Source organism: Danio aesculapii, chromosome 23 (assembly GCF_903798145.1).
Source record: "Danio aesculapii chromosome 23, fDanAes4.1, whole genome shotgun sequence".
Classification (NCBI taxonomy): Eukaryota; Metazoa; Chordata; class Actinopteri; order Cypriniformes; family Danionidae; genus Danio; species Danio aesculapii.
Genome location: NC_079457.1, coordinates 26,217,328 through 26,334,136, shown reverse-complemented (window position 1 = coordinate 26,334,136; position 116,809 = coordinate 26,217,328). Strand labels below are relative to the sequence as shown.

Genomic DNA, 116,809 nt, shown 5'->3' with positions numbered 1-116,809 from the left:
GAGTGTGAATGAGTGTGTATGGATGTTTCCCAGTGATGGGTTGCAGCTGGAAGGACATCCGCTGTGTAAAACAAAAAGTTGGAGGTTCATTCTGCTGTGGCGACCCCGGATTAATAAAGGGACTAAGCCGAAAATAAAATAAATGAATGAATGAAAATTAAAAATAATAATAATATCTTTATCTTTTAATCTTTAATAATTTAATCCTGCAATGTGACTATTGCAGATACACACATTGCAATATCGATGCTTAAACATATTAAACTGTATATGTTACAGTACAACTCTTTTTTAATTCATGTAACATCATCCTGTAGTATTAACTATAGTGAACTGTTAAACTGCAATAAATACTATGGTATACCTTAGTGTTCACTACAGTAAACTGTGGTGTAGTGTAGTATAATATACTGTATACACTCACCAGCCACTTTATAAGGTACACCTTAATAGTACCGGGTTGGACCCCCTTTTGCCTTCAGAACTGCTTTAAACTTTATGGCATAGATTCAACAAGGTACTGGAAATACTCCTCAGAGATTTTGGTCCATATTGACATGATAGCATCACGCAGTAGCTGCAGATTTGTCAGCTGCACATCCATGAGAACGAATATCCCATTCCTCCACAAATCAAAGGTGCTCTATTGGATTGAGATCTGGGGACTGCGGAGGCCATTTGAGTACAGTGAACTTATTGTCATGTTCAGAAAACCAGTCTGAGATGATTCGCACTTTATGACATGGTGCATTATCCTGCTGGAAGTAGCCATCAGAAGATGGGTACACTGTGGTCATAAAGGGATGGACATGATCAGCAACAATACTCAGGAAGGCTGTGGCGTTGACACAATGTTTATTGGTACTAATGGGCCCAAAGAGTGGCAAGAAATTATCCCCCACACCATTACATCACCACCACCAATCTGAACCGTTGATACAAGGCAGGATGGATCTATGTTTTCACATTGTTGACGCCAAGTTCTGACCCGACCATCCGAATGTCGCAGCAGAAATCGAGAAACAAGAAATCCAATTTTCTATTGTCCAGTTTTGGTCAGCCTGTATGAAATGTAGTCTCAGTTTTCTGTTGTTAGCTGACAGGAGTGGCACCCGGTTAGGTCTTCTGCTGATGTAGCCCATCCGTTCCAAGATTGGATGTGTTGTGTGTTCAGAGATGCTCTTCTGCATACCTCGGTTGTAACAAGTGGTGTTTTGAGTTACTGTTGCCTTTATATCAGCTCTAACCTGTCTGGCCATACTCTTCTGACCTTTGACATCAACAAGCCATTTGCACCCACAGAACTGCTGCTCACTGGATATTTTCTCTTTTTCGGACCATTCTCTGCAAACCCTAGAGATGGTTGTGCGTGAAAATCCCAGTAGATTAGTAGTTTCAGAAATACTCAGACCAGTAACAACCATGCCACGTTTAAAGTCACTTAAATCACCTTTCTTCCCCATTCTGATGCTCGGTTTGAACTGCAGCAGATAATCTTGACCATGTCTACATGCCTAAATGCACTGAGTGGCAGCCATGGGATTGGCTGATTAGAAATTTGCATTAACGAGCAGTTGGACAGGTGAACCTAATAAAGTGGCCAGTGGGTGTTGCTTTATATTTGTAGAAAACTTTTTTGGTTTTGTTTATATTACTTTAGTATATTTGTTGTATTACCAGAGCAACTACAGAATTACCATAACAGATTAATTGAGGTATTTTACTATAGTATTGTTCAAAAACACTGCAGTATTTACCATAAGTTACTACAAATTTTTTTCATAAACCGATATGTATTAGGTGTTTCCATAATTGCTGTTAAACACCCTATAACATGGAGATCCTGTAAAATTGGTCATACATAGTGAAAACAGAGAGACAAACTGCAATGCTAAAAAGACAGACACATTTGTACACTGATGAAAAATGGGGAAAAAAATAAAGCAAGACACTTAGTTACCTGTAGAGGACCTGTAAAACTGTTGTTTTTCAATAATTGAACTATAATATATTAAATTGCCTAATATGTTTACAGATGCTTCCCTGAACCGCTAGCTCACTAGTTTTGCATTATCAGGGTTTCGCGGGTTTCACCAAGTCAAATTTAAGACTTCCTAAGACTTTTTTTAAACCATGAACAATCAAAATTCAGACTTACATAGGGCTAAACGCTAAGAAATTTTTAAATGGCCAAGCAGAATTAATTTAACCTTGTCGCATCAAAAAACTAATTCTAATTAGTTATTTCATATATTTCATATTTCTTATATACTTTAAACACTCTGTCAAAACAAGCAGACCCTAACTGCTTATTAGTTATGAATATAATTTGGCTAAAGGTTTATTGAGATGTATTGTTGGTGATTGGATGTGTGTTGGATCGATTGGTTAGCTTTACATTTATTCATTGTCCCTCAGCTTAGTCACTGATTTAGCAGAGGTTGCCACAGCGCCAACTATTCCAGCATATGTTTTATGCAGTGGATGCTCTTCCAGCCGCAACCCAGTACTGGGAAAAGTATAAACAAAAGAAAAATAAGACCTGTTTAAAATGATTTAAGACCCACAAGACAATGTTTCAGTGAATTTTAAACTTTTTAAGGCCTACATTTTTTATATATATTTTTTATTTAAGAAGTTTTAAGACTGCAGCTACCCTGATCATGTAAAATGACATAAGTGAACAAACCATGACAGTGTAGCCTAACGAAAAGAAAATATTTCATGAACGCCGTTTTCATTCTTGTTTTAGTGTATTTCCTATTCAAATAGTAAGTTGGGGTGGCCATCAATCGACTTGTCATTTTCAATTGATATTTCCTATATTTAACATTTTAAAAACATGATTTAAAATGTTAAATCATGCAAACTCTACACGGAAATGCCAACTGACCCAGCCGGGGCTCAAACCAGTGACATTCGCTGCCCACTGCGCCACTGTGTCACCCTTCATTATTTTTATTCTTCACAAAACATTATGTGCACTCTGTTTCTAGCTGCCTGCCTTAAATTACTTTTAACTGATTTTAAAGTAGCTTTCGAGGAAAAAAATGTATCATTTAATTTTTAATTAGTTATTTTATTTTCATCTAAAATCCTTAAAAAGTTGACATCTTGAAGATATTTAAAAAATATATATTGACATTTTCAGCAAAATATGTTCACAAAAGCCATCTTATGAAAATGATCCAGTTCTATTACAGTAAAGTGTGCGCATTTATGTGCATTGATTACCTTTGGTAGAACCACCATTTTGCCACAAAATGACAAAACGACATTAGTGAGAAAATATCAATTAATGATGAATCAATAATTGATCTTCTCAAGTTAATTGGAATAAACAATTGATTAATTAAAGAGAATATCGATATCAATGAGAAAATATCAATCAAAAATATGAATTAATTTTAAGTAGTTTTTTTTAATTTAAAGGACTTAAAAAGATAATATCTCGAGAATGTTTTACAAATATATATTGACATTTTCTGCAAAATATTTTCACAAAACCCATCTTATGAAAATGATCCAGTTCAATTATAGTAAAAGTGTGCGCATTTTGCTACAAAAATTATATGGTTAGTGAAGTAAATCAAGGGTTAATTTGTGGTTACTATTGCAGGCTCGTACCCGGGGGGAGATTGGGGGGGTTGTCCCATACATGACCTCATTTGTCCTATTTTGACTGCTACACCATCATAAATTGTCAAAATAACCTATTGAAAAAGACTTTCAGAGCCAAATCCTCTGTTGACCATCACATCACTCTAGTTTTGGTAACACTTTATTTTGATGGTCCATTTGAGTATTAGTAGACTGTCTGCTTAATATCTGCTGATACTGCTCCTTCAACAGACATTTAACTGACTATAAGAAACTTTTCAAGTACATGTCAACTTACACTAACCCTAACTTATACTCTATTGAGAATTAGTTGGCATGTAGATGCAATGTAACTTAAATTCAACAAACTGGATCATCTAAATAAAGTCTGACCTCGGTTTTGGTCCAACATCCAGCTGTGCAAGAAAACATACAATTAGATGTAAGCGAAGTCATCTTTAGTTTCTGTATTGTTTGTAAATAAAGAAAACATTTTGCAAGTAACTTTAATTCTAAATCTTGTACCTTATTGGACCTAAAAATGTACAGATAAAAAGGTGTGAAGAACCAAAATCGGGCCATATTACAATTAATTTGAATACTAATTTGGCTATTGTTGTTATCCATACATTTTCAATCAAATAAAAGTCGTGAAGCTCTTTTAAGATTATTATGTGTTAACTTTTTATTAACCAAATAACCAAATTCTGATGGAAATGCGGAAAGTTGAATGTGCTGGCCAGTTTGTTATTTGCCTAATAAATAACCATTGGCTACAGTTTTTAATTAAAAACTTTAACATATTTTTATGTTGTTGTTTTTTTCTAAAGATACAGCAGAAGTCAGAATTATTAGCCCCACTTAGAATTTTTTTTCTTTTTTAAATATTTCTCAAATGATGTTTAACAGAGCAAGGACATTTTCACAGTATGTCTGATAATATTTTTTACTTCTGGAGAAAGTCTTATTTGTTTTATTTCGGCTAGAATAAAAGCAGTTTCTAAATTTTTTTAAACCTATTTTACGGTCAATTAGCCCCTTAGGGTTATGAGCCCCTTTAAGCTATATATTTTTTCAATAGTCTACAGAACAAACAATTGTTATACAATAACTGCGGACATTTTTTGCTATTTCTGCAGAGAATTTTGGTAAAAATATGCGGAATTATTTTATGAATATCATACTAAAACCTTAATATGCGAAATAAAAAATAACACCTTTTTAACTTTTATTTTTTGGTAAACAAAGCAAGTCTCTCATATAACATATCTACTAAAAGACAGAAAATATTACTGTACAAACTGCATTGTACATAAATCAGATGAACATTTTCATATTAGTCATTAATATTACTGTAATTAATTTTAAAACTGAATAAATATAGATTTACACAAAACTTTTACTCAAGTAAATAAACAGAATTAGTGATGGGCTAAAAATCGGTGTAAATCTGCGTAAAAACTGCAGAATTTTGCATGCGCAGATTCCATGTGAGCCTACTAATCACTGCCTAGTTAACATAATTAACCTAGTTAAGCCTTTAAATGTCACTTTAGTGTCTTGAAAAATATCTAGTCAAATATTATTTACAGTAATCACAGCAAAGATAAAACAAATCAGTTATTAGAAACGGGTTATTAAAACTATTATGTTTAGAAATGTGTTGAAAAAATCTTCTCTCTGTTAAAAAAAAATAGAAAAAATATAAACAGGGGGGCTAATAAATCAGGATTGCAAATATTTCTTACTTCAACTGTTTATGATGTAATAAATTTGTATTTTAAAAATAAGTATTTTGGAAATATTTTGGTTCATTAAAAAGTGTGGTTATGATGATCATCCGACAAGCTAATGTAACTTTAAAAAGGTGCTTAAAATGTCTCTAAAATTAGATGAATAACTGCAAAAAGGTTTCATTTTGAGAAGAAAAAAAAAGAACCACCATCTTTCTCCAGGCTAGATATGAGCCTGTATTGTTTAACTAAATATATAAATATATTTATAGTAAAACGATGGTTAACTAAGTTTTTTCGAGGACTACCATTTAGCTAACACTGAATTTTATTTTCTCTGTACTAAAGAAATCAATCAAATTTGAGATTAATGTGATCAAAAAAAAAAAAAAAAACTAAAATAACAAAGAAATTAACGAAGAAATTAACTGATGTAGTAGGTTATATAGCTACACAAGGGCTAACATGAACAGCAACTGACATGTTAGTTCATCTTCATATCCATTTATAGAAACACCCACTCAGAAACGTCCAGAAATAAACACTAATAATGAACACATCTCTCTTTTAGGATCACCTGCAATCAAAGATGCTCCTTAACAGTAACACACTCAATGGGTTTATTATCAGTGCCTTTTCTCTGATCTTTCCCTCTTACCTGCCTTCAGGTCAAGCTAGCATGCAGTGTACGATCCTCTCTCAACTCCCTATATCAAGGTGTCACAGACAATAATGTGCTAGATGGAGGAATCAATCGGTCAGTCACTTTCTTTCCAGGAAACCAGTTGTTTTATTTGGGCTTTGTGTTGATTCAGCTTCCCTCTTTTCTCGTCCTTGTACTTTTCCTTCGTCTTCTTTTCGCTGTTATTTTTCTGAACATTTCAGAGGAAAGGTGAAAATCTACAGCCTTTGTCCACAGCTTACAAAGTGAATTTTATTTTCTCTCCGACAGACTCTTATTTCTTTCTTTTTTGCTTCTCTTCAGTGCAGCAGGGGTGGGTTAGTCTGCGCAGGCCATCACAGAGGAAGTGTGTTTTTTTTAAGTCTCATTTGAGGTGCTACAGCTCGGCGCCCTTGGCCTCACCATATGACCCTTTTCTCACAACTTAAATTAGACTGTCCTCTCTTTCTCTCACCATCCTTTCTCCCATGTTCACATCTTTCGCTCCAGCTCCATCTTTTGTGATATGCCCTTCGTTTTCTTCACCCTAATTTGGCCTTTATGTGGCTTCTTGTTGCAGGCAGTCTCGTTCTTAATGAGACCCGTAGTTTTAAATGAACAGTATAGTCAATACTGACCTCTAGTGTCTAGCGCGTAGAACTGCAGTCAGCCAGGCCTGGTATATAATATAATAAACACTTTAATACGTTTTAATACAATACAATTACAACTAGCATATTTTTTTTAAATTAATTTGCTAAATGTAGGTTTATTAGTAAATCAAGCAATGTACTGTGCCAGTATATAATATAATATAATATAATATAATATAATATAATATAATATAATATAATATAATATAATATAATATAATATAATATAATATAATATAATATAATATAGGGCTGCACGGTGCATGGCACGTATCGCCTTACAGCAAGAAGGTTTCTGGTTTGAGCCCTGGCTGGGTCTGTTGGCATTTCTGTGTGGAGTTCTCCCCGTGTTCGCTTGGGTTTCCTCTGGGTATTTGTGTGTGAATGAGAGTGTATGGATGTTTCCTAGTACTGGGTTGCAGCATGGAAGGGCATCTGCTGCGTAAAACATGCTGGATAAGTTGGCAGTTCATTGCACTGTGGTGACCCAGATAAATATAATATTTATATAATATATTGTAATATCCTGTACTATGCATATAGGCTCTATTCGTAGCTTTAAAAATTGGCATATCGTTTTTTACAAATCTATATTGGGTTTACTCCCATCACATCTCCAGAATTACATTTGTAAAAAACCTGTCCTTAGCTATGGCCTTCGGTCACAGGATATTTATTTACTGTCTGTTCCTAAAGTGCGGACTGAGATGGGAAATAGGCTTTTAAATAGGCTACGCAATGCCTTTTGCATGGAATAATCAACAAACAAAGTTGCAGTTTAAAGAATTGATTTCACTAAATGCTTTTAAAGAGTATAAATGATTCAGAAATTGAAACTTTGAGACTTGTAGATGTTTTGAATAGTTTGTTTGTCAATGTGTGATTCATGTTAATTGTTATTTTGTTTGTTGTCTGTTAGACCCATGAGACATGTTTACTGCCTAATCTTGGCCAGGATGCACTTGTAAAAAAGATTTTTAATCTAAGTGTGTCTTTCCCGGTAAAATAAAGGTTATAATAATGCAGAAGTATGGAATAAACTGTATATTATGAAACATGATTAATCCTGATTAGTACCTTATCAAAGAAAAGAAAATGTCCCACTTTAATATATTGCTAAACTGAGAAATTTTATCTTGTCCTCTTTCTTCGATTACTAAATTATATATTAAAATGGTATTCATTTTCCCAATAGCCTATAATAATATATAAATAAAACATGTAAACATACTTTAGCCTAAATACTGTATATATTATATTATATTATATTATATTATATTAAATTATATTATATTATATTAGGATGTACATTTCCTGCTTATTACAGTTTGTCACCACTAAACTTAACAATCAGACACATTGATGCAGGGCCGTGCACAGGGGTGTGGGCCGGTGGCGGTGGCTAGAGCCACTGCCACTTTGCCCTCATTGGCTTAGGTGCCCCTCTTGCTCAATCGCCCCCCTACCCCCTACCCCCCCACTTTGCGATCGCAACCGTCCCCCCACCCACTCTTCACTTTGCGATCGCAAACGTGCAAATCCCCCCCCTCCACCACTCTTCACTTTGCGATCGCAAACGTGCAAATCCCCCCCCTCCACCGCTCTTCACTTTGCGATCGCGTTGAGCACCTGCCCCTCTAAGGGTCTGTGGACAGGCCTGCATTGATGTGAGCGGTGACTGTTTATTAATGCTTTAAGCAAACGTGAAGCTGACAAAAAACGGCTTAATGCAGCCTGCCCTGCACTAACCTACTTATTATTCAGTGGCAAGATGGCGCCAAACTGTCAAAAACAGCAGCGTGAATGATGAGCATACAATAAATATGAATGTTTTCAATATGAATCGTTGCACCCAGATTAGCCTAGTTTCAGTAGCCTATATTTGTTATAATATAGACCATTTCAATGTGGTGATGTCGTTGGCCCACGAACATTTCCTGCTTGTTATCAAAATATTTCATAACTGTAACAAGAGCCAATTCAATCATAACTTAATGTTAAAACAGCTGTCATGACATTATTTATCATTATGTGGCTCTTTTTGAATTTTCAGAAGCTATACTGTAGAAATTAAAACGTAAAACATGTTTACATCCCTCAAAATGGTTCATACATTAGAATGTTGCGATTGACCAATCAGAATAAAGTATTCCTGAGATCTGTGTACTAAACTTTTATATAACATATTCTCTATTGTAAGATGACAATTATGATTCATTTATTTTGCCAAGGTGTTTTATGCTGTTATCTGTATGGTATGTATCTACTGCAAACATATTTTGCCTACTCGATTATGCTCAAAATAGAATATCACCTGTGTTTTTGAAACTTTTTGTTTTGTTTTCCTTCTTTCAGTTCCTGACAGCATGAACCGCCATGGAGAAAATAAATTCCCTCACAAGAGGCTGTAACAAAGAGAGGTGCTGTAGTTGAAGTGTGTTTTGGCATTGGCATTATTCTATGCCCTGCCTCCCTGCACCAGCCTGAGTGGTGGAGGACAGGAGAACAGAGGGGGAGGATTGGCCTTGGAACAGAGAATGGGCCTGCAAGAGGAGGGCAAGCATTGGGATGATAGAGGCTGAATATCGGGAGACTAGCAACTGACAAGAGCAAACAAGAGTGTTAGAAAAGTGTTAGAATAATGCTGCATTTTATAGACAAGATATAGCCAATAAATTCTGTTTACACCTGCTATTACAGTGAATTTATAACAATTTAGGGAATTGTTACAATGAAAATAACGATTCTGCAAAATGTTGAAAACAATTCAAATTGGTTGAATTTAAACAAACAAATTAAATTGAGCAATGGTAAACTTAATTTGTTTGTTTAAATTCAGCCCATATAAATAGTTTACAATCACTTAACTTAAAAAAATTAGTAAATACAATGAATCTTCTTTGAATAATTTTTTTCAGTGCTAGAGCATCAGCTTAGCTGTTATAGAGTGTAAACCACGGTCTCACTGGGCTTACTGCTTTTATAAACTGTTATTCTGTGTATATATAGCAAGGTTTCACAAAATAAAACAAAGCAATGAAAACAGGCTGTTTCTCAATTGCAAGAATGCAGAGAATGCACTCGTGGAGCCCGGGTTACCTTGGAAAAATGAACTCTGAAAGACATGGGAACACAGAACACATCCTTGTGAGAATTGAGCTATGCTGCGATCTTCTTGTTGTCTCTTATCCTTCACATATTTTTTTAAATTACATAAACATTCATAACATGATTATTTTTTGTTGTTGTAGTTTTTCTCTTATAAATGCATAAATATGTTTTATTTTTATTAACAGCATAAATGAGCTCACCCCATTTTGAAAATGTATATTTTTATCAAATTCTCAGTAAATATATTATAATATAGTAATAAATTTCCGTGCTCTTGAACAAAACATATTTATTGATCTTTAGAAATAGAAAGGTAATACATTTTAAATATTTAAGTGAAATGTTGCAAAAAAAAAATACAAACTAAAACAATTTATATATTTTTTGTTTCTCTTGATTTTTGACTGCACAAATAGTATACACACACACACACACACACACACACACACATATATATATATATATATATATATACAGATGAAGTCAGAATTGTTAGCCCTCCTTTGAATTTTTTTTCTTTTTTAAATATTTCCCAAATTATGTTTAGCAGAGCAAGGAAATTTTCACTGTATGTCTGGTAATATTTTTTCTTCTGGATAAAGTCTTTTTTTTATTTTGGCTAGAATAAAAACAGTTTTTAATTTTTTAATAGGGTCAAAATTATTAGACCCTTTAAGCTACATATATTTTTTTTGATAGTCTACAAAATAAACCATAATTATACAATAACTTGCCTAATTACACTAACCTGCCTAGTTAAACTAATTAACCTAGTTAAAGCCTTTAAATGTCACTTCAAGCTGAAAATTAGTGTCTTGAAAAATATCTAGTAAAATATTATTCACTGTCATCATGCAAAAGATAAAATAAATCAGTTATTAGAAATGAGTTATTAAAACTATTGTGTTTATAAATGTGTTGGAAAAATCTTCTCTCCGTTAAACAGAAATTGGGGGAAAAATAAACAAGGGGTTTAATAATATATATATAGTATATGGGTTGTATATATTTCTTTGAGTTCGGGTCTTCAATACTGTTTACCTTCATCATCTCATTTCTACATGCTCAAGGCAGAAAATTCCTGAGATAAAAAGTTAAGTAATTGTGAATAAGAAGTGCTAGCTGCTGCCATTCTGCGCTGCTCTTGTGCCGCATTATCTGGGACTTCAAGTTGAAGTTGAAGTCTTCTCAAGTCTGCATTCAACCCATTGTCAGAATCAAGAGCATATCCAGGTTCTTTCACAAGTCCTCTGTACTTGCGTTCTTGATTTTTGCAAATGATTTTTGGTGGTTGATGTTGACGAAGCACAAGAGAACAAGAACGGAAGCTTGCTTAAGAACGCACGTTGAGAAACACGCAGTTTCTTTGACTCATTACTGATAGAAGAATGTGTTTTTGTGTTTCTTTCTTCCTTTCAACGTGAAACAAGATGTTTTTACATATAACTGACTTCCATGGTATTATTTTCTTTTCTATGTCAATGTCCAACATTTTTCAAAATATCCTATTTTGTTGTAGAACAGTGGTCTCAAAGTCAATTCCTGGAGGGCCGCAGCTCTGCAGATTTTAGCTCCAACCAGCTCCAACTCACATCTGCTTAATAGTCTCAATTAGTTGATCAGCTGTGTTTGATTAGGATTGGAGCAAAACTGGGCAGAGCTGCGGCCCTCCAGGAATTGAGCCACAAAACCACTTGAAAATGGTGAAAGGGGTGAACTATCACTTTAAGGTAGATATTTATAAACCCTGGTGAAAAAATACCAAGTTGTATTGCAAATGTATTTTTTTAATTTCAATAGTACATTGCAAGTATACTAACCAAAAAGTTTACTTAATTTAAGTATATTAAAGTATTACCATACTTTTATATATAACTTTTAACACACTTTAAAGTAATTATAATTTAGTATATTTTCTAAAAATATATTTCAGAGAAATGCACTTTAATTAAATGCTTGGTTTATTTTTTATAAGTGTATTTATTTAGCATTTGATTTTATTATATTTTAGTATTATTTTAATTATGCATTGAAAATGAATTTGGCGACGCAGTGGCGCCGTAGGTAGAGCTGTCACCTCACACCAAGAAGGTCGCTTTTTCAAGCCTCGGCTGGGTCAGTTGGCGTTTCTGTGTGGAGTTTGCATGTTCTCTCTATCTGTCGCATCCATCCATTCATGCATCCATCCATCCATCCGTCCATCCACAGCATCCATCTATTCATCTATCTATTGCATCCATCCATCCATTCATTCATCCATCCATCCATCCGTCCGTCCGTCTGTCTACAGCATCCATCTATTCATCTATCCATCTATCTATTGCATCCATCCATCCATTCATCTACAGCATCCATCCATCCATCCATCCTCAGCATCCATCTATTCATACATCTATACAGCATCCATCCATCCATCCATCCATCCACCCATCCGTCCATCCGTCTGTCTACAGCATCCATCCATCTATCTATTCATCTATCCATCTATCTATCGCATCCATCCATCCATTCATCTACAGCATCCATCCATCCACCCATCCTCAGCATCCATCCATTCATATATCTATACAGCATCCATCCATCTATTTATCTATCTATCTAAAGTATCCCTTCTTTCATCTATTCATCTATCCATTCATTTATCCATCTATCCATTCATCTATCTATCCATCCATCCATCCGTCCGTCTGTCTGCCTACAGTCCATCTATCCATCAATCTATTTATCCACCCATCCATCTATTTAAAGGATTTAACTGTAAAAATTCACAGTAATGTTTTATTCCAAATATTTTTGTGGAATTATGTCTGTCAGCATAATTACAGCAAATTACTGTAAAAAGGGCTATATCTTTTGCACATTATCAATAGGAATTCAAACTCTTTTTATTTCAACATAGAAATTAATAAACATTAACTTTTATGCTAGTACAGGCACTTTATATATGTTTGTGTGTGTGTTTTTTTTGTTGTTGTTGCTTTTGCTTTTTACAGATTGTTATTGCAGCCCCAAAAACAATTTGGCAACCAACATCTGTAATAACCAGGAAAAAATCCTCCAGGTTTGAACCAACATGAATGTTAAATGTTCATTTTTGGGTGCACTGCATCTTTATTTAAATGTATATGGTTTACATGGAAATATAATATTTTTTAATGAACATAATTTTGTGCTTAGCCAAAATGTAATAAAAATAATTGATTCATGAAACCTAAGACTAGCCACATCTGACCAGCCCTCTTTGGTTAGTGTCATTGTTAGCTTGGGCTAGGGTTAAGGTTAGAATGAGGTCAATAGGTAGAGTATCTGTCTTTTTTTGTAGCTGTTTGAACACGTTCTTCCGCATGAGATCGCCACATGAGATCTTCGTTCATCTCCAGAAAGCAAGTGAAAATATTTTAGAGGAAATTTGAGAGCTCTCTCATCCACTATAAACAATCCTGAAACGTTTAAAGTCCAGAAAATGAGCCAAAAACATTATATGTAATCATGAGAAGCTCCACAATTACTGTTGTGCAAAAAAGAATTGGTTCACTAATGTCTTCTCATTCTCGTGACTTCCTTTTCTGAACTTTGAACATCTCAGGACAATTGAGGATCAGAGAATTCTTGGACTTTATCTAAAATATCTTAATTTGTGTGCTGAAGAGAAATTAATGTATCAGGAAATTGAGACGACATAACAGTGAGTAATCAAAAACTATTTTCATTTTTTGGTGAACTAACTCTTTAACAGCAGGTGTTAAATAATCAGGGCTGTTTTTGTCTTATTTTTATCTATAAATCTCCACTGTCTGTGTTCTATGTAATATTCAGGATACTTTGAATCACACTTTCTCAAGGCGTTCAACTAGAGGCCCTTCTTCCTTCCTTCCTCCGTCTGTCCTGCCCAGATTAGGGTCAAAGCGCCTGGGGGCTGAAATACTGCAGAAATCCCCCAGCGCACCACAGTCCCAATCTACACGCCACACTGATGTCTGTGGTCTGCAACTCACAGAAGAAGCCATCAATTATTCTCCAGTGGACGAGAGACTGCGAGAGAGAGTGAAAGAAACAGTCTGAATGAGAGAGGCTGTGAGAAACGCAGATGGGAGAAGAGCAGGGCTGTATATACACGTATGAAAGAGGAAGACTGTAGGAGCCACACTGGCCTTGTTTCCTGTTTGAAACTGCGCCTTTGAGAGGTTTGTGATGAGAAATGTGTGTGAGTATCCGTGTTCAGACCATGAGCTTCTGTTTGGGGCTGCTGAAGTGCTTAACCCTCGTCTTCCTTTTCTGAGCAACTGCTTAAGTCTCATTTCTCACCCTGGCTTATTTATGGCCCCAATGTAGACAGCCCAGCCAGAACTTTTGTTATTTATTTATATATTTGTTGTGTGTGCATGTGTGTGTGTGTGCTGATTGTTGGGAGAACAACTGCAAAAAGTATTTAAATATAGTTAAAATAAATAGAACAAATGAAAAAAAAATTGAAAAATGCTAAAAAATATTGAAGCCAGACACAATTCCTAGTCCTTTTTTTCTTCTGCATTGTGACATATTTCCAGTGTTGGTATAGTTTGGTAAATTACAGTTTTTCTCTGTTGCTTTGGTGCATTTCACACAACACTATTTACATTTGCACAACAGTTACAGTGTTTCCCAATTGTTTACACACAATTGCTGGTACTCCAGACACAACGACTACAACATGTAACTGATGCACCAACCCCCTTAACTAATTCTGCTAAACTACAAGCACAATTCCTGCTTTACACTCAAATTGCAGGTTTAAAACACTTTTTTTCAAAACACAACACACAATTCTCTGCATTTGGCACAATTTTCATGCAGAAAATCTCTTGTTTTCACAAGGAACACACTGTCATTCACAATTGTAAAGTTAGGTGCCCTATTTTGCATACTAACTCATCACATGAGTAAACACCAGTCACACATAAATGTAATTTAGAAATCAGCTTCATCTCATCTGCTTTATAACTGGTTCACTGTCGACCCACGTTTTTTTAGTTGTTTATCTCCCTCCATATTCTCCATCCCTTAAACCTATTGAGGATTTTTTTTCTGCCTGGGGATGTAAAGTCAATGACTGAAATCCACACACACGTATAGCCCTTCTCCAAGCTATAGCAGTTGATGCTTTTCATGGCTGGATTCGCCATGCAAGGTGACATTTCCCCCTGCTGCTTGGCCAGACCAAAAACAGAAAAGAGGATGCAGTATAGCTGTTTGTTTGTTTTTTACTGTAACTGTATTCAGTAAATACTTCTGTTGATGGTATTTCTAGACCACGTTATGTGCAACTTTGTGTTGGTTGGGATGAACACTGTGTACACTGTTTCTTTTTGCAGAAGAATTGAAGGGTTTTGCCCAATGTGTGTGTGTTTTGTGATTTGTGTGTAGAGTTCTGCCAATATCAGACATGCTTTTGAAAAATGTGTGTAAACAATTGGGAAAAACTGTAATGCATTTTTCAAAACAATTAGTCATTTGTGCACATCATAGTAGCAGTTTCTCATTCCTTCCCACAAATTGTGAATGCTTTTGGACATGCATCATTTGCTTTCACACAACTCTCCTGTTTCATAACATTATCATTTGCTCATGTCATTTCAGTCAAAATGAACTAAACTTGTGAATGCTGAATAGTCATTCCATATAAAACTAATAGTCCTCATTTCATTACCTGAGTCATTACATACAAACATGTTGAACTAGTTGTCAAAATCTGTCTAGCAAATTTTATTAATAAGTTTTTAATCCTTTTTTCCCCTGAAAATGTCTTTTTAAATTGAACAATTACATGAATGTTTTTTGTAGGTTTAGTTCCAATATGTACACTGAAAAAAGTGTTGCATGCAAAACAGTTGCAAACAATTTATTTGTGTTGAATTTAAACAAACAAATTAAATTTAATAATGTTCAGCTTAATTTGTTTGTTTAAATTCAGCCCAAATAAATTGTTTACAACCACTTAACGTAAAAAAATTGAGTAAACCCAAGGAATCATCTTTGAATAATTTTTTCAGTGCACTGCAATATAGTTTACAGTTGTGCACAGCTCTACCCAAAGTAGGATTATGTTTGTTGTAAATAAGGGTGTATTTATTCTTTTGCACAATTCAGTGAATATATTAGAACTGCTAAGAGCAAATGCAGTAAAAATGTGAAAAATACATATTCTGTGTTTTGTACTCAGATACTTCGCTAAATGCAGTGATGTCTAACTTTACTATAGTTTTCAAAGGGCTGTGCAAATGGTATATAGTGCTGTCTTGAGCATTTTCAGGAAGTGTCACCAAAATCTGCCTTTTTTGCATTGAAAAAAGTTACAGAGTAAACTGTCATAATGAAAACATGACAAAGCCATTTGACTGTCTTGTTCATAAACAATGGTGGCAGGATTCTTTTGACACTGACACTTTCATTGACATCAATACTTGCTTTTGAAGAATGAGCTATCCATTTTGAGCAAGTGACACGCTTTTGCAGGTTATCAACTAGGTTTTGCTGTTTGTACTAATTGTTTTGAGAAATGCATTAACTGTTGTGCAAATGTAAATAGTGTTGTGAGAAATGCACCAAAGCCACTGAGAAAAACTGTAACATATTACACCTAAATAGAAAATAGTAATAAAAATGATATCATGGTTATGAAATTATAAACGCTGTGTAGTAAAATAAACATACAATCAGATGTTCCAAGTTTTTTTATATAATTATTTTTTCGAGGTTTTCATTTTTATTGGATAGGAAAGTAAAGAGAACTGTCAGGAAAGCATGGGGAGCAGAGAGAGGGGAAGGATCAGCATAGGACCGCGAGGCGGAATCGAACTCGGGTCACAATGAGCATCAGAGTGCATGTGTCAACACACTAACCACTACACCACTTTAAGCTATATTAAACTTAATAATAGTTACTCTTTACTCATTTTTAATGAGTTAATTTTTACTTTTACTTGAGTAGAAGATTTTATTAGTCTTTCCACCTCTGTGTAAAAACCTGAGGACAAGTGTGATGTGCTCTAATTTTCTGGTTCTGGTCAGAATCCAGGCCGCAGCGTTCTGGATGAGCTGCAACAGTCTGACTATCTTTTTGGAAAGGCCAGTGAGGAGTCCATAACAGTAATCCATCCAGCCGGTGATAAAAGCATGAACAAGTACTATATACATTATTAATAAATGATACATTGTTATTTACTTATTGATTGATTGATTCATTTTCTTTTCAGCTTATTCCCTTTATTAATCAGGGGTCGCCACAGTGGAATGAACCGCCAACTATTCCAGCATGTGCTTCACGCAGAGAATGCCACAACCCAGCACTACGAAACAACCATATGCTCTTGCATTCACACCCACACATACACTACAGCCAATTTAGCTTATTCAATTCACTTATAGCGCATGTCTTTGGACTGTGGGGGAAACCGAAGCACCCAGAGGAAACCCAGCCAGGGCTCGAACGAGCAACCTTCTTGCTGTGAGGTGACAGCGCTACCCACTGCACCACCGTGTCGCCCTGATTTATTTATTTACTCATTATTTTGTATTTTTGTTTATTGTATCGCTTCACAACTTGAATGAAAGAAACAAAAATACAAACAAGCATTAAGGCAGTATATTAAAAAGGCAGAATTTAAATTTTATGATGATTTTCACTACTCTAAAATATCTTTAACAGATTTGAATGACAGTTTAGTGTTTTTCTCTGCCAGCCTCAGGCATTAGTAAAACGTACAATTTTGAACAAAGGTAGAACTGGCATTCTTTTACTTAAAGAAAATCCCACGTTTCTCAGTGACCTCCAGACTCTTGGATGTCTGTAATCTGGCCCAAAAACAGAGATCAATTCCACAGGATTCATTTCAATGATTTCAAAGAGTCAATATTACATTTTTAGAGAGTCCAGAACATTTCACTTATTTATCCGTTTACCAATTTAAGCAGGAGAATTGAGATTTACAACATCTTCCAACCTTCTTTAATGACTGGAACACTTCTCAACCTTTATATTAAAACAAACCTCTTTATATGTCATGCAACTGCCCACAGGTCAAGTACTTCCATGGAAAACTGTCCACCATGTATTTCCTTATCACCAAAAGTGCAGCTATACATACACAGTGGACAACGAGATATCTTTTTATCTCAAAAGTTGCCAGAAGTGAATGGCAGATGTTGGGGAATTGCTTTAGGGTGTCTAGTAATTCTCGTGGGAATTGAACTTCCTCTTTTTGCAGTCTAGAGTAACAGTAACTTTCCCCTATCCTTTTCTCAACTCTCAGTTACACACATACCTCTCTCTTTTTCGATTAGAACTCACACACACACACCAGGTATTTAGTTCATGGCAGGTGTGAACAAGCATGCCAGGCCTGCAGAGGTAGAAAAAAAATCAAAGGACAAGTAACAAGTCGGGATTTATTCAGATGGAGTCTGTTTAACATCATACGCACATTACCACTGTCTTCACTCATATTTATTGCCCACTGACAGATTCATGACAACAATTCACAGCCTGAAGCTTTTTCACTTCCTAAGTCAGAGTCAAACAAAAGCTAATCGTATTTCACAATATTTCAGTTCTGTTGGTATAGAGAAATGCTATAGCACATTGAGTACGAAATTAAAATGAAACGCATAAAACACGGTTTAAAAGACGTTGAAGAATATTTCTCAAATTCAGCAGATTGATTACATTTATTAAGCCTACTGTCATTCATAAACATCAGATGACATTGGATCATTTGAACCAGTTGCGCAAGAAGAGCAGGAGTTTTGTAATGTTTTGGTGGAGCGGACAGGATTTACTCTTAAAAATGAACGCACTATTTTTCATGGATGTCAACACACCCTAAACCAAGAGAGCAGCAATTTGATTGTAACTGACAGAGCTTCATATGATTTCAGATGAATGTGTTCTTCAAAAGCATTTCAAAGGTGATAATCGTGCATGAAAACAGCATCCAAAAACACTGCCACGATTTGTTTAATGTACGTCTCTGGCTACAATGTAAGTTTTGAGGCCACACTGAGGTCAGTGATGATTGATTTTACTTACGCAATTTGGTGGTGTATATTGACTGAACGGCATCTTAAACTGCGCAAGCAGTTGGTTTGTATATTTGCTCAGACTTTGAGATGTCCTTAACTACTACTGTAATTAACCCTTTAAATAATATATCAATCATGTAGCTTATTGTATGTGGGCTACACATCAGTAATGGCCTTTAATTATGTTGGCTTGACAAATTAGTGAAACAGAACACAAACATTATTGAGGGAGTCAAATCTTTCAAATTTTTATCTTACATGCACAACAAAACTTTTAGATTTTCATATTCTATCAGAATGATAAACTACTGTAAAAACATGTTACATTAGCAACATGCTAACTGACGTTTTTCGGCTCAATTCAAGCTTTCCACAAATGTTATTGAGGGAGTCGAATCTTTCAATACTCAAAACGTTTAGATTTTCATTTATTAAACTATTCAGCTATCTATCACTAGCAAAGCCTATGATAAGTTTGCTAGAAATATGCTAGCAACAAGCTAAAACATTTTAGCATTTAAGCTAAAAACATCCTAGCAAGATGTCAGTTTGTGCTATCAAAATGATAAACATGACAAAAACACGTTAGCAACATGCTAACTGACGTTTTTCGGCTCTATTCAAGCTTTCCACAAATGTTATTGAGGGAGTCGAATCTTTCAATATTCAAAGCGTTTAGATTTTCATTTATTAAACTATTCAGCTATCTCTCACTACCAAAGCCTATGCTAAGTTTGCTAGAAATATGCTAGCAACATGCTAAAACATTTTAGCATTATACTAAAAACATCCGAGCAAGATGTCAGTTTGTGCTATCAAAATGATAAACATGACAAAAACATGTTAGCAACATGCTAACAGACGTTTATCTGCTGTATTCAAGCTTTCCACATGCTGTTTTAAACTGTCAGACTGGCTTTGTCAACTGAACATTAAGGTTTGTCATCAAACTTTATTCTTTTAACATTTACACTGTTAATTTAACCCAGTTAAAATCTAATTTTAACCAAATGCTAAAATTAACAACTCACAGGAAAATAATACTACACTGTAAAACCCAAAAAGTCAAGGTAATTCAAACCGTTTGAGGAAACCGATTGCTACAAACCATTTGAGTTAAAGAACTAATCTATATGAGTACTGTGAACTTACTCCATTTAAGTTGAAGTAATGAGGTATTTAATTAACTCATTACCTTCAACACTGAGTTCAAAACTCTTTACAAATGAGTAGAATTCATTTTCAGCCAATTTTGAGTTAACTACACTCTGTTCATTTGATAAAGTTGACTGGGTTTTACAATAATATAGTGAAGTACTTGAATGTATCTGTGGTAATCATTGCTGTGGTAATGTAAAAACTATAGTAATAAATTAACCGATAGGCTTGTTTTCTACAACTCAAGGGTATACTATACTACAATACACCACAGTTTACGGTAGCACAAACTAAAGTATACTACAATATTGGTTACAGTTGATCATTTTACTATAGTTAATACTGCAGTGGGCGACATAGTGGCGCAGCAGGTAGTGCTGTCGCCTCACAGCAAGAAGGTCGCTGGTTCGAGCCTCGGCTGGGTCAGTTGGTGTTTCTGTGTGGAGTTTGCATGTTCTCCCTGCGTTCGCGTGGGTTTCCTCCAGGTGCTCCGGTTTCCCACACAGTCCAAAGACATGCAGTACAGGTGAATTGGGTAGGCTAAATTGTCCGTAGTGTATGTGTGTAAATAAGTGTGTATATGTTTCCCAGTGATGGGTTGCAGCTGGAAGGGCATCCGCTGCATAATACAAATGCTGGATAAGTTGGCGGTTCATTCCGCTGTGGCGACCCATGATTAATAAAGGGACTAAGCCGAAAAGAAAATGAATGAATGAATAATAAGAAGTAGATCATCTCAATACAAAAAGTAAATCACTGCAGGTAAAACAGTCATACTTTATAGGTGACAATAACTGCTATTTACTGCTATTAGGCCTATTCCAAAATGTCAAAATACTACAGTAAAGCATATTATAGCCTATTGAAAGGCTACATGATTTCTTTAAGGGTTATCTTCACGCATACGAAGGTAATGCAAAAAAATGAAAAAATATATATATGTGAATTTATAGTACAAACTATATATTGTTTTTTTAGTAAGGTTTATTATACTGTATATAATACAACACTTTGAATACTACAACACAAGTGATTTAACACTGATACCTTTTATAAAGCAAAGTTTGAGTCATTTATTTTGTTTGCTAACTGTACTTTCTCCAACTCTCCCCTTTTCAGAATGCTAGTTGAAACAAGTAGTTTTTACTCAAAACAAGAAGGATTTACTGGAAAGCAAACCAATTTGACCTCACTAAAATTGCTAGTACATCTTACAAATAATAAAAATAACAAGTTACACAATAAACTAAACATGAAAATGTTAGCTTCTTACTAGTAAAAACTACCCCAAATCGCCTGCTTTATTTACATATAATTTATTCAAATATTATTAATTATGTTATTAATATTTATCATTATTACGCAAATGTCTTGCTAGGCTAAATTTGAGCATTTCTTCTGTTTTATGCACATTTTGAACACAAACTTTTGGTCATTGCCCTGTTTGTTTACTATGTCACTGTAATAACAATAATATATTAACAATAATATTTTACAGCCACAAGCAGATACAACTTATAACATCAGTTACTTCTAGAGAAAGTAATAATGGTTTCTAATGTATAATAATCCTCCTGTACACATGCATATGTCAACTCATAAACTAGCCATAAAATGCATGTATCTGATATAGAAACAGCTTGAATGTGTTTGTTTAAAGCTCTAGGTTTACACTGACAGAAACATAACGATGTTAATGTATGACAGGGGTTATCTTGGTAAATTGAGAGGTCAATTGTGAAAAAGCGAATGAAAATTTACCACAGGTAGAAATGGCTCATGGTGGCGAAGTGTTAAAGGGGACATAGCTGTTAGACTGATTAGTGTCAGATCTACCTAATATAATGAAGAATTTGACAAGCATTGAATTGTTCACCCACCAGTGCAGGGACAGGTTAGTTGTGCCAGACTCTATTCAATTTAAATGACAATCGCATGTGAAATGTTTATTCATTTATTGCATATTTGAATTTTAACACTATGTGATAAATGTGTCTTTTTCAGAAGTAGGAAAAATAGAAGATTTATAGAGGCCTTATTACATGCAGATAGAAGAGGGTTTGCATTCATCCCTCAATCTGTAAGCAATTTTCATGCGGGACAAAAAGTAATGTGTCACACGAAATTGTGAATAACAGAGAATCATTATTTTCAGAATTAATAAGCACTCGTTCTGTGGCCGAAAACTATTCTGTACTGTGGCGACTATTCAGAAAAATAACAGTAGATGACGCTTTAGTCGAGAGCATGATTACTATATACACAAACGTCTTTTATATGTATATAAAACGTGTTCTATCTTTTTTTGTTGTTGTTGATGCTGGATGGGCTCTAATTAACTCTGCTTAACTAGAATTACTTTACTCTAAAACTAACCATATAAAATGAAATAGAAATTTGTTCAAAAGGTAAATAAATAAATAAACTGGTTGTGGGCAAGTAATAGTGATTAATCAAATAATAAAAAAAAAATAATAATAATAATAATTTTTGACGTGTTATATATATATATATATTTATTATCTATATTATATTTAAATATAATTTGTAATATATTCGTAAATATATAAACATTTTATCAAATATATGCATGCGTGTATTTATATATACATAATAAATATACACAGTACACATACATATATTATGTCCAGGGGGAAAGTTACTTTAGAAAGTAATGCATTACAATATTGAGTTACTCCACCAAAAAGGTAACTAGTTGCATTAAGTAGTTACTTTTTATGGTAAGTAATGTAATGTAATGTATTTTTGATTTATTGCCATGTCAGCAACCAAGGCTATTTTCAAGGCAAGAACATTTCAATATTAAATAATTTTTAAATAAACAATTAAAAACAACAAACAAATGAATACACAAGTTAAATAAGATGTTTAGTGTTAATATATGATCAGAATTCTAAAATCTTTTCTGGTGTCACTTTGTTAAAAATGTCCTTAAGAGAGTTCATTTCATAAAAAAAGTCTTCTACAATCATTAAAAGCAGGACAGTCCAGTAAAAGGTGTTTTACAGTAAGCTGAGTTTTGCAGCACAAACATTGAGTGGGGTCTTCATCTTTGAGCAAAACAACATGGGGTTTTATGGTAAGTAATGTGTTACTTTTGACTTACCTTTGCGTTGCTTTTTCTAACCTGGCTGAGGCTTGATCTCTCTTGATTTCAGACCTTGCAGGGTTTTTTTCTTTTTCTTTTTAAATAGAGGAGCTCTGCATATAACGACACACTGTATAACCTTTATTTACCTTTAAAAAAACACAAACAAATTAAATGCAGGATACTGTTATCTTCGGAGAACTTCCTGACTCCAGAGCTCTACATGCCTTATATACAGATTAATGACAGTTTAAATGTATGTAAGGCCCTGTCATCTTCATTTCTGTCTGTTCCTGCATTCTCTCATTCTCACATGACTACGTACATTTTAATTCAGCAATTTATTTTTAAAAAAGGGAATTAACTAAACTAAAAAGTAACTCGCATTACATTTATTAAAAAGTAACTCCATTATTACTACTTAAATTTTAAAAGTAATGCATTACTTTACTATGCGTTACTAAAAGTAACAATATTACATAACTCGTGTTACTTGTCAAGCGTTACCCCAACACTGATTATATCAATAAAAACTTTTATTTTGGATGTCATTAATTGAGATCAATTTAATAAAATTAATAAAATGAACAAAACTAAACTGATATTTATATCAAATATCATTATAACAAAACTCTTCTAAAAATGCTAAACTAAAGCTTAAGAAGACTTCTTAAAATTGCAAAAAAATGATCTAATGATAAACACCACATATTTGGCTACTAATGAACTCCATGACAGAAGTATTTCATCAAAAGTTTATTAAACACATGATCAAAAATATGATTAAAGGAGTGGAATGTGATCACATCAAAAACTCGCATACAAGAACATAAACATTCATCTTATGGAATTAGATTGAGAATAGTGTGTGTTTCATCTTGAAACATTTTATGAGAACAGGAACATTATTACAATTGTTTACTTGTCAACAGGCAGTCAAACCTCTGAAGCAGTTAACTGAAACAATCCATACTGGCTTTGGCTCGCTCCATCTCATGAAGAAAGCTATAAAACTGTGGTAGAGTCAGCTCTGAGGTGAAGAGATGCAAACAAAAGAGTAAAAAATACATCATAATAATGAATCATGACAACTTAAAAACCACTGATTTGAAGCAAACTCACCCATGTATACATTTTCTGTCACATTTCCTTTTCTGATCACTAGTTTTAGCTGTTAGAACAAAAGAAAATATTTCACAATGAGCCTCATAATCTAATACGTAACTTGAACCATTCACAAAGCAGACATATGTTAGTGTTTAAGGGTTTGATTACCAAATGAAACTTTAAGACTGCAAATACAACCTCTCAAAACCACAAACACCAAACTTTTAGCCAAATATGCAAAATCAGTTATAAGACAAAAACACGATATTATAGAATAATACAATTTTTATGTTACTCCATATTAGTGTAGCAGGTGCCATATTTGTAGGGATTCAAGAGTAGTGTCATAGAAAATACAATAATATTATGTTGCACATTTCTAGCACCTTCACATTTTTCTGTTCCAAGTTTTCAACAGTAGAAATACAATTGAATTAATTTATTTTCTAAATAAATATTTATTATTTTACATTATTGTGCAAATCGTCCCATAGTTGGGGTGTACAGTGCTCAGCATGATTGAGTACCCCCCATTTTGAGAATGAATATATTTATCCATTTCTCGGTGAATATAGGCAATGTATTTCGGTGCATTTAAACAAAACAGATTTATTAAACAGATGTATTTATTAAAATAATGTTTTAGTTACCAAATATATTTAGAAATGGAAAGATAATACAATTAAATTCAAGCAAAATATTGCAAAAAAAAATTACAACCTACAAAATTTCAACAAAAATTTTCAATTTTTTGCTCTTGATTTGTCCTCTTTTTTAAAAAAAATTTATTTAATATTTTTCTATAACATATAAATTTGGATGTACTAGTTTTTGGACCGTTATCGTAAATTATTTTGTTAGATAAGCTTCAGATTTGGCTTCAGTACTGACTAATCTAATGTATATGCCCAAATTTAATTTTGTATAGCTTCCCATTAAAAATATGAATTTAAAAGATTTGTGAGGGCTGTATTTATATATGCTGAGCACTGAATATATAATATTATTATTTATATTACAGTATATTGTTATATATGTACATCTGAAGTCAGATTTATTAGCCCTGCTGTTAAATTTGAATTATTTTATATTTTTCCCCAATTTCAGTTTAACAGAGAGACGATTTTTTTCAATACATTTGTAAACATAATTTTAATAATTAATTTCTAATAACTGATTTCTTTTATCTTTGCCATGATGACAGTAAATAATATTTTTCTACTTATTTTTCAAGATAGTAGTATTCAGCTTAAAGTGCAATTTAAAGGCTCATTATCATACAATTATCATACACCTGGCGCAATAAGGTGCAAAGCAGCACGACAGTAATTTTCACGTTTTCACCACGTTGTTTAAATAGCAAATCCATTCGTGCCTCTTTGTGGACTCATGGGTCTGCCAGTCTAAAAAGGAGGTGTGTTCAGGCACATTGTTGTTAGACTGCGCCATTGATCAACTAAGTCCAGCGCAGAGTGCATTGGTTATGCACCAATGCAGGTCCAAACACTTACCCACTGCTTAATACACACAGCATGTACAGCAATACACAAATATCTGTACATATGAATAAAAAATTAAGGATTAAAATGTTACAAAAATTACTACCTCCATGCCTTCTTCATGTTTTTTTGGAGTTTATTCATAACAGTTTGCGTTTGTACAATGTTATTATTTTTAGTAGTAGAAATAGTAGTAGTATTTATTATAAGCATATTTATATTTGTTTTAATAAAAACCAGTTTAGATTTGTCCGCCTGTAGAGCTTTGAAGACTTATGCATCACTATATGGGTCATAAGAATAAAAGTAAAGTAAAGAGTAAAAGTAAAGAGAAAGTAAAGAGGCCGAATGGAGGAGACTCATTCTTTATCCTCGAGCTGGTGTGTTTAACTGTTTTCTCGCTAGTGAAGCATTCAGTTTGTTCATTCAGTTTTTCAACTTACAAAGTCCACCATGTAAATAGCAAAAGCGACATGGCGCGGTGCAACTGACTCTTAAAGGGAATGGGAGAGACGCTGATTGATTTAATGCATGTTATAGTCAAAACACACCAATAATTCAATAAAAGAATAAGCACGGCGCGGAACGTATTTTTCCGTCCTTTAAATAGCAAAAGTGGATTCAGATACGACCTTAATGCTTTTGCACCATGCGCTCTAGATTTTGCACCTGTATCATTGAAATAGAGCCTATTATATTACAATGGTTTGTTCTGTAGACAACTGAAAATAAACATTGCTTGAGAAGGCTAAAAATATTTACCTTAAAATGTTTTTTTTTTTTAAAAGGCTGCTTTTATTCTATCCAAATTAAAACAAATAAGAGAAAAAATATTACAGGTAATACTGTAAACATTTCCTGCTATATTAAATATCCTTTTTTTAATTTGGAAAAGAAATCAGTTAAAAATCCCATGATGGCTATAATTTTGACTTTTTTAAAAAACAAAGAGTCAAACTGAAAAAAATTTGACATTCTCCAGAAAAAAAATAGGAAGAGGAAATACTGTGGAAAATGTCCTTGTTTTGCAAGCAAACAGCAATTGGGAAATATTGAAAAGTATTGCATTTTCACAAAAGTGCTAATCATTTTGTCTTCAACTTTTTATCGAATGCACTATATAGAAAGCTCCTAAAAGATAGTTGTGTAAGTCAGCCAGGATGCACCAGCGCTGGTTAGGATAGACATTTTTATCTTGCATTTCTTTCTATTGACTCACTTTCCCACACAGTCTTCAATAACGTGGTAATTGCTAACATGTGGGTTTTTATTTTAATAGCAATAGCGTTCTAACAATTGAAATTTTAACATGTTGAAAAGTAAACACCTGTTTGTTTTGCATAAACAAATCTTTTTTTTCTCATATATTCATTTACAAAGTCCAAGAACACTTGTGCATTTATGATTGTGTTTTTAAACAGATGAGCTATGCCTCATATGGTTATTAAATAATAAGAAGTAGAATTTTCCTATGGCCCCCTGACTAGTTCTTGGTCCTCAAAAACAATGAAGCAGTTTTACCTGTAGAAAAATGTTTCCGGTCTTTTGCAGCTCACTTGTACCGACAGTAACTGCAGAGGATCATGTTTTTTAATTAGTCATATATTATTTACATCCTTATTTGCATTGCAATAAATATAGATTTTACACAGATATTTATCTATTACTTACCACCGAATTTCCACTCCATGTCAACAAGCTGGTTGACCATTAGTGTCTGTCCCACAGCCAGCCTGGCTAAAACAGGGTAGTGCACTCTCCACTAAAATACATGGAAGATGCAGAAATAATGAATCTTACAGTCATCCACATCTGAACATCAACAGAAACACTGATATAACTTATCATATAGACATACAGTAGTACCTGTTCAGAGAAATGACTGGCCTTGTCTTCATTTAACCCTGTACGTAGACATTAGATCACACTGTTAAATATTAAATGAACGGAAAAAGAATAAACTTGAGAAATCATACCTAATGAGAGCAGGTCCAGTTTTATCTGTTCAGCTGTTAGGTTTCTTTTTAAAGCACCTGAAATGGAGGTAGACATTAATATAAAGACAACAGCACAGTACAATACAAAACAAACAAACATACAAATAAAACAATCTGATTCCAATAATATAATTACAAAATCGCTGATTTTAAATAAGTTGATCACATGCATTTGATTAAAATAAATACAAATTAGATTAAACCAAAAAACTAGTGCTCTGCAAAGATTATTCATTTTCCTTCAGCTTAGTCTCTGATTTATCAGAGGTCGCCACACAGGAATGAAACATCAACTATTACAGCATATGTTTTATGCAGGACATGCCCTTCCAGCTGCAACCCTAGACTGGGAAACAGGCATACACTCTCACATGCACACACACTCTCATACACTACGGCCAATTTAGTTTATTCAGTTCACCTATGCCGCAAGTCTTTAGACTGAAGGAGAAACCAGAGCTTCCGGAGGACACCCATGCGAACATGGGGATACCATGCAAACTCCACACAGAAATGCCAACTGACCCAGCCGAAATCGAACCAGCGACCTTCCTGCTGTGAGTGCTAACCACTGAGCTACCGTGATAAGGATTAATCGCATCAAAAGTAAAAGTTTGCTTTGACATAATACTGTATATGTGTGTGTTATAGATAAGATACACGCATACATAGAAACAAAAGCATTTTGTATTATAGATATTGAAATTTAATTTAGATAATTTCAGAGAAGTATTCAAGTCTCTTAATCCTGGGTTGCGTGGCATAACTGGCTATTTTAATTAATATTGCATCAAAAAAGCATTTTGATATCTGAGAAATGTCTGAATGTCTGAATGAATGTCTGAATGAATGAATGAATGAATGAATATTTAATTAACTAAATAATCTGAATATTAGCTGTCAACCTCGTATGTGCAGGAGGACTCCAGTAAATGATATAACTATTTCTTCACAAAAAAAAAAGATTCTCAGTGACTACATTTATATGAATGTAATCAAATTATTTGCCTTAATCTGAAAAAGACAATAATCCGATTAAGGTGTTTACATAAGTTACTGTTTGAATGTTCCTTTCAGGATCCTGTTTTACATGTTATAACATATAATTCGATTAAGGTCATTGCGTCACCACACTATCCACATTTTCTCCGGAGTTTCATGTAATTTCAGGTGTTTCATTTTTAATTTGTCGACTTTAACTGCAGTTTGGCACTTTCACTTTCATTCAGGAACATTTAATGCATGCCCCCCGTGACAAACGAGATATTGGATGAGAGTAGGAACTGCTGGAAGAGTGTTGTTGTAATGGAATTTGGTACCGCATAATTTAAGAAAAAAAAAAGGTCCTTCACTGACTCAGTAGGTGCAGAGAATAGTGTCAAACGTGTGAATAGACTATCCTATCACAAAATGCAGCGAAAATCCTACACAACGATATGATAAATCCTAAAATTATCATACACTGTCAGAAATTGTGCTAAAGATGGGGTTGTACACGTTTGTATCTAAAAGATCCATATTGGTAACCTAAAAGTATATATTATTACCTAAAGTGTACATTTTAGTCACTAAAAATTACAACGATCCTCTCTTTAAACCCCTTGAATAGGTACCCTGTGAGCGTATTAGCATTTATATTTATGAATGTCATATTTTAAAAATAATTTAACAATTTTCCTATTTTGACTAATTAAATAAAGCACTAAAGTGTTTCCACTAGGATTTTTTCCAGCTGTGGCAGCAGACACTGTTGGGCCTTTTACACAGATCTACCAACTACCTGTGGCGTTATTTCACTGACAAATGTCGTGAGCGCAGTATTACGAGTCGAGATCGCATTCATGTAATACGAGCGTGTGAATCTCTGTGCTCGAGCATCGATTTCCTCTGTTCCTGCACAAAACTTTTGCACGTCCTCAAATTTATAATGCTCAAGTGCAGATTTTCTTGTGCGCTCTCAAATAAATGCTGCTGAAGTGTGTTTTAGTGCGTTTATGTAACGAGTATGTCTCCAACATTTATTAGATTTGCTGGGAATACTTGTGAATGTCTCCAATAGACCTACAGAATGGCATTAATCCATCCTGAAGTAAAGTGAAACGATTATAAACTCCAGCAAGATAAAGTCATTGTTTGTTGTATGCAGAGCCATAGACCTTTATCTATAAATAAAATATATTTATGGAAACTGTTCATCATAACTGAAAGCTACGTCGTGTTTGCTTGTCTCACGCATCACGCACCTGTCACTCAGCACGTCAGTCAGTCAGCACAACAAATAACGCATAGTAGTTCTACGATTGCATAAATGTTTGCGCTGTTATAATTCACTAACCTTTTAATATGTTTTGGTGTGATTATAACCTACTATTAAAAAAAAATGGCTGAAGGTTTTGAATGAGAAGCTGTAATGTATCCGTAATTTTGGTGTGGCGCCCCGCCATGGAAGAATGAATGTAGCGGAAACCATAAACTCTTATAAGAAAATATTAGCAGTTGGTACACACTTTCAGTATCACCTTTGCTTAAAACAACACAATCTAATGATGTTAATATCAACATCGCAGTTTTGAGCAACCAGACCTGTTGCTTTGACAACAACTCCTGAATGAGTTCTGAAGAACGAAACTATCCTGGATCGTGTCAGATCATCAACAATAATATCCAGCGAATCAAGTAATTCAAGAACGAACAACATACCCCAGTTGTTCGAAACCTTTTATAAGTTTCGTTGCTCTGTTGAACACAAAAAAACGATATTTCAAAGAATGTTCAGAAAGCAGTGTTTATTGACATCCATAGTATTAGTGTTCCTATAGAATACCCTAGCTTTGTGTTCAACAGAAGAAAGAAAGTCATAAAGGTTTGAGAGTGAGAAAAATGGTGAGGACATTTCATGTAGACACCTTCAAACTGATTTCAAATATGTATTATTCTACACAACCACTTTGATCATTTCCCCTTATCAGTACTTTTACTAATCTAATCCATTCCTTTGCATTCTAATGAATAAAAGTGCAGGCAGCGGGAGAGCCATTGCATGCAAATGGAGCAGCACACCGGTGCATACTGATTGGGAGGGGTCGGCCAGTCTACATGTGACATTAGCTGCAGACTCCCATGGGTAATTTACAACAAGGACCATTTGCATATGTTAGGATCCTCTAGACGCATAATGCTGCAGCTTAGTGTAAAATACAGTGAACAATCGCTCTCTCTGATTAGGATCATAGCGGTCACTGCTGGGTCAGGCGACATGTCTACATTGGATGTTATCACCAGGAGGAGGGCAGTGCATTATTCAACAGTTACATTTAAGATGGCAGATCTGTTTAAGAGGAGGGTGCAGAGGTTTTACCATGAGGCAGGAGGAGGACGCTCTTCATCAGAGCCCTCAGTGGCCCTGCGCTCATCCCATTCTCTCCAGCAAACTCCGTCAGCTGATGCAGAAACCGCTCTGACTGAGGAGGGAAAAGTGTTATTTCATCAAACCCTGTAAAAATTCTGTGATCGTTTGCTTTTTTTAAACCTTTATGAGTTTCTTTTTTCTGTTAAACACGAAAGAAGATATTTTGAAGAATGCTGACAACCTGTACCCATTAACTTTTTCCATAGTATTTGTTTTTCCTACTATGGAAGTCGATGGTTTTCAGCTTTCTTCAAAATATCTTCTTTGTGTTCAACTGAATGAAGAAACTTATAAGTTTGGAACCACTTGAGGGTGAGCAAATTATGATTTTAAGGTGAACTATCCCTTTAACTAAAAGCATGTTTTTATATTTCCTTTACACAAACATTTTAGGCCACTATTACATTTGTTGTTTTAGCGATGAATCGAATCATGATTATTTCTCATTCTCTTTATTAGTGTACAACCAAAAAATAAAAGTTAAAGTTTGATAAATTTTGACATGACATGAAAGAGTCAGAGAGAGATGGAAGAATAAGTGCTTGAAAAAGAATTAAAACTATTTGGGGTTTCTTAGATTGAGTTGCATTTCTGCCAGTGCATATATACTGTGCAATATTACCTGAATTGATGGGATTGCAAATGCTATTGAGCAATTCCAGCGTTTACAGATGTGAGATTAGACGTAAAAACTCAAAATATAAATTCACATAGAAAGTATATGTTAACATTCTATTGAAACATCTGTTTTATTTTCCAAAACATGAGATTTGTCCCATACATGAGCTAATTTGTCCTATTTTGACTGCTATTACATCATAAATTGTAAAAATAACTAATTGAAAAAGGATTTAAGACCGAGAAGAATCTGAGGTGAGTGAAGTCATCTTTCACTATTGACCAACTGTATTGTTGTTAAGTAGTGAAATCATTTTACAAGTAACTCTTTTTCTTATTCTTGAATGAAAAAAATGACCACTAAAAAAGTGTGAAGCACCAAAAGTTCATTTTGAAGCTTAGAAAAGTTCGTTTTAATACTAATTAGGCTTTTGTTGTTATCCATGAACTTTCAAATATACTTTTTACAAGAGAGGTTAGAAAAATCAGGAAGCGCTACATAATTATTATATTTTTATGATTCAAGTGATCAAATTGTGAGAGTAAAGTTGAATGTGCTGGCCAGTTAGTTTGTCTAATAAATGACAATTTACTTTGCCTTAATGGGCAGTTTTTAATTTAAAGTCTTAACAAATTACTTTTTTCCCTAATGACATATGATGTGATAAATTTGTATTTTAAAAATAATATGTATAAATAATTTTTTTTTTAAATATATTTCTTTATTTTAAATCTTTAGCAAATGTTTTTGGTACATCAAAGAGTGATTATGATGACCACCCGACAAGCTACTCCAGCTACAAATAGTGCTTAAAATGTCACTAAAATGCAGTATTTAAACAGTACTCATAGTTAAATAGAAAATGAGGCAAATAACTGCACAAAGGTTACATTTTTGAGAAAAAAAGACCACCCTTTTTACCAGGCTGGCTACAGGCCTGACGTTGTAGAAATTCTGTAAATTAAACTGCACAGCCCTCCCCCCCACCCCCACCCCCCCCTCCTAAAAAAAGAACAATGCTAATGCTAATGCTAATGAGTCGGGTTACAATAGAACAAACATGATTGATTTTATATTATTTTACATATTTGCATTTGTGAGGAAAAAGCTTTGTTATGGATGTGACTAGGCATGTGATGATAACCGTTTTCAAGGTATACCGTGGTTTGGAAAAGTCAAGCTTTTAAAACTGCCAAAATCATCTGCTATACCGTTCCTAAGGTAGGTAAGGTTTTTTATTTCCTTTTTTTTTTTTTTTTTTTACAACATCATCTCCAGCATAAAAGATATCCAAAGATGCTTTTTTAAAATTGTAAAGAAATCTGTTTTTAAAAAAAATGAAGACAGCAGAAGTCCAAAATATTATAAAAGTTCCTCAAAATAAAATATATTGTGTTCAAAAGGGAAAAAAGTTTTAGTTTTTTACCCAGACATTTAAAAAGAGCATATTTTAGAGCAGTAATCACAATACCGTAAAACTCTGATATTTGTATCCAAGGTTATCATACCGTCAGAATCTTATACGGCCCATGCCTAGATGTGACATCTACATTGACAGACATTGTTGAGTATTTTTACAGTACTGTAAAATACAAGACTACATAAAATACTTGCTATTTTGGTTAAAACTTTGCAATTTCATGGAATTGCTCTATAATATATATATATATTTTTCTAGAAAGCACTCATTGTAAGTGATTTTATATTTCAGCACAAACAGTCATGAAACGGCTTCCACAGTGGTCAGATTGTAACATTATGAAGGCAGTATGAGATCATCTGGACAGAAAATTAAAGATCCGACAGCCTAAAGCTAAAGAAGAACTCTGAGAAGTGATGAAAGAGGCCTGATATTACATTACACATTACTTCAGAAAACCTCAGCACCGTCTCCCCAGTATCACATTAAACACTGACTTTTTTGTTATTTAGAGTAATTTTGTTCTGAATACTGTTTTTTCTTTCTTGTTTTGAATTTATATGCCTTGTATTTTCTGTTTGTATCTCAAGAAAAAGACTGAGAATTATATAAACTATTTTATTTTCATGCATTTCTTGGCTTATTTGAGGTGTAATCTGGGAGCGTGGACTCACCTCTTTGGGTTCTAGAAGGAACTGGTATAAGATCTCTGTCAGACTCTCAAATTGCTGCAAAGATAAAGTAAAAGTTAAATTAAGTGGCTTTAAAATAGATTAATATTTGTAATAGATAAATGAAAAGCTACACTTAAGGTATATCAGACCAGACATAGTGAAGAAGCATGCAGATTAAAGCAAACTACCAATTACACAACTACTAACTTGTAATAACCATTGTTATAATAATAGAAGTACAATAAATTGTGAAATAGGTGGAAACTAAAAAAAAAAAAAAAAAAAAATCGAAACATTTGCATAAATAAATAAACATATGTAGTGTATTAATATATAGATTCTTATACATCATAAAATGTCTCCAAATTTTACTGTTAATTTACTGAAACAATTATTTTAAATAACAAATAATTAATACCGTGGGGCTACACTGTGATCTCTAAATAGAGTCTTTTAACATGTGATCATATGATTCCTGTTCTAAATATGCCTGACAAGATTTTTTGGGGGTATGTAAACTATTGAAACACCAAGTAACATTTAGATGGGCTTCATAAAAAATAGCAAAATGATAGTCCTTACTTCCTGCTGAGGAAAAAAAATAAGAGGTAAATTTAGTTTTATATTAACACATTCTGACTTTCTCTTAATAACCTTTATTTAACCAGGTAAGTCAATTAAGAACCAGTTCTCATTTATGATGACGACCTGGCCAAGAGGCAACATAAAAAGCAAATATGAAGCAGCAGGGACACAATACAATCACAATTTCACAAATGCAGATAATAACATATAAAACCAAGGAAAAACTAAAAACAAGCACAGTGATCTTGTACTATTAACTGGATTGAATTTTTAAAGGATGATAGTGGAATGAAATTGTTGAGCTTTAAGGTCAGCTGCAGATGATTCCAAGCATCAGCAGCAGAAAACTGAAAAGAGTAGCAACCAAATGAAGTGCGAACTTTGGGTAAGTCAAATAAATAGTGCTAATGTTGTTTTGAAGTCATACTTACAAGTTATTTCAGATTTCAAAGTACCATGGTAAACAATATAGGGAGCATGTCACAAGTTGTCTCTGAACGAATGTGCGAATATAAAACCAACTTCATCTAAATGGGAAAATAGCCTACAGCAGGGGTTCCCAAACTTTTTAGCCCACGACCCCTAAAATAACAATGACTCACGCAGGCCAAATTCCTTGTAGGTGGTTATAAATATACAAACATTGCATTCACAATAGGCCTATATAAACACGAGCATATTGACAACACAAAAAAGTGCAACAGTCTAACAACCATATCATTTTTACAGCCATCTATTAATTTGTTTAATTTATTATTAACCTCAGCTATAGAGACTGGTGGACACAATGTTTTCAGCACAAGTCTATTCTTGGTTTAATTTTGGGGACCGTCAATCAAAAATCATTCTCAATGTTCAGTTTTGGCCTGTATTTATTTTTAATGTATTTGACGGCATAAAAGTGTCAGAAAGTTTAACCTGGTGCTATAAAATCAATCTGTTGCAGCTAACACTAGTGCTGTGTTGTTAATCTAACGTAAACACACCAATCTTTTTATTTGTATGTTGTTGTTTTTTACTATTAAAAACTACTGTAGTAATTTTACTAATAAAACTACTACTTTATCTTCTGTGGGTTATGTTTAAAATATTGTAATTCTAATAGTTTAATCAAATTTATTTGACTTTTGAAAATCACCAAGCGACCCCGACCCCCACTTTGGGAAGCACTGGCCTAACCTTACAGTATATTTAAGTTGTAGATTTCCTCAAACGTTATATGCTAAACAAATATGGGCCTTAATTTCCTGGTGGACAGTGTTAAATTAAGTTGTGAATATACCAAATAACAAACGTATTAGTTATACGACGCATTTGTGTCAAAATATACAGAACCAGTTAATTCTAAGTGATTGGAGAGTTTACAAAGTCACTAAAAAGCTCAGGTTAGTCGTGCTAATGCTAAGTGTCACGTTAAATCTCACGTGATTAGCTACACATAACGTTAGATACACAGTTTTCTGAAGTCACGACGAACGATTAACTCGTTTATTTGCATCCAGCTCAATTATAGTCTACAGTATCCGTTGATAATAAATACACTAATTTATTCATTATTAGTATTACAGTTCGTGTTATCCATTCCCAGCAAACAGCATTCTTACCTGTTCACTGAATTTATTCAGATTTTGAAAGTCAGTGCTGACATTGTCGGGTAAAGCATCATTGGTGAAATGCAACTGTAACATTGTTTATTTGCAGCTCCGCTCCTGGACTGTCACATCTGCTTCCACACTTCCGCTGCTCACTCATTCAGTCCAGAGATTCAGCTCGGCACTTTCGCCATCCTCACACTCGAGCGCACATGTGAACATGTGCTGTGAGGAATTTAGATGTTTATGTGCAATAACTATACTATATATTATATCCATGAATTTAACCAATATATATATTATACATTGGAGAAAGAAGCAGTTTAATTTTGTTTAATTCAGGCTACATATTTATTCTGTGCCAGTAAACTGCCATGATATTAACCCTTAAAAGGGTCCACATTAAAAATACATTATAGTAATATCATTTATAAAATACTGGATTAAAGTGTAATATACTGTATATATTTTACGGTTTACAACTCTTGTTTATGAATGCTAGAGCACACTGTTTAGTGAACTGATAAAGAACTCTCCTTTAGCTTCGACTACAGTAAACTGTGGGGTATTATTGTATAATATACCCTATAGTTGAAGAAAACTACAGTATTGGGTCATTTGTTTATGAATGTAATGTAATTTTAAAATGTTTATGAATGTAATTACCCTACTTTATGTTATGGTTAAAAACATTATATTTACTTTAAATATCTATAGTATTTTTTCATGGCAGGAAGCATAAAAAAATATAAAATACGCTAGAAACTTAATTTGTTGCAATTTATAAAAAAAAAACATCTGGACTTTCATGATTTTGTTCAAATTATTGCTTATTTTATGTTGTTTCAGTCTGTAAATACAATGTAAACATCAAGAATATTAATATTAAATATATAAAATAAGAATATTAATTCAAAGCAATGCTAAATGGAAGTATTGGTGCAAAAGTGGACAATATTAATGTCTAATAATAGGCCTATTGTTTTAGAAATCTGACCATTTATCCTATAGCCCATGTGTTCAACATCTGTAAAACAATATTAAGTTCATTCATTCATTTTCTTTTCTGCTTAGTCCCTTAATTAATTAATCTGGGGTATACACAGCAGAATGAACTGCCAACTTATCCAGCATATGTTTTACGCAGCGGATGCCCTTCCAGCTGCAACCCATCACTGGGAAACACCCATACATTCTCATTCACATACATACACTATGGACAATTTTACCCAATTCACCTAAACTGCATGTCTTTGGATTTGTGGGGGAAACCAGAGGACCTGAAGGAAACCCATGCGAACACGGGTAGAACATGCAAACTCCACACAGAAATGCCAACTGACCCAGCCGAGGCTTGAACCAGCGACCTTCTTGCTGTGAGGCGATAGCACTACCTACTGCATCACCACATCACCCACAATTTTAAGTTACAAAATTATTAATTTGTATATAATATATTACAACATACTAAGTAGATATTTACTAATTTCTAACATTATAGCTGCAAAAGTTTGAAACAATAATTTAAAGTAACCTGATTAATTAATTAAAATAATATATATTTTTTAAAAGTCTCTCTTTTCTTAAAAAATACAATAAAAACAGAATAGCTGTGAGATATTATTTAACATAGGTGTTTTCTATGTATTTCAAATGTCATTTTACACCAGTCTTCAGTGTCACGTGGTCCTTACAACAATTCAATATGTGTATGGTATATTTGCTGAAAATAGACTGTCACAGGCAACACACGTGCATCATCCTGAGAAAGGGTTAAACAGTAGGAGGTAAAAGTAGCTTTTATTCAGAGGGAGTGCGATTCGAGACCCGGGAAAAGTCACGCCTGAGTGTAGAGGCGAAAGACCGAGCGGTCCTTGAGTACGAGACTCCATTTACATATTCACCCTTAGGCTTTAAAGGCGTGTGCATCAGCAAACATTAGCCTGACATACCTCGGCACTTTGGCAGTGGACTACTCTTACGGCACATTCAATCTCTGCTCTCAAGCGTTTACTAATATCACTACTTCTCCACAGACAGGTAAGTTTCATGCCTCTTTTGCGCGGAGCGCTGGTGCGCGTTCACGGGGACAGTTCAAGTGCATGACTGCACATGTTTGATGATATATATACTACTTTATCAAAGTTAATTATATTGTAGTTGCTTTAAAACATGGATTCTGTGTGTTATTAGAATGTATTTAGTGTTGTTTTGTTAGTTATCGTGTTATATTATAATGTGAGGTTTTCGCGCGTGCACGACTGAAGCATGCTGAAAGTTTGTGTTGGGGATTATGCAAGTAAAGCGAGGGGAAGATTGGTAGATTTGTCCTTCATTTTCGTTTATTTGAGTAATTTAGCTTTTCCTGCGTACATTCGAACCAATTTCTGATCGTTTAAATTTACAGGGGAATTTATTATTTCAACTTTACACGTTGACAAGAAAATACAGATGTTGGTGAAGAAGACGACGTGCAAGAAATGTAACGTTACGGTTTCCTCTCAGGGCAAGACAATAGCTAGTAACGCAAAGTTATGCATCTTATTTTGTGAACTTTTTTGTTTTAAGATATAATCGAACTTTCATAGTATGCTTAAGGGCCCTGGACTCTAAAATACTTTCTGTTTTATTTAAAAAATATTTATTTCGTTAACGCCATACTGGTTTTATGAGCATGTCTTACGGATTGTTTTTTCTGTTGTGACAACATAACTTTTGCAACAATTATTAATTGATATTATAAAAAATGCAGGATATCAAAAATTTAGTGCACTTAAAATTAATGTGCATACAAGACTATATATATATATATATATATATATATATATATATATATATATATATATATATATATATATATATATACATATATAGTCTTTATTATTACATATCAGTATACGTATTGACAGAATATTATTACATATATTGGAGAGGCCCATCAGATGACAGATTTCTAAAATTGAATATAAATTTCCAGTTTATAAAAAAGCAGGTTTATTTTATTGATGTACAAATTTTATAACCATGTCATTCAGAATAGTTTTTTTCTGTTGTTAACAAGTGTGTCTCACATGTCCTGAAAAGTGAGGCCACAATTTCTTCCGCCCCCTGGTGGTTGGCTGCAGTATAGGTCATTAACCCCGTCCTGTCCACAAAGTATATTGGACATGAGAAAAAAAAAAACAGCAAAATTTGCCTTTCAGGCATTATTTATAAATCACTAAAAGGTTTTGTCTTTACTTAAATTTCTTTCTTCTGTGGAACACTAAACAAGTTACTCACTTGTTTCTGTACAAAGAAATTAAATGGTAATTTCCACTGTGATTCTGTCTAACTGCTCATTTTATGTTCCACAGAAGAAAAATAACCTTGATTGTTGGGTCCAACATGAGGAAGAGTAAAGGATGACAGCAGTTTAATTTTTGAGTGAGCTAACACTTTAAAGCAGTAGAAGTGTGAGAGCGTGTAATAAATGAAGGGAGCTCAGTGCAGGTGAATTCTGCATGGGGTGAATGTGAGTTGCACGTGCATCTAAGCGAGGGTAACGTGTTAATTGGTGTTGGTAGACTGTACGGCAGAGTGCGCACTCATTGCCCGCGGGGCCTCTCGAAGGAATGCCGCGCCGTCACTTTGGTTTTGTGCTGCTGCATAGAAATGACTCAGACTTCAATCAAACCTAAAGTAACAATGAAACTGCGCATGGAACTTTATCCAAAATCTAAGTCGTTCATTCAATAACTCGCTTTCTTTCTGTCAGCTCACACCCGCATTCATAGTCCGCGAAAATGAAAAGAAAGTAGTAATGTTAGATTAGTAAATAAACATTTCTTCTTATAGGCATCAACAAATATGGTTTAATGCTGGCCTTAAAGCAAATATAAAAAATAAATTGTGATCTCATAATTTTAAACGAATGTCACAACTAAATCCCTCTGCTAATGTATGGAGGACTTCTCCAGTCATTTTGGGTACAAGAAGGTACTAAATGTGTAATCTTTTCCCCTTTGTGTGTTTGAAAAGTTTTACATACAAATAACGGTATTGTCAGGAATATTGGCTTGTTTCACGGATCCATGAAAAGGATTAAAAACCCTGTATTATGCATGCCAGACCACTAGTTGGCGCATTGTAAAAACATTACCTGTGCATATGGTCGAAGTTCATCCAAGGCTGCATTCCAGTCCAATTTTTTGTGCTCTTCGGTAATTCTGATTGGGCAGAACGAAAGTGTGCTCACTCAATTGGCTAGTAAGACTGTCACACACAGACAGCAGTCATGCATTTGCTCTCAGTGGGGGAAGATAAATAATATAGATTTCATATTGCAGCCTCTTGCGATTAGCTAATCGTAACGTTTCAAATCATGATTGCGATTCGATTTTGATTAATTGCACAGCTCTACGTACCCCTATATACATTTCTGGAGATCGCAAAATACGTCCCAGTAAGTATATTTTTTTGCAGTTGTACGCTTTTTGAGATCTCCAATTTATCTCGGGAGTGCCATTCGTGCCTGCTGTTCTCGCGTAAATCCACCAGAGGCCACTGTCGACTAACTGACTGACCGACCGACCGATATCCCCACCCACCCTTTTCCCTAAACCCAACCGAATGTGTTTTCAAAAGCACCGATTCCAGCGCCCACCCACTTTCCTAAACCTAATTAGTTTGGTTTAGAGATTATGAGGTTTACTGTATCATTATTATTCACATCTTAAAGTTTGATTTGATCGTTCAGCATTTACACTTAACCATCGCACACTCTTGGTAACATTGTATCAAGTTTAACAGTCTTTTTAACACTTATGTTTATTTTATTATAAGACATAAGAGATGACATATTTGTGTTTAATTTGATTTGTTGTTGACTATTAAAACTGTTTGCGTTAGTAATGTTGGTAAATTCAAATAAAATGGTTAAATAAAAAACAAATCCTAATATTCCTAAATAGATTGTTAAAAATGTTCAATAATTATCGATACGGAATAACATGAAACATTATATCCTGATCTTTTTTTGCAATATCGCCCAGCCCTAGCCTCATTTTTTATTTGATAATTAATGTATTTGGGATCCTAAATGTCTACACACACACACACACACACACACATCCTGCATTAATCTCAGATAATCTATCATTCAGATATTTGATGTGACCTCGCCTCGTGTTTTATTCAGCCTTATTCACCTTCACAGACTCTGTCAGTTCTCTCACTGGGCTGTGGAGAGAGGATGTGTTTATAGAACTCATAAAGAAAATGTTCACATTGTCACTAAGATAATGGACCTGAAATCCATAGAAGAAGTTAAGTAGTAAATACCTTAGTGTGTGTATGTATGTGTGTGTGTACGTGCACGTGCTTGTCTGCATGTCATTAGCCATTGCCTGTAGGATGCACCTGGAGGGCTTGCCTTTTTCCTGTTTGCATATGGTTTTCTCATTTCCCAAGATATAATGTGCACATCAGATAGAGACTGTAGAACAAAAACTGCCTTCCAGAGCAATGGGGGGAAAGTCATTAAGGGTTACAATGACACCCAAACACATTCGCCACCCTCAGGGTGTAACATGAACATCAGCTGTGCTCTGAAGCTATGAATGACTGATGACTGTTGTGTTGCAGGCTAAATGTTTCTTGCTCTTGGGAGTTTTTTGGAGCTACAGAGAAACTTGTTAATTGATACTAGACAATAGTAAAGACATTTTAGCCACATTTTAAATTTGTCTTCAATATCGTTAATTTTATCTATATAGTGCTATTTAGCACAACCAGAGGTTTACCAATGTGCTGCACAGTACAAATCACAACAGAGAAAAAATATAAAATTAGAAAATTATAAAACAGACAACAGTTTCATTTCAAACCTTCTGTGGGATTTAAAGCAAAATTTGAAATTCGTTAAAACATCATTGGGCGAGTGGCATAGTGGGTAGCACGTTTGCCTCACAGCAAGAAGGTCGCTGGTTCAAGCCTCGGCTGGGTCGATTGGCGTTTCTGTGTGGAGTTTGCATGTTCTCCCCATATTCATGTGGCTTTGCTCTGGTTCCCCCACAATTCCAAAGACATGCGGTACAAGTGTATTGGCTAAATTGTACGTAGTGTATATGTGTAAATGAATGATGGATGTTTCCCAGTGATGGGTTGCAGCTGGAAGGGCATCCACTGTGTAAAACATATAATGGATAAGTTGGCAGTTCATTTCTGCTGTGGCAACACCTGATGAATAAAGGGACTAAGCCGAAGGAAAATGAATAAAACATCATATTAAAAAAGTGTTAGTTTCTCTAACGCATTAGCTCAATTCCAGGAATCAATTCCTTATATCAGTCTAATTCAAGTGTCTGAACTCCAAGTTGTTTAGCTACAAATTAATAATGCGCTTAATAACTGAACATTTTTTGTGTGTTTTTGATAACCTACACCATTGTCAAAAATAATCATCATTCAAATAGGGAAGCAGAATATATTTGCTGCCAGATTTTTATTGTTTTTGTTATCTGCCCTTTAAGAAGACAATGGAATATTGTCCATGTTACAAAAAAGCGTTTTTGCTTAAGCAAAGAAAAGAAATGAGTGGCAAATTTGCATAAAGAAACATCTAGATGTTTAAAGTTTCCTCATTTTTGTAATTAAATGGGAGTTAACCTTCCAAAAAGAAAATTCTTTTATTAATTATTTACCTTCATATTTTTCTAATCCCCTGAGACCTTCGTTTATCTTCGGAACACAAATGAAGATATTTTAGGTGAAATCTGAGGGCTCTTTCATCCTCCAAGGACAGCAACAGTCCTGAGATATTCAACGTCCAGAAAAATACCAAATCACATCCTCAAAACAGATTTTCAAAATCAAAACTTAATTGTGGGCCGAAGGTAAATATAGTTGCCACGTGTGATTTCCTAATTTATGAAATAATGTTTAAAAATGACTAGAAAACTAATACAGTACATTAACTAATACAGTATTTTATACATTTATAATGAACTTATTACAGTAAAAACAAAACAGTCTAATTTATAACAGAATTACACTAGTTTTTGTTTTGAGTTCGCCGGTGTCTTCTGCATAGTCCTCTATCCATCGAGTGGCAGTTTCTACATCAGTGGTCTCAAACTTAGTTCCTGGAGGGCCGTAGCTCTGCATGGTTTAGCTCCAATCACCTCCAAATCACACCTGCTTAATAGTCTAGTAGTCTTGAACACCTTGATTAGTTTGATCAGCTGTGTTTGATTAGGGTTGAAGCCAAACTATGTAGAGCTGCGGCCCTCCAGGAATCCAGTTTGAGACCTATAATCTACATTTTAAAAAGTAGTCATTTACAACATTCAGTTGAACAATTTAATTTCAGTTTGCTCTTAATATGATTAATAAAAAGCCATAAAACAAATAAAAAAGGTTACGTCAAATTAGAAATGGCAATCTCTGTGTTAAAGGCATTTGCCCCAATCCATCATTATCACTCTCCTTTCAGGATGGTGGGCCAAATGAAAGCTTACAATGAGCCAAATTTGGGCATCTCTGCTCTAAAGAAACACTAGGCGTCATACACTCATCTACAGGGCACAAACCTTTTTTATTGACTGAACATGTAATATAGATATTCACGACATCAACATTTGTACAAATTTCTCTTTGCTATTGTTTACATTTTGAAGAGCTGAAAGACACACATAAAAGATTTTCTACTTTTATTTGAAAGGCTGCTGTGCAAATGTACGCTAAAAGTTGACAGTTGGGCATTGGTGTTTACTATTGGGCAGTGTCTGTCAGGCTAGTTTGTTTGGTGAGTTCCACGTGTCGGCTCATGTTTGCCCAGTTCAGTATGTAGAATAGTCATTCAAGCTGCCAATACAGTTCAGTAGCAAATTAGAGCACAAGGTGAAAAATGGAAACCAAGCAAACAGTGAATTCAAAAGTGGACACAAAGAAGCCGGCTGCCATGTCATTACATTACATCATTAAGTATTTGGCTTACTTGCTCAAGTGAATCCATAGCCTCTAGATCTTTGACGTTGACTTAGTGTGTCCTGGCCTGTAAAAATGTCAGATTCTGTTGTGTTAATCTGGAGGGATTTTCCGTATTGAGTTGTGCTTTACCTATATTTGGAATCATTTAATTTGATTTATTCTTACAGTGTGAACAGCTAGCTCACACCAGGTTTACATTTCTCATTCAAGCAAATTACATGTAGTATGTTTTCAAAAGGCTAAATAGAGTTATGTACAATTTACACAATATCTAAATGCATGTGGCTTTCTGATCAAAATCGATCAGCTGATTTTTTTGTGAAACTGTTTTGCTCAAACAATCTTTCAACGTATGATCCATCACATCCAAAATTATTAATTCAGTTATCACTTAAATAAATACTCTAAATGTACAAATGTGCATATTTCTATTTTACAACAGCACCTGCTGTTGATAACTGCATGAAAAGCTTGGTGATTCACACACAGTGTAAAAATGATTGTAGCAATTATTTATCACAACTTAATATTGTAAGTTAAGTAAACTTATCTGGTTTGAATGTGTTGACGCAACTTACATATCAAAGTTTTACTTGGCTGAACGTATTAGATTGAAGAAAAAAAAGAGTCTGCTGAACTTATATATAATATTTAACTGCTTCAAACATCTGAGCTTGAAATAGTATAAAGATGTGCATATAAAAATAAACAAAAATGTTTAATAAATGCATCCACTTTAAAATTTTATTGTGTGCAATTTATAATATATATATTTATATATTTCCTCCGGGTGCTCTGGTTTCCCCCACAGACCAAAGAGATGCAGTATTTGTGAATTGAATGAACAAAATTGGCCAAAGTGTAGTGTGTGTGTGTGTGTGTGTGTGTGTGTGTGTGTGTGTGTGTGTGTGTGTGTGTGTGTGTGTGTGTGTGTGTGTGTGTGTGTGTGTGTGTGTGTACTGTAAAAAAGTATATGATCAATTAGTCCTGACAGTCATTAAGTCATTGTAACTTAATAAACTAAGTTAATCATGTTCTAACTTAATTTTTTAAGTTACACAATTTGTTTCAAGTCAGTTTAACATAATATAAGTTCAATGGATTCATAAGTTTAATTTTATTCAGCTTAAAAATTGAAGGCAACCAGGATTTTTACAGTGTATGAATGAGAGAGTTAACGTGAGTTAAAACAACTTCAATGTTTTAGTTCACTAAACTTAAACCATGTCTGATACACTTGAATTCTAAAGTACTATCAACATCATTCATCTTATCTATTTAAGTTAACTAAACTTAGACAATGTCCATTACACTTGTATTGCCAAGTCCTGACAACTTTAATCTAAGTTGTCAATGCAAGTCAATGTATAGTTAAAGAATAAAAGCACATTATCCATTAATCCTTTCATTTGAACATGCATGTTTATGTGTAATTTAATATTTTTATCAGTTATCAAAATAAATGTATTCATAGTTTTGTTTTATTTACTTGTTATTCACAGGATGAGGAAGGAAGAAATAAAAAAGTCGACTGAAATAGTGATGCCATCCAACAAGTACCCCTCCGCGGAAAGTGACAAGATGACTGCCACGGTAAGATGGAGAAAGATTGTTACACTAGCATTTATACTGTAGGTTCTGTCGAGATTTAGCCAGCCTTTCTCACTTTCTATTTTCTGGGGAACATAAAAGGTAATTTCAAGAATGCTCTGATTGCAGGTGTCAACTACAATGAATGGCAGCTGAAGCTTTTAAAACTACTACAAAAGAATCATAACATTAGTCCATATGATGTTTATGCCATTTAGGCTTGGGCGGTATTTAAATTTGGATACCGTCAAAACTCCTCCCTATTTTACCTCGGTATCTGGTATTACCATGCATGATAAAAAATTAGGATTTAAGGTTCAGACAGCGTCACCAAACTGTTGGCTTGTGCCTAAACCATTCAGAAACTGAATACTGTATATGCGACCTTAGGATCGCGGTCACCTGTTTGTTTTGTTCGGATCTACGCGGCACGCTGTCTCTCATTCACACACACACACACACACACACACACACACACATAGAGAGCACCAACACACATAGAGAGCACCAAGCGAAACACAGCCTCACGCTCTCTCTTATTCACACACATACACACACACACACACACACACACACATAAACAGCATCCACGCGGATTTGCGCGTGCTTGCTCGCTCAGGAGCGATATTGTTAGACCGCGCACCTGGTCTAAATTTATTCCCGCATCGCAAGAAATCTGGTCGAGTCCCGCGGTAAAGCAGCAGGAATGCAGACCTCTAGTTCGTATTTACCACGTCTCCCTTCTCGTTCGGTCGACACCGGAAATACTGACAAACTGCAGAGGTTGTGTTCTTTTTCGAGACCAGGTCACTTGGTGCACGACTCGCCATCTTACCTCACCTCTCCCTCTCTTCCACACTGTCCCATGATGACAATCACGCATACGCAGTTTTAGGCATTAAATAAATAATGTTTAATATTTAATACTTGTCTCCTATTTAAGTGCATTGTTTTTATGACGGTATAACGGTATTGAAACTGACACCATTGCTATTTTTAGATTCCGCGGTATACCATATTACCGTATTACTGCCTAAGCCTCATGCCATTTAATGATAGCTTTCAAATTCAATAAAGGATTATTGGAAATATGGGCCTCTGTATTTTACAAACCTTGAAAATACTTTGCTCTGGGTTTTTTTTTTTTTTTTACATTTCAGATGACACCTTTACAAGAGGTTGATGCCTGTTGTACATATCACCAATACCAAACACTACCCTACACCCAATAGTGGTGTTTTACATGGTGTTTTATCTGGGTTTAACATGGCTTGGGCTTTGTTAAACCATGTTTTATAGGACTTGTGTAATAAAGTCCACAAACTCAGCAAAATTCCTCTCTCTATTTGACTTTTTCCCCGATAACAAATGAGTTTTTAATATTGATTGGTTTTTAATATTGATTGGTAAATGTAACAAGTTACGTGACATAATTTACAGGATGTTTTAATCACATTGTTTTTGATTGAAACAGTGATATAGCAATTATCTGAGATCCGATATATTTTAGGAAGATGTACTGTTTCTTTCAAACAAACCTTCTATTATTCAGTCAGGTTGTTATAGTGCTATAACTATATTAATTTGCTTTTCATCTCCTCTGCGTTCTCTATCATTCGTCAGTTTCCATCCACCTATTTTTATGTACATTTTGGACTATCACATAAAAAATTCTTAATGGAAATGCCAAGGTGTGAAGCTGCTCAGGACTAATTAAACAGACTATTTATATACCTCTCAAACACACACACGTTGCTGAGTCTTGTAAGCTGTCAAGTGAACATTACGAACATTGGCCTTGCCGTGTACCGATCTTTGCTTTGTTTGTTTGTTTTTTATGTTGTTTGACACACGGATCGACCACTCGCCTGTTATTGACCATTCTTCTGGATTTGCCTGTATGTTATTGTTTGCCGCTGATTGTGACCATTGTCTGCCTGACCATTCTCTGTGTAATAAATCCTGTATTTGGATCTGCAACCCCATTGTCAGTGTCCTTCACATGACAGAAATACTTGACATGTCTTAATTCAATTTGTGTTGAATACGATTATGACTTTACTCGTATTTACTCGGAGTATTGGTCTTCGTGTAAACATACTTAATGTTAGAATCATAGCTCACACAAAACTCTTCTCAAACCTAGCAGCTTTCTTCTAGTTAGTATTGCGAATTCACAAAATTCCCTAACACAGAATTTCATTCCTATTAAAAATGACCCGAGTTTGAACCTGAGACTTGCAACATTGATAAACATGACCACACTTTTAGGCCTTAAACTCTGTTCCGTTATGCAATAGCTTTGACCGTTATTTATTGAAACAAAACTGGTTCTCACCTGAATGCAATCCTTACTTTCACTTTACAAACCACTCATGCATTTGACACTTTCTTTTCCTGCATGCGCACAAACGGAGGCGCCACACAGCGTGGGTGTCTTACTCATCTCTGGTGTTTTGGGTTCAGTACAAGGCCAAAAGTACACTGGAATTTATGGGATTAGAGAAAGCAAAGAGAGGGAAAATGGTTGTGTCTTGTTCTGAGGGTGGAAGAGCTTCTCTAACAGGTTTTTTAATGGAAGGTCTATTCAACTTTGCCCTCATTTTTTTCTAACAGATTTTCCTTCGTATTCTTTGCGACTGTAAATTAGCCAAGACCGCTCCATTACTTTCTTCTGATCCTGCTCTCCTTATATTGCAAAGAGAGAGAGAGATAAAGAGCAAGGTCTTTGAGCACTGCACCTGGCTGAGGAAGTGCTTTGGATCCCATCGAGCAGCTGCTTGGTCTGTGGAGGAGAGGCAAGCACACTGGCCATTCATATACCCAAGAACTTGCATCTTGTCATTTCAAGCACATCTGAAACTCGTCTGAAGCAGCCAATCTGTTCACGGAGACGTCTTAAATGGATCTGACCTCATTTTACTCATGTTGCAGCATGTCAGCATTCTGAAAAGTGCTTATTTCTTATTTCTTACAAGAATGTTCGGGGTTAAATACAGGTTAAGCTATTTACACCATTTATCACAAGCTGTCGGTTACCGCAGAGAACAATTTCAGCTTGTCTCTTTGTTGTTTGTAAAGAAAAAAGCGCTGACAGAAATGGAAGTCTGTGGTGTAGGGTTGTCACGATACCAATATTTTTTTTCTGAAATCCTAAAAGAGCGAATGCAGGCTTGCTACTGTATATCTGAAATGATTTCATGGTGCATGCTTTAAGCCAATGGTTCCTCAGAAAAGAAGAGTTGTTTGCTTTAAAGATTTTTTGAGCATTCAGATCTACTGCAGGCCAAAAACATCACTGAAGTGATAACATGTTTGTTTTTAAAATTCATGAAATGCCAAGTGAGTGCACTAAAAAAATGATTCAAAGATGTTTCCTTGAATTTACAAATTTTTTTAAAAGTTAAGTGGTTGTAAAAATATATATTTGGGCAGAATTTAATAATCGCGTCTGAGTTGGGGCTGATGCGATCGTCATAGCAGCGTCAGCCAATGAAATTAGTTCATAATCGGCTACTGTCTGAGCTGGGGTATTTGCATAAAGTGATATGATTGGCTGCCGCTTCCGTTGGCACTTGAAAAGTTGAGAAATTCCCAATTCCTGCAGCAAGCATCGCAGCTGAAGTGGTGCCAACAGATCCACAATTCAGTTCGGCAACGCTTGACGTCATCCATTCAAAGTAAATGAGAAGCGTTGACTCTGACGCCCCATGTGAATTAAGCATTAGGCCAATTTAGTTAATCCAATTCACCTATAGCGCATGTCTTTAGACTGTGGGGGACACCGGAGCACCTGGAAGAAACCCACGCGTACACGGGGAGAACATGCAAACTCCACACAGTAATGCCAACTGGTCCAGCCACGACTTATACCAGCGACCTTCTTGCTATGAGGCGACAGTGCTACCCACTGAGCCACCATGCCACCCATTCTTAATTCATGTTAGTAAATTCATGATCTAATGAAACCTTTTTGTAAAGCATAACTGTTTATAGTAAACGAATAAGTTAAAACTTGTTTTTTTTGCACTTTTCATCTAATTTTAGAAAAAAATAAATAAATTGTCCACACAATAGAAGTCAGCCATCACCAAAACTGTTCTGTTCACAGAAAAAGAAGTCACACAGGTTTTTAACAACACGAGTTAATGACGAGTAAAGGATGACAGAACTTTAATTTTTGGGTGATCTATCCCTTTGAGGCTGGATACTCTGTGGTTTATGTTGACATTTTGAGTTTCACTCATGGATTAATTGCGCGATAACAGGCTTTACTGGCTAAAACAAGTTGTCATACAGGTTTGAGGACATGACATGTGCTTCCACTTTTTTGCTCATGTTGCATCTTGTCTGTAATTATGCATGTCTGCTTAAACGTAACTGTTATCTGATGCGTCTCACCGCTGTGCCTTTGGCTTTGTGAAAAACGTGTGTGTTCACATGGTCTGCAGGCATGCAACACACAGAAAAATCTAGGAAATAACAGTGAGTTTCAACACATTGATATTCCTCTGTGTGTTGTGTTGTAGTGTCTGTATAAAGGGGATCTGAGCCACCTGGTTTGATCCACTGACTTTCTTTGGCTTTTCAAAAGCTTTAGCTCGGGGCTTGGGGCCCCTTCAGGCAAGACCAGTGCAGGGGGTGTCATTAGGAGCCAGCAGGAAGATCAACTGAATGAATGAGGGAGCCCATAAACCCTTTCACCTCTCCAGCCTCTGCTTGCCTCATTAAACATAATATATGCTTTAGTTTATGTAAGTTTATACTTGTGTGTTAAGGGGAAGAGGATTCAAGCAGCTCATGCATTGATTTATTGAAGGGCTGATTATTTTAGTTCAGGATTCTTCATTTTTTAAATTTGATTCTGATAATATACAGCAAAAGTCAAAATTAATATACCTTCTGTCAAATTAAAATACTTTCTCAAAAGTGCTGTTTATGCGAGAGAATGTTTATTAAACACACTTTTAAACATCATATTTTTAATAACTCATTTATTTTGTCTTTGCCATTATGACATAATATTTTACTTGTTATTTTGCAAATATACTAGTAATCAGCTTAAAGTAAAAATTATATTAATTAGGCAAATTATTGGATTACAGTTGGTTCTGTAGACCAGTGGTTCCCAAAGTGCGGGGTTGGGAGCCCCAGGGGTCACGAGACAATGAGGGGGTGTCTCTTTGTGATGCCCAATAATCTAATTCATTTAATTAAACCATTAGAATTACCATTTTTTATCCAAAGCCTACAGAAGATAAAATAGTAGTTAATAGTTAAATAAAAAAAAACAACATGCAACAAAAGAAAATATCAGCCTTTCAAATTTTTTATTTTTATTTTTTCAATTGGATTGCGACCCCTACGGTGTTTACGTTCTAATAAAGACACAGCAATAGAGTCAAATGCAGCAGATTAATTTGATAGCACCAGGTTAAACTTTCTGACGCCTTTCCGGCACTCATGAACATTAAAAATTGTGTTCTAGGGGTCCGGGCTGAAATGTTTTGGATCCACTGCTGTAGACAGTCCAAAATACATTTCTTAAGGAGGCTAATAATAATATTGACTTTAAAAGTGTTTAAAAAAATGTAAAACCTGAATGACAAAGTAAATGAAAAAAGACCTTCTTCAGAAGAAAAACTATCCTCTGTTACATAGAACTTGAGAAATATTTGAAAAAATCTAATTTTCACACAAGGGCTAATAATTTTGCTCTGAATTGAAGAGTTCATACAAATGCTATTGATATTTTTTTCACAAATCCTAGTCATTATGTGCTTTTATGCATCAGGCTGATGATGTGACAGTATAATGATATGATAATGCAAGCGCTTGAATTTAACATCATTATTAACTTGACGGTACATGACAGCCAAAATTTGATGTTATGCCCCTGTATTGTTGTAAAGCGGAGACTTAAAGCTAAGGATGTAACAATTTGCTCAACTCACACAATACAGCTTATGATACTGGTTTCACAATATCGGATAGGGATGATTTTTTGACAAAATGCTGCACATTTCTTTGTGAAAATGCAATATCTTTATGTAAACTAAAATAGATCAATTAAATAAGACACTTATTAAGACACAAAAACGTGCATTTTGTAGCTGTTTTAAGTTCTACTAGGTTAGAGTGCTTTTGTGGTGAGAGTCTGTAGATTCGGTTGTTAACCACAAACATTATTTTTCACTTAAATTGAAGAATCCCCTCATAAGTCCCATAGTAAGATCTCAAGGGAACCCATTGTGAATCATTCTTCTGGGTTCTGATGTCTATACTGCGTCACTTGTATGATTTGTAGTTTTTTCTTTTTTCTAGATAGCTGCTTTTAACTGGTTAAATATCAGTCATCACTCCCATCGGTGAATCAGATATTATCATAACCTAGATACCTCTTACTGTTGAATATCTGCAGAATAAAAGGAAAAGCTACAGAGCTTGTGAAAATACAAGAGTAAATATCAGCATATATTTAAGCAACTGGAAATTTAAAGCAACTAGAAATTTAATGTTTCCAATAGAGATCAAGATAGATAGACAAATGTTCTGTACTTCAGCTCTAAAGGAATAATTAACCAATAAAAGTCTGGTAATACTTGAATATTAAAAAAAAAACATAAATTAAGATCTGTATGTATCTATAATTACAGTCACGAAACATGTATCGCAGTTCTGCACCACAAGACTGTTGGCTCCAACACAGATTAAGACATTGTAATGCGTTTTTCTTTTTTTTTTGTTTCAATATTTTTATTATTAGAAATTTTCACAGACATTTACTTGAAAATACACTTTTTTTTAACAAACATAAATCTTGCATTCAAACAATTAGACATTTGAAAAATAATAATAAAATAAATTAATAATAAAAAACAACAAACAACAATCATAAAAATAATAATTAAACAAACAAATAAATAACTAAACATGCATTTCCCCAACCAACCACTCACCAGTGCTATCCAACAATAAATGTAGGTACTAAAGGCATAGTAAACATATTAATCACATGTTTGTAAAAAGGAAATAAAAGGGGACCAAATTTTTTCAAATAACAAAACCTTGTCTATTAGGGTATATCTGATTTTGAGATTTTCTTTTTAAATTAAATCTTTTTCAATCATCATATAAAGTGACTTTAGATGTCTTTAAAATTCTATCATGAGACTTGGATTCAACACTCATTCATTTATATGGGTTTTTGGAAACATCTATGGTTTTCTTCTCTTGGCTTTCAGCTGAGAGACAGAAACCTCTCAAGTTAACTTGTGTTTGAGGGTTTTACCAAAGTCTTATAGATTTGAAAACATAATGGAGAATAAATAATGACAGAATCTGATTGGATGAGCTGTTGTTAAATAACTGCAAATGGCAAAGTTGAAGAAGAAGAATATTTTCATGCACAAAGAGATTTTTATTTAGGTCTTGTAAGGACTATCCACTGACACAGCCATTGTGGCTTTGGTTGGTAGAAGTGTGTATGTGTGAGTGCGTGTGTGTGCGCAGTTGAGTGTTGGCAAGGCCTCTGATCCTCTGCAGCACAGCTGTGGCATGAAAGATGTCTGGCATTCCAGTAGACGTTTCCAGAAATGCGACAGCAGCCCGGTTTGTTCCCACATCCACCAACACACAATCTTCTCTGTGTGTGTTTTTTCTTTAAGCACAGGCTTCAGATAAAGTTCTTCAGATTTATTTTGCGTCTGTTTAGCAGTTTTAGCAGTTTCACATGTGCATATGGACATTCCCACATGCTTCTTTTTAGCAGTGTCTAGATTGGGGCCGCTTGATAAACATTTATTTATGCCATTTAACAGATGTCTTCATCCAAAATTGTCTTACGAAAAAGTAGCAAAGAAGGAAGGTGTATTACTGTGTAGTAACACACAGTGTCTAGTTTATAAGACATTAAGTTTGGGAAACAAGCTAGAGAAGACATCATTTTGGGGGGATGAAATGATTTTATGTGTATTTGGTTGGAAGACCTGTTGCAGGTATGCTGCTTTTTCCATGTTCTTGTGCACGGCTGTGTCTGGACAGATTTTAAAGTATATTCGACTGCGAGTGAGCACAGTGCCAACTAGTGGACTTGTTCTTTTTTTAAACATTCACCACGCATCTCTGCTATTATATACACACATTGTCTGTCCACGTGGACTATACAAAGACAGTGTGCACGGATGTCTGAAGATTCTTCTGGAAACATGGAAACAGTTACAAGCACAATATGTTTTTTTTTTAAATATGCAAAACTCACTATAAGAGTGTTATATATTTTGCTGAAATATGTACTTATATTGTGCCAGATGTTTTGAGGAATGTCCAAATTCGTGTCCTGTGTCACCATGCTACTAATGTCATAAACCCTTAATTTCTTGTTTGGCTTTATGGAAATCAGGGAAACACTTGAAGATGCTTTGCTGCTTTAATATGTTATGTTTTATTAGACTGCACAGAGCAGCATTATAACAGAACCCTAAAATGTATTTAGTGTGAAAAAACAGACTTCACAGGATCTCAAACACAGAAGTGCATTCACATTGTTAAAGTTGCCATTAAAGGGATGTTAAGATTATAATTTTTTTGCTTGTTGTGACACTTTTTTTGTGATCCAACGGAAGACAAAGCTTTTCCAAATAAACTGAGTACTGATAAAGTGCCTGTCAAGGTCTGACATTCAAAGTCTCATACTTCAATAGTCTTTGGTGCTAATTCTTCTTTTAATTATAAATGTCTTCTTCTTCTTCTTCTGGCGGCGCTACGGCCTGTGTAGAGCCCTGGCTTCTTCCACCACTCCTCTCCAGCCTTCCCGATCCAAAGCCTGCTTTCTCCAAGCATGCACTCTTAGGGAACGTAGATCATCTTCTACGTCATCTAACCATCTCTTCCGTGGCCTACCAGGACGTCTCCTTCCTTCTAGTTTTAGCTGGTATGCTCTTTTAACAGCTCTTTGTTCGGGGAGTCTCTCTAAGTGGTCCAGTCACTTAAAGAGCCCATATTATGGGTTTTTGAAAATGCCCTTCCATGTAGTGTGTAACACAGCTCTAAGTGAAGTGAAATATCCAGCTAAGGCTTAAATCTGTAAGTGTACAGTGTTTAAAACTATTGATTCATCTATAAAAGAGTCGACTCATAGTGCTTCAAACGAGTCGCCTTGATAACGAGTCATTAGGTGTTTCGCGATGACGCAGCCACGAAACACAAGCCTCGCCAGTAGTTAAGCGCGCAAACCAGGGAGATTTGAAACCTGCGGCCCCGCCCACTAACACAGAAAAAACACTAGACACACACACACAGACGCCGCCGGTCCAATGAAGTCACGCTGTGCTCAGATGGATAATATTGACAGTCTCTACCCAAAGATGAGTTGTTAACCTGGTACAGTACACGCGGTTACTCTTTATATTCTCTTATCACATGTAAGCCACGTTAAAAACGCGACGCGTGCCGCTTTGTTTACGGATTTAACGTTAAAGGCTTTTGTGAGCTCGCGTTCCACTGCCGTTTGTCGTTGCTATGGCGATCGATCGTAAGCTAGGAGACAGGAGACTCGTGTCACTTTCCCTAGTTCTTCTGAGGAGCGTTGTGTGTGTGTGTGTGTGTGTGTGTGTGAGAGAGAGAGAGAGAGAGACTCACGTCGCTTTCCCTAGTTCTTCTGAGGAGCGTTGTGTGTGTGTGTGAGAGAGAGAGACTCGCGTCGCTTTCCCTAGTTTTTCTGAGGAGCGTTGTGTGTGTGTGTGTGTGTGTGTGAGAGAGAGAGAGAGAGAGAGAGAGAGAGAGAGAGAGAGAGAGAGAGAGAGAGAGAGAGAGACTCGCGTCGCTTTCCCTAGTTCTTCTGAGGAGCGTTGTGTGTGTGTGTGAGAGAGGGAGAGGGAGAGGGAGAGAGAGAGACTCGCGTCGATCTCCTCAGTTCTTCTGAGGAGGGTTGTGTGTGTGTGTGAAAAAAGCCTTACACTATGAAGCGCGTGTGCACTGTGACTACTTTTATATAGTTGATTACCAGCTGGGCATTTCACTCTGTCTCGTGCTGAAGCCTGTCTGTGTCGACCAATCGCAGCAGGCTGTCATCGGTCCAATCAGCGCAGATTAGCTTCGCGCTGAGGATGGGTTTGGGAACAAATGAATCGCTGAACGATTCATATGGGAGTCGTTGGGATAATTAGGTAAAAATAAATGCAGGTTATAAGACCATGAAAGTGTTTTTTGACCTTGCATGCATATTAGACTGTTGTTGGAGACCCTTACAACCTAAATATGACCCTATTTCATCTATAATATGGGCTCTTTAATAATAAATGTCTGGCAGATGCAACAAATAGGTGGGGCAAAAATTCGTTCAGATGTCACGAAACTGGCCAAAGATTTGAATGCATGGTGAATCGTTGAAACGACTCCGAATTGACTTTTTTTTGAGAGAGAGACAATAGCTTTATAGACTGTGCACTTTCCAATTTAAACCACAGCTGGATGTTTTCATTCATTTAAAGCTGTGTCATACACTGCATGCATTTTTTTTAAACCTGTAATAGGCAAATAGAGCATAATTAGGGGTCTTTAACCAGACACTTTGGGATCCAAAAATTAACTTGACACAACTTGACATCCCCTGTGAAATAACCGTAAGCTGTCAATTGCATTTTAAAGATGCAATATTCTTAAAATCACAGACTTGATATGACCAACTTTTCTTGCTGTGTGTGAAATGGTCAATCATCTCGTCTTCATATTTTGGTTTTGGGGGTCTGATGTGCATGTAAGGTCATAAATACACTTTCATTGTCTGATAATATGCAATTATTTTTACCTAATTATCCCAACAACTCCATTATGATTTGTTCAGCGATTCATTTTTTCCTAACTCCTTTGCGTGATGCAAATCTGCGGTTATGCGGATCTGTGAGATGAGGAATTCATTTAAATTGGTAAAGGAGGCTCTTAAAAACTCACATATATAATAAGGAAAAAATCCTCAGAATTTTGTGATATCTGGGAGGTGTTTTTGGACTTTGTAAAAAATGGAGATATTGAAGAAGCTTTATAACTCTGAAGTTGTGGAATGTGAATTAGTGCTTGATTAGAATTTTATTATTATTATTATTTATTTTTAACATTATTTTTTAATTTTAATATTATTTTTATTTTTTATTATTTTTAATAAGGATTACTATTTAAATTTTTTTTTCTTTCTTAAACCTGTCTGGGGTAAGTTCTGGGTATTGGGGTTTGAATTATTGTAAAATCTTGTAAAAGTCAATAGACATGTTATACACAAATTGGTAAAGGAAGCAGCACACATTGCATTTTCCACAAGGTTTTAAACTCGATATGTGAAATGCCCCATAAAGTGTTAACCAAAGAGATACAGTACAAGTCACGCAGAGCAATTACAAGTTACAAAACACAAATAAATACATATTTTGCAACGTAGAGAAAACAAGGAGGCAACCATTTTAAACACACTTACAGATTGTGATCTGGAGGAAGAAGCAACTGGTCTATATGAACTGTGTGATGACAAAGTCCCCATTAAGGTCTGACAAAGTCCAATACATATTATAATCTTTGGTGGTGATTCATCTTTTAACAAATGGCTCATGAATCCTGTGTTGCAGTGTAAGTTATTGTATTAATCATTAGAAAAATGACAGGAATAAACACAAGGTTGGCTTGGCTATACTGTGGTATTGTTGTAAAAACTTTAAACGTTTATTCTCCACAGCACGGCATCTCTAGCCATCTCACAGTGATCCATGATCTTCAGTCATGACGCAATGCCATGTTTGAAGGGAATTGCGGGTTCAAGTTTTACCAGATACAACACCTCATATTTGGGAATGTTTCATGTCCACGTCAATACAATACAGCAAAATAACTGAAGATTATTCAGAAACTTGACTCTGTGTCAACTCTTTTTTTTTTTTTTGAGAATCAGTAGTTTTAAACACGGTGCACTTTCAGATTTAAACCTTAGCTGGATGTTTTCACTCACTTAGAGCTGTGTTACACAATGCACGAAAGGTAATTTTTAAAAACCCATAATAGGGCTCTTTAAATTTGATTGTCTGATGGAAATGCCGTTCCAGGATCAACATAGATGTTGATCCAGGAACATGTCCGACTTGGTGAAATCACACTAACCGTGCAACCAAGCAGCATCAAATGAAGGTCTTTAAATAGTCATCAATCTCTCTGAGATTTTTCTAAGTCATTAAGAACATCAACCCATCTGCATGCTATAGTGACATGACTCAACACATAGATACATTCATTTTCACAGCCATGTATCAGTTTTGGATTTAGTGTTGACACTTGTGTTGAAACTCTGCCAGCAAGCTGATCTTCTCAAGACATCCAACTGTCTCTTCTTCAAGTCACAACACAGCCGCTTCTGGCACAACAAATGAATACTACATTAGAAAAATTGAACGTACAAGAGGCAAGACAGGCAGGTTTTTTGTATGCTGGACATCATCAAAACAAATAAGAGAAAATAACACTTTGTTATTTGTGCATTGTAGTTTAGTTTGGTATAGATTTATAGAACAGGTGACAGATTCGAAACATTGAAGCCTAAAACCACGTCACAAACCAGATGATAAACAGACCACCACGGCACATCGCATTTATGACTAGATATAACAAACAAGACGTGCACATTCTATCCCAGGCTCATTCTGAAAACGTACTGCTATACACATTTCTGAAGAGCGACAAATACTTCCCAAGAGCTATGTTTTTTGTAGGTTTTGTTTTCGCAAATCCATCAGAGGCTGCTGTGTACACTTTTTGAGATCTCAAATTTTTCTCACGTGTGCCATTCACGCCTGCTATATTCGCGTAAATCCACCAGAGGTCGCTGTCAACTGACTGACTGACTGACCGATTGACTGACCGATCGACTGACTGATCGACTGACCCATCCTCCTTCCCTAAACCCAACCAATAGTGTTTTCAACCAAACCCAACCGACAGTTTTAAAAAGGAATCTAGAAAAAGAAAAACAATCGCCTGATTTTTGCTACATTTTTAGATTTGACCACATTCTCACCCCATTATTTACTTGTTTATTTTATTTTTTGGCTTTTGTTTTTGTCTTACCCGCTTTCGGGAACCGTTCTTTACTGGAAATGAACCCCATCATCGTGGTCAACTCCTTTCTGCATCTCAAATCCGCCAATGTACATTGTGAGCTAACTGAACAAACTGGTAACAGTGGGAAAGCTGTCCATACAGAGGTAGCTGGTAAGAGCGAAAAGGAACAGTCATAGCGTCTTAAAAACTTAAATTCGCGATCTCCAGAAATGTATATAGGGCTACGTTTTTTTAGAATGAGCCTATGTTGCATTCTATATGTAAATATAATTTAATATAAAACAATGTAGATGGCACTATGTAGCACGGCAGGTAATGAACATCTTCCAAAGTCATAACTGATCGCCATGGCCAGATGCTGAGTAGTGCCGCTGGTGTGTGTCTACTCATGATTTTATGTTGCTCTTCTTGCCTTGTGTGTAACCCCATTAAGTAAAGCCGCCTTTCCACTGCACACAACAAACGACAGACCGGAAGTCATTCATTTCTAATAGAGAGTAGTCCGTGAGCTGCGTGGAGTTCCGATCATCTCGGTATGCAGAAAATTCAATCCTATTTGAGCTGCGGATTCGTTGAAATATTTTAAATCGGGCGACAAGACTGTAAAAAAACTGTAATGTTTTTCCCTTATGTTTAAGAAATATGTTTCCCATATGTTTAAAAAAGGTTTCACATTTACATGACAACATTTTCAAAATGATCTGCATTTACACATTCACAACCCCCTTACCCCCCCAAATAAATGCTGTGAGGCCATTTTTATAAGTCATCTTGTTAGTAAACAGTTCCTGTAGGGAAGTAGCATGTGGCAAATTTGCTGTGTGTGCAAGATGCATTTCTGCTGTTGGTTGTAATATGAAATAAATTCAATGTGAAGTGAAGGGGGGAGGTGTTGTCATGCTTTTTTTATACATCTGTAGTGGCAGGTAAAAATATTTATTCTAGCAGCATATATCAACAGAAGTAAACTGTTGGCTGGTAAACATAAACTAGACACAATCATAATGGGCCTTGTGTTTAAGTGACTGTGATATGGAGATGTTTGGAACTGTTTTCTTTACTGTCTCATTTATGTATGAGAACAGCAAACATTTGTACTGTCACACATCTAGTCAGTTTTCCCAGATTGCTTTTAATTGAAGATTGTGAGTTGTCCAAGTGAGATGTTTCCTGTGACATCTGGATGTTATCAACACAGTGTCTCCCCCTTTTCAGGCTGCCGTGAATGGAGACACATCTGTGGGCGATGGATTGTCAGAGAATGACAGCGGTCTGGAGATGACCAGTGAAAACAGCCCCCTGACTCCAGCAGAGCCACCTTCACCATTCTGCCCCAAACAGAACGGGGGTGCAGCCTCACCCGCAGGTACGCTCACCCATGTACAATGGTATTCTAGGCCAATCACTCACAGGAATCACACACATTTTTAGTTCCCTGAAGAAGCTTTCAGTCAATGGTTTATAAAAGAAAAGCACATGTTATTAATATAAACAGCCTTTTTTCAATGCTGTTATCACTAGCTGGGTTTCCATCACACTGTGTAAATCTGCATTTTGAAATATCAATAATAAAAGATTTAAAAGAAAATTTTATTTTAGAAATTTATTTCCCCCACAAGTCTAAAGACATGTGGTATAGGTGAATTGGGTAAGCTAAATTGTCCATAGTGTATGTGTGTGAATGAGAGTGTATGGATGAAAAAGAAAAAATAAATAAATTAATGAATTTACTAATATTCATTCATTCATTTTCTTTTTGGCTTACTCTCTTTATTAATCAGGGGTCGCCACAGCAAAATGAACTGCCAACTTATTTAGCATATGTTTTATGCAACGAATGCCCTTCCAGCTGCAACTCAACATTGGGAAACACCCATACATTCTTGCGTTCACACATACACTATGGCCAATTTAGCTTATTCAATTCACCTATAGCGCATGTCTTTGGACTGTGGGGAAAACCAGAGCACCTAGAGGAAACCCACGTGAACACGGGGAGAACATGCAAACTCCACACAGAAATGCCAACTGACCCAGCTGTGGCTTGAACCAGCGGCCTTCTTGCTGTTATCATGCTACCCACTGCGCAACCGTGTCACCATCACCAATATAATATTCCATACAATTAGGGATGCATACCAAAACTTGGTACTTTATCGGTACTTGTGCTAAATTATAAAAGACAGGAGTATCGATAAGTTCTGACGTTAATGGTTCTGCTATCAGTACTGGAGAATTATTGCTAAAGAAACGTTATCTACAGTAGCATAATTTAACAGACCAACCTTTTCTAATTTGTGATATTTGATATTCATCTGCACTGTTGGCAATCTCACATGAGAAATGTTTGTTTTGTTCAGCCCAATGGTATAACACCGTGCGCGTCAAGTATAAAAGCCTTTACAGTTCTCGGAGACTCGCACTGCGGATACAGGCGAAAGTATAATCAGCCTGTACACAGAGCAAAAACAGAAAAAGTACAGATGAGAGTACCGTTAATGTACTGAACAAAAAAAACACCACAAAAAGTTCAAGGCCATGGTGCTCCACCAGAAAAAGGTGGTTTGCCATCTCCAGGTTGGAGGAAAGTCCAAACCCCAGGTGGAGGAGTTCAAGTATCTTGGGGTTTTGTTCACGAGTGAGGGTAGGATGAAACGTTGAGATTGACAGGTGGATCAGTGCAGCGGCAGCAGTAATGCGGAGCTGGAGGAAGTGTCTGGGGAGAGGGAAGTCTGGGGTAGTAGTAATACCGTTAAAGCCTAAATGATACCCATCACTATTTATAATAACATTTGTTTAAAAAAATTATCCATATATTTATAACTTTCTGGTAAGGACACTGACCTGAACAGACTGTTGTGCATATATTTAGTTTTTGTTTGTTTTGACACATTATTTAAGGTATGTGGCATATAAATGACTAAATTAGATTTTTTTTTTGATGAAGTAAAAATACAAAACCAACAAATTGTTTAGCCCTGTATAGGTCTGGAATTTTATTCCTAACAGTCTTAAAAATGTCTTAAAAGTCTTCAATTTGACTTGATGAAACCTGCAGAAACCATGTTAAAATTATTTAGGACAAAAGGGTTAATGTAAATAATAGGAAATGGAAACACAATTGCCAAATAAACTCTGACATAGCGAACATCACACCCACATGACTCCATTATGCTTGCTTTGTTTACTGTTGGTTGCTAGGTTACCAATACTACAATCGGCCACTCTCAGCAACTTGTTGGAAATGCAGCTATTTCACATTTGTTTTCTTAGTTTTTTGCAAACTTTGAAAGGCTGTCTTTATGTTAATGCAACATTGGTTAATCTGAGTTTAGGATCAATATAGGAGCTAGGATCAGATGTGCAGTATATAAGTGTGTAAGATGTCTTAAACTTTGTCATAGACTCTGTTATTCTTTCAGATGAGAGTGTGAACAGCATCAGAAGAAAGCGGTCACGTAAGCGCTCTGAAACTGAGGAAGACAGTGCCTGGGATTCCTCCTACAGCGAGGTGAGAATTTACTGACTAGACACTAGAAATCTGATCTTATCTCACTCTGTCTAAACGGTTCATTACAACACCGACATTCCAAAGTCCAATTTCCTGCTTCATGAGACATCACTGAAATGAGACAACAATTTAATCCAGGAAATATTTTTTGGTAAATCAATGATAACGTTATTTACTAACTGAGACGGTCAAAAACTAAAAATGACACAATCAAATATGCATAGAGGTCTCAGTCATTTAAATGATAATAAAAATTGAATTTGTAAGTGTTTGTGTGTGTGCCAGTAGCTCCAGATGCATGAAAAAAACGTACAAAGAGAATGTGAAACTTGGTTCTTCTGTGCATTATATTGAACTAAGACATGCAGAAGAATGCATTGTGCTGCCCCGTTAAACAAACACTCTTCTATACACATGCGCGCTACCTGCAAACTGTGCGTGTGTAAGCATGTCTATGTATGTGTTGTTGTGATACATATCTGTACCAGCAACACATTTCACCCTTCAAGATGATAAGAGCTGTTCAGTCTTTGACAGTCCTTAACATTAGATAAATCATGATAAGCAGATATGTGTATTATATATCCGTTTTTTATCTATTCTATGATGTGCAAAGAGGAAAAAGAGCATAACATAGAAGACAGAGGGCAGATTATGGGAACTGATGTAGTTTACAGGTAACAGGTGCTGTTGGGTATATAACATTTTAGGTAAAATTAGGACAGTTGGCCAGTTTTTAGAATTAGACTGTGTTAAATGTGTAAAGCAAGTAGGAGCAGGGATCTACAGTTGAAGCCAGAGTTATTAGACCCCCTGATTTCTTAGCCCCCCCTGTTTATTTTTTTCCCCAATTTCTGTTTAACGGAGAGAAGTCTTCTTCAACACGTTTATAAACATAATAGTTTCAATAACTAATTTCTAATAACTGATTTATTTTATCTTTGTCATGATGAATAATATTTGACTAGATATTTTTCAAGACACTTCTATACAGCTTAAAGTGACATGTAAAGGCTTAACTAGGTTAATTAGGTTAACTAGGCAGATTAGGGTAATTAGGCAAGTTATTGTATAATGAGGGTTTGTTTTGTGGACTATCGAAAAAAAATTGCCTAAGCGGGCTAATAATTTTGACCTTAAAATGTTTTTTTTTTTAATGAAAAACTGCTTTTATTCTAGCCAACAAATAAGACTTTCTCCAGAAGAAAAAATATTATCAGACATACTGTGAAAATTTCCTTGCTCTGTTAAACATCATTTGGGAAATATTTAAAAAAGGAAAAAAAATTAAAGGGGGGCTAATAATTCTGACTCAACTGTATATGGAATTGCCTTTGTGTAATATTTTGACTTTAGGCAGGTGTAAATAGGGTGATTTTTGCTGCTACATGAGCCAGTACATGAATTTTTTTCCCATCAGAAAAATTCACACACACAGGACGATCAGGTGTATTGATTTCCTAGTGCTTAAAACGAAACTGAATGTTTTGTGTACATTCATACCTTGTATCAACAGCTGTCATGAGAGAGATAGAGAGAAAGAGACAAGAGAGATACAGAAAGAGAGAGGGCCTCAAAAGCAATGAAAGCAGTGCTTTCTTCTCTTGTTCTTCATGTTTTTGGTCTGGATTTTCATGTGATTGATTCGGAATTTGGAGGGACAAAAAATAAGCTTGTACATTATAATACTGATTTTAAACCGAAATCGCAATTTGAAAATCGCACCAAAAGCTACAATTATTTTGAATATTACTATGGCGAGGGAGCCGAGCGTGAGTAGTTAAAACACTCCAAATAACATTACTTAAAAGCAGACAACTGTTACAGCAGAACGAGCCTCTATTCAACTGATATTGATAAAATGAAAGCTGTAAACTCTATCTTTACTTTGCATCTCTCTCTCTTTGTGTTACTCTGCAGTGCGAACTTCGCTAATGCATCTATCATGGATCAGCTGTGATTTCCATGCATAATAAACTGTAACAGCAGCCGTTTATCTGTATCTGGATCACTCATTGGTCAATAATGCCAGAGCTGTGCTGACTGTTAGAGCCAATCGCAGCCTTTTCTGTTGAGTGCGAGACCACAGTGACCAATCATTGGTGTTTAAGTACTCTTTTGACAATGCTCAACGCTCAAGCGGGATAATATTTACATTTATTCATTTGCTATAAATGCACATGTTGTCTTCTGTGCATGTATTTGAATTTTGTTTGAAACAGTCAAAAAGAGTGTTTTCTTTGAGCAGGTCAAATTAAAGGTACAGTTCATGTATCTGACTGCTTGTATTAAAGGACAAAATTGTTTTAGAAATAATATATAAACATAAGTAAATGTATAAATTATACATTTTAATAGAAGAATTCTTGTGCTGTGAAGGAAATCAAAAATTGTGTATGGAAAGCATTGTCAATGCACTGTGAATGCCATGAAATCAATATTAAAATGTAACACAATCTAAATGTAAAGGTTTTATATATCTATAAATAAGATTTTAAATATCTGTAGTTATTTACTTAATTTATCATGACAACTGACAACTTTTTTGGGAAAAATAGTTTTAAATAAATAGCAGCAAAGTGTAGTGTAATTTCTGATTATGCTTGGTCTTTCTTAGGTGCTGTTAAAACCACCACATCAAACCTGCAGCTCTTTTATCAAATTATAGTAAATCACATTTTAAATCGTAATTTTGATCAGATAAATCGTTATTAGATTTTTCTTCAAATCGTGCAACCCTTCAGCCATGACTTGTGCGTGGACATACCATCTTTTGACCATCAGAATTTTACACTTCATTTAATAGATCTTTTATATGGGTGTGTGCAGTGACAAGTTCCCATTGGTTAATGAGTTTTTGATTGACAACTTTTTGGTCCGCAAGTGAAGACTTCGATGTTGTGTCCGACAGTCAGATTCAGCAAGCAACTTCTTTTATTTTAGTGATAACGTGAGGAGTTTTATTTGTATTTATCACAAATTTTGACATAGGAGATACCTCCTACCTCCTCCTTTTCCTCTCTATATGCACCAGACACTTTTCTACAAATACTCCCATTACAAGGACTCAATATTAATAATAATAATATATAAATACAAACAATTGATAAAAATAAATTCTAATTCAACTCGGACTTATAATGGCAAAATTGACTTGCATGGTTATATACTGTGCTCTCTGAAGATTTGAAGTCACTTAGGGTAAAACCGTCTGCCAAATGTATAAATGTAAACGTTTTGTTATTTCCCCATATTTTTTTATTTAAAAACATCATAATTCAGGTAAATCTTAATCATATAATGAATATTTTTAAGTGAATATTTTTTATGAATATTTTATATTTCATATCATTAACATATAAAAATATAGTACAGTCCTAGGATATATGCATCAGCTTATTGTCATGGCATTATGGTTTCAGGAAAAGGCTGAGGTTGGGTCGGGTTGTGAGACAGGTCTCCGGCAAAGGCCTCGCCCCAGGACTATTTTCCAGGCAGGACTAACAGCTCACAGTAAACCCTGCAGCAGAGAAAGGGGACACAGCAAAGAGGATCACAGCGACCTGGTAGTGTTCACATTCACACGCACACACCAAGCTTTTATTCTTTGAGTAAAGATCTGTCCGTTAGTCACTAATTGTGCTTCTGAAATCACACACTTCCCTACTATAAAGTATGTAGTTTGTCCGAATTCATAGTATTCGATTATCCGAAGGAGAGAAGTACCGAGATGATCTACTACTTTTAGCGAGATCTTAAAGTGTGCATCTAATGGATACTTCATTATATTAAAAGGTCACATGAAAGAATTTATATGCAACACAACATATGTCGGTAGGTCATGTGACAATAGATTCATACTACTCATTCTTACTATATAGAATAATAATAACCATTGAGAATTAAATTTAAAGAGGTTGTTCACCCCAAAAGTTTAATTAACTCACGATTCACTCACCCTCATGTAGTTTCAAGCCTTTATGATTTTCTTTCTTCTGTTGAACACAAAAGAAGATATTTTGAAGAAAGCTGAAATCCTGTAAACTTCTTTAGTGGGAAAAACAAATACCATAGCAATCAATGGTTTACAGCTTTCTTCAAAATATCTTCTTTTGTGTTCAGCAGAATAAAGAAACTCAAAAGAGATATTTTAATAAGTAAAAGGATGAGAAAATGGTGATTTTAAGTATTGGGTGAACTAGCCCTTTAAATTCAAATGTAGTACCTACATAAGTAGTATGCAATTTCAGATGAAGCTTAACTTGAGGCTCACCTTGGCGGGAGATTAAAGCTGTCATGCTACTGTCAGCACTTCACACTTAACTCAACACCTTTAAGAAAAACTGTCTATCACTGACTTTATATGATCTGACATGTGATGTTACCTGAACCCAGCCAAAAAAAAAAAACAGTGGTCTTAGAAATTTAAGTATGGAAAATCTTCTCATTATCTTTTTTTCAATATGTCCTGACTAGGTTGTAGTTGGTCTGTGTGTTTTTTTGCTTGTGTAGCAGTGCAGTGAGACAGACAAAGTGGGGCATTTCAATTCGGAGAGATATTTTGTTTGAAATTAAATGTACAGTATATAGTACAAAGGTTATAGAAATCAAATATATACACAAGGCTGACCTTTCGAATAAAATCATTTCACAAAAGCTTCGTTAACTTCTGTCATGTTATGTATCATATCTTTCATATGCTTCTATCAATATATATCATAAACAAAAAAAATGCTTCGCAAATTTGAATAACAGACCTTTGATTAGAAGCATAGTTTCTCATTTGTTTGATGTGGACTTGTGTAAAATAAGCCAGCTAACATTCAGTGCAATTACTGCAATCTACAGCTTACATAGTGAAGTTTATTTATAAACTAATTTGGAGAGGATCATGTGCTTATGATGGACCACAGCTGGTCCCGCATTAGCTAACATGTGATTCACCAATCGGCTGATTCCTAACTCACTATAAATAACCAGAGTTTCTTACTTCAGTTATCTTTGCTCTAAAGAATCCCCCCTTTCACACCTACTTCTCCTCCCTTTTCCTTGATAGGGAGGCATGGCAGACATTTACCTTATCTCGTTGGGGTTTGATATGGAAAACAAACTCCCAAGGAGACGTTGAGTATATCTTCAAAGAGAACAGTATACTTTATACCTCATTCGCATCACCCTGGCTATCTTAACAATAAATTGAAAACATGATATGAGGAAATGCCTATTTTTATTTTGATATTACAACTTAACAGTCACTAAAAATGTTTAGGCATCATGTTGCTACATATTAATATGTCCGTCACCTTCATGCGTATTGATAACAAAACAGAGCCTATAACATTGGCTCCTTTAATTTTCTGCCTCCTTTCATTTTCTTCGAAAAATATGAAACACACCCTGTCTCTTTTGCTGAATATCGGTTTTAATAATCAATAATGGCTATTATAAAAGTATAACGTACAATAAGTTTATACAATATAGGAAATAAAGGCAAGCAATAAGTCAATTGTGCAGAATCAGTGTACGCGGTTACATAAATTAATATATTAACTTATCTTTGCGCTCAGCCAAAACACATTATCTGAGAACAAATGATAAATTCAACAGACCAAAGAGTCGTTAGATAGAGACAAGCTAAATTAAATATCAAGTTTAACAACTATAGTGAGATGAAATTCAGCAGAAGATCTTTATGAACTGTTCGACCTGCGCTGCTCTCACCTAGGGTTCTGTGCTCAAAGCACCCGCCGACTGCCTGGAGCTCAGACGCAAGCATACGCTGCAGCACATGCCAGAGTGTGTGTGTGGTCACGTGATGTGTATTTTCAGCGGTGTTGTGTGGACAGAGATCTTTTCAGAAACGCTAGATGAAACGCCAGTGTGGACGTGGATCGTTTTCGTTCTAAAACGCCATTTAAAAACTAAAACGTATTAGTGTAAACAGGGCCATATATCTCTACGTAGCAATCCCTCATTTGCCATAATAAGCAGGGGAGTTCTTGTGACCTACCTGAGCTCAAACTCCTCTCTCGCCCTGCAAACGGGAGGGAGGCTTGGGCTTGAGGATCTTATTAGCTCATGGCTCTCTCCCAGCAAAGTGTGAACTTTTGAATTGTATTATATACTTATCTCTTATCTCTTTGTTGTTTCTGAAGTGAATAAAATTACAAATATTGAAGAGTGTTTATTTGCTCTAAACCTACCATGGAATCAAACATCAGCAAAACAGTAGAGAACAAAAATAGTAGTTTTTAGATGCTATGACAGTATTTCAATCTTTAACTGATTAAAAAGCATGAATTATTAATTCACCAACTTTGTGACGTAATTTATGGCACTTAACTACGATTCAGCTTAACAATTAATACACCTTTGGCAAACTGTCATGACTAGACTGTTTAATTTGCCAGCAAAGCATCACGTTGTGTTTAGCAGTGAATTGTGGAATTGTGCAGGGAAAACACTCCTGCCAGTCTGTCTTGCTCAAGGGTCCTAATAGAAAAACACATCAATCCTAAAGGAGTATTTCAAGGAAAATGTACTTAAACTGTGTTGACATGGCTGTGGTATGCTGTCAGTTGCCACAGAAAAACGTTTTAATTGTCTCACAATAATGTGTTGATATTTAGGGTGCTGAAACAGCAATTAAAATTGTTGCAATGTTTATTTTTGCTCTTTCTGCAGTTCGCTTTCACACGGTAAAGTTTCTAAATGGACCAATATAGTTAAAAGAAGTCACGTCTCCTCAAATTGAGTTTCAGGGTTTAATTTATTTACAGAGTCCCACAGATTCTGCTCAGCTGTCATACGTCTTTATTTTAATTTATGTTGATGAGAAATGATACATTATAATCAAAAGGTGCACTTTAGTTTTGACACCCACAGACATCGTCGAAAAAATATAAATCAGAGGTAAGACTTCCTCATACATAGCCTCATTTCAGTTGTCAAGGATTGTACAAATCAATCTATTAAATCAATCAATCAATCTATTTAACGTCATTTTTGTAACATTTAATTCGTTATTTTAAAATACGAATAAGACATTTAATAACCTTTTTTTCATTATAAATTTTAAGCTTAAAAAAACGTTGGCTAAAATTATGCATTATAGGCTTACATTATAGAGAGAAATGACAGATGAGACTGCAGTCAGATCATGAAGCAGATCAATGTTGATCTTTCTGTTGAGGTGTCAGTGCGGAAATGAACAAAAAACATGCCTAATACAAAATATAAGACTATGTATTAAAATAAAATAAAAATATGTATTAAAAAAATCCTAAAAAAAGGAGATAAACCGCTCTTGTTAATATTTCTGCATGCTTTCACCTTCGTATTCAACATGAAACGCACATTTAACGGTAGGAATGATGTCATCCAGCCCTACTCGTTATTCTCTCTTCATATAGCCGTATATATGGCTATTGCATATCCATAATAAACTGTGAAATAGCCTGGTTCATTAGTTTGTTGAATCGTATCGCTTTCTCACTACAATCAATCTGCTCCAGAGTTTGTTTCAATCGAGCCAAGACCACCTCATTCAGGCGATATTGGGCAGATTGTTTTGGCACGGATCAGAGCGTGATTGCTGGATTCACATATGCCAAACGAACCGCGCTAACAGGGCAAATGCGCCAGGTTCCGAAACAAACGCCTAGGTGTGAAAGCACTGAAGAAAGCAGCTCTTTATTTATGCCATATATTTCTATTTGTGTTGTTTTTCTGTTTTATTTTGTGTTTTGAACTTTGCTTTGAATGAGGGTCGAACTTTTATGGTTGTTGTGGTTTCAGTCTTTTCTAAGGTTCTTGTGTTTTGTTTTTGTTGTTGTTGGTTTATAGTTTTCTTCAGGGTCTCTTGTTTTATCTTTTGTCTTGTTTCATTTGAATTTGCTTTGCTTTGACTAAAGCCACGGTCACACTGCACTTTCACCCCAAAGACTTCCATTCTTACGCGAATGTGGCGGATGAGAAAGGCAAGCTTGAGTGGCAAGTATCGTATGACGCTTCATTCCAAAGTTTAAACTTGGTGAACTCTGACCTACAAAATTGCATCACATGATTGCATGAGACTAATAGAAGATCCAAACATAACCTTTCCGTGCAGACATTTTAAATATAGAGCAATCACTTGCTTTATCAATGTCTGTTTTTTCCTGCCTATTTTCACAGCGCCATACAACAGAAATTCACATGGTCAAACTCCATACCTACCAGCACTCCCATTTTTCCAGGGAGTCTCCCGTATTTCACACCCACCTCATGCCACCTTCCCGTTTTTGTTATTTCTCCCAAGATACTCTTGTACTGTATTTTTACCTCAATCTGGCAACATAATACGCTACAACCCAGTTGCCCTGTTGATTTCTGGTAGATTTGAAATTAGAATGGCAGCGGTAGCAACATCAGTAGTAGCAGACAAACATGTTTACTTCTACAGAGATCCTGTGCTTTCTTCTGTGTTTCATTTTGTTATTTTTATGTGTTGGGTTGTTTTTTTATTTTGTTTTGTTTCAGTTTGCTTTGTGTTCTGCTTTGCTCTGGCTCGGAGTAATAATTGTGTGTTTGTAGGTTTCTAGGGCTCCTGAGGGCCCATATTTTGTTTTGTGCTTCATTTAGTTTTTAAATTTATTGTATTTATTATTTTGTTTTGTTTCATGTTGCTGTGTTTTAAATGAGTTTTATAGCTGTGTGTGTGTGTGTGTTTGTAGGTCTCTAGTGTTTCAGAAGTCTTGTGTTTTGTTTGTCTTTCATTAGTTTCTTTGTTTTGTTGTATATTTGTGGAAACACGTGTCCTATTCTTATGGCCCATATGGTGATGCATTCGTCTCCAAATCCTGACAGGTGGACAAATCTAAACTTGTTTTAATTAAAGAAATTATAAATATGCATATAATAAATAATACTGCTAATAAAAATAACATTATACAAATGCAAATTGTCATGAATAAACTAAAAAAAGCACCCCGAAGTGAAGAAGGCATGGAAGTAGTGGTTTTTATATTAATGTAGAAATTAATAATTTTTGTAACAGTTTAATCCTTAATTTTTTTCATATGTAAAGATATTTGTGTATTGCTGTACATCCTGTGTGTATTAAGCAATGTTTAAGCGTCTAAACCAGCATATGGGCATAACTAACACGCTCAGCGCTGAACTTTAGACCAGCTTTCAGTTGGTCAATGGCACGGTCTTTCAGTTCCTCAAAATAGCAACATGCCAACAATGCACCTTAACACACCTCCTTTCTAGACTAGCATGCCCATGAGTCCACAAAGTGGCGCAAATGGATTTGCTATTTAAACAGTGTGGTGCAAAAACATGAACATTAGGGTTGCGCTGGTCAAAAAATAGTAACAAATCATGCCAAACATGTCTTGCGCCTTATTTCGCCGGGTGTATGATAAGGCCCTATGTGTTTGTAGGTATCTATTGCTCATTTTTTCTAGTTTCATTTAGTATTTTTTATTTTATTTTATTTTGTTTTGTGTTTAATTTTGTTTGGTTTTAACTAAGTTTTATAAATGTGTGTGTTTGTAGGTTTTTTGTTTTAGTTTTTATGTTTCATTTTGGTTAATTTAGTTTTGTTGTATAGTTGTGTTCTGCTTCGCTCTGGCTTAGGGTTGTAATTGTGTGTGTTTGTAGGTTTCTAGGGTTCCTGTTTCATTTAGTTTTTGTTTGTTTGTTTGTTTTGTTTTTATTTTGTTTTGTGTTTCATTTTGTTTGAGAAAAGTGTTTTGTGTTTCATTTTGTTTTGTTGTATATTTGTGTTCTGCTTCGCTCTGGCTCAGGGTTGTAATTGTGTGTGTTTGTAGGTTTCTAGGGTTCCTGTTTCATTTTGTTTTTGTTTGTTTGTTTGTTTTGTTTTTATTTTGTTTTGTCTTTCATTTTGTTTGAGAAAAGTGTTTTGTGTTTCATTTTGTTTCGTTGTATATTTATGTTCTGCTTCGCTTTGGCTCAGGGTTGTAATTGTGTGTGTTTGTAAGTTTCTAGGGCTCCCGAGGGGCCCATGTTTTGATTTGTGCTTCATTAAGTTTTTCGTTTGTTTTGCTTTTATTTTGTTTTGTGTTTCATTTTGCTTTACTCTGACTGAGTCTCATAACTGTGTGTGTTTGTAGGTTGCTAGTGTGCCTGAAGGTCCTGCACTGGAGCTCATGGAGCAGGACTCTAAAGACTCTGCACAGAGCAGCACCACATCCACCTCCACTACTGACACAGCCAGTCAACCTGAATACAAGGTACGAAGACATCACAAAACACAAATCCACCAATCCGGTCATGTCCCGCTCCTCTTTATGCTCATACACAAACAACCCTTAAGTGCCTATATTTGTCCACCTGCATTAGATATGTAACAGTAGCCTCACAGAGCGGCTCTGTTTGAATGTGAAGATAACAACCTTTGTGCTTGTGGTGTATCCTCTCCTTTGCTTGCCACTAAGCCAGGCAGCTGCATGTATAGAGAGCACTGATGACCGAGACAAAGACACTGAATGAGGGTTTGTGGGTTTGTAGTGTCTGTTGACCACAGTCTCATAAACACCCACAAACACTTGCACAGGTGAGGAAACAACAGCGCTGTTGAAATAGCCCTGATTGATTGAGAGTCGTGCTCAGACAAGCTCAGTGTCAGAGGTTTCGCTTGTGTCTCGGTCAAGGCTCATTCCAGCTCTCTGAATGATACACAGCGTTTGATTGTTTTTCTTTGTATAGCTGGATCAAAGAAATCCGTGCGGAGGTAATGTTAATGTCCATCTTATTTAACATGATTAATTCTCCGCGAATTGAAGATGCACTAGTCGAAGCCTGTGGGATCTGCTGTTTCCATGAAACACAGAAGAAGGTATTTAGGAGTTATGTTCAGGCTAAATGGGAGTATGAAGGAAAAACACTATAGAAGGACTCAATAATCCCCACAAATATAATCCCCATTCACGTGGATCTGCAGAAATAAGTTTGCAATAGGCCAGTAATTGACAATGTCATTTTATAAAGAAACACTTTAAACCTGTACACATACTTCACATACACTTCACAAAGGGTACGGATTACAGGGGTGGTTTGGGGTGGGGGGATGGAAAATAGTTTGCACTGATCTTCATCTTAAATAGAATATATTAATTAGGGATGCTCATAATGACCGATTCACCTTTAACCGAAAGCGTTTTGAACTGATTAAGGGAATCAGTTGAACGATTAAAAAAAATATTTTTTTAAGTGGCTGCATAAATGTGCAACACATATTTGTTAACTCGCAGGATGGTGACATGTGCAACCACACGTGCCTGCAGACATATTTTGCCAAAGAATCAAAATGAAAGAAGAATATTGCTGGTCACAGTTTGACACAGACGGGTTGATGCCAAACCAATGCTGATGCTGACAGCCTCTGTCCTGGATCCACGTCATAAACACTTCTGTTTATTTGCACAATTGGAGAAAGAATCCACAAAACAAAACTTCCTGATATGTGCTCTGCTTTGGAAACAAGCTCCAGCTCCAGAACGCGCTCCAGCACCGCTCATAAACACAACAAATAGGCTATAGTTGTGATGATTTAGTGTACAACCAACAAACCAACCTTTTTCCAATTGGAAAATTACAGTTATTAATAGTTCTTACAAAATATCCCTTTTTAAAATAGCCTTCATAAACAAATCCAAATCCAAAGATTTTCTTGATTCTTGCATGATAGCGCCACAGCAAACTGAGACTTTCATTTGATAGCTTATAAAACATGTATGCAAATTAATGCAATATTATATGTAAACAACAAAACTGTTATATGCTATAGTAGCCTATACTTACTATACAAAAAGTCAACATATGTGCCTTGTCATTGTTTTTCATTACTCGCAGCGCGCGCACTTGAACTGCAAGTAAGAGAGAAAAAAAAACACACAAGATAAAACCAGATGCTCAAGACATAATCTTTAAGCTAATGCCATTAATTAAATGGATATTTTCCATGGAGCGATCGATTTGAGGTAGCCTAATATTTTTTTTTTTATTTGATGGAGGAAGAAAAAAAACATATGATGGGAAAAAACAGCCTATAACGGTTCTTAAAAAGGATTCCGTCAGCGTTTTAGTTTTGTAATCTAAACTTGTAATTTAAGTGAAACATATCTAGGGCAGGACCATTTATTTTATTCTTTTTATTTAGCTTTTTCTTCTTTTCTGCTGTTGGAAACACTGCAGTTGCATGAAGATGTTCTGTTGTTATTATGTTCGCATGTTCCGAGTGCTCCGGTTTCCCCCACAGTCCAAACACATGCGCTATACGTGAATTGGGTGAGCTAAATTGTGCATAATGTATGTATGTGAATTAGAGTGTATTGTGTTTCCCAGTGATGGGTTGCAGCTGGAAGGGCATCTGGTTCGTAAAACATATGCTGGATAAGTTAGCAGTTCAATCCGCTGTGGTGACCCCAGATTAATAAAGGGACTAAGCCGAAAAGAAAATGAATAAATAAATGAATGAATAAATATACATCTGACCACCCCTATAATAACTCATACCATTGTGAATGCATGATCACGCCCAGCAGGCTATACAGAAAAATGATTCAGTTGGTGGATTGAACACTGGCAGAAAGACACTGTAAGGGCCAGGACACACCAAGCCAACGTCAAACAACTTACACCAAAAAAACATCGGGTCCATAAAGCTGCATTTGATCACACCAAATGGATGAAAATGGACGGATTAAAGAGCGAACATTCTGCATGGAGAAGCATGTGCCTTCCTGCATTGCGGGGGGCTATATCTGTTTTCTGGTTTAGAACAGCAAAACCGTGACTTCTGACACATGCGTGCAAAGCGTAAAAAAGCAGTGTTTAGTATTATCATAGCAATTGTCACTTATCACAGAGCGAATCACACCTGCAAGTGTCTGATAATCTAATAATCTATATCGTTCCAAATGTTTGAGAAATGTGGTGAAATTACAGCCACCCAGCAAACAATGTAGTGTTTAATAGACGTCTAATAGACATCTAAACGTAGACAGCTTAGCTAAAACAAGGCTAAAGTTGGTCTGTCAGTGAAAATCTAATAGACATCTAAGAATAGCCCAAAACTAGACTAGTCATCAAATAGACAGATTAGACAGACTTTATACGTGTAGTCATTCATTTCTGTTTATTTGACCACTAGTCTAGTTTTGGGTCAGCCCAAATTTAGTCTTGTTTTAGCCAAGACGACTATGTTTAGATGTCTATTAGACATCTATTAGACATCTTTTAAAAACAAAAAAATGCTTGCTGTGCAGCCTCTTCGTTTAGTTTGTACATCACTTAACTATTTCACACTCACCCTCTGATTCATTGCTGAATAAACAGTCAGACGGCTCTCTTCAGGCGATGCCATTTTGACATGCTGAATTGGGCCAGCAAACACCGATGTTAACTTGACGAGACAGACGAATGAGTGGCAAGAGCCAATGGCCGACTGTTGACTTGGTGTGTCCCAGCCTAAAAGTGTTCACAAAGCACTTTTCTTGCAAACCAGGTGTTCGTCCCTTCATACTGTTTACTCAAAAAGTAAAGGAAAATCATACTCCAAGTGTGTATTTTAATAGACATCAACGTTTGCTAACATGGAAGTTAAACAGTAAAACAGTGGTTACTGTAGGTTACTGTAGGTCAGAATCTGCTAATTATCCCTCAAAAAACAGAAAATTGTAATCAAAATAATAAAATGTAAATAAAATTTAGTAATGGGGTGTGCTTGAAATAAATATATGAATTTAGTTCTCTAAAACATGCAAATGTATTACACAAACTACTGGAAGAACCAAGCTGACCCAGCAATAGTCAATACATAATCCACACACTGACTTCACATCCTTATTGTTGTGGTTGTCAGGTAAAGTATGCCTGTATGTGTAAAACATGAGATGCGATGGACATGAAACTGATGAAAATCTTCCTGTATGTTGAATTGCGTCTTGTTTGCACATCTTTTCTCTCAGGATAATAAAGGTTTTGGTATCGGAGAGTTGGTCTGGGGCAAGATAAAGGGCTTCTCGTGGTGGCCAGGGATGGTGGTGACCTGGAGAGCAACTGGGAAGAGGCAGGCCTCCCACGGCATGCGCTGGCTTCAGTGGTTTGGTGATGGGAAATTCTCAGAGGTAACTAAAAATACAACACCTGCAATACTGATACCAATACAATTACGGATGAAATTTTGTCAAGAATTTCAGTAGCACAGCAAAACACTTGAATGCACTTGAGCATACTTTAAAGAAAACTTTAAATATTTGTGTAAATGTTAAACATTTAAATGAAAATACTGGTTTAAAGGGATAGTTCACCCACCCAGCAAAATAATCTGTCAAAATGAAAAACAAGAGTATTTTGCTTGCGTCATTGGCAGATTATTTTGCTTGTTTTAAGGAAAAACTGACTTCAATTTTGGCATTTAATTTCTTAAAACAAGACAATATTTTTTACTCGTCTAGAAGATTCAAGTATTTTTAGATATTTGGACTACAAACAAGACAAAAAATCTGAGTAGGAAAAGCATTTTTTTGCAGCGAGTAGAGGCAGCTCTGTTATCATTATAGTGATAATCCTACCCATTAAAAAGTCAATTGCTTGCAACTTTTGCATTATCCTAGAAACTCTGTCAATCCAAAGAAAATAAAACAGAGATTTTATTACTAATTTTATTGCTAATTGTATTACCAGTTGACTGATTTTGTAAGGAATAATTGATGATAAAAATTTGCTCAACGAATGTTCATCAGCCAATCAGAATCACGCATTCAGCAGCAGTAATGTAAGCTTAAATAAACAACAGGTGACCTTAGTGATGAAACACATGAATGGCAAATAGATTTTGTAATACTAATACAGTTGAAAAACTGGTATTGTTACATTGTTTTATTGATGTTTTGATTTGTTCCTTCCTTGTAAAGTGCTGGTGCCTCTTACATCGCTAGTTTGAAATTAATATCTGTTATTATATGCACGGTAGAACAAAACATTTGGCAGAACTAAACAAAATGTGTGTAAGGTAATTGTTGAAGGCAAAATTATTAGCACTCCTGTGGAATCTTAATTACTTTCCAGATATTTCCCAAGTGATGATTAACAGAGCAAGGATTTTTTTTGTGTGCGTTTATTATTATATTTTTCTTTACATTTGTTTTATTTCACTAGCTCAGCTGGAAAAAAAACATTATTAAAAAATGTAAAAAAAAAATTTTAATTGGCTACAGAACAAACCACTGTTGTTCAATGACACGCCTAATTATCTTGCCCAGTTAAACTAATTAATCTAGTTTAGCTTTTAAATTGTACTGTAAGCTGAATTAAGCTGCGATCCCACTAGAGTTTGAGCATGCGAAATTCTGTAGTATGGCGCTGCGCTGTAGTAATGCATGACTTGTTTAAAGTGGGATTAAACAAGATGATTAGACATCTAAAAAAGCGAGCGATTGGTCCATTTTTTTATATTTTGCCCAGAGAGGTCATGTTTTGATCCTCGATTGGTCTCACACAATCAAGTGATGCAATTTCGCAGGTCAGAGCTCACCCAGCTTGATCTTTGCAATGCAACAAACTGTGAAACTTGTCGCACAAGATGCGTTAATAGTCTGACGCGTTCGTGTGCGTATGAATGGAAGTCTATGGGGAGGAAAGTGCTGTGTGACCGCAGCTGTACTAGTATTAATAACACGTAAAATGTTATGTTTTGTCATCACGGCAAAGACAAACGTGTTTTAAAATTATTATGTTTTATATTCTATATTTTATATTATGCTGTGTTAAGCAGCACTTTGGAAATATTTGAAAAAGAATGAAAATTTCCAACGGCTTCAACTTCAAACCAAAGAAATATCCAGAAATAGAAACATCCAAAATTTCTCAAACATGCTGTGTTTTGAATTGTTTTTACCTTGAACCTTGTTTACATTTTGACCCTGCTGCCATGTGTTCCACGCAGGTGTCTGCTGATAAACTCGACTCTATCACAGCCTTCCCGAAATTTTTCAACCAGTCATCCTACACCAAGCTGGCCTCCTACCGTAGAGCGATCTTTCAGGCCCTTGAGGTAAGAGCAGAGAGCACTGTTGTATACCACTGACACCACACACCTGCTTCTGCAATTAGCCAAATTCATTTAATAGAAACCATGTATACCAATATGCATTTTCTGTTTTGAACTGCGTATGTGTTTGTGTGTGAGATAAGTTTGTGGGTGACTGGGCAAACACTCATCTGGAATTCCCCTGAGCTCCCTTAATTATCTCTCTGTGAATCGTAGCTCCTAACAAACTATACAAAAGCATCCAAGTTCAGACACGCACCAGAACGACAGGACTGGTTGTTCTTTACTTTCTCTGTTGATGTCCCCCCCTCCTCTCTCTATACAGCATGATTAATATCTGCGATTTGTCTCCATTTCCACTGAGAGGATAAACTTACTGAATGTGTGTTATTTTAGATACAGTACACATAGTTGGCTTTGTTCCACTTGAGACATTTGTTTCATAAATGGTTTCTGTTTTCTTAAAGTTATTCTGACGGACTGTTCTCATGCTCCCTGTGTGTCCTCAGGTGGCTAGTTTACGTGCAGAGAAGACTTTTCCTCCATCTGAGGCAGACGGTCTTGAAGAACAGATAAAGCCCATGCTCGACTGGGCTCATGGTGGCTTTCTGCCCAAGGGTCAGGAGGGCCTGAAACCCAGAGAGAACGCAGGTGAGAACATGTCACGGTGACAGCATCTCAGATCACACACCTGCTTCTTGCACTTCTAAAGTAATGGCATTAGTTGAGTCTCACAGGTAGATTTTCAATTTTGTTTTTGTTCAACAAATTTTTATTTATATTGAAATAATGTTAACAAAAAAAATATGATGTAGACGATCAGCATGTAACAGCATTAAAAAATACATGTTATAAACAAAATACAGGAATATAGGAGGTTGTTAAATATTAATAGTAATGCCAACAACAACAATAATAGTACAAATATAAAGAATAAAAACAAATATTTTAAAACAATTATATAAAATAATTCTACTCCAATAAACTATACATGTATTAAAGGGTAATTAAGGGTAATATTCAGATTATCAACTCTTAATTGAAGTGAAGTGTATAAAGAACAGTTGACAGAAACAAGCAGCTTCTCATTTCGTCAGATTGGTAGATCAACAAGAACTACGGTAACACTTTAATTTTATGGTCCAGTTGAGTATTAGTAGATTGTCAGCTTAATATCTGTTGATACTGCTCTTTCAACAGACATTAACTGACTATAAGAAACTTTGCAAGTACTTGTCAACTTACACTAACCCTAACCTAACGGTCTACTTATAATCTAATGAGAATTAGTTGGCGTGTAGATACAATGTAACTTAAGTTCAACAAACGGACCATCAAAATAAAGTGTGACCACAACAACATGAACACAAGCAGAACTTGCATTGGGAGCATTTTCACCTTCATTCCAAATTCTTGAACAACTGTATTTCACCTTTAAAACTTTACAACGCGGTATATAATTTTTTGCCACTAGATGGCATGTATTCACGACAAACAAATACGTAGTTCGATGATGGCTTGACTGAGTGTGAAATCATGGGAGTTGTGATCTTCGTTGTATCTTGATTCAAAAAGATTCAAATGGCTGCGCCCGCTCGTACACAGAGAATAAGGTGAATGTAACAAAGGTCATGAGAGACAGGTGAAAACAATCAGGATAACATGGTCTAAATATAAGGGTGGGGTAACTGAAAATGAGGAAAAAAGACAAGAGGAGCACATGGCCAACACAAATTAAGGCAAATCAATGTATACAAGCACAGGACAAACAGGGAAACATTAAACACTGACAGGACAGACAAGACTGTCAGACGAGGACCATGACACTTACGGCACGGGACTCTTACAGAAATCATGTTCATGGATGAGCTAAAGTATCCGAGACTTATTATCATGATAGTATGAAGCAGAGGAAAGCTGTGGTCACAATGCACTTTTCTCCCCACAACCTTTCATTCATATGCACGCGAATGCGTCAGACCGGAAGCGCAAGCTTGTGCATCAAGTTTAAAAATTCGCTATGTTGGAAAGTTCAAGCTTGGTGAATTCTGACCTGGGAAATCGCATCACATGATTGCGTGAGACCAATTGAGGCTCAAACATGACTTCTCTGGACAGAAACTTCAAACATGTAGCAATCGCCTGCTTTTTTAAATGTCTAATCATCTTGTTTAATCCCGCCCCTTTTTGCAGTGCCGTACAACAGAATTTCGCAAGCTCAAACTCTAGTGTGACTGCAGCATTAGACTGAAAGCCATCGAAGCAAAACGAGACGAAAAAAGAGATGAGCGTGACGTGGCATTAAAGCAGCAGAGTTTTTATTATGCCACAGTTGATTGCTTGTGGTTCTTCCATTGACTTTATGTAAATGCTAGATGAATGCAAATCGTAATCGTATCGCAATCGCAATGTCAGGAAAATGTTGTGATTATATTAAATAAATAATAATAATAAAAGTTTAAAAACAAGTTAACATTAATGCATATATTTCATTTAGTAAAAGAATGTTTAGTTTTACAAATACACATTTCAGCATTATTACTAATCTGTGTGTGCAAGTTGACTCAGGATACCATTTATAATCACAATTGCATATCGCAATATTGACCTCAATATTTACTATATGAAAATTTTCCCATATCGTGAAGCCCTAATGAAATAGAAAAAACTTCAATAAAAACAATAAAATAAATGTATTTTAATTTTAATCAATGTCAGCGGTCAGTGTGGTACAGACATCATGTGGACCTCTCATAATATGAGAGGAGCACACATGGCTCAGAAAATACCGTTAGCTCTAAGAAAAGCTGTAGGTTCATTGTGATTTATTGTGGTTTGATGTTGTTTCTAAAACAATATGTCATTCAGTTTACAAACTGTCAAAATACAATACAAAATATCAAAATAAAGAGAAACATAAAAACAAACTGTTAACTTTTGCCTTAAATTGTTTCTAAAGACAGCAGTTTCTACTGGCAAACTTTCAAGCATTGCTGCATTGCTCACTTGTTAAGTCATAAACAGCGTTAGCAACAGGAAAGTAATGTAACTCGTTGGTCAAGTTTTTCTCCACTTATAAAAGCTGTCATTCAGTGGGAAAGGTATGTCAGACTGCAGCTTATCCAGCAATTGTTTTACACAGAGCATTTTTAATTTAAAAAGTGTATTATTTAAATATTATTATTTTTAAAACATTAACTTGAATGCTTAATGGCAGCAGTGTAAATCTGTGTCACCAATGTGAAATATTTTACTGATACACATAAATTACAGTTTCTCTCAAGCTTTTCTGTGCTGCAGAAACACGAACACTTTCATTGACAACAACAGAAAAAAAACATTCAGCTGCCATTTCTGCAGAGCAAAAACACTTCAGTGGACACGCTACATTTCTATTGCCTGTATTGGCTTATATAAGGGAAATAATTAATGCACTAACAACTTTGTAAACAAAGCATGTTCAAATTCTGTGGAAATCTGTTGTGAAATCTTTGTGCAGTTGCCTAAAAATCAAGCAGCTAGCCCTCAGGCACCAGGGCTCAGTCAGGTATTGGCAGATTACACTCTTACACTTTGGTATTCAGTTTGGGATTCATTAGAGCTGCACAATTGCTTTTAAAAGCATTTTTAGCAATGCATGACAAGACAGATTTCACAGTGGGTTTAGATGGATTCATACATGCAAAGCCTGAAACCAAACGGTCACACGTGCATTTATATCTATTTCCTCATTTTTTCCAGGTGATATCAGAGTGTTTCTGTGTAACTCATTCCAGCATAATAATAAGGGGCCTTTGCTGCAATACCATGGCTGCAGCAGGAACAATGATATTACGTAGTACTGCATCTAGTAGCTACGTAGCTGGGAACTTGTATATCATTGTGCTAGCTGCAGCCATGGTACAACAACAAAGTTCATTGACTATTACGTCAGAATGAGAGTATAGATCCTAGCTGTATCGACCTAGCAATCTTTTATTTTCCATCATTCTTATGGTGCGTTAATACCAGACGCGAATGAAGCATCAAGCATGAGTGATTTACATGTTTAGTCAATGGAAAGACACAAATAGATATCCTGCAGTGTGATTTGTGCGAATGAAACTGTGTGAATTGAGCGTTTTGCACTGTTAACATGCGAGAAAATCTGAACTTTACCAGACATTCGCGCTGTGTTAACCAATCAGGAGCTAGTTCTTGAAGGGGTGTATTTATGACAAAGCACTTGCAGTTGGTGTCCCGAAGGGAAATCCTGGTGCCGACAATGGACAACAGCTCATCAAACTGGGTTCGATTCACTCAGAAGCACCGCGGAAAGCTTCCATAATCCAGGTTCAGTTTCTGCAGGAGTTTGTGACCTCACAGAGCTGGTGTACCTCTAAAAGAATATAATTGACTCAGACATGGCGCCAAACGAAACTACACTGTTTTTAAGCCTTTCTAAAGCATATAAAGCACAGCTAGTCTCTCAATAAAATCCATGTTAGCCATTTAGCAATGAAGCTAGAGTCTTCCGACAGACAGAAGCCCCGTTCATGACGTGAATCCACATCCATTGTAAAATGAATTTGACATACGAATGAATCGGATTTAATGCGCGAATGAAGGGAGAAGTGAGTTTTGAAAGGATTGTTAATATTTTGTTTTCCGCAAATGAGGTTTTGGTAAATATAATTCTATTTTAGTCTTGTCTTTTTCATCAACAACATTGTATTTGGATATAGTCCCAGTTACCATTAAATGACATTGGTTTCATATTGTCATTATTTCATCTTAGTAATGAGGAAAAAATGTTAGATACAAACATTTTTGTTGGCTACTGTCATTTATTTTTTTTTATTTCCTGGTCTTTGATTTCTCATTAAATAAAAGCAATATTCAAAACATTCATAACCTCAGAGCTGGTGCTGTCATTTGTGGCAGGGTTTATTATACCTCCTCCCATTTAAACAAGTTTATCAAGCCCATTAGTATCTCTCTAAAACTTCCATTTCGAAATATATCAAAGTATTACATCTTTGAAGATTTTCAAGCAACAGTAATTGATTTCAAATAGTCAACACTTAAATGATATTTCAGTTCAGCATCATAACTCGATAATATTTCTGCATGAACATGCTGAAGTGCCATTCTCTGGTAATGCGGTCTTACTGCGGAATCAGAAAGAGGAAATAGCATATCTAATTGCTGTACGATTTATAGGCTGCAGGATTTTTCCCACAGTCATTACAGATGTGGTTTGTACGAGTCTAACAGCTGCCTGTCTGTTTGGTTGTATATTTCTTGAACAATTTTTTGCATGTTTAGGGTAATAATTTGGCACAAAATTCCAATTTTCAGGTTATTACCTGCTGAAATTTGATTGTTGGCAGTCATGTTTTGTTTGTTTTTGGCCAAGTTTAAAATTTTTCAAAACACAAATCATGACACAAATTATATTTTGTGACTAATTGTGGATTGAAAATCGTTTTAATATCTAGAAAGAGTAGAAAAAATATTAAAAGAAGAAAATACACTGGAATTATTATTATTTTTTGTAATATGAAGTTCTTGTCAGGGCACATTCTACTAACACTGTCAATACTTTTATGACAAACATTTAAAAGCCATTCAAATGAAAGGAGAAAATATTATAGAATATAATATACGAAAAATATATATTGAAAGAAAATTAGCCATATTTAATTAATTCATTTATTGTTTAACATTTTATTTTGTTTTTATCATTATTTCTATAATTTTTATCATAATTATTTTCCTGGGAATCAAGCACAAACTATTTCAAATAATAACATCTGTAGCATTGTGAACATTTTTGATAATAACCCCTTTTATCTACCTGCTAGAGTAGTTCTCACAACACAAATAAAGTGGCTTCATTATCTGATCTCTGAAATCTACATGTCATTATTCCTCTATGCATGTGTGAGCATGTTTGATGGTAAGAGTGAGTAATGTCAGTGTTGTGTTGTCTCTTCCAGCAGAGTATTGTGTTTTCCCCCTGGCCTCAGAGAGCTCAACGCTGCTGGAATCCAGCCCTCCAGAGTTTCCCCCTTCTGCCAAAAGGGCTCGACTCACCCTCTGTAAGGCCAAACCTGGCACTGAGGAGGTCTACAGCAGAGGTCAGAGGTCACACAAAGCCTGAAATTCATGCTGATGGGTGTCAACAGGCCAAATGTGATGTCTTGAGAATTTTCTGTGTATTCATTCTAGTCTTGGCAGTTGAATCGAATAGGCTTGCAATGAGAATGCAGTGTGTAAATGTTGACAGAATTGTATATTTTTTTCATATTAATTGGCATTTGTGACCCTGGACTACAAAATGTTGCACAAGTATGTTTTGAAAATAGCTAAAATAAATAGAATGATTTTCTTTTTTGCCTAAAAATCATTGGAATATTAAGTAATGATCATCTTTTTTGAAGATATTTAGTGAATTTCTTACTGTAAATATATCAAAACTTCATTTTTGATTAGTAATATGCATTACTAAGAACTTTAAAGCAAAATTTTCTTAGGATTTAGATTTTTTTTGTTCCCTCAGATTCCAGATTTTGGCGTAATATTGTCCTGTCCTGACAAATTATACATCACTAAAACCATATTTATTCCACTTTGATGCGATGTATAAAACTCAATTTCTAAAAATTTACACTTATAACTACACTGTAAAACCCGAAAAGTTACGGTAACTCAAACCATTTGAGGAAACTGATTGCAACAAACCATTTAAGTTCAAAAACTAATCCTAATGAGTACTGTGAACTTAATCCATTTAAGTAAATGTAAGTAAATTTGAGCACAGTAAAACCCAATAATTGAAGAAAACCCAAACCAACTGAGTGCTGTAAAACCTTATAAGTTAAAGCAGCTCAAAGCGTTGGAGGAACCTGATTGCTACAAACCATTTGAGTTCAAAAACTAATCTATACGAAGACTATGAACTTACTCTATTTAAGTTGAAGTAATGAGGTTTTTCTTTAACTCATTACCTTCAGCACTGAGTTAAGAATTAATTTTCAGTCAATTTTGAGTTAACTACACTCATTTTCTTTTAGAAACTTTTGGGTTTTACAGTGTAGTTTTGTAATCCAGGGTCACATACAGTATATGACTAATTGATAACTAAATGTCATGGAGGTATTAAAAAAAAAAAGAAAATACCATGTTTATTTGTTGAATGTCTAAACAATTGTTTCAGTCATATAGATTTGATATATACATTTTTAGAATTGAGCTCTGTATGCAAATGTCATTTAGTAATGATGTCATTTAATTTAATGCACTGAACTTGATGCAATATTTAGGTTTAACTCATGGTAGAGTTTGATTGTCGTTTCATGTTTTTTCAGAACAAATGGTCAATGAAGTTTTGAAGAATCACAGAAGTATAGAAGGTGTGTAATGTTTCTACTTGTTACATGCACTGTGTTCACCCAAAAAAACACAAAATTCACCCAGAACACATTTTTGCAATTCAAAATGTGTTAATGAATTATTTTAAGAATGTTTGAGATGTGACAGAAGACAGAACGCGGTAGTCAAACACAGAAAACTATTGCATGTTTGAGAAAAACAATTCAGTCAGATACAAAAACACATTTAGCGTAAAATAACAGCGGTGACTCAATTTCAGGATCCTTTTCCAGCCCTGTTCTCTTCTGTCCTACCTGTTGTCTAAATCTCAACACTTCTTTTTATCAAATAAAGGCAAAAAAAAATAACAACCATACAAGAGCACTTATCACCTCGCAATATAGAATGTAATCAGCTATTTACTCTACAAAGGCTCATTGGTAGAGATAGATTATGCTGGTTTGGCAGAGTGCATGTTTACAAAATAATACGCCTTAATTCAAATATATATATATATATATATATATATATATATATATATATATATACACACGAGTAGCAGTGCGATATGGCAATGGTTGGAGGCATGCATAGGCATGCATTAGCATAAGGCCACAGGCAGTGACAATATACAGCAATATTGCACTGATACTCCTGTTATATCGCATTTATACAACAGTTCAACAGCATAATTGTGTATATAAAAAAGAACATCAAACACAGTCTAAATATCCTTTTGTATGAGGAACTACTTTCTTTCGCCAATCATTTACATCTGCAGCTGATGCCAGAACAGCAGAAACCGTAGCTACTTTAACAACGTCACCAGCTAGTATTTGAATGATTCTCTAGCGTTATGTCTTAAGTGATGTCAAAACAGGTGATTTTTGCTCACATTTTTAAATTCTTTTAAAATCTCTTAAGATTACCCAGTATTTCTCTGTTGCAATTGGGATTTCACAATAATTAACCTCGAAAAAATAAGAGCAAAGCAAACAATAACAGTTTCTGTAACATAAATACAGCATTACAAAATACAAGAGAGAGATCGACTCAGAATGTCACTTACCTGATTGATAATGATTTGTTGTTCTGAATATATATATATATATATATATATATATATATATATATATATATATATATATATATATATATATATATATATATATATACATATATATATATATATACATATATATATATATATATATCAGAACTATTAGCCTCCCCTTTGTAGTATGTCTGATAATATTTTTTCTTCTGGAGAAAGTCTTAGTTGTTTTATTTCAGCTAAAATAAAAGCAGTTTTTAATTTTTTAATACCCATTTAAGGTCAAAATTGTTAGCCCCTTTAAGCAATTTTTTTTTCGATAGTCTACAGAACAAACCATTGTTATACAATAACTTGTCTAATTACCCTAACCTGCCTAGTTAATCTAATTAACCTAGTTAAGCCTTTAAATGTCACTTTAAGCTGGATATTAGTATCTTGAAAAATATCTAGTCAAATATTATTCACTGTCATCATGCCAAAGATAAAATAAATCAATTATTAGAAATGAGTTATTAAAACGATTATGTTTAGAAATGTGTTGAAAAAATGTTCTGCCGTAAAACAGAAATTGGGGGAAAAAATAAACAGGGGAGCTAGTAATTTAAAGGTGCTAATAATTCTGACTTCCACTGTATATGATAAAATTATTATTATTATCATTGGATCATTAGTAGTAGCAGTAGTAGTAGTGGTATTTTTTCATATTGTTATTTTCTGGCAGAGTGCTATAATGCCAATGGATGCCACTGTTGGATATCATTTTCATTTCCCATTTTTACAAGCAAGTTAAATCGCATTTAAATCATTGCAATTAAACAAAGAAATTGTTATTGTATATTTAGCTGCCTATGTGACAACATGGCAAAGACAGCAGGCTAGCACTCTGGCACTACTGAATGAGGATGGAGCCTTCTCATTTTCAACATCCACACTCGCCATAACATTAAACTGCTACAAATCTGCTATAACTTGATTGCCACTATTAAGTGACAAGATTAAAACATTTTTAACCCCATTTACACCTGTATTTAGTGTCATTCAATTAAATGAAAACAATTTGTCAAAGTATCTTTAATATGACCAATAATAGGTGTATTAGAAAACTCGTTTACAAGCAAGTCAAGCAACAGCAAGACAATACTCATTACATTACTGTTCCTCTGTTTGAATGCCTCCAAGAATGAGTCTATTGTGTTTTGCTCATTCATCAATTATAACAAAGTCTGCTTGGTTTTGTCCCGTAGAGTTCTGCCTCTCTTGCGGAAAGACAAGAGTGGCGACCTTCCACCCGTTGTTTGAAGGAGGCCTTTGCCTAACATGCAAGGTAAGGTTTGTCCTAATTCTCCACATCCTCGAAACACAACACACAACAAACTCGAGAGTCTGGGAACATGCTTCTCCAACACGCGCTGACACGATTGCTCATAAAAGTGTCAAAGAACAGCCCTGGATCCTTTCACCTGGACACCAGTATTGCATCTATCGATTTCCTTAAGGGGACAAAGGAAGTGTCTGGGCCGTATCGATTTCACTGTGGATCGTTTCCGTGATCGCTGCATGCATAATCCTGTTACCCGCAACTTGAGCCACTGCTTCAAACAGGCACTGCTGGTTAATTACTCATGTGTTTTCTTTACATGTCAGGATGCTTATCTAGAGAACTCCTACATGTACGATGATGATGGCTACCAGTCGTACTGCACCGTGTGTTGTGGCGGCCGAGAGGTGCTGCTGTGTGGAAACGCCAACTGCTGCAGGTATGAAACTCATCATGATTCCCACAAAAAACACATAGTTGACCTGCAATCTCTCACTCAATCTTGCGTTTCATTCTACCTGCGTCTTGGCATTTCGTCACACTTCACTTCCATAACCGCTCAAGCACCACCACCACCACCACCCTGCACAGCCTCTGTACTGTTCATTTGTTTGTCTACTTCTCTTGAATATATTGACAAGTGTTTCATTGGTCACACTTTATTTTAAGGTAAAATTCTTGCTATAAAACAAAAAATAACTAGGACTTTTAGTTGAGTCAACTGCTAATTTGCTGTTTATTAATAGTTATTAAGGTAGAGGAAGATCAAACAGCTAATATCTTAATAATAGACAGGTAATAAGCCAAGTTAGTTAATAAGGATAATTGGAACTTCAACTAAAGTGTTACTGTATAATTTATTTACCTTTAGCCTCAAACTGACAATCTTCAAACAGTTTTGTTTGTAAATCGGCTTTAAGACAATCATGTTTCATATCAGTTGATAGTTCTGATTTGAAGTGTTGCTTTGTATTTACTAAATTCAATTCACCTTTATTTGTATAGCGCTTTATAGATTGTGTCAAAGCAGCTTCACATAAAAGGTCATAGTAAATAGGAACAGTGTAGTTCAGTTTTTAGTGTTTAAGTTCAGTTCAGTTTAGCTCAGATCAGTGTGGTTTAATAATCACTACTGAGAGTCCAAATACTGAAGAGCAAATCCAACGATGCGCAGCTCTACAGATCCCGAACCATGCAAGCCAGTGGCGATAGCGGAGAGGGGAAAAAAACTTCACTAAATGGCGAAAGTGAAGAAAACAAACCTTGAGAGAAACTAGACTCAGTTGGGCACAGCCATTTTAATTTCTCCGCTGGCCAAACGTCTTGTGCAGAGCTGCAATCTCAGCGGCGGAGGCTGGAAGCTGGCCTCAGCGACGACTCATCTGTCCCTGGAGCGTCACAGGAATCAGTCTCATGTTCCACTCCTCCATGACCACCACAGTAGCTGCTCGGGATACTACCCGGTCCAGGATATGGAAACCTTGGGATCATCTCGTCGTTGGTCTTGGATCGAATCAGTGACTCTGCATAGTCTGAGGGCCTCGGGAAGAGTATCCCCAGGTGGAAATGGAGAATAAAGAGAATAATTAGCGTAGCTGCTGTTCATAGTGTATATAAACAAGGTGCAGAAACCTGTGTGGAAGCCCGCTAAGTGGTGCACTGAGTGTATGCTTTACTAAACAGATAGGTCTTCAATCTATTTTTGAATAGATAAATGCCTTTACCTTGTAGTTTTAAGATGTTTGCTGTGGAATAATGGTTTTCAAAGCTAACACACCCTGCAACTGTAGATATAATATATAGACCAAAGTCTATACATAGATGATATTAAATATATACATAGAAGACAAAACATTTTTATGTGTGAAAGGTTATTCCATTTGTTTAGGAATTTAAATCTTAACATTTTGCAAACAGAGTCTGTGATATGTTGTGGTTTCTTGAATAGTATTAGTTTATAATGTATTGATGTCCTTGTTACATTGTAACTATTTATTTAACTGCTGATTAATAGTAATCAATTATATGTACTTACTATATGGTTAGTAAGGATGAACCGATACCGCTTTTTTCAAACCGATACGAGTACGAGTATTTTAATTATGTGTACTTGCCGATACCGATACTCCTTAGATTTGGTTTCAATGAAGTTTATTTGTTCGTTTTTTTGTTTTTGCTTTTTGTTTTTTTTTGCCTGTAGCAAGGATGAGCACAAAAATCTTTTAACAGAAGGCTGTTCCAAGCCAAAAATATTCACACATTATTGATAACCCTGCGACTCCAGACCTAATCTATTAATGATTAAGCATGGACATTTAAAAGACTAGTTATCTTGACATGCGTCCACGACTTCACACATTACACAAAGTGTGTGCAGTATAAGTTACCTTATGAGTCACTCTCATTGCATATTGGGGACGCATAAAACCCTGTTATGCAGGATTCTTTCATATTCACGAGTCTTGCCTTTGATCCGCGGGTCAGGTAATCAAAAAGTCGGCTACTTGATATTTAACTATGGGTGGGTCGCGGGTAGATAAGATCAATAGCCTTAAATATGCAATGCATACTCTTATTTTAAAAATCATGCAAACATCATCTCACAATGTTTATTAATAAATAATCTTATTTTGTATTAAAACAAAATGATTTAGCACTGACAAGCCAACTGCAGAAAATCACTTTTTCCGAAGTTCAGCTCTTCTTTTTGCACTTGATTATTATGCGTTTAATGTTAAAAAGCAATATTGAATAGCCGGCATATAACCAAAAACAAGATCATATCGTTATAAATATTCCATTAACGATACTTATCGAAATATTTATACATTTACATGGTGTTTATTGAGATTGTGTGATCTGTATAGGCTATCTGATCTTTACAGAAGCTGTAAACTGCACGCGCTCGGTGACCGCAGCTGTTCAGCTGACTAGAAGCTTTTATTTAGCCTGTAGTCTTTAGTTTTTTTACATAATGTTCTATTACTTAAAATTTCTTTCATTTTTTATTTATAGTTTAGAAATAAAATGAGTGCTAGCTTGTTTAGCTGTGATCATTATGCAATAATCATATTGCATATTCGGTTTATTCTTCAGTAGCTTATAGATTTGTTAATAATGTATTTTATAAATGGATTGTTTATAAGGACTAAGCTATTAATATATAATACATTAGGCTAATTAATACATTGAGACATTGAAGTCAGGTAGGACAACAAATCACATTCATGTAGTGAATTACTGTTGAGTGGTATCAGTGCGTGGTATCGGCCTTTCATGTCCGATACGAGTACGAGTATTTGAACCAAGTATCGACCTGATACCCGATACTGGTATCGGTGCATCCCTAATGGTTAGGGTAAGAATGTGGGTTGTTGCATGTAATTATGCATAATTCATTGTAATTAGTATAGTAAGTACATAGAACCAGGGGTGGATTAAACAATAAGTGAAGAAAGCGGCTGCTCAGGGCCTCAGGAAATCTGGGGGCCCCCAATAAATATCAATTATACCTATAAACTATATAAAACATTGTTTTCTATCATATTTTGTATGGTGAGAGTCAAACAAATACATTTTTAATGTAATTAAATAATAGTTATATGTATATATATATATATATATATATATATATATATATATATATATATATATATATATATATATATATATATATATATATATATATATATATATATATAAGGACTGTAGGGCCCCGAAATGTCCCAAAACACCATTAAAATATGCTGGGTTTAATGGGTGGCAATGTTTTGAAAATGTTTTTTGTAAGCTTTAGGACGTCTGTGATAGGCTAGATTATATTGTTTTGTTTTGTTTCAGCAGAGAAATAAAATGGAATTAAGACATGTCTGTGAGATTATGCTTTGTTTTGTAGGGAAAACAACATTCATAATTAATCACATTAATTACATTTGAGGCACGTTGATTCATTTCGCAGCTCTAGTGTATTCTAATTTACTTCATAATGACTCAACTGTAAATGAAAATTAAATAAAAGTAGAAAGGGTGCATTTTAGGACTGTTGGGCCCCATGGCTGGAATTGCTTAGGACGCCCAAATCACTAAATCTGCCCCTGCATAGAACATATGTAACAAGTTCACTTTAAAATAAAGTTTCTTTTTATTATAATATATATGGTGGCGCAGTAGGTAGTGTATATACAGTTGAAGTCAGAATTATTAGCCCCCCTGAATCATTAGCCCCTTGTTTATTTTTTCCTCAATTTCTGTTTAACGGAGAGAAGATTTTTTTTTCAACACATTTATAAATATAATAGTTTTAATAACTAATTTCTAATAACTGATTTATTTGTCATGATGATAGTAAATGATATTTGACTAGATATTTTTCAAGATACTAGTATCCAGCTTAAAGTGACATTTAAAGGCTTAACTAGGTTAATTAGATTAACTAGACAGGTCAGGGTAATTAGGTGAGTTACTGTATAATGATAGTTTGTTCTGTAAATTATCGAGGAAAAAAAAATAGCTTAAAAGGGCTAATAATTTGGACCCTATTAAAAAATTAAAAACTTTTTATTCTAGCCAAAATAAAACAAATAAGACTTTCTCCAGAAGGCAAAAAATATTATCAGACACACTGTGAAAATGTCCTTGATCTGTTAAACATCATTTGGGAAATATTTAAAAATGAAAGAGGGGCTAATATTTCTGACTTTATTTATTTATTTATTTATTTATTTTCGTTACTGAGACCAAAAATCATTCTTATATGCCATTGCTTAATGAAGATTTATTTAAAAGATTTACCAATGCTGCTTAATGCTTTTGTGGAAACTGTGTCCCCAAACTTTGTATGATTAACTGTTTATATTGAAACAAAAAACAACAAAGCAACTAGACTCAATAAATCATTACTTGCATTATACACACAATTTAGTTTTTTTTCCCTAGTTATTAACATAATCAAAAGTGTTACCTGCACACACACTCATCCTTAACTCCATAAAATGAACACTTTCATACTTTCAAACAACATTTTTCTCCTTCAGTTTTGTCACCACTTGTAAATGAGTGTAAACTGAGATAGGCCTGTTTACATAAACTGCTTGTCTTAAATCTTGCTGTTCATACATGCTGAGATTTTTTTCCAAACAGTTTAAACTTTCACTTTTCAAATGCATGTGAGGCCACCAAAACAAGAAGCTTTATTTGAAATGTGTCACGGTTTCAGTCTATAAATGGCTTAAGCATTAATCTCAAATAGCAGAATGTGTTTGAGAAAAAAGTGCACTTTACCTTTGACACGGTTAGTTTGATTTGCCTTTTTGAAGGCTGTCTTTGAACAGTGTGTCTGTCCGCAGGTGTTTCTGTGTGGACTGTTTGGATATATTAGTGGGAGCAGGAGCAGCTAACAGTGCCCGTGATCTGGACCCGTGGCGCTGCTACATGTGCCAACCTTTGCAGCAATATGGCGTCTTAAAGAAACGCCACGACTGGAGCCTCAAACTGCAAGAGTTCTTTGTCAATGACAGCGGCCAGGAGTTTGTAAGTCTCACATTCACTTTTTCTATAGAGGGAAGTTGTGTTTTTTTTATTACACACACATTATGATCGCTTTCTTTTCTTCCAGGAAAGTCCAAAGATTTACCCTGCAGTCCCAGCAGAGCAGAGACGGCCAATCAGAGTGCTTTCATTGTTTGATGGCATTGCCACAGGTTAATATGGGTTCTCTTTAGAGTCTGTGTTCACTAGGGGTGTGCGATATTTAATGTTTCTGATAATGTTATAATTATTTAGTGTGTCCCTCAATTTACAAGTCTAGAAGCATTCACTGCATAGCGAAGCCTAATAGACTATTTAGATTGAACTTATAATTCAAGTTATGAAAGCAATTTTTCTATTTGTTTATTAGAAGACAGTATATACAGTAAATTAATAGCCATCCTGAAAGAGTGTGATTTTTTTTCATCAAAACATTGAGGGAATTACATTTTCGATTAAATATCAGTCTTTTGTTTTTCTAATGAAAATAATTCCAAATGAAGTAAGAGTGAATGAATCTGTTCCTAAATGAATCAGACAGTTTGAACAAATCACTTGAATTAATGAATCAATATGACCAACGATATTGTCCAAAAGTCACTTATTTAATATCATATTTATGTATGATGGGCTTTTTAAAGTGAAGTTTATATCTAAACTATTTTCAAGAGGATCATGTGCTTATGATTGACCACAGCGGGTCCTGTATCAGCGTGTATCAGGTCCTGTATCACATGATATACCAATCAGATGAATTCAAACACATAAATAGCCGGATTTTCTTACATTAGCCATCTTCGTCTTGAAGGATTCCCTATCCACCCCTACTCTTTCCTGTCTTTCTTAATTAAATACGGAGGAGCTCTCAAGACCTACCTGAGCTTAGACTCCCTTCTCACCCAATGAAACAAGAGGGAGCCCCAGGCTCAAGGATCTTCCGAGCTCAGAGCTCTCTCCCAGGACAGCATGCCAAACTTGCTCTTACTTATCAATCATCAGATAAGTGTGAACTCTTGAATTATCATTATTGAAAAAACCCAAGCAAAATTGAGATACAATATTTGGCCAATATCGCACACTCCTAATAATCACTTTTCTGGGGTAATTTTACCATAAGTGATGCTCGGATATCAGTAATATGTATGTAGTATGTGATTTCATATGATGTAAATGTGAAGTAATGTGTGATATTATGCATATAATACAGTGACTTTAACTTTATTTTGGATACAGATTAAGATGTCATAATATGACTGTTGATTATAATTATGTTATTCACTCTGAGTGATATTAGGAATGTTTTTCATGGTATTCTGCAGGTTATCTGGTGCTTCGGGACTTGGGCTTCAAGGTTGATTTGTACATTGCGTCAGAAGTATGCGAGGACTCGATTTCAGTGGGAGCTGTCCGGCATGAAGGAAAAATCCAGTATGTGCATGATGTTCGCAACATCACCAGAAAAAACGTGAGTTTACTGTCATCATTTTCTGATTGTACCACAAGTTTGACTTTATCAGATTTATGTATATGTAAAATAAAAATGTTCACTCAGCGACCATGTTTGCAATGCCTCTAGTCTAGACATTTAAGATCACTTACATGAACGGTCAAATTCAGGAACCATTGCCACACTCACATTTAGTCTATATTCACAATTGGCAGGTTGGGTTTAATGAAAAACAAACTCTAGTGTGATTGCTTTGTTAGTGCAATTCATTTGCATTAGTATGAACACTCCCATCCAAACCAGCATATCGAAATCACTAAGAAGATAAGTCCAAGGGTGCTTTCACACCTATAGATCAATTGTTTTGTTCTGAAACAGGGATTAAAATTGTTACATTGTTGCTCTTTGTTCTTGCGATTCGCTTTCACATGGCAAAATTTCTAAACAGACCAAAATAGCTATAACAATTCATGTGCGAGTACTGTTCTCACATTGGTCAGGGTTCCATGGTTTATTTTTCAGAGTCTCGCTCAGCTGTTGTGCCTCCTTATTTTAATTTAGGACGATGATATATTATAAGGCATTATAAGCGAAAAGCTGCGCTTTAATTTTGCATGGTGACACCCACAGACATCGTCATCAAATATAAATCAGAGGAAAGACTTTCTCATACATAGCCATTAGCTAGAAGTATGCATTATAGGCTTTATATTATAGAGAAATAACAGATAAACCAAGACTGCAGTTCAGTTAATTTTACTAAAGGATAAACAGCTCTTGTTAATAGTTCAGCATGCTTCCACTTTTGTATTTGACATGAAATGCACATTTACCGGTAGAAATTATGACATCCCTCACTAATCATCATTCTCTCTTCATGTAGCCGTATACAATATGCCTATTACATATGTGTAATACCATAATACACTGTGGTATAGCCTGGATCATTAGTTTTATTAGTTCATTGGACCACCTCATTCAGGCGATCTTGGACCGATTGTTTTGGCGCGGATCTGAGCGCAATTGCTGGATTCACATATGCCAAACGAACCGCACTAATGGGGGAAATGCGCCAAGTTCTGAAACAAAAGTCTAGGTGTGAAAACACCCTTAGTCTCCTTCCAAATAAATTCTGAATGCAGTTTAACTGAATTATCAACGCAAAATTGACCAAAGACATCTAAACAAAATAAAAACAGGGTGTCATGCCACAAGATGTGACCATTTAGAGGACAGAATGCTCAAGAATGCCTGCTTTTCCACTTCATGGTTGCTTATAACAGTTAATGAGGTAGAAAATGCTGTCACTTTGCAGCAAATTTTCATGTTTGTTACAGTTCTCTCACAAAATATGTTGTAGAATCCACTTTTTGCAAATCAATACTAAATGTGTGTAAACCACAAGTGTGAACACACCTTATACATATTATATTAATACATATTTCAAATCAGCAAACAAAATATGACATAAAATGACAGCCGATTCGAATGTAATCACTCGACTGAATGACCATTATCAGTGGTTATCAGCTAATAGATATGGGCCAGTAGGAGCCTTTTGCGCCTACTGGTAGGCTCAGAAGGCTGTTATCATCCATCCACATGGTTAATCAACTATAGATCACATACCGCTGCGGCCGGAAGTTAACGAGAATTATTTATATTATTTATTACATTTCCCATTAAATGTATTTTATGAACGTCCACCCCTATCCCAACCCAACCATCACAGTAATGTAAAAACAGATCTGGATCTGGAGTCTTCTCTATTAGTATAGCTGATTAACCGTGTGGATGGATGATAACAGCCTTCTGAGCCTACCAGTTGGTGCAGAAGGCCTCTACTGGCCCATATCTTATCAGTTGATAACCAATGACAACGCACATTCAATCAAGTGATTCGATGCAGGTAAAAATGTCGAATAAATGTTTTTTTATGGTTAAATCTGAACATTTTAAGACAACCATTGCTTTTAATAGCTACTTTATTGGTAATCAATTGACTTGAAGTTTGGACATGCGCATACCCACACTGTGTTTTTGCACAGCTAAAAATGAAAATGTTCTAAAATGAGCACTTCTTCAACTGTCAGAGCTTTTAAAAACACCTTTTAAAAAACATACACTCAGCGCTTCAGTACACTGCTGTCATTTAAAACCGTGTTTCTCAAGCACGTTCCTGGAGGACCACCAGCTCTGTACATTTTCAATGACTTCCTCACCAAACACACCCCATTCAGATCAACAGCTCATTAGCAGACTCTGTAAGACCTGTAATGAGTTTGACAGACAAAGGAGACATCCAAAACATGCAGTGTTGGTAATCCTCTCGGAACGTGGTTGAGAAACATTGATTTAGCACATCCATTGACAACAACAACAAAAAAATTGCAACCTGAGTGAAAATTTGATTCGTCATTGTTCTGATATATTACATGTTGCACTTTATTCTAGACGACTGTAAACGTGAGACCTTTTGGATTAAAACACTGCTGCTTGACACTACTACATTTGATGTTTCCAATGGTGAAAGATTAATGATTGTTCAGCACTGAGCGACCAGTTTTACTGCTTTTATATGAACCTAGTAAGATTAGGTTAGTAATTCCTTGTTCTTTCAGCTGTTTTATTTGAAAAAAAAAAAATCTTATAGAGAGCGATTGGCGCCAACACATCACAGGCCACACACCTGGCCACGATTATTTATTTAGTATCATGTTGCTTGTTCCAACAACGCTTGATAAGGCTAATGGCCTCACCTGAGTCTGCTCTTTGTCGTCACACCTCCATTTTTCTGTTTGGCTTCCATTATCTCGCATTCAAACACTCAAACACAGAGAGCAGCGAGCTGTCTTAAGCCTTAGTGACTGCACACAAAAGTGCTTTCTCCCTTCCTAAATCCCCTCTCCTCAGTTCATGCATTCACCACCTCACCCTCCCATTCAATCACTCATTCACGCCGCCATTGTTGCTGGCAGGCTGGATTGGGCGGGAGGGCAGAGAGGAGCACATGAAAGGGCTCTTGTTGTGGAAGAAAAGAGGGAAGGGATATATCGGAGGGGGTTTTGGGGCCCAGGGTTGGGTTATTTATGAAACACTGAAAGAATGAGAAGGCCTGAAAAAAGTCCAGCTGCAAACACGCTCTCACCCTGGCACACGCAGATGTGTAAAGACGTACACAGGACATTCCCACAGAAAGACAGGCAGAAGTTGAACATCTGGGATGTCAAATTAAATGCCATCTATGACCTCTATGGCTCAGTGACCGGTAATTACACTGATTTACTCAATTGGACATGTTTAAGAGGTTGCCTTATCAGCTCGCAGAGCCTTCAGTATACATTGCATCCGGAAAATATTTGTAGCTCTTCACTTTCTCCACATTTCTCCACAAGTTTTTTTGATGAAATTGTTGCAAATTTATTAAAAATAAAAAAGCTGAAAAATCACATGTACAGAAGTATTCACAGCCTTTGCCGTGAAGCTCTAAATCAAGCTCAGGTACATTCTGTTTCCACTGATCATTCTTGAGATGTTTCAGCAGCTTAACTGGAGTTCACCTGTGGCCAATTCGGTTGATTGGACATGATTTGAAAAGACATACACCTGTCTATATAAAGTCCCAGGGTTGACAGTGCATGTCAAAGCACAAACCAAGCATGAAGACAAAGAAATTGTCTGTAGACCTCCAAAACATGATTGTCTCGAGGCACAAGGCTGGGGAAGGTTACAGAAAAATTTCTGCTGCTCTGAAAGTTCCAATGAGCACAGTGGCCTCCATCATCCGTAAGTGGAAGATGTTTGGAACCACCAGGACTCTTCCTAGAGCTGGCCGGCCATCTAAGCTGAGTGATCAGGGGAGAAGAACCTTAGTCAGGGAGGTGATCAATAACCTGATGGTCACTCTGTCTGAGCTCCAGCGTTCTGTATGGTAGAGTGGCCAGACAGAAGCCACTCCCTGCCTGGAATTTGCCAAAAGGCATCTGAAGGACTCTTAGACCATAAGAAACTAAACTCTCTGGTCTGCTGAGACTAAAATCTAACTCTTTGGAGTGAATGACAGGCGTTACGTTTGGAGAAAACCAGGCACCATTCACAACCAGGGTAATTCCATCCCTACAGTGAAGCATGGTGGTGGCAGCATCACACTGTGGTGATTTTTTCAGCAGCAGGAATTGGAAGACTAGTCAGGATAGAGGAAAAGATGAATGCAGAAATGTACAGAGACATCCTGAATGAAAACCTGCTTCAGAGTGCTTTTGACCTCAGACTGGGGTGACAGTTCATCTTCCAGCAGGACAATGACTCAAAGCACACCGCCAAAATATCAATGAAGTGGCTTCACAACAACTTTGTGAATGTCTTTGAGTGGTCCAGCCAGAGCCCAGATCCAAATCCTATCAAACATCTCTGGAGAGAGCTGATAATGGCTGTACATCGTTGCTTTCCATCCAACTTGATAGAGGTTGAGAGGTACTGCAAAGAGGAATGGGCAAACATTCCCAAAGACAGGTGTGCCAAGCTTGTGGCATCATATTCAAAAAGACTTGAGGCTGTAATTGCTGCCAAAGGTGCATCAACAGCCATTGAGCGAGCAAAGGCTGTGAATACTTATGTACATGTGATTCTGGAGCTTTTTTATTTTTAATAAATTTGCAACAATTTCAAAAAATCTTTGTTCACATTGTTATTATAGGGTATTGTGTGTAGAATTTTGAGGGAATAAATGAACTTAATCCATTTTGGAATAAGGCTGTAACATAAAGAAATGTAGAAAAAGTGAAGCACTATGAATACTTTCCGGATGCACTGTAATTCTGTTTACGTCAGAATCTGGAATGTTCCTCAGACCTGCTGCAAGGTACAAAGCTAATAAATGATGCAATATGCTTTTAATTAACCGATATACATCACTACAAGTTAAAACTGCATTAACTATAATTCTAGGAGAAAACCTCAAAAGACAAGCCCTGTGTTTTTCAATGTGGAGACTAGCCATGCTAAACAGTATGTGAGATGAGGATAAATTCCAATGCAAAATTCCAAAGCATAATTAGTTTTAAATAGTATGGTGGGAATACATTCACAGAGCGCGTTTAAACTATTTGGATTTGTTGGGATATTATTCTATTAATGTGAATTTAGGACAACTCTTAGTGATCAAGTTTTTGTCTAAAGATAATCAAAGATTTTTACCTTATTGGCAGTGCCTCGTGGGATTGCTTTTTCCCCCTCATTAATGCTGTTAAGTACACAATCTTCAACCTTTAACCTTTTTTCTCCAATTTTATTTCTTTTCTTTTTTTGCAACAAATCAAAGGATTGTAATAGTGTGATTCACCTCTTAAGTGATTGGGGCATATTCACAAGACTATAAAATAGATTATGGGAAAGAAATTCTGGAAACACTTCCAGTTGCTTGAAAAAAAAAAGGGTGTAGAATGTTCCACTCCAATAAAACATTTGGAAAGAATCTAATGGATCTGGGGAGCTGCTGGGGTGAAAGTGCAGTGCAGATGTGCTAACACTAGATGACGCTCTTATGATTTGCAGATTGCTGAATGGGGGCCCTTCGATATGGTGATTGGTGGAAGTCCCTGTAACGACCTTTCAATTGTCAACCCTGCTAGGAAAGGTCTGTACGGTAAGACATTATAGCCTTTAAATCTTGTTATGAAAATCTTTAATTTTCCCACACAAACCCTTGTGGATTTTACCATTTATTATTAATACATTCTGTTTTATGACACATTGATTATTATGGTGTGTGTTTGCAGTCTTGTTAAGTAATGACGTATGGAATACTGTTTCCGGGTTCAAGCCGCTACTCATTTGAATTGAGAAAATATTCGTTTATAGCCACTTTTTAGTCCTATCACATATTAAAGTGAATTTTATATAAAATCATGCTGTACGCAACAGTCTGTGGACTTGCTGCATCACAAAAAACCAAAATTTTCACTTTCTGGTCATCGGCTATTAGGCATGGATATATATATATATATATATATATATATATATATATATATATATATATATATATATATATATATATATATATATATATATATATATATAAATATATGTGTTGCGATCGTGATTTTGGAAAGTATTAGATCGCTTTGTAAACGTTTATTGTTACCATTTGTCGAGTCTCCCCATACAGTTTGAAAGAGCGCTTGGACGCGGAAGCACCCGTGACGTCACAATTAACTGGTGGATTGTAGTGTGTGCAGTCATTTTTATTAACAATATTTTTTTACTATTGCTACTTTTCAAGACTATGCTCTGAACAATACCTCAAATTATGCAGCATGATTAGTGGAGATTTGACACAACTTTTCTAAGTCATAATTTATGTAATATTGGGCAAACTCATAAAACGAGTATTTTGTAAATGTCTTCCAAAATATGACCAATAAATAAATAAATAATAAAATTGAACTAAAGGAATAAGACAATTAAATGCATAAAATCGCATAAAAATGCATAAAATAGGCACTTAGAAAATTTGGATGTATATATGATATTTTTACTATATATTTAAAACATGTTTTATGTATTTGACCATCTATTTTCTATAAATATTTTTTTTTTACACCAACCTATTTGTTATTAATAAGTGCTTCTATTCAGAAGTTGATGAAAAGTGACAGTAAAGAGGTTTACATTGTAACAAAAAACAAATGCTGTTTTTTTTACTTTCTATTCATCACAGAATCATTAACAGTCCTCACATTTTGTCCTATATCAGTTATAGCAATTATTTTCAACAGTAATAAAAATCAATATTTAAAAAAATAATAATATTCAACAATAAGAAGTAAATTAGCATATTATAATGATGAAGATTGTCTTGACACCGAAAACTGGAGTAATGATGCTAACAATTTAGCTTGACCTTTTTTAATAGCAGTTTAATATCTGTTAAAATAAAATAAAAAAATGAAACAAACAATAATTTGTTTTAATTATAAATAATGTTTAATACATAAATTGTAATGCTTTTATACACTATTAAAGTGCTAAAGTAAATTCAGCCTTAACCAAAAACTTTTGCCCCAACTTTTGAATAGAAGTGTATGATACATGTATATTAGTTACATTAAAATAACCCTAGAAACATGAACCATAAGTAGTGAGCATAACCACCAAGAACACCCCAGACATTAGATAGAAATATGCTAACAACCACTCAACATCTTAGAAACCACTCAGAGTACATTATTACATTAATAATACACACATGTTCTTCAGATAATACAAAAATCTGCTAATTTTTTCATCTGCTAAATACGCTAATGATCTGTAATGCTGTTTAGAGGGGACCGGACGGCTGTTCTTTGAGTTTTACCGCCTCTTGAGTGAAGCAAAACCAAAGGAAGGGGAAGACCGGCCTTTCTTCTGGATGTTTGAGAATGTTGTGGCCATGAGCGTCAATGACAAGAGAGACATCTCACGCTTTCTAGAGGTTTGACTTTCTTCATGGTTACTGCTGTTAGAAATTGCTATTGATTTGGGTGATTCTCATTTCAGTATATTTTTGCGCATCTCTAGTGTAATCCAGTGATGATTGACGCCATAGAGGTGTCGGCTGCTCACAGGGCGCGCTATTTCTGGGGCAACCTGCCAGGAATGAAGAGGTATTTGCCATTTGATTTAAATTCACTTCCTTGTGTGTTTATTGTGGGCTGTAAAGGAACACTCCACTTTAAAAAAAACAAGCTCATTTTAGAAGTCCCCTTGAGTTAATCATTTGAGCTTTGCCATTTTTTTAATCAACTCAGCTGATCTCCTTGTCTGCTGGGAGCACTTTTAGCCTAGCTTAGCATAAATCATTGAATCTGATTAGACCATTAGCATCTCACCTAAAAAATTTAAATAAGAGTTTAGATTTTCCTATTTAAAGCTGGACTCTTTTGTAATTAGATTAGGTACCAAGCAGTGTTAGGCACATTACATAGAAAAAGTAATTAGTAACTTAGTAATCACAAATAGGAACTGAGCTAGTAACTTAATTACATCATTGTAAAAGTAACTAATTACCAGGGAAAGTAACTGGAAATATGTCCGAAAAATTATGTTGAAAATCAAAAACTGTCAAAACTGTATGTTGAATGAATTAAATAATATATTATTCTAAAACATTCAACACTATTCTATATTTTATTAATATTTCTGTGGGGCAATATGAAAGATTAAATTAAAAGTTTAGTATTTTATTGTAAATATTATAATTTCTATAGTGGAACAATAAAACATAATACATAGTTTAGAACTCTTAAAGGGTCATGAAACCCCTTGTCTTAGCAGGAAAAGGGTTGTTTTCAGCTGTGTTGAGGTGGGAGTGTTGCATGTGGAAAGAGGGAAGAATTTGCATAGAAAGGAGAATTTCATTGCGTGAATAAAAAAAGTTAATTTGCTCACAAAATGATTAAATAAATAAATAATGCCATGACCATTTGGCTACAAATGTGGATTGTGTTGTATTGTTGCACATAATATTATAGTAATATTATAGCAAACTAATTAGCAACTTTATTCACTTTGACAAAGTTTGTATTCTAAATTTGAAACAGCAGTTTTGACGATATGATAATATCTTACATAGCCATCTGAATAAAGTGAAGTCTTTTTGAGTTTTTAAAGAAGATAACTGGCATATCTGGATTCCACCAATTCCAGATTCAAAAAGCTTGTGGGTAAACAAACAAATTCTCCTCACGTGTTATTAGGTCACAGTAAACCAACAGCTCGCAGTCACTGGGAAAGTAATATTTGTTTGGTGTTGGCACAATTATAAACGGAGCACTGAAGACCTGTGTCTATTAGCAGTGACACATTAACAGGTAAGATGGAAGAGTCAGATGAAAGATCTGATTCATATTAGTGTGCAGTGATTGGAATTGAACCAGTTCTTTCTCATAAATTAATGCGCAGAAACGCTCAAAATGTGATGATGTCACAGTGTACTGGCGGCCATTCATCACTCAGAATTCATGCTTATAGCTAATGGTAATGCTGTTGCTTCGAAATTTCTTTTTAAACCAGAAGAAACAACACAAAAATAACCAATTTTTAATTGATAGTGAAATGTAGGTGTCCTAATGTAGGTGTCCTCCTAATAGTGTTTTTTATCAATGAGCCATATTATGTCAACATCTCAAAAAAGTAGTTTTAAGGTTTCATGACTTTAAGAAATACAATAAAAATACAGTATAAATATTACAGTAGTAATTTCAGTATTATTTTTATATTTATGTCAAAAATAAAAATATTATTAACATCTTTCCACGATTGAAACAGATTCTGTGATTACATAAGATGCAGTACATTTCAGCATGTTTCTTTCAACAAACCTTAAAATGTTCATTCATGTTTTAATCTTGTTATAACGGTAGTAAATTACTTTCTGGTCCACCGTGATAACCGTGAGTTCACACTTTCTCTGACTGGCACTGACGTGGCACTTGACAGCAAGCTGATGATATGGAAATGGGATTGTAATGTACTTCGTCAAAATATACTGACATGATTGACTTGTTTTGCTACTAATGATCATTCCCGCCGGTCAGAACAAGACTAAACTAGTTTTGTTTTGTATTTTAGGCTCTGTCCACCCCTTTGTAAGCTTCAGCTGCGTTTTTTAGCCAATCATTAGCAGTTATGTGGTTGTCCCTCCGCTACATACACACCAATCATCATCAGTTATATGCCCTATTCACACACACGAGAGGCCGACAGAGTCAGATGAAAAGCTCTTCAGTGAGATCTATTGCAAATTATGTATATATTATATAATGCTGCATATTCTTGTAATAATAAGTGTTGTAATGGGGAAACAGTAATTTATTTGATTACTTGTTACTGAAAATGTATTCCATTTGTAACACCAGTTATTTATAACGCCTTTATTCTGATCACTTGTACTAAGACTGACCAGATTTGAAAAGTTGCTATTTTCTAGGTCAATATGACTAGGAACTATATTCTCATTCTGGAGTAATAATCAAGGAACATTGGTGCCGTACCATGGCTGCAGCAGGTGCAATGATACTATGCAGTGCTGTTACCTAGTTACCTAGCTGGGGACTATTTTAAGGAGGAGAATGATATTACACAGCCTCACAATAAAATTGATTCATATCTGTAAGTCTGAAATAAGGGTGTTTTCTTTCAGGCCTCTGTGTGCCTCTGGGATGGATAAATTAGAGCTTCAGGACTGTTTGGAACATGGCCGTGTTGCCAAGGTGACTTACTTTCTATATCTGTCGTAACCTTGAAAGACATCTGTGAATGGCTCTGGTGATAATGTAAACTCATGAGCCTTTTATTGAATTACTTTATTCAATTCTTGACCTCGAGTGGTGTTGTATCAGGCCTAGTATCTTAATTCTAAGTCTCTGTCTTTAGTTCGGGAAGGTACGCACCATCACAACACGCTCCAATTCCATCAAACAAGGCAAAGACCAGCATTTCCCTGTCATGATGAATGGCAAAGAGGATATCCTGTGGTGCACAGAGCTCGAGAGGTGTGTTCGCAACAGCAAATCTCAGTTTAGTATGAAATAAAAATGTGCTTTTTGCATTTATGCTCATTTTGACCAAACAAACATGCCATTTTCAACAAACATTTATTAAATGTGCTGTCATTTTTTAAGTAAAACATTTTCTTTTCTTTATCATTATTTTCAGAACAATTTTTTGTTTTTTTTATACAATATTTAACCTTTTTATTGTACTAAATTGTACTAAGACAAGAAAAGGTGTTGAACAGTTTTAAAGGTTTTGATCCACGTCAAATGTTGACTGCTATATATATTGTTTCATCATTGACATTACATAGTGCGTGTCTGCAGCATGATTTTCAATGTTAGGTCAGGATTATAGTTGACCAGATACCACAATTCAGAACACGTCATTGTTTATTAGTTTAACCAGAATAGAGTGAAAGTTTATCATTTGCATCATATTGCAATATATTGCAATGAAACAAAACGTCGCAATGTCTGAATTTTCCAACATCGTGTAGCCCTAATATATATATATACACACACACACACACACAGACTACTGGTCAAAGGTTTGAGGTCAGTTTTTTTCTTATTAATTTTATTTAATACTTTAAATACAATACTTATTTATTAAATCAATATTACTTATTGTATGTAGTTTCAAATGAAATTATTACTATAGTCATTATTGCTATTACTATTACATTAATAATAATAATAATAACAACAATAATATAAGAATTATTTCTGAAGGATCATGTGAATCTGAAGACTGGAGTAATGAAGCTAAAAATTCATCTTTAAAATCACTGGAGTAAATGATAAATTAAATTATAACCTACTTTTGAACAGTTATTTTATAGTGTAATAACATTTCACAATATTTTTGATAAAATAAATGCAGCCTTGGTGAGCAGGAGAAGCTTATTTTAAAACATTTAAAAATCGCACTGACCCCAAACTTTTGACCCATGGTGTATTTTTCTTTCTTTCTTTCTTTTGCACAAGCCCCCTTTCATTTGCAATCTTAACCAATGCTCAAAACAAACCTTGTTATGTAAAAAAGTAAAATGATCTAATACAGGGTGTCCGCGGTGTCTTAAAAAGTCTTACATTTCAAAAACAAAATTTTAGGCCTTAAAAAGTTTTAAATTCACTGAAATGTTGTGTCGTGGGTCTTAAATCATTTTAAACAGGTTTTAGTTTTCCTATGTGCATGTAAAGCTACCCAATAGGGCCAACACCCATCCAATCACTAACCTTCCATCTCAATAAAAGTTTTAACAACAGTTTATTTATTAACTCCATTTACCAATATAGTTTCATTATCTTTCTTACAATAACATTTGCTTTTAATGGTTTGTTAATATTTTAATTGGGCCCTTAGAAAGAATCCTAAGCGTTTAGCCTTGTGTAAGTCTGAAATTTCATTCATAATTTTCTTAAAATGTCTTAAATTTGACTTGATTAACCCTGCAGAAACCCTGTAATAATTTCTGACCTACAGTCAAGGTCTTGGTTTTGGATGATTTTAATAGTTTTGTCTCAATGAAAAAAAATATATATGTATATTATAACAAAGCAGTCTCTCTTCATTCCCCCTTTTTATTTAGCTCATATTAGGACACATGAGTGTATTTCAGTTTCTACCTTCATGCATAAATTTTTCTTATCAATGCTTTTTTTGGAACAAAAAGCTGAGAAAATCACAAATGATATTCGGTCAAAATGTATATGCTGTGTAATAATCATGTTAGCTTATCAGGGGTGTCCAAACTCGGTCCTGGAGGGCTGCAAGAATGTTTCTAGAAAGCCTAGTAAGAGCTTGATTAGCTAGCCCAGGTGTGTTTGATTGGGGTTGGAACTAAACTTTGCAGGACAGCGGCCCTCCAGGACCATGTTTGGGCACCCCTGGCTTGCATGCTCATTAGCTACTGTTTGTTTTTAGGAGATTGATGTACGATTTCAGAAGATATGTAATAGCGCCCTCTTCTGTGTAGCAGTGAAATTGGCCATTACCTGAAAATTGACGAAGGCAGGGATGTGTTGTTTTAAAAAATGATGTCATTAGTGGTAAAAGGGTTAATTTACTCACGCAAATCTCTCTTTCTTTCGTCTTCCCAGGATTTTTGGCTTTCCTGTCCACTACACAGATGTGTCCAACATGGGCCGTGGCGCCAGACAGAAGTTGCTGGGGCGATCCTGGAGCGTTCCAGTTATCCGACATCTGTTCGCCCCACTGAAGGACTACTTTGCTTGTGAATAGCACATGTAGTCCGCGTTCAGTTAGTCTAAAGTAAAGCAAACACAAAGTACAAGACCAAATGTCCTCAAAAAGGAGCTCTTAGCGATCCACTTATTTTACAAGACCATCTCAGCTTTGGAAAAACAAGCATGAGAAGCTGTGACTGACTTGAGGACGAGGGTAGTGTTGAGCAACAAGCCAAACTCAAGGTAGACACTGTGACGCTTAGAGCGAAAACACAGTTAGCTTTTGTACTAGACATTTTTAAAATGGATGTGCCTGAAAACTCCCAGGGTTCACCTCGACACATGCTGATAGTTTTGATCTTTTATTATCATGAGAAAAACCCCACATATATATATTATTTTAAATCGAACAAAACATTTTAGTTTCTTCCAGAGCAAATCTGGCCAAGCAATGCTGAAATGTGTGATCTTTAAATTGCTCGTTCAAGCATGTGACTCATTTTCACGGTTTCATCGGGGTGAAAGAAATACTTGAAAAATTTATCAATGCAAAGTTACAAACAACAAGCTGTGAGCCCTTAAAGAATGCGTTTTAGAGGATGCATTCAAATAATCGATCGCCCCATTTGTGTTTCATAAAGCCTCCATTCCCTCTGTAACGTTGCACAATAACAGTATAACCAGAAGGTGTTTTCTTTTATATCATTAGCAGAACTTAAGGGCATTAGCCTGTTAAACGTTACAGTTCTTTTCTTAAGTAATTTGTGTCAAGCAATCGTTCAAGATAGAGATCAGTGTACTGTATTTTAACCTTGAAAGTAATGTTTACAAACTTTAACACATTTCAGCAAGTTTTTAAAGCTTTCTTACCATATTTTCTTTGTTTTTTAGATGATGAGGAACTGCTTTAGATGTAAAATGTTAGACGCTGTTGTTTTTATATTCACTGTTGCTGCCAACAATAACAAACGCATTGTATTATTGTAGCACTCTGATTCTGATGCCTTAATGTGTGATGCCTTTTGAAGAGAACAGATACAGCCTGCCATACGGGGGTTGCGAAGAAACGTTCTGCCTTTGTTTGCTGTAAAAAAAAAAGGAAACTGGTTTATTTGTCTGATTGTATGCTTAATGAAAACTACTGTCCAACTCAAAGCTTGAAGTTAAAGTAACTTTAATACTTTTAAGACATGGAACACTTTGGATATCGCATGCAAGTTACACTTATTTGTCCTGTACACATTTTGACGGGCAAAACATGTATGTAAAACTGCACAAAAGAAGTGCTTACTGTCCTTTTATTTTACGTTTTTTTAATTATTGTAGCGTAAACACAATTTTTATATCATAGCCCTAATATTTTGCCTAGTAGATATTACAATTTGATATATATATATATATATATATATATATATATATATATATATATATATATATATATATATATATATATATATATATATAAATAAACAAATAAGGTGTCTTTTTACTTGTTCATGTGGTAACATAACAAACTTGTTCATCTGTACTTGGGAACATTAACAGTGCTTTTATACAGTCGATTTTTATTTTTTTATACTTTCTCTCTTATAGTTTGTTTTGTATATAGTGTATTTGTCTTTTTGGGACTTCTGGTATAAAACACAAAAAGTAACCAAAAAAAAAAAAGTTAGTATCTTGAGGAAAAACAATAAAAACGGACTCCAAAACCATGTTTTTGTAAAAGCTTGTGTTTTGTTTGAAGTGCTCACTTTTGATGAGGTGGTTAGTTTGAATTGGTATAATTTCTGGCAGTTAAAAAAAATTAATTAAATTAAAAAAATAAAGAAATGTAAAAAAAAAAATAACAATAATATATATATATATATATACACAATAATAAAGATCAAGATCAACAAATTCACTTTCATATATATATATATATATATATATAAATATATATATATATATATATATATATATATATATATATATATATATATATATATATATATATATATATGTATATATATATAGTGCTCAGCATAATTGAATACACCCCATTTTAAAAATGAATATTTTTATCCATTTCTCAGTGAATATAGGCAATATTTAGAAATTTAAAAATGATACAATTAAATTCAAGCAAAATATTGCAAAAAAATTACAACCTACAAAATGTCAACAAAATTTTTCAATTGTTTTGCTTCTCTTGATTTTTCCTCTTTTCAAAATTTGTATTTAATATTTTTCTATAACATATAAATTTGGGTGTACTAGTTTTTGGACCGTTATCGGAATTTATTTTGTTAGATAAGCTCCAGATTTGGCTTCAGTACTGACTAATCTAATGTATATGCACCAATATAATATTGTAGAGCTTCCTATTAAAAATATCAATTTAAAAGAGAGATTTGTGATGGGTGTACTTATATATGCTGAGCACTGTATATGTGTTTATCAGACTAAATGAATTGTCATGTGAAATGACCTGTATGACACAGATTTTTTAAAAACCAAGATTAAAATAAAATAATTTAATCAAACATTTTTACTCCTTAAGAGATAGTTCAGAAACAAGAAAATCATGTTTCTTTTGCATGATATTTTGAAAATGCTGGTTGCTCGTCTTCCATGGTAGTCAACTGGTCCCTCAATGGGTCCCAGCAACAAGCGTTTTCTTCTTTTGTGTTTAACAGAAGAAAAAAACTTCTATGTTAAGCTGCTTTGAGGCAATCTACATTGTAAATTATATAATAATAAATAAACATGAACTGAATTAAATCATCGGAGAGTGGGTTAAAGTGAGACACTTTTTACATTTGCTCCCCTGTAAGCGAGCTAAAATTATATATCGGTAAAACTTACACATTTCTCATTAATTCAGAATGTTTTCTAGCAGTGGAATTTATCAGACTGTATTTAGGATAAAGGAAAGTGAAAATATGATTGTTTTATAAAAAGTTTTCTTGTGCCAGCTAGGGTCTGAGTCCTGAGTCTGAATCCTGACAGCTAGCTTGACACATTTCAGAACTAGTCAATTATGGATTGGGGATTGGATTTGTTTTTCTAAACACTTGAAAGTAACTCTGAACAAAAGCAATTACAACAATCTACTTCAAACTATTTGAATTTACATTCTAATGACAGATAGAACCACTTTTAGATTAAAACACAATCTGGGGGTCAGAACACAGGACCCTTAGAGCCAGCTGGTCAGAGAAAATGACAATCAGAACCAGATAGAACAGCTTGGGACTCAGAACACAGGACTAGACCCACCTGGATTAGAACATCAGCCTACTGTCATACTCTACAGCTCCCACTCTTTTCGGTTTACTTGGATTATTCTTAAAAATTGTGCATGAACATTCCAGCCAATCAGAATTAGGGATATATACGTTTACCGTTTGTGTTCAGTTTAGGCTTATGGTTAGGTTTATGCACTTTTACTTGATTGATATCCAACTATTATTCCCGTCTGATTTTGGGAGTAATTTACAGTTATGGCTGGGTTTAGGGGTAGGGATTAAATTTTCCATCAAAAATGATGTTTTAGGATAAACACAGATGTTAATCTAGGATCAGCTCATATTTGGCAAAATCATGACGTGCGTATTTCGTCATCCTCAACTTTCTTAACCATGCCAGTGTATTAAATGCTTGTGTTTTTGTTGCAAAGTTAACTATGACAAAGTCTCCCACAGACAGATCTGTGTTTCTTGGACCACTATATCTCATCCTCAGAGCTCTCTTCGTCAGACACATTATCAACTGAGACATCACTTTTCTCAGAGCTGCTAACTATGATTTCCTTTTGGGTTGCTTTCTTTTTTCGATTTTTCCTTTTATTTGCTATTCTTTTGCTTTTTTCCCTGCTAGTTTTTTTTTGTCTTTCTTTATAGGCCTTTTCAATTGTCACACGGTTTCATTTGGATTGTGTTCTGGGACGACATTTGAGAGTGGTAGCATTTCACGAGGAGATATATATCCAGGTTGGTTGGAAAAACACATGGCACATCCATGAAGACTATGCGCAATGAAAGGATTAGCATCAGTGAGTGAACTATCTGCAGGTGGATCATCTGCAGGGGATAGATCATCCAAATCTTCTGTTGTGGCAGGCTGGAGCTCAGGATTTGGTCAGTCTGACACCATGAATAGTGCAAATGCTTTATCAAGGAACATTTCTCGGTTAAATGGAAAAATTCCAGTGCACCTAAATCCAGAAGTGATGTTGCACGGTGTCACTGTTGATATAAAGGCTTCATTCACAAATCCTACAGTCTGGTAGACTAAATTTAACTTGTGCCTTATCTCACTTTACCCCACGCCACATTTTTTTTAAATTATCTTTTTTTAGCAATTCAGGCTAATTTTCAGCTAGCATCATCACATGGTTTTTTATGCTGATAGTTCATCAACATGTATGATATAAGTTTTTCTACTTGAATCAAGTTGCTTTGGCCCAACAGTTAAGTTGATGGCAAAAAGTTTTACTTTTACATGCAAAAAAATTATTTTTGTGAAAAAAACATGCTTTCCACAGCACCAGGAATTCCTATCCTTCATGGTAGAGGGGAAATGAAAGGCGTTTGAAAACAAAATTTCTACAGAGTGATAAATAAAATCTGTTGCCTAGATACAGGAGGTGTCTCACATTACCTGATGTCTTACATTACCCCGTTCTCTAAATCACAATCACAAATAAATTTTGAATGTAACATTTTTCATTATGTCATGCATTTTATTGATATAAACTCAAGAGTTTTTATGGAGGGGAGAATTGATCAAAAGTGGTCTGACTGCAACCAAGCATTATAAAATCTTTCTGGCTCTCTTTTGGCTTAGTCAGGGCTCACAAAACCTTCACAATAATATAAAACGTTTACAGTGTTACAGTTCACTGCAGTCATTACCATCTGCAGTCAGTCAGTTTATTATTTTATGAGTTGATCACTAATGCAGGGTGAGGTCGATATTATTCAGTGTTTTTGGAGTTTTATCCATTTCTGTTTATGGTTTGCATTTATTCATTCAATTAACAAAAGTGAATGCACAGAGAATAAAGACACCCGCACTCCTTTACTGGACACACACTGCAAATCAGAGTGTGTAAAATTACCTGGTAAGGTAGAAAATTATAGTTTTGTCAAAAATCACCATTTAGTGATGCCTTTTACTACACGTACGACCATAATGAATATTCCGTTTGACAGCCGCTAGGTATCGAATTCCGACTGTTGTCCGAATTTTATGCGCAGTGGAAAGGCGGCTTAAAAAATTGAGTTGTCTCATTTCAGAGGCTTCCAAGGTAAGTCCTTCGCAGTCCACACAAGCCGAAGCGAGCTTTTTGACATGAGACGATCTAGCCTAGAGGACAGATATCTTCACCTAGCAAACATAACAGCAGCTGTTAAGCGGTAATAAAATTTGTAATGATGTTTTTCAAAGTGATTTTAAAAATTATTTAAAGCAATCTGAAGGCAAAACAAGGTTTACAAAAGCTGGAAATATAATTCCTTTCATCCATGTAAAGATAAAAATGTAAACCGTCTATAAAATCACTTTTTTGTAAGACATGTCATATAGCATGTTTTTTATGTGTTCAGATATCCAAGTAAAATAAACCTATTTAAAACTGTAATCCAGGGTATTTTTTTTACGTTTTGACGTTATCCGCGCATAATGAATCTTGGGAATGAATCTCGTGGTCACAAAGGATCCACCTGTTGTATCCTTCATTACCTGGGAAACCAATTGGAAGCTGCATTTGAAGGAGTCTTGATAAAACACATCTTTGGTTACTAATAGTTTCAGAATCTCGTAATTTGTCTAAACTCTTGACACAAAAATCCCATTACTTTTGGCACAGGCTGCCCAGTGTTCAAAACGTTGCATTTTGCATTAATTTTCTGAAAGAATCTTTGCATTTCCGAGATCATTGGCTCACATAACCATCGGGCACCCCTATACCATTCCAAATAGTCCAAGCTGTTCCAAAGCGTCCTAATTACCCTGATTCATTGGGAACAACTGTTTTAATCAATACAACATGTGAAAAACAGAAGCTCTTAGCCATAAGACAGTCATGGCAAAGACAAAAAAGCTCAATGACGCTGCACACTGTGGCTGCTCACAAGTCAAGAAAGGGCTATAAGACCATATCTAAATGTTTTGCAGTTCCAGTGGCTACAGTGCATAGAATTATTTCAAATTTCTTTTATTACGTTTTTTTTACATGGAATATCAATTACATTTTATAATTATCCTTTCATGTTGTTGTTAATACTAGCCCAAATAAACACTTCCCTCCCTCAGTCTATAACATACCAATAAAAAAAACTGAATAAACATAATTATGTAAAAATAAATTAATTATAATAATAAAAAGAAAAAAAATATGTATTCATTTATTCTTGCTCAGCTTAAGAATCAAGATAGTTAGTCAGCAGATAATCTAAAAAGGGGCACCAGTCTAATTTTTTTCCAATTTAATACAAGTAAACACTTCTGTTATCTAGCATCGTAAGAGCGTGGAGAAACATGTTTCCACTTTAACAGGATGAGACGTCTTGCTATAAAGTAGTAAAAGTTAAAGTCTTTCGTACCACTACTGAAAGCATCTACTGCCAACCCCAAAATGGCCAAATCTCAAGGCAGATAGTCCCACAGATACTGCACACTGGTGGGTTCTATGAACACAGACAAAGGAGGAGGCACACCTTGGCAAATGCTCATCTGGACAAAGAAGTCTTCTGGTCTTCTATGGTATATGAAACTAAAATGTAATTGTTTGTCCACAACGATGTAGCTTGATTTAGCATAAAAAAGGAGAAGCTATCAACCCTAAGAACATCATCCCCAAACTGACAAAACATGATGGTGGAAACTAATGTTTTGGGGGGTGTTTTTCACCCGGTGGACCAGGAAACCTAATTACAGTAAACAGCATCATGAGAAAGGAGCAATAGATCAAAATTCTCAACTGCAACATGAGGCAGCATGCAGAGTAACGGCCTTGGGCACCAGTGAACATTTCAGCATGACAATGAATCAAAAACCATCCAGAGTCCTGACTTAAATCCATTTGAGAATCTGTGTAGGGAGCTAAAGTTCAGGATAATGATAAAAAGACCCTCGAACCTGAAGAGTTGGAACCCCTCATCGCTAAAGATGAATGGGCATATAAAGACATGCAAAAAGCAGGTCAGCAATTATAGCGAGTGTTTGATTGCTGTAATAGCTAATAAAGGCTTTTCTATTGATCATTAAGAAGGGTATGAATAATTTTGGACATATCACTTTTTGAACAAAGGTAAATAATAGCTGACAATTTTTTTCCCCCACAATGATGCCTCTTGCACATCGCTTAATCTTTTCAGAGAAGCCTGTGTCATTCTGGTTTAAAAATATTTGCTGGTTAAAGTCAGAATTTTCAAGGGGTAAGAATAATTCTGGGCTTGACTGTATATTGTTGATAACAAGAACAGGCATTTGCAGTAGTGGCTGGATTTTGATATCACAATGTAATGTGAATATGAATTATAGTGAAAATACAATTAAAGATATGAAGAACTATATTTCTAACTTTGAAATTCACTTCCTGATATAAAGAATGAACCTTTTACTAGTGAAATTTAATCGTTGATTATCAACAATTAACATTGTTACTAAATGTAATATCTGATAAAGCAACAATCAGCACTTTGGATATCAACAATTTGTTTCTTGAAGAATGCTGATTGTTGATATCAAGAACTGAGTTGTGGATTCATGTTTTGAGAATGATTAAAAGGCTTGCCATACAGTTGTTATTATTATAAAAGCACAATTTTTGTAATAGTATTGTGATTTGTTATTTATGTTAACGTTTTCATAGTGTGATCTTTGCTGAATTGTTTTGAAAAACAGAAAAAAAAATGATCGCCTCACAGTAAGAAGGTTGGTGTGGGTTTCCCCGGGGTGCTCTAGTTTCCCCCACAGTCCAAAGACATGCACTATAGGTGAATTAAATAAATAAATTGTTCGTAGTGTATGTGTGTGAATGCAAGAGTGTATTGGTGTTTCCCAGTGTTAGGTTGCGTATGGAAGGGCATCCGCTGCGTAAAACACATACTGGAAAAGTTGGTGGTTCATTCCGCTGTGGCGACCCCTGATTAATAAAGGGACTAAGTTACGAATGTTTGGGGTAACATAATAAATACCACTACTACTACTAACGTTAGTACTATTAATAATAATAATACATGGAACAACTGCTAAAAGAACAAGAACACATTTTAGTTGTTGTTAATACAGACCATCATTCAGTTTTATTCAGACATGGTCACCTTAGTGCACTGCTGTCAAAATAAATGATTACATTTTGTGTTTGCTTCAAGTACATCTAGTTTTATCTTTATGAAAAACACATTTAGATGAAACTAGTTTTCATCAGGTTTTCAAAGGGAAGTTAAATCACTTCCGGTTCAAGCATCGCTAGTAGCTATTAAAAAACCCGCCAGTTAGGTCTCATTCTGTGATATAATATTAACCGCATCGCTATACAATGTTTGCAGATACAGTATTTACTGTATTATTATGTACATTGCTATAATAGATGTATATATATTTCCGAACATGTTTTTTAATCTTCCAGATTCGCACGCAGTGATTGAAAAAAAACGAGGCTATGCAAAACGAACACACATGGCGACAAGGGCGTAAGTGCAAGGAGAAAAAAACAGCCCAAAGCATTCAAAGCAGCCTGACCAACTAACCTGTGTAATAGCAACGGTATATTCACAAGAAAACAAACTTACAACGCATTGTATAACATTGTAATAAATCATGCCAGCACTCGGTTTAATCTAGACTGAGCAAGAAAGGCCTAATTATAGAATAGTAGCATTTTATTCGGATTCAAGCTATTTCCCGTTCCATATGTTTGCATTTCTAATCCCTGACTCTTCAAAGAATGTCTTGCACGAGTAGAATTCGACATTTCACATGCACGCACAATCACTAAACGACTCGCTGTCGCTGTTTTGAGACCAAACGACTCGTGAAGCAAACAAATATTCATTGGCTAATTTGAAGTACAACATATTTTATTTTGGTATAGGCCTATCGCATGCGATTTGTTAATGTAAAGTTAAACAGTTAAACGTATAGGATATAACCTTTTAAACGTGCCACTAAAATA

General features: G+C 35.2%; 2 protein-coding genes across 6 annotated transcripts; one reads left to right on the top strand and one right to left on the bottom strand.

Annotated features, from left to right (window-relative positions):
• Positions 1 to 23,825: 23,825 nt before the first annotated feature.
• On the bottom strand, positions 23,826 to 36,158 carry commd7 (COMM domain containing 7). Its single transcript, XM_056449269.1, has 9 exons — positions 35,997 to 36,158; positions 33,808 to 33,861; positions 31,044 to 31,146; positions 27,665 to 27,721; positions 27,555 to 27,592; positions 27,360 to 27,450; positions 27,210 to 27,259; positions 24,205 to 24,253; positions 23,826 to 24,112 (listed from the first exon to the last, which is right to left on the bottom strand). Exons 1-9 carry the CDS (start codon positions 36,078 to 36,080, stop codon positions 24,036 to 24,038), a joined length of 603 nt encoding a protein of 200 aa, XP_056305244.1. The 5' UTR covers positions 36,081 to 36,158; the 3' UTR covers positions 23,826 to 24,035.
• Positions 36,159 to 37,819: 1,661 nt separating this feature from the next.
• dnmt3bb.1 (DNA (cytosine-5-)-methyltransferase 3 beta, duplicate b.1) lies at positions 37,820 to 108,752 on the top strand. 5 transcript variants are annotated; one of them, XM_056449149.1, is made up of 22 exons: positions 37,820 to 38,024; positions 45,458 to 45,548; positions 59,856 to 60,006; positions 62,063 to 62,151; positions 65,574 to 65,717; positions 72,273 to 72,392; positions 76,131 to 76,289; positions 78,110 to 78,217; positions 78,724 to 78,865; positions 84,199 to 84,336; positions 85,567 to 85,611; positions 87,872 to 87,951; positions 88,272 to 88,384; positions 93,291 to 93,474; positions 93,560 to 93,644; positions 94,791 to 94,936; positions 100,472 to 100,562; positions 102,241 to 102,389; positions 102,476 to 102,561; positions 105,099 to 105,168; positions 105,332 to 105,450; positions 107,557 to 108,752. In XM_056449149.1, exons 2-22 carry the CDS (start codon positions 45,459 to 45,461, stop codon positions 107,696 to 107,698), a joined length of 2,451 nt encoding a protein of 816 aa, XP_056305124.1. In that variant the 5' UTR covers positions 37,820 to 38,024; position 45,458; the 3' UTR covers positions 107,699 to 108,752. The 5 variants fall into 5 exon arrangements, with proteins under 5 accessions (XP_056305124.1, XP_056305125.1, XP_056305123.1 ...); XM_056449150.1 differs by having other exon boundaries at positions 84,196 to 84,336; positions 100,472 to 100,553; XM_056449148.1 differs by having other exon boundaries at positions 84,196 to 84,336.
• Positions 108,753 to 116,809: the final 8,057 nt, after the last annotated feature.

What these genes read in the sequence shown, in the direction of transcription:
- dnmt3bb.1 (XM_056449148.1), top strand. Translation starts at nt 45,459, where the DNA reads ATGAGGAAGGAAGAAATAAAAAAGTCGACTGAAATAGTGATGCCATCC. An exon ending in GTGACAAGATGACTGCCACG is followed by an intron (nt 45,549 to 59,855) that starts GTAAGATGGAGA and finishes CCCCCTTTTCAG; the next exon opens with GCTGCCGTGAATGGAGACAC. An exon ending in CGATCTTTCAGGCCCTTGAG is followed by an intron (nt 78,218 to 78,723) that starts GTAAGAGCAGAG and finishes GTGTGTCCTCAG; the next exon opens with GTGGCTAGTTTACGTGCAGA.
- commd7 (XM_056449269.1), bottom strand. Translation starts at nt 36,080, where the DNA reads ATGTTACAGTTGCATTTCACCAATGATGCTTTACCCGACAATGTCAGC. An exon ending in TCCTTCTAGAACCCAAAGAG is followed by an intron (nt 31,147 to 33,807) that starts GTGAGTCCACGC and finishes TTCCCTCCTCAG; the next exon opens with TCAGAGCGGTTTCTGCATCA. An exon ending in ACTGGACCTGCTCTCATTAG is followed by an intron (nt 27,593 to 27,664) that starts GTATGATTTCTC and finishes GTCTACGTACAG; the next exon opens with GGTTAAATGAAGACAAGGCC.